This window comes from Amblyomma maculatum, chromosome 10 (genome assembly GCF_055883805.1).
Source record: "Amblyomma maculatum isolate TAMU_Amacu chromosome 10, ASM5588380v1, whole genome shotgun sequence".
In the NCBI taxonomy this organism is placed as follows: domain Eukaryota; kingdom Metazoa; phylum Arthropoda; class Arachnida; order Ixodida; family Ixodidae; genus Amblyomma; species Amblyomma maculatum.
In genome coordinates, this window is record NC_139353.1 from 164,524,564 (window position 1) to 164,668,742 (window position 144,179).

General features: G+C 45.3%; 1 protein-coding gene and 1 pseudogene across 1 annotated transcript; both read right to left on the minus strand.

The window, feature by feature from the left end:
• Positions 1-24,582: 24,582 nt before the first annotated feature.
• On the minus strand, positions 24,583-108,616 carry LOC146177837 (vitamin D 25-hydroxylase-like). Its single transcript, XM_084581693.1, has 5 exons — positions 108,435-108,616; positions 97,113-97,225; positions 90,490-90,748; positions 56,007-56,197; positions 24,583-24,842 (listed from the first exon to the last, which is right to left on the minus strand). Exons 1-5 carry the CDS (start codon positions 108,518-108,520, stop codon positions 24,667-24,669), a joined length of 825 nt encoding a protein of 274 aa, XP_084437819.1. The 5' UTR covers positions 108,521-108,616; the 3' UTR covers positions 24,583-24,666.
• On the minus strand, positions 31,720-33,132 carry LOC146177838 (uncharacterized; annotated as a pseudogene).
• Positions 108,617-144,179: the final 35,563 nt, after the last annotated feature.

Below are 144,179 nucleotides of genomic sequence, written 5' to 3' on the forward strand. Positions count from 1 at the left end.
AATAAATACAAAAGGAGTCCCATAGTGAAATGTACTGTACTGGGACCTCCTCAGCTAATTAAAACGAGTTATGAAAGGGAGCAGTGGCAACAGCAAATGTACAAAGTAAAAATATAGTATGTTATAACAATAATAATTTTTTCTCCCTTGGCTCTATAACAAGTAAATGTTATAGAGGCAAGGAAGAAAAATTCATTCTTAAATTATAGAATACCCCACATAGAAGTAACCGTAGACAGAACGACAAGTAGTATCATATAAAAAAATGAAAGGAAGAACAGTAGCATAGCGTAAAGTAATACAAGAAAATACAAGTATCCATTATTCAAATATTAATACAAACAAGTGAACATGTGCAAAAAAAGTTTTACAAGTAACTTTTTATTAAGTGTGTATGAAGTATTTCATTAGTTGGTGGCACTGAATGATTGAAGAATTGAAGAACAAAATGAGCACCATTAAACAAATGTAGCAAAAGACTTGATTTGATGTCCGGAGGTATGTTATTCCATGCTTTGACTTATGCGAATCCAACTACGGTAATTAGTGCTCACTCTTAGCAGGAGAAAATTACTTCTTGATGAAAATCTAGTGGTATTGGGGTCAGTAAGATCTTGACGATATATAAACTAGAGAAGATTGTTGGCACTAACAAAACAATATGTGAAAGTGCCTAAGCTATACGTGAGTAAGGCAGAGATGGGAAGAATGTTAAGTTGCTGAAAAAGCTTGGGAATATTGGCACGGTATGGGCTGAATGTAAATATACGTAAAGCTTGGTATTGTACGTGTTGTAGTGGTGTGATGTCACGTGTGAAGGATATGTGAAATCCCAAGTCGTAATGCAGTAATTAAGATGACTATGTATGAAAGCGTAGGATTATGTTCATATTCATGGAGAAAGGACCGTGCAGGTTTGAAATCCATTTATCGCTCTGAACGCTGATAGCCTCAGCGCCAGTTGGCTGTCGGCAAGAAACAGGAATTAGTGGCTGAGTTGCTGCTAAAGCAAGGAAATGGCTTGACAAAAGCTGAAAATTAAGAGCACCTGTAGGAGGACAGGGTTTCCAATGTCACCAAGTTGCAGTTTCCAAAATACACAGTGTTATCAAGTGTGTTTACCATGCTTAGGGGACACCCTATCTGAGGTTGGTCATCAATAAATATAAAGTCACTCACTAAAGCCTGTTAATTTGCTTCTGTCAAGCTTTATTGATGACTTTAAGATCATAATTTTAATGCCAATGACACCTATAGTATGGATTTACTGAAAAGTCAGTGGCTCTTCAGATACTTTTTATTTTTTTCTTTCCCACCTTTTAATACCTGACCCATATCACAAAACAGCACTTTAAGCCCTGGTCACATTGTTGCATAAACAAGGATGTGGCTTTGATATGCACCACGCTGAAGGTTTTTTAGTTTTCTTTCAGCTTGAGTGTTACTCGCGCTACCAAGAGTGAGATTCTGTGATCAGTAATGCCTGCGATAATTATGCAAAAAGCAGTTCAGTGACTTAGAGAGGTGTCACTGTGATTTTGGAGGGAAGTGGATAAACAAAAATATGCTTCAAGGTTTAGTCAGGGCTTTGCCACCTTCTATGCATCAAGGTTGGTGGGGCCTGAATTACTCTTTTCTCCTCTAATTTAGCAGCTGCGCAAGGTGGAAGCAAAAAATTGCTAAATATATACTTAAATATTGTTTAGCAGAATCAGATCTATGTACGTATCCAGCTTGACCATTAGGAGGAGCCATGTGTGGCTCTGGAAGAAGCAAAATCATGGTCAGTCAGTGCTACCATGTGCATCTTCATGTTTTTGCTGCAACAAGGGCCCGCCATAATTACCCCCCGCTGCACACAATTACTCGTGTCTGCCATAGGATGCCACAATGTTAAGAGACTCAGGTTATCATAAAAGACATAAAAGATGAGTGCTTGACCAATGACAATGTAGTCGCTTAAGATTTACATTTTTCCAATGTACATTTAGTTATTTAAATGTTTAGTTCTCGAGAATTGCTGATTTTAACTCTAATGCTGCCAAGGCTACTAAAAAAAAGGTGCTCTTCCTGGTTGAATATCGCTCCAGATACTGAAATTACGAATACTTTTTGGCTTGCAGTTGGCAAGCGGCCATATAGCAAACCTGGCCTTCCAGCGTTCACCATGTAGCATTTCTCCTTTTCCTTCCATTGATACCCCTTAACATCCAAAGTGTTTACATATACGGCTTTAGGTGGGCGTTTCAATCAATTTCAGTTATAACAGCTGCTTTTAAAATTATAATTGCCATATGAGCGTTTAAGCCTGTTTTACATGCAAGTGAAAACTCCAGCAATTTCTGCCGGAGTAACTAAAAAACTTATTTTGAGCTGTCACGGCAGCTCGAGCTCTCCAGTTCCAACCTGTTGGAAATTTTTTGCTGTGTCGATGCCGCTCACCACTGAGTTCACTCAATTGCTTGCATGTGAACCAGCCTTTATGTGAAGATTTAAAAAGTGATTGAACAAATTTTAGTTAAATAGGAAACTAGCAGGGATAGCTATTGTCTCTTTAAACGTTTATCGAGCCTCATAAACTGATTATAAAAATGAATTGCATGTAGTGGCCATCCTCTCTTTTTTTAAAGAATTGGATCTGTTGTGTCCACTTTTCTGCTCCCCCTCCTTGGTTTAATGAAACTGCCATGCAATATTGATTAATATGCTACTGTCATTTAATAGTTGTAAGTGGCGTGCAGTGCTGTTCATGAAGCTTACCATGATATAAATATTTTAAGCTTCAATAATTTCAGAAAGGAAAGCTGGGCTAAGTTCTTATTGAGTGAGGCAAGATTTTCTCCTCTGGACTCACATTTTTTTTTATCAAAGCAGGAAGAAGTGCCAGTACCTTATCCTGTGCCAAATGATGCAGACAGCTCAGGTTCTGATGAAGACTGAGGTCTTCAAGTGAGCATGTTTCTTTTTTTCTGAAATGCTGAAGATTTAAATGCCATATAAAACATAAATTAGAAGGATGCAACTTTCAGTATACATTAATTGTAGTTCAAAATTGAGTTTATTATGTGTATATAATTGTAAAGTATAATTCCATATTGACACCAAAAGCTTTGAATGAAGTGCAAATGTTAAGCATTTTGGGCAGATAACCTTTCTCTGGCTTGCATGTTCAGTACATGCTCACTTTTATGCTGACCCTAACAAATGTAAAAAATGGAATTTATCATGCAAGGAACCATATCGCACTGTTTGTCAGTAAAATACACCTGTCATTGTATCAGTTAGACTCTGCTATTTGGCACTTATGTATAAGTGGACTGTAGGAAAATTTGATGTGAACTAACATTTTCCTCCAAATAATATTTGTGGAATATCTCATTTATTTTAAGATGCTGACTGCAGAGCTCAACAAAGTAGTTTGCAAGTTGCTGATGAGAGGACACAAGTTGCAGCCCTTCTCATGTCCTATGTGATGCGCCATAAAGTCAGCGACCAGGGGGATGACAGACCCGCTGGACCTGCTGAATATCACCTAGTACCCAGGAAAAGCTCCAAAAATTGAAATATACTTGCTTTTCAAAGCTTTGGGTGTACACATTCCTGAAGCTGAGAACCACTTCTATTGTCTTGATTGTACCAGGTACTTGGGTAGTACAGCTCAGATTGAGATTCACTGCGAGAACTGTGAATGGGATATTGACATAGCCTTTTGCTCTTCCTTCCTTGTAATTCCTTTGAAAGAGCAGCTTCAACGAATTCTTGGGCAGCAAAACTTGAAGTTGCTTCCGCAAAGAATCAGAGGAAGTGTGATGACGTAGTGGATGGCATAGAACATGCCAGGCATGTCGGCTGATTTTTCAACTCACAATATTTCACTATTGTGGAATACAGATAGAATTAGTGTTTTAAAAATTAACTTTTGACATCTGGCCAGTTCAGTGTGATATTCTTGAGCTGGACCTTGCAGTCTGAAAGCAGAAAATGCTTATGCCTGCTATTTGTTTTGGTTTTTCAAAGTCAAACATGACCGCTCTTTTTACACCCTTTGCAAAGGAGCTACAGAAGCTTTCCGGGTATTTGCAGCTGCGTATTCAGTGGATGCCATTCGTTCAGCAGTCAGAAACTATAAACAATTTAATGATTTTTATGGGTGTGGCTGGTGTTACTATCGCAGGGGCTTTTCATATGAATATTGAGATCCTGACTGCTGTGAAGCATATTGAAGTGGCTAGAAAAGGCACACCTTAAGTGCCTATTTATTAGTAGAGTCAAGGGACCTTGCCTTGCCATGACCTTGTTTTGATGTGGTGGATGGTTTCATCCCTGATTACCAACATTGTGCCTGCTTTGGTGTCATGTGACAGTTACTCAAACTGTGGCTAGAAAGCGAGTATGACTGCCCTTGGTAGAAAAGAAACAAATTGACTCAGCTAAATAGCCTGGTGTTGACCATCTCACCTCCGATAGAGATCACCTGCACCCCAATGAGGTTTGAAGACTGAGCTAGGTAATTGGAAGGTGTCAGACCCCCTGCAGACCCCCTACCATGCTCTGTAGAGAGGAGGGCTCCTGCTTCTTTGTCGAGCAAATAGTTACTTGGGCATACCACTTCTTTCTTTTTATTATTATTTCTTTTATTTTCTATTATTATTATTTTTTTGCTGGAGGTGCTGCGATGTGCAGGTCTGACTTACTCCTTTAGACTGAACCAGCTCTGCTAGATGCTTTAACAATAGTTACACGAGTTGTGTCGATACATTTCATAACTCCTCTGTGGTGCACTGTTATTCACTGAGGCTTTTTTTTTTGAGCTCCAGAAGCCTGCAGTATTGGTGCAATAGGCATTACCTTTAGTAAGTGTCAGTTTCCTCTTTCACTCCTTGTTTCCACTTGTGCAGCTTTATGCATTTTGGAAGTTTTCCAGTCATGGATGCTTACTGAGTTTTTTATTGCCTTTACTTTTACATTTGTCATTTTTGCTAATTCTTTTTCCAATTGTATACATACATATATATATATGTACATTTTACTTCTCCCTGCTAAGTTTTTTGCCATTGTTACAAGTAAGCTTGTTTTTTTTTCCTGTCATGTGGCTTCTATGAGGTATGTATTTATAGTTGTGCTTCATTTACCCTTTCATATATCTTTCCCAATTTTGCCTGCTTGGCGAGTATTTGGGTACAGTTTAAATCTGATGTAGTGAAGGATGTGTTCTCTGTGGATCTTCTTTTTCCCATTATTTTCCCCTTCCCATTCTTTTTCCCACTGAACATAGGGCTCCACTTGGGAAGAAAGAGATAAATGAAATAAAAGTTGTTCCTCCTCCTAAATCTGCTACTAATATATCTTTGTGAGTTAATGAGAGTGGGCACGTTCCAGATATCTTGTCTTTGGTGAAGTGAATTCCTCGCTGCTGGCTTACTCAGGCATATTGACAAGATCTTGCCTTTATAAGAAAAAGTTGCTTGCCAAACTGCACTAGAAGCACTTGCTTCCACTCTGATCAGCTTTTGAAATGGTAATGAAGGCTTGGAGCATCATGTTTTGAAAGGATAATATAAAACGGGAGAGAGGGGGCAAGTGATCTGAAAAGGCAAGCTGTTGGGTATACTTATGATCATATTGACATCTATTCATTAATAGCTTTCTGTTGCCATTGAAAGTCACAATCAAGGAGTCCAGCAAGGTCATATAACATTCACTGCTCTTGTGAATGCTTGAGGCAGCGAGGCCTGCCGATTCTGAAAGACGACAGTTGGAACTTGCATGTTCTGGGCAGGGTCGGTGCCAGAGTTGGCTAGAGCTGTTGTGTCAGTGACAGAGTGGCAGGATCAGTTGGTGGCAATATCAGTAAGAATATTGTAGATGATTTCGTCTTCATAACACAATTGTTCAGCGATTACCAAGCCAGCGGCTTCCGCCCATTTGTTGAGTGTTATGGCAGCAGTAATGGGGCAAAGGGGGCAGGTGGGCATCAGCTTCTTAGGCTTTGACTGTCTAGGCGTTTGGCAAATATGGTCAGCTACGAATGGGCAGGATGCTTTGAAGTTAGTGTCTTTTATTGTGCCTTATGTGAGCATGAATGTATTTAGCACTAATCCAGCGGTTCAGGGCATAGGCAAATTGTCTAATGCTTGTGTGCCTGCTTGTAGTGCTTTCACACTAAAAAGAAACAATGGGGACATAGTGGATTCAAACCCAGGAATTACTCATGGGAAGCAAGTATGAAGTGCTGTAGCTATAACTGCAGTGGATCCCCCCATGTGCAGACTGCAACACACTCTTGCACTGTGCACTTGATGTCCTCATCTCCATCAACTGCCACCTGTGCACAAAAGGTTTTGACGTACTACTCGATTTAACTGTGTTAATTTTTTTTTTTGATGCTCAAACAACTGGGTTACAGGCAACTACACAGAATGGCTAAAACAAAGGCTCATAACGCAAGATGAAGCCGTGGTTGTCTCCGGCTTCGTGAATGGGCTAAGCTTATTGTTTTGACTCCATTGCTCTTCGGGTGTCACTTGCTCATTCTAATGAATGGCTCGTATTCTCACTCATTTCATTTTGTAGAACAGGTGCTGTTATATTTTTATTCTATTATTTTCTTTGTGCAGTCACCATTCTTTGTTGGTTTAAAATGTGTAATAAATTTTTTGAATGTCTTGCAACCTTCGTGATTATTGTCCTACAATAATACATACGTCACTGAGCAGCTCATAAGTTGCAAAGGGACACATGAGTCATGATTTCCGCTTTTTCTGTGCTTCCATATATCCATAAAGTTTCAACACATTGTTTAAATATGATTTCAGCCATGCCTACTTAATGAAGCAGCCAGTCTAGAGCTCGAAACTTCATAGCTTTTTCAGATTCATTAAAACAAAGATGCCAGATAAGAGATTTTCTTATCTTATCTTATCTTTCTTATCTTACAGAAAGGAACAACTATAGATTGCAACAAACATTTGTTTGGAAAGTTAGAGGGCATAAAGAAAAGCTGTTTTCTTTTACCACGATGAAAATAACCACAGTTTGCTCAGCCTGACTGGATTTTGAGCGTTAATTTTCTAATGTATTTTGCAGAGTTAAAAAATAGCCCTGGGCTAAAGCGCTTACATAAACACCCCCCCCCCCTTTTCTTTTGTCCTTACTCACTTTTATCCTACCCCAAGCAACCACCGACGTCCGTTGTACGTCCGAGCTAGAGCCGAACGTCCTTTGCCGAAATTGTACGTCCGTCGGACATACGTACAACCTCCGGTTTCGGACATCCGTATTCGTACGTCCGTCGGAGGTACAGACTACATCCGTTTTTGTATTTCCGCATGAGAGACGAGGTGTATGTCCGATGTACGTACGGACTACGTCCGTTTTTGTATATCCGCATGAGAGACCAGGTGTACGTCCGATGTACGTACGGACGGGTATGTTTCCAGGACATATATTTCCTCGCTGACAAAATTCTCTTTCAACATTCACACTTGTCTTCAATGCTCGAGATGTGTCCTGCCTAGTAAAAAAAAAATGGGGCCAACTGAGACCTGCAAATGGTCACATCTGGACCCAATATTGGACATCACCTCTCCAATTCATTAGTCCAGTTGGATTAACCAAATGGTTCTGCAAATACCAATTGGGCATTCCAAATAGTTTTAATTGCGTGTAAAATTCCATTCGGATTTTCCAAATGGTACTCAAAATTCCAATAGGAAATCCAATTAGGTTTGCAACTTCCATTCGGCTCCTGAGATAGCGAATTGTATTATATACCAAATGATTAGCTGGTTGGCCTAAAAAACTCTGGCACATACACAGTATGGGGCGATTGTCATTAATTTCTCAGCTTTCATGCCGCAATTCGTTGTATCCGTTGGTAGCGACGGTCGTGATCTTCAATTGTTACTCTAGTTGAGCCTGAACGTATGTACTACATGTACCACATGCGCGGCTTCGCCATCCACGATGGTCCACGACTACGTCTTGGCGAACGAAAGCGCCGGATTACCTTGCACTGTGGGTCTTTACAAAAAGTTTTTTTTTTGCTGTTTGAAATCCCCGCCAGTCCCCGCCGGCCGGCGGCCGTGCTGTTTGGTTGAAGGTTGCGTATTCCATCGCAGTGTGTGTGTGTTGGAGGGGAGGAAGGGAGATGGTAGGTTTCGCTTGATTATCCTTACAAGAAAGGGTTCCTATTTAAAGAAATTAACAATATTCAGTAAAATTATAGTGTTAACTTATTAGGGCCAATTCAATTCTGCGCATGAATGTTTCTGACGTAGTTTCGTACCACGTGTTTCTGTGCCGCCATTGCCGGCTGTCGTCCTGCCGCCGCGGCTCGCGGCAGCAGTTTTTTTTTTTCGTTCTGTGCGGGTGCACGCAACTATGCTCGAATGCCTTCACCCATCTTTGTGCGCTGCAAGGACAATGATTGCACAGTTGTGCCAGTTCCTAGTGTGAAAGGATTACCCCCTTGGAGCAACAGTGGCTCACGACGACAACACATCAGGACGGACGACTCCGGCGAAAGCGACCGCGTTTGAAAGTGAGTACTGCGATCCAGCTTCGTGAAAATCTGCGCAGCGAAAATTGTATGAATATGTAACAGCGCAGTGAACCTACTGACACATTTCAACGCGATAGCATTAAGGAGCTAGTTACACCGAAAACCAGGAGTAATCGGCGCGGTGGCGTCAGTGTATGTCGATTGAGTTGGCTCTCCCTCTCCTCTACGCAAACTAGGAAATTGCTGGAGGTCTTGCGAGGCTTATAACCAACCTCCCTGTTTTCGTCTACCAAGGAGCTGGGTAAACAGTCGGTCTTCAAATATTTTTTTTTTAATATGCTTGCCTTCGCAAGTGGCATGTTCTGCATTTTTCAATGCAAGTTGCAGGTTGCGAGGGCGCAGTCTGCGCTGCAGTGCATTACAGTGATAAAATGCATAACTGCTCCTGTACAATGCAATAAGCGATAATCGCCCAAGCTCGCGAGCTTGAAAGTTGTGCACCACTACAAAAAAAATCATTTCAGATAGCGAGTGGCCTTTTCTGTGCTTGAAATTATTGAAGCGCGTTATCAGCTTATTTTAATTTAGGTATGGCCTGTATGATACTGCCTTATGAACTGTTTAGCGTATTTAGCTTTATCCTTGAAGCATTGCAGATGAAACTATGTGATATTCGAAAGAGCGGGTGCGATATAACTGGCGTGAACTAAGGGAAAGGAGGGCAGAACCTCGCTGATATTTGAGACTGCTTGTAACAAGTGCTGTAGGGCAGGTACAATATGAGAAATACTCAATTTTCTTGTTATTATCCTCCAGAAAACCTCGAGTCAAGGATTATGCTGTGCATGAGAGACAGACTGTTTACTAACCTGTCTTTTTTTCTCTTTTTACAGAAAGCTGGTCGCTTCCACTTCATCACGGAAGATGGATGTGCGCTTCAAGTTTTACGTCATATTGAGGAATTAGACACTTTACAATAAAATATGCCTGTTGTACTTTAAGCAGCTTTTCTATTTTATTGCCTCGTGGGAGCGAAAAGAGCATGCATGCAGCATATATGCGAATATGCGAGAAAGATCTGGGAACGGACGTCGGAAATGGACGTCCATTGGCCAGACAAACATGTCCATTTGGACGCCCATCGGACGGCCGACGGACGTCCACTGGCTGTTCGCGGACGTCCATCGGCCATCCGGAACATCCGAAACGGATGGCCATTGGCCGTCCGATGGATGTCGGTGGTTGCTTGACTTCTGCAATATGCCCCATTTTATTCTATCTATATTAAACTTAAGAAGGACAAGATGTGATTATTGCGATTAGTGCGAGAGTGATGCATTAGTTTGGCACCACACAGAACAGAAGCAAAGCCATTAACAGTCAGACATGACTAGTCCGGCACTCACTCTGATACAGCCCATTTTCCTCCCCTAAAGAAGCAGAAAAGAACAGACAGAACTATTTGAGAGATGAAGGGCGATAGTGATAGGCATGAAGGTGGCGGTGTAAAAAAAATTACTTGCATCAGTTCTTTCAATTAAATTTTTTTCATGTAGTCGACTGTCACAGGATGGAATCCTATTATACTTTGTGGCACGGGCAGAGGCTCTTTATTTTTCTTTCCTTTTGCATGCCTCAACATAATATATGTCACAGGATGGAGGGGAAACTATTAAAACTTCTGTGATAATATAAGCAGGTGCCGATCACCTCACATGAAAGGGGCCTCCGAGAATGGTGGGGAATCCCTGGTTTTGCATCTCGACAGGGTCTCCCCTGTTGCTAAACAAATCAGTCGGATTAAGCAGGGACCCCGTCTCATTCTTAGTTTTCCTCTTCATACCTGTTGCTCATGTTACGTTATTTGCTGTCCTATATATGAAGCAGGTTAGAATAAATTGGCCCTCTCATCCTACCTTCGGAGATAAGATCCTGGGCCGCAGCCTCCTTAGCCCACATCTTAATTCAGCGCTGCTTGGCCACCAGCTCATTAATGGCCAGAGATTAAGACCCGCAGTAGCAAGAAATCCCTTTTAAATGAAAACATATTGGGAAAGATGGTCAGTTTGATGAATGTAGCTCAGTTTGACATTATCAATATTTAAAACCATGCAAAAGTTGGAAAAAAGTGTGTTCCAGAATGAGTAAAAAGTGCAAAATAGTTATTTTATGCAAGCCCGACCTGCTCGGTCTCACTTTGTGCAAGAACTTTTTGGCAGTTTCTTGGAACAGGAGCTTGTGGGTAAATGCAACATTGAATGGAAGGAAGGAACAGCTCAAATGGACCGGACGTAGGAAGGCGATACAGGCACATGAGTAGCTCATGTGTCTGTCTCGCCTTCCTACACGTCCCGTCCGTTTGAGTTTTTCCTTCCTTCCATTCAACATGAACCAACCAGCCCGACAAAGCCCTCTTCTTGAAATGCAACATTATGTCTTTTGCTTGTCACCATACAGTGCAATAGCGCCTGTGTGTGTATCAATTTTTCTGCTGGATTAAAATTTCATAAATTGTTGAGCACTCTTTCTGTGAAAGTAGCTTTGTTGCACATGCAAAAAAAATATATTTTTTATTACCTTTGAAAAAATCCACAGAAGGAATTAAGGGATGAGCAATGAATATAGGTTCTGCACACTATTCGAAGCACTGTTTTATGTGTTTAAAAAAGCTCGCGCGGTAATAGGTAGTGTAATGTCTGTGATATTGTTAGTGGCCCCAGGTCCACCAGGAGCCAGAGACAGCTTGAACACACATGGCAATGTAGTGGACCCAAGGACGGCAATGAAAATGACAGGAAAACAATAAAACAAAAAGAGCATCCTACATGAACGGCATTGTTTAATGCCAATGGCTGGCAGCGAGGTGTGGGACAGCATGCGTCGCCTGCATGTGGCTTGGAGCGCTGAGCGCTTGCGTCAGATAACATACGGGCTGGTGGCTGGCAGGGTACCATGATGCGCTGCCAAATGCCAGTCTCACTCGGCCACGTTACCTGACCGTTCCAGCTAACGGCATCACTGTTCATCACTGTTCGGATGCGCGCGTGTGGCCAGTCCGCACGAGCTGTCATCCACATCATTACAATGCATTTTTATTTGCACAAGGTTTAATGATCATTAAATTTAGTCTCCAGTGTCCGTTTATTAAAATTTGCACTTTTGACAAATTAAATACACATTTGCAGAAATACATTTTTAGTTCATTGCCAATATGCTACCCAAAATATGATTTTGAGCACTGATCTTTGAAGGCAGCTTGAAGTGTGCTTCAAATATATTTTCAAGGACTATCCATTTTAATAATTGAAGTATACTTTAGGCACATTGCTTTCACATTTACAAAAGTACATTTTAAATTCATTTTCAAGATGCTGCCCCAAATATGATTTTAAGCATGGTTTTTCTAAGGATGCTTGAAGGGTGCTGCAAATATATCTTCAAGGGCCACCCATTTACTATACCTGAAGTGTACTTCAGACAAATTTATTTCATATTTGCAAAATTACGTATGTAATTTATTTTAAGTATGTAAAAAATGCCTACATATTTTTTCACCTATTTGAACTATACTCGAAATGTACTTTCAGATACGATATTTTTGACACATTTTAAAAATACATTTTGAATATTCAGCAAGGAATTTGATGAACATATTTCAGACATATTTTGAGCACATTCGTGAATACGAATTACATTTAAAATGCGTAAAAAATATGCTACTGTGTATTCCAAACGTACTTCTTTTTGCTAAGGGACCCTATTGCAGGGTGGGAACAGTGGCATTGCACCCTTACACCCCTTGAAAAAAATCAGTGCGGATAACCTGCATATATTGCGTTCCCTAATTAGCAGTTACCTCTGCCACTACACGTTCTTTAATGCTTTTCCTATGTGCACATTTGAAATCAAGCTTAATGGTATACCTGGTAACCCCCTGAAATGCCAAATGAGCATGTAAAGAGATGCTGCATGCCATTATTTTGACATCTCGAATGGCCCATGCCAGTATGATCATTTTTTCAAATTCAAGAGCATGTTACGAAAAAATGTCACAGCTTCAAACACAGAAGGAAACTGGAAGCATTTTATTCGGCATAGAAGGGTCAGGGTTCGGACTAGTGGGTGCTCGGGTGCTAGGGGGGGCAGGGGGTCAGGAAGGGTACTTGTGTTCTGTTCCTTCATTGATTCGCGCTATGGAACCTCATTTATTTACCAATACGGCCGCTCTCAACCGAGAGCCTAGTAGACGGGCAAAAACACATGTTATGTATGTAAATACCTAAAGAATATGAAAGAAGCAAAACAGTTCCAACAAATGCAGACAACAAAGTATACAATTGTTTTGAAAAACATATCCGAATAATGCACACAACAGCATGGTGACATTTCTTAAAAAACGACAACAAAAATTGTAGTCGTATGCAAGAATAATCGGAGTACACAATAATAATCCCACGCTTTGTCAGTGTCAACACGTGCACTTGCATAAAATTCGGCCTTGTGCGATGAAATAAAGCGTCGTGCAGCGCATCTTGACTTCGACACACATACGCCCAAAAAGAGGTGCTCTATAAAGCAGCAAAAATTATCGGACGTCTTGTCATATCACAGATTGAACAGCCAAAATTGACCCATTTTTGGAACAATACCCTACGTAGAGTCAATGACTCGAAGAAGCTTCCGCTGCTCATTGAAGAAGAAATGCTGTTCAGCTTCTTTGATGCTGCTCCCCAGTATATCCGAAGCACGGCGTGGCAGGCTTTTCTTCCTGTTCCTTAATAAAAATGTGAAAGAAGGGCATAAAAGAGCAGCTGTATAAATGTGCATTGCGCCTGAGCAAATTCAACATATTTTCTACTCTATATTTAGAATACACCAATGTCCCTTTAGTGTACAACAGTGTGCTGGAAAAGGGCCCCTTCAGAAACCACTAGTGGTTATCTCACAATTAACAATGCAGAGTATACTGTTATGGTTGATTCAGGAGACACAAAGCTGGCAGTGTTTGATCAAGTCATAAATGGGAGCACGTAAGGTCAACCCCTTTTTATTCATGCAGCATACTGTTGCATGGTATTTACAGATTATGTAAGCTATTTTGTTGAACAAAAATGGCTACACTCACCAAAGCACCTGGGTTAGAGAACTTCCATGCTGCCCCACAAACTTTTCATTTCACATGAACTGGAATGTTTAATATGATAGTTAAAAATGTAAATAACCAATAGCTTGTTAAAGTATGCATGAATTATACCAGCTGGATTTCTATCACTCCTAACAGCATTCGAATGATTTCAACCGCAAAAAATTGTTTCAAAAATGGTAACAAATTGAAAAAAAAATCTGGTAATGCAGGCCAAAAGACAAAAATACTGCCTTGTATTTTACATAATGGTTTAACAGCATTTGTAAATTGAACTGCCCTATTACAGAAACCACCACCTTCCAGTGCGAAACCAATTCCTTTTCACACATTTCTGTTGGGTACGCTGGTGGTCTGCGAGATTCAGCGAAGCTGTGACACGAAGACACTGGTTACACTTGTATGATGGGAGAAAATACTGACATTTACTTTACAATGATGCAGGTGCATTGCTGGTATCCCACAATGCACTGAAACAAGTGCTGAATGGATGCTGGGGCTGCACTGGTCTTAGTATCATTTTCGAAATAGGCAGAGAAATGGGGCAATCGAATAACAGTGCCCCAGTAAGCACAGTTTTCTTGGAACTCAATGTGCACTTGAATATAAAATTAGGGCAGTTTCTTTTTTCTACCTTTAATGGGAGAGCATCTTTCTTAAGCAACCATGATTGGGGCAGTTCTGATCCTCACTTTACCCACTGCTGAATATCTTGCAACTGAAGATAAAATTAGTTATAGGCTACCTTCAAAATTTGTAATGATTTGTTGACAGCACTGGAACACGGTGTTTACTGCTAAAATATTAACAGCTGGCTCAATTGAAGGCTTCACACAAGGCCTACAGCATACCCTACACTGGCGAAGTAGATAGTGCAGAACCAAACAAAAAAAAACGTGGAAAGAGCATACTTAGTGATGGGGCACTACAAAAAAAAAGTGCATGTAATACATAACACATAATGCATTTCGAACTTTTGCACTTCTTGTGCTAAGCATGAACCAGCCAAGCCTTAGGTCATCGCAATGATTCCTGAAGTGTTTACATTTAGGGTTTAGTAACAAGGAAAAAGTGTTGTCGCTGCTCTATGTGGCAGTTCTGAAACTTCATCACACATTATTCATTGAAAGTGTACACTGGAGCTTTGAGTTGAGCGACAATTACATGTGCAACAGCAGAGCATTACCAAACAACCAAACAGCAGAAGCTCTAAAAAATGTCAACACTGAAGCATGGCATGTTAAAACATTTTCCACGCATAGCACATTGTATGCATAGACATCCAGAAGATCAGTGGTGAGCCTCAAGAGGCGGCAGAAAGCTCAAGTTTTCAAGAAGTTGTAATCGTTATAGCGGCAGGCAGTCTGCGCACTTTGAAATACTAAAGGTTCGAATACTAAAAATATGTTGACTAACTTGAAATGCAAAAATAACAATTTGGATTTATTGAGAATGTTTACTATAAATGAGAATGTCTATGACAGTGTCACATGGTTAATGCATGAAATGTTAGCATCTGTAGGTGAAAGCATTATATTTATACAGCATGAACCTTGAAACACAGCAGTATTTTCTCCCAACCAATGTGATAAACCTAATCTCAGAAGAATTAAAATTATTACATCATTTCAAACTTGGCTAGCAAATTACAGCATTTTTTTAAAACCCCTATTAAACTGCATTACCCACCTTCAGAAGCCTGTAGGATAAGACAATGCGGCAAATATTTCTTTTGAAGCAGTCTGATTTATATATTCCAGACATTAAGAACAAGTTAGGTACTAGCATGCATGAGCAGGTTGAGAGACCCCTTGCCAGCAAATGCTAAACCCCACCAAGCTGCCTGCCATCTGATAAAGCACTGCTGGTCCACTGCAGCAGAGTGCTTAGTCAAATGGCACACTGCACCAATCTTGACATTACCAGTGCTTCATCAGGTGACTCTTGTATGCAATACGACGTGGTAAGCATGTGATGGCAGGAGTCTCTTAAAAGTGCTTTTGATTGTACTTACAGTGCAAATAATCCTTTCACAGGAAAGAATTCACAGTTGTGATGAAAACCTGTGTACTATTTCTATTTGAATTATGAATCACTAATACATATTACAAGTTAGACTGTAAGCCCTTTTAGAAAAAAAGAAAATTCGCTAATAATGTCGGTTTCAAGTAGGCTTCCTGAATATTTAAATGACAAAGAGAAAACTTACAAATGATACAAACAACATCCAGAGCTCCCGGCTGGTTCCCAATGTTTGCCAAGAGTTGCAGAATGAATACTGTCTGTACATCTACAATAGAAATAAACAACACAACAATGGTGTACCTCCTCGCAGGTAAAAAGAGACAGCCGAATTTTGAGGCGATAATTTATTGTCTAATTTAGGAAGGCAAATAAACAAAATTGAAAACATGTAGAGGCACGCAAACTGAAAGCCAAACATCTTACAGCAAAAATTAGCAAAGCTTGTGAAGATTTGAATCAGGTATCACCTAATTCTCTGCTACTAGTTGAACAGATTCGAAAAGGCTGCACCATTACAATGAAGAAGAACAATAGGTAATTTAAATTTAGCTAATGCGAAAATTGCTACATATGAAGAAATGCACAGGCTAGTTATAGTTTTATTACTCTTTCTGATGCTTAGCCATGTTTTTAGTATATATATATATATAAGGCAATGCGAAATGGCAAAAATAGGCATTTAGCGAAAAAGTGTCAATTAGATAGCACATGCAGCAAACAGAAGGAAACAGCTTAATACTTACGCTTCTTTCTCCTTTCACGTATTCGCTCAGAACATACTTCGAGCACCCGGGCAATGTCCTTTTTTCTTGCACGAATGGTGTCCTTCAAAACCAAGACAAGTGTCTTGTTAAGGCCAATTTCAACTGCCTCTTTGCCGCTCTTCTTGATCAGCATGTTGAAGTGATGTAAGAACTGCAAGTTTGTGTGAATGGTAGCCATAAAGAATTCATTTTACTCAATGTTTTAAGTAACTGAATATTAAAAATCATTGTACAAAAGCTAAGGCAATTGATGCCTTTGTACATATATGAAAAAAGAAAAAACTAGCAAACAGCAAATACAAATATTTACTAAGGTTACAAAACTCCAAAAGTCATCAGTATTTTGCCGCTCATCACCAAACTGCAAGCAATATTAAGGAAGGTCTAATATAAAAAATAACAAAGCAAAAATTATGATCCTCCTCCTCTCAAGTCGGCACACAGCTGAATGGCAATAAAATATGTAATATATGTCTAAACTAAGGGTCCATGCTCAGCTTTAAAAAGTAGGCTTCAATTCTTAGAGACAATCTACAGACATGCATCGTTAGCATATGAAAGTCAAATTGTTTTCTGGGCCCTTTAAATCAGTAAACTGCTTTCAACACATACATTACAAATTTTTTAATAACAGTAAGTCACAAATTTGCCTGCAATATGCGCACTGTGATGAGCAAAGCAGGTAAACATATGCGACTAAGGCAATGATAACCGCTTCATATGTACATTTAAGCAAAAGACAAAAAAAAGTAAACATCTGATCAGAATCAAACTCTGTAATAGCAATATCCGGTACAATATTTGGCCACAGAATTCAAGCTGTCGACCTCTACTTGAATGCTGAGGCATCAGTATCGAATATCCATTTATTCTAGTCTAAAGACACTACAAAAATCTAGTAATGCGGTCAAATAGTTATGTTGAAATGGGACACAAAAATAATGAAAACTGGATGGTTTGAACCACATCAGCTGACTTAGCACGTGTACAAGTGCCTTAATTGAAGCCTTGCCGAAAATAAAATACGTACCTAAATGATTCTTCGAGAGCGAACGTAAACGCCATAACAAAAGCAGCATAATGAAAATGCAACTTCACACTCCATGCAACCGCAAAATATGGTCCCCGTAAAAATGAAAAATGCTCCCATTGTGATTAAAAAAGGCAAATCCAGACGTGGGGAAGTTAACATAGGCTGATGATAGCGGCATACAGTTTACGCAGTTTGGAATAAACTATTATGCAACCAGGCCGCCGACCAGTGCACTTCGATGCCGACAGCACGAGCGCAGAGGCGTGCCGCGCTGAACGACCGCCGAGAACGAACATAGCCTCCTCGAACAGAAGGGCTGCGGGAGGACGCTCCCCGAGCAGCAGGACGGCGCGCGCCTATGCTCCGTGTAATTAAAAAAAAAGGTGGGGGGGGGGGGGGGTCGCAGCGCTCCGAGTGAGAGAAGATGACGAAGCATAAAGGAGGGTTCAGGAGAGCTAACGCGAAGTGCAAGAAATAAGGGAGGAGGGGGGTGTCGAGAGTGCTAGGAGAATTAAGGTAGTACGCCAATATGACCTTGCCGCACGAACGGAAACGGTAGAACAAAACCTAGTCGTTGCGAACTGAGCACAAGTATCAAACTGTCAAGAAACGAAAATCGTTTCTTGAACCTCCTGCGCGTACAAAATGCAAGGAAACGTAGCAGATACATTATTTCTGTTCAAGAAAGTTGAGACTGATGTTCTTGAGCGAAATCTGTGTAACTCGCCGCGACATCTACCACATGTGCGATGTCATTTTGGCAGCCAGGTGAAAACAAGCGCGTGTCCCACGTTTTCATTTCAGCACATTCTGGAGCGTTCCGGCACAAAAAGACACAGAATGCAGCAATCCGGTAGGACACTGTTCCCACAAAGCGCAATATGCGCGAGAATATGCTTACCTTTACAGACGATTGCGTCAGCCGCGCAGTACGCTGTCCGCCTCCGTATCACCGGCACCGAACCAACCAGTGCGATTTGAGCGCGAGTGCAATGTAGTCGGCGCATATACCTCTTAGTGAAGCAGAAAAAAAAAATCATCCATGCCTTCTTTCGAACATCTCAAACATAAAGCGGTGCAGCAGTCCTTCCGCCTGAGCAAAGCAAAAAGAAGCCCGGACACTTGCCGACACGATAAATGCCCATTTGCGTTAAACACCACATGTAGAAGGCACTTCACAAGCGTACACACTTCTGTAACACATATGCATGGGAAATACAACACATTTCACGAGGGTGAACAATCAAAGAAGCACATTCAGCATTCGCTGAAACGTGGTCGAAACGCACCCCACAATGCTAACGGCCATATTGTGACATTTGAAAAGAGCGTTCGTAGCTATCGGCGGCCTCCTGGCGGTGAAATTTTGTTTCAGTTTCTGTTTCATTTTTAGAAAGCACTCTTGTGTAATTTTAATTTTAGCGTTACTTTTGGTGCTTTATTTAGGTGTTGGGTTATATTAGCAGCGCCGCTTGTGTATAAAAGGCTACGAAGTTACGCAGCCATAAACCCGCAGCATGTTAGGTGATATTGCTTGCCCCTAACACCCTAAGGCATATTCTCCAACCAAAGCACCCCTTTGGCATGCAAGAGGTGATTTCCAATGGCACGAACACCCTAGACTCAGGGTGTAAGGGTGTTTTGAATCAGACAAATGCCCAAAAAGGTGTTTTTGTTTTTACAGTGTATGGCTTCAAGACTGCCAGAACCGAGACCCCCGTAAGCTACAAGCAGCTCAATTAAGGGGAAAATAGGGTGCTCGTTATAATACATGAAGGAAAGAAGCCAACAGTCGGCGAGGCCAAGGAAAGCATTGGGGATGGTACTTTATGTATGTATTTTTTTTAATGTTTACTTGAATAATCACAGAAATTAGTAATGTATTCTGTTTAGGGGAAAGATAATTAAACACAAACACAAGCCTCAATAATTGCAATCTAATAATCAAACCCCAGCTAAGGCCGGCGAGCATAAAAAAGACATGGAGAGGATTGCAAGATGTACACTAATGCGGGTGCTACACGAGGAGCTTGCAGAGAGAGCTATTTTCACTATTTACAAAACAATAGGGTAAACAAATTCACGCCGGTCGCGCAAAAGTTCGCCGGCACTGTCTGCAAAAATAACTGTGCTTGAGCCGCCACAGCGACTATAAAATTATAATAAAATACACTGTATATACAACCTGCGGTCGCGTAGCGTCATATTGCTAATTAAACATGCGCACAGCACATAGCATAAGCGGTGAAGGGGGGGGCGAAAATAACAATACGCACTACTGCGCTTAAGTGGTGTTCGTTCGTGCCTGTGATGTATTTTCGGACCGAGTTGAACTCGGTTAATGATCGGTTCTACAGAGTTTTGTGTGGTTTAGCGCTATATTTTGGATTTACGCGTCGAGACCATTCCAACGATATGACTTGAATTTGTAATTTAAAGATATAATATTCATCACAATTAAATAAATAACGATTATCAACTAAGACCGGCAATCAGGGTAGTAAGCTAAGGATATAAGCTATCTAATGATATGTCGATGTTATAATATAACTTTCATTTTTTTCTTTATCTGATTAACGGTAAACAATTGAAACCTGCATCTAGTACAGTGTGATTATAGTCGACATAAGCTATTTAACAATATCTCAATTCAGTTGTGTAAATTTCAATCCTTTAATCATTTAATAACCAATAAAATGTTGCATAAGTAAGATGTGCAAATTGTACAGTGCAATACTATACGTAAGCTATCCAACAATATATTACTTGCAGAGGTGGTGTAAAGTGCATTTTTAATCACAATTAGCTAATTAACTATAATCAATTAGGACGTACTATTAGTCCAGTGCATTTTGTACTTGGCAGACTGTCCAACAACAGACCACGTGTGGCTGTCCACTGGACGTGAGCTACACCGCCGCTGAAGACAGTGTACGCACATGCCTTACGCACAATCTACACCGCTAGGATAAAATTAAAGAGCACTGCATATTCAGCATTGGAGTAATGCGAAAGCACGGATGCTTCTGTTGGCTGCTTCTGGTTGCTTCTAGTTGCCTAATTCACTTCTTGTTTACCCATTTTAGTCTTTGGTACTTTCAAATTGCACGCCAATCCCTTCCTATGCCCTTTTTCTCTACTTCCGGTTGCGTAACGTCACATTCCTGACGACACATTAATTCATTTCTTGTTTACCCATTTGAGTCTTCGGTGCTTTCAAATTGCGCGCCAATCCCTTCCTATGTCCTTTTGGGCTCTACTTCCGGTTGTATGACGCCACATCCTTGACCTCATCCTAATTGACTGCCCTAATTATTTACTTTAGCGTTCGATACTTTCAAATAGCGCCCCAATCTCTTCCTATGCCCTTTTGTTGGCTCTACTTCAGGTTGCGTGGTGTCACATCCTTGACATCACCTTAATTGACTAATTTAATTAATTATTTTACTAGTTGATGCATTCAAATGTGGCGCCAAGCCAATAACTAATGAGGCCATTTTCGTCTTTAGTTTTACCCTTTGCCTGTAATTAATTACCTAATGAAGTTATTCGCCTAATTATTTTTCAGATGCAACATTACGTCACCCTCTATCGATCGACATCACTCATTAACCTCTACCACTTCTAAATTACTCACAACTACTGCGCATAAGATTTTGCGTGTTTGCCTTCAATTGAATATCTAATTAACTTATTGGCCTAATTAAGTTTGGGGCACAACACTACGTCACCCTCAATCGATTGACACCACTCATTAACCTCTACCACTCCTCAATTACTCACAACTGCTGTGGACAACTTTTACAATTTTTCCGGTGAATAATTACCAAATTACTTTTTTGGCCTAGTTATTTTTCCGCCAACAACATTACATCCCCTCTATCGATTGACACCCCTCATTAACCTCTACCACTTCTCAATTACTCACAACTGCTGCGGAGACGATTTTGCATCTTTTGCCTCCAATTGATTACCTAATCACCTTATAGGCCTAATTATTTTTTCGGACACAACATTTCATCACCCTCTATCGACTGACGCCACTCATTAACGTCTACCCCTTCTCAATTATAACTGTTGCAGTCAACTTTTACATTTTTCCTTTAATTAATTACCTAAATAACTTACTGGCCCGATTATTTTTCTGTCGCAACATTACATCCCCTATCTGGTGACACCACTCATTACCCGCTACTACTTCTCAATTACAACTGCTGCGGACACAATTTTGCTGATGCTGTCTGCAGATAGAAATCTGTGAACATAGCGAAGTAATGCTTTCGCATTAATAAGCCAAGTAATGCTATGCACTAAAGCTAGCCCGCGAATAACTGTCATACCCCTCTCACTGCAAAACAAAGCTCCAAACCCGCGGCACAAAGCCTCCGTCGAGTACCGGCGCCGACGAGGCTGGTAGACACACCAAACTGAAAGAGTGAAGCAAGCGCGACAATCATTCTTCCTCTAAACCACAGCCATCAGCTGTCGAATGCATCCCCCTCCTCTCGCCGCCAGACATCTCGACATCCTCCTCTTTCCCCCCGGTGAAAAAAAAAACAAATCATAGGTGCCGTCTCTTCTAAACACGGTCGCGCGCTCCTCCAGCAGTGAGGTCCGTGACGTCTCCGAGGACGTCATGTCTCCGCCTTCGAGGAGCAACCAATCCCGCGAGGCCCCGGCTGACAGGAATAATTTTTATGATCAAAAAAACAAGAGTAGGAACCTGTCCCCTTCAATCAATTGTAACCAAATTTAAATTGCCTTGAAGGCAGAACACTGCACTACCTGAAAGTGTGGGAAACACTTTATATCTTGCTAATTGGCGTAGTAGTCGATGATTGAATAGCGAGAAGTGGTGTATTTTTGACGAAATTCTCATAGGCCCCATACATTGATTTTTCGATTGCCTAGGAAACCTGCGTGTTCTATCCAGGTAGATAAAAGGATTGCAAGAAGAAACTCCACGAAGCTTATAAGAAGTAACCGGGGGAAACAACTGATAACTGTTATGCGTGACGACCTATCGATTTTTATTTTTTCAGCATCATTCAGTTACGCGGCATAGCGCCGCTGGCTGCCGCAGGATGGCGCGAGCCGTTTTCGGAGGCGCGTGAGCCAGAATCCTGGGGTCGAAAGTGGCCTTTTCGTGCAATATTATCGGAGACAGGGACAGGGCAGAAGCATGTCGCAAAATACTTGCAACAGAAACTTAACGTTCTGTTTATTGGCGACCATTTTAGGGTAAAAAGTTCCGACGACGTAATCGCGTTCCTAAATTGTGGTCATGATTGGGGGCTGGTTGCATTCTCTCTTGGTGTTAAGAATTTGTAATATTCGATTCCCTAAGCAGAAATCTTGCCAGCTGTCAATGACCACATAGAAAAACACGCTTTTGTGTCATTCAAAAACGAGTGCGGAATTGCGGCGGAAGCTTTTTTTGAGCTGCTATCGTTTCATTTTGGCCCAACCTTTGCAGATTGGATTGGCGACGTGTACATTGAAAAAGATGGTGTATTGATTGTATCTTTCCTGCCCCTGTCCTCAGCGACATATTCCGGGCTTTGCGGGATAAAAGACTGCAGGATCGTCTAGAAGAACCTGATCTGTGCCGTATTTTTAGACTTGTGTACGATTATTTTGTATTTTTACATCGTGACAAGTTTGCTTTTGATTAGCAGCTCCTAAATGTTCTTTCATTATTCTCGGAGTGCATTGAGCCGTTAGGTTGAACTCATGAAACCCCAATTATTGGCTCCATTATGTTCTTGCATCTCTCACTGTACTTGACATCATCCCATGTGTGTTGGTCCTACGAACCCAGAGCTCACAAACCCATCCTGCCATATACATCCGCTCATTCCAAACTTTTCAAAAGAGCCATCGTTTATTACGTTTTTAATAACGTCTTAAATAAGGGCTGCGAACATACTATGAAACCAAGCTTTGTAAAACAAGTGTATCTTCCTACGAAAGCGGGTTACTCGTCTCAAGTTCTTACTTCACCGGCTATAAAGCAAAAAAGGCACATAAACTCCCGGAACAGTATTAATTTTGATAGGCAAGTAGAAAAAATGAAGGTTGTTGTCATGCCATATCCTCCATGGGGTGTCGCACAACTAAAAAAAATCGGAAACCGGGCGGGTCTTGACGGTGTTTTATAAAATATAATATAGGGTCTTGACGTTGTTTTTGCAATGAATAAAAACCTGATAGCATGTGCAAGAATGTAATTGAAGAGAAGCGCGAACAGCACAGGTGTTCAACTAGGCCCGGTGTAACACATCACAGCCAGCAACTTTATTTTGGCGCCTTGTGCTGCAGATGCACGTTTGCTCAGCACGAGGCACTCGCGATTGATATAAGACTAAGCCGGGGGGAGGTTTCCAGGGATCAGAGTCTCCTCCGCTTTTGGTCGTTTACCGCCGCTCTATGCGCGGGTGAAGTCTACGCGCTGCCCGACCATGAGCGCCGGGCCCGTGTGCAACGCAGGTACACCACACACAGTCGTTCAGAGGCAAGCAGTGGTGCAAGGATCTGTAATATTGCCTGTGTTAATTCTGCTTCTAATCAAATATACACACTAGATTAACTATAATGCTATCCTTAAGGTTTGTTTATATGCCGGGCGCTCATCGGCTCGTGCTTCTGCGTGGCAGTAGTTCATTTCTTACTGTCTTTGCAGATTTAGACTTCATATCTTAGGAATTCGTGCCTTTCGCTTCAATTGGTTTTATCAAGTGATGCCTTGACAAAAATGAGCATAGCAGTTGCCATGTCAGTAAATTGATTTTTTCTTACGCTCTTTTGGATTGGGTTATCTGGTACTGAAAAAAAATTGAGAGGCAATCGGGCTCCGCCAACCAAAATATTCTAGTTCGAGATTCGTGTCAAGATTTTGGGAGCCTCTCTACCTCCAGGCTTTGAACGTACTATAGCTAGACGATTTTGCTAGGTTCTTACCTGCAAGGCAGTGGAGGGTTTGAGGGGGAGAAGTAAGGGGGAGACGAGAGGAGGAGAAAGATGGACACACGTTCTTGAACACAATATTTTATTCGCTCTTTTACAGCAATAAAATTTTGGACGAAAGTACAGACCAGCGTGTAAACAGCATGAAAATCCATAAGGTCCGTAGGGAAATCGAAGCCCCTTTGACAACGCGTCGTTTTATTTGTTCCCCTCCGATGGCAACGCTTCGCGGTCAGCGGGGCACGAAGCGCAACTTGACTGAGGCCACTTGCCCGGGAGTGACGCTGGGATCGCTGATGTCCAAGCTTCGACCTTCTTCCGGCAAGATGCGGAACCTCTGCAGCAGCGATGACACGTAGAGAAAAACCTCGGCATTGGCCATAGATTCCCCAGGACACATCCGTTTTCCTGGCAGAGACATACAGTAAGTAAATGAAATTTATAGGTGCCGCAGAAATGAAATGAGAAATCCAACAATTGGTACAAGGGTTGGAAGACTGCGTGCAGGGCCAGTTAAGCTTTTATTTTTTATTGCAAATTACAAAAAACAAGGAAATAGTTTGCATGGTTTCTATATGCCTACTCTATGTAGTATAAGAGTTACACACTACAACTACCTCTGAAATACCACCATATATAGATCGGTGGCTTTTATTTTGAACATTGTTAATGTTGACAGTTTTAACTTATTAGTATTGACAAGAAGAAATGGGTTTTTCCAAACTACCTTGGTTTTAAGAAGGCACTTTAAACAGTAAGAAAATGGAGAATACAGAGCCGACTATTACAGGGCCCCTGAAGAAGGGAACTGTGCTGCATTTCTTCTCGGGCCAAGTGCTTCGCGTTGCATAGTGATATTCTTTGGAAACACAATTTTTACAAACGATGCCGCATTGTTTCAGATGCTAGAGCAGCGACACCAACATTCAGTATATAGTACCAGCCTGCCGAATGACTATATGGCGGAAGATTTAGTTGCGTTGCATAAATCTGGCCTTTCTCTGCACAACCACAGTCTCTATGCCGCTTTCTGTACTCCCGGACAACGTTTCCTGGCTATGCAGCTACTGCGCCGTAGCTTCCGTCACAATGTTACAATACCCTGTAGTTCCAGCACATCTGCCCTCAGTTACGGTTTCAGTTTCAGTTGAACCTCTGCTTCAACTTATTTTCGAGCCGCAAACGACGTAGAAATGACTTTCTTTAGAATACTTAAGGCCGAAGTGAACGCAAATTCGCGGCTGATATAAATATCGCGCTGCGTGCGTTGCCAAAACAAAGGCATTGCAAAAGAGTGCACAAAGCCGATGTAGTTTTCGGGAGATTCCCCAGAGATGGCGCGCCACCCTGTTTGCTGATATGACAGTTGACAGCCGTGTGGTGCGGACGCGTGTTCCATTGCTCTTCCGATTGCACGTGGCTACCGGAAATTGATGGACTGGTGACAGCTGGAGCTTCCGAAAATGTCAAATAGATGAGTTCTTTCTTTTATTAACTTCATTTTGTTTTCAATTAGTGAGATTAGATGCAGTCTAAAGAATAGATTTTAGCTCTTTGTCCTAGCGGCCTAATTTACGTGATGGCAGCTGGGTTTTTTTTCGGCGTTCATTCTTTAAATATTTTGTTAGATAATTATTCTTTTTTAAGCTATTGGCATTTGCAGAATTTATTTTAACGCGTGTTTTCTAGTCGTTTTTGTGTCCTTCTTTTGCAGTCTGTATCAACGTTGTCTGTATATTCTGATAATTAATAGTACAAATAGTTCAGTTGATATATGCTTAAGATGTGCAATCAAGAGAAGGTAAAGAGTACTCAGTGTGAGGCGCAGGTTAATCTCAAGGAAACGCATTTCGACTCGATAGAGGAAGCGGAAGGCAGTGACTTTTTGTGCCGGTGTTGCGTGCTAGGTGCGCTCCTATATCTATTTTAACTAGAAAAGAGCGGTTTTGTGTTTATTAAGGGCAGAAAATCAGAAACTGCTGGGACAGCTTCATCAAATGGAAAAAAAAAATGGCCGACATTATCCTTGCAAGAAACGAGGACGGACATTCCAGTGCGGGCCACTTGGCTGGCACCAGCATCGGCATGGAAGGCTTAAGCAAAGTAGGTCAGGCGGATTCGAACCGACCGAGTTATTTAGGAGCAGCTACTAAGAATGAAAATCCCAGAGAGAAGGAGACAGATAACTGAAAGCAGGAGAGGGAGAAAGAAGGCGCAGGTGCTTATCGCCGGAGATTCTAACATGAGCAGGTGCAAGCAAGATATCTTAGAACTTTTAAAGGGTGATAAGCGAGTGTTAGTTGGAACCATTCCCAGGGATGACAATGAGGCAGTGCTGAAAGAGAGTAAATATAGGCTGTTGAAAACTTCCGCAGCGCGCAATATGGTGGTAGTAGCCGCGGGGCTAAATGATGTTCTAAATGGTGAAGCTGCACGAGTGGTGGAAAGTTTAGATAAGGGAGTTCACGATATCAGGAAGATAACACATCAAGCGCGGATAGTTGTATGCACAGTACCGGAGGTGCTAGGATCAAACGGAAAGCTGGAAAAGGAGGTGGTGACAGTTAATCAGGACATACGAAACTTATGCCTGGAGAAGCGTTTCGAACTGGTTGAGGTAAACAGGGAGGTGCATAAAGCAGGTTTTGGTAGGGCTTTTCAGCGAGATGGCATTCATTTTAACAGAAGGGTGGGAGCAGAGATCGGCTGGCGCCTGGCAGGCAGGGCTGTAGCTTTTTTAGGGGGTCCGCGAGGGCGCCTTGCAATGAGGTAGAAGTGAAGCAGAAGAAAGTGTAATAACGGAGGCTGAGCCCTCCCAAAAAGTGAGGAGGAGGTCGAGAAAGAAAAGTACAAAAAATAGATCTAACACTAGGATGAGCTACATAAACGTACAAGGAGGTAGAAAAAGAGCGAAGTGGCTATAGATAGAACAGCAGCTGAAGGATGACAAAATAGGTGTTTACGCTCTATGCGAAGCTCATCTCAGGGATCTAGAACATCCGCCGTTTATAGAAGGCTACGGCCGGGAAGGGTGCAACAGTACGAGAACGAAAAAAAAGGTTGGAGGGGTATGTATTTTGATATACACCAGGGAACAAAATGGAAAAGAATAAAAACATCTTGTAAAGAACATACCTGGGTATCAGCCACAATTGTCTGCATAAGGACGTGTGCAGGAATATTTTTTAGGAACAGGACGCCAATTCAGACAAGAAAACAAGGATCATCTTGAATGTCTCAGTGACAATATAAGCCAGTTTGGAGACGGGGCCGATATTATTCAGCTGGGGGACATCAACGGCCACATCGACGATCTGGATGGATACACGGATTGTAACGGGAAGCTAATGCTAGATTTCTGCGAGCGACACGATCTAGTTATAGTACATAGAGAAACAAAATGCGAAAGACACATCACGTTGGAATTCCGCAAAAGGCAGACGACCATTGACTATTGTCTAATGTCACAGGGAATTTATAGCAAGGTCTCAAAAATGAAAATAGACGAAAAAGGGGATTGTAGTCTGGGAAGTGATCACAAACGTATCAGACTACAGATGGGGCCCTTGATGATAATAGAAATGGAACTTAGACAAACAGTAAACGCAAAATTTAATGACGATCAAACAGCGCAGATAGCAGCAGACATAGAGGAAGCAATAGAGAAAAGCCCCATGGAAGACTGGGATTATGAATAGGTAGAACTACTCGTAAGGAGGAAAATTAAGGAGGTTAAAGTAGCAAACCTGTGGAATGGAAACAGGAAGCCACAGAGCTGGTGGAATAAGGAAATCAGGAAAGCCATTGAACAAAGACTGGCTGCTTCAAGGGAACACCGAGTGGCAAAGAAAGCACAGGTATTTCAGGAGGAAATCGACCAAATATGGGAATCATATTGACAAAAGTAACTTGATGTACTGCAGGCCCTCGTCAAAAGTAAAATAAAGCAGTCCACCGATCGCTGGATGGCTGACATACACGATGCCACTAGAGGCGGACCAAAAAATTTCCGGAACCATATAAGCTGGCTAGGTAAAAATAATAAAAACAAAAACAGTCCCGGAATAAACACAACGAGGGAAATCGTTTAAAGGGAGACAATGCAGTGAACTACGTTACATCAGTTATAGCCGAGTCATTTAAGAGCAACGATAGGGCAATCTCCACAATTCAGGAAGCAACACAAGAGAGCAGAATACAAAGCAGCTAAGAACTGACCAATCTAAACTGGAAAAAGGCAGAAAAAAATATTCCTTAAAACACATCTACAGGAATAGATGGAATTCCGATCAAACTGATTAATAAACTTGGTCAAAGAAGTAAGCAAACGTTGTTAAAAGCTTTGGAAACATTCATAACGAATAAGCGAATTCCGGACAGCTGGCGGCAGAGTAAAATAAATTTGATTATAAAGGAAAAGGAGAAAGGATGCACATAAAATCCTACAGGCCTATTACCATAACATCTGTTATGTACAGGTTGGCCATGCAGGGTGTGAAATTAAAGGTGCAAGCATGGGTAGAAACTAACAAGATACTAGGAGAACTTCGGAACGGCTTTAGTAAGGGTAGGCGCATAGATGATAGCCTGTTGGTGCTTATCCAATGCATCGAAATATCTAGAGTGGAAAATAAACCTTTGTGTTCGGCCTTCCTGGACATAAACGGGGCGTACGACAACGTAAACAGGGAACTTCTGTGGAACATATTAAAAAAAAAGAGTTCCTACAGGAAATATACCGGGATAACAAAGTAGAAATTACATGGGAAGGGATAAGAAGTACGGAAGCTGTCAAGGTATGCAAAGCATTAAGGCAAGGTTGTCCTGTATCACCGCTGCAGTTGATGCTTTATATGATAAACCTGGAACAGAGGATGCTAGAAGGTAACCTAGGTTTTATCCTGTCATATAGATTAGGCGGGAATGAGGTAGAGCAGCGCCTCCGCTTGATGTATGCAAACGATATTGTGCTGCCAGCTGAGAGTCCGGAATATTTTTAAACTCTAGTTAAGGATAGCGGTGACGAAGAGGATGCTCTAGGCTTCAGTTTTAGCGCAGTTAAGTCGGGTCTGATGATTTTCAGTGGCTCAGCTTATCAGGGCCTTAAAACACAAGACCATGAAATACCCAGAGAAGCACAATATAAAAATCTCGGGGTGTGGGTAATTGAAGGATTGACATGCATTGAAAAGCATGAGCAATCAGTTAGGGCAAAAGGGCAAAGTAATGCCGGGATAATGAAGCATAGGGCATTGTAGGGATACAACAGGTATGATGTTTTGAGTATATTTTGGAAAGGAATTAAGGTACGCGGGCTTAAGTTCGCAAATGCGGTTTTGAGCCTAAAATTAGAGGTACATTCGACATTAGAAATAAATCAGAGAGCCGTCGGACGATTAGCACTCGGTGCCCACGGTCAAACCACAGATGAGACGGTACAGGGAGATATGGGCTGGGCATCTTTCTTAGTACGGGAAGCTCAGAGTAAAATATTATATGAGGAATGGCAGAGGAAATTGGACAGTAAGAGACGGGCTGCTAGGAGGAGGAGGAAGATGGGGAGCAAAGGCAGGGAGGTTAACCGGTAAAGGAACTGATTTGCTACCCTGCACTGGGGCAGAGGGGTAGGTGGTTATAAACGTTGTGAGTTAGAGAGGGATGGGTGATGACAGTACAGTCACATCACAGACATGTCACATCACGTCACAGTCATATCATGTAACATAAAAAATCATAGCCTTTCGATCAGTCCTGTGCTTTTCATAAAGCGGAGGAGTGCCTGGGAGGCCTTCACAGCAAAATATCGCCTTGGCCAGGGACCTAGGATCTTAATTGCAGTTAGTGGGCGTCCATCTAGACGCTCCAGCTCACGGCATAGGCACTGTCTTTCCTCGCTGTATATGGGGCACTCACAAAGAATGTGGCCTATATTCTCATCGCACCCGCAGTTTGTGCATGCAGGGCTATTTGCCATACCTATCACAAAAGAATAAGAGTTTGTAAATGCTACACCAACCCACAGGCGGCACCGAAAAGTTTCTTCACATCGGGGTAGGCCAGGTGGAAGCCGGAGCTTCAGGTCAGGGTCCAGGGATTTTAAGCGGCAGCTAAAGTATTTAAATACCTATACCTAAAAAGCGCTGACCCACAATGGAGGAAAAGAACTAGGAAACTAACCTCTAAGTATGCTGGTCACAAGGACGAAGAAATACAGTGCCTTAAACAACAGGTGAAAAACAAAGAATGTAAAAATCGGATAAATTCGATAGAAAAGAAACAGAGTGGGGAACTATATTGAAAGAGGAAAAGGCAGATCAGGAAGGAAGCTTTCTTTGATACCTCAAGAGGCAGTGCCCAACCTTTTGAAGCTAGAGCAGAGTGCCTTAGAACATGTAGCTATAAAAAAAAATTTAACAATGAAGATGACGCATGAGTAATATCGGGTAACTGCACTGAAACAATTGACGATATTATACTCGGATGTAATGGTATCCATCCGGAAGTCGATGCAGGCGCAGTCACTCTTCCTTAAGCTCTGGGGTTTAGAGATACCAGCGATACCAGTGGCCGGGTGAATAAACCTGCGATAGAAGCTAGCAAAAAATGACTGGAAGATTGGTGGCTTAAAAGCAGAAAAGAGAGATAATGTTAGTAATGTAGAAACAAAAATTCAGTAAATAGAATAAAGGTATAGTTAACCAATCTAAAACCATAATTAAGATATAGGGGGAAAATGAGCATGATAACAACTGCTACCACCCCGTTTCATAGGGGACGCTCCTATATTCCATCCATCTATTCACGACAGTTGACAGCCGTGTGGTGCGGATTCGTGTTCCATCTCTCCTCCGATTGCACCTGGCTAGCCTATTGAAAAAACATATATATATATATATAAGGACCTATTCATATCAGGTTATTGGACATGGGAGTTGTGGGAGCGGTAGTAGTAGTAGGAGTCGCAGGTTATGTGCGTTGTAGAATGTGGTCAGCGCCCTCGTTGTGCGGAAAATGCAGATGCAGGCTAAGAAGACGTTCAGGTAAATAAAAAAATGTACGTAAATAAAAAAATTGAAACAAAATGAGTAGTTGTCGCGCCAGGAATCGACCCATGATCTCAGGGACCACACCGCATACCAGCTCAGCACGTTAACCACTACACCACGGCGACTTTTTTTGTTCTGACATGGTGTTTATTATACGTGGTTAGGTACAAAAAGGGTTATGTACACATACTATTTACAATACACTCAGCCATTGGTGAGATGCACAACAGAAAACACAACTAAAAGGCAGGCAAAGATGAGCACCGTGTCACCAGCGGAAACCAATCAGGTTGAAAGACATTTTCATCATAAGTGTCCTTCAGTTGCAGCCTCATTCTGCTAAAATAGAGTCTAGGTAGAACAAGAGGTTCAGCGTTACGATCAAACATGCGTGTCTTCCACAAGCTATGAAGTTCAATAACGAAAAACATGTGATATGGTTCGTAATCCCATTGTGTAACAGCAAGATACCGCACACTGTACGAATTTAGAACAAAGTCTTTCTTTAGACTTCTTTGCAGCACATACCAAAAAGGAATTGCGTCTTTACAATTATTGAAATAGTGCTCAATTGTTTCAGGCACATCACGCTGACAGCAGTTTAAAGAAGATACAAAAATATTTTTTCTATGGAGCCATGTGTTAACAGGTAGAGCTTCGGTGTGTAATTTAAAGAAATATGTTTTCGTGGAAGGAGAAATCTGCATTTTGCGCACCCTCTTTAACACATCATGACCCTTAAGACCAAAGTATAAAGAACGATACTGTGGCGGCGGAAAAAGCACTGCTATCAAATCCTTGTATAGTATATTGCGCGAAACAGAATATAAGTACTCATTCGAGAATCGTACTTTCAAAAACCGCACCGAAGCATAAACATCCTGCATAAATCCTAGTAACTGCGCGCGGTCAGTAAAATCTGCAGAAACCACTGAGTCAGGAAGCAAATTCATGAAATTAACTTGTAGGAATGCTCTAATAATCGGATGTGAACAATCATAAAAAAAGAAAAAACGGGCAACTAACTGCCTTACATACAGATGCACTAAGCCGAGCCTCCCTGCACAAACAGGTCTGAATAGGTTATAACATGGAATCGGTTCAAAATTGGATGACCAAATAAACGTCGCAAATATTCGGTGAAAACGCTGGATGTAATGCCTAGCACAGTGGAGGACCTGAAGTGCATAATAAAGTTTTGTCGCCAAAAACATGTTGCAGGCCTGAGCCCGACCGAATATTGAAAGTCGATAGGGGACAAAAGCATTAGCATAACGCTGGACGACTGGAACGCGCTCTTTCCAGTAATTTGCACTCGGCTTAAATGCATGCAATGGGACGCCCAGATATTTAGAGGGCACATATGACCATTCAACTCCTGCATATAGGGGCGGTTTTGAGCCCCACGAACCAAACCAAAGGCCTGAACTCTTGGAGTGATTCATCTAAGCACCAGAAACAATACCAAATTGTTCTATGCTGGATATAACCTTTTCTATGCTTGGTTTGTCAGTGCAGAAAAACGCAAGATGATCCGCATATGCAAGCACTTTAACCTCATTTCCAAGGAGAGGGAAGCCATGGATACTAATGTTATGTAAAACACTCAGACAAAGTGGCTCCAAGTAAAGAGCAAAAAGCAGCGGAGACATCGGACAGCCTTGCTTTACAGAGTACGGGGCTTGATAGGTGGCAATTTACAATTAGGCGAGTCGAACAATTTCTATAGCAAAGTTGCACTCCCTTCAGTACTACAGAACCAACGTTCGCTCGTTCCAGAAAAGAAAACAGGAAAGAAAGACGAACTCGATCATATGCTTTTGCGAGGTCGACCTGAAGTAAAGCAACCTGATCATGAGAGCAGGAGCACGATTAGAGGATAGTGCGCGCAAAATATACATTACTTTGTATGCCACGGCCCCTCAAGCCGCACGTCTGGTGAGGACCAATGAGAACAGACATTGCGAACTATAGGCGATTTGAAAAAAATTTGGCGAAAATCTTGTAATCCACATTTGCCAGTGTGTTTGGTCTATAGCTTTCCACTTAGCGTAATTTTTCTTCATCATTACTCTTTGGAATTAGGACTGTGTCGCCTTTTGTAAAAGTCTCGGGAAGGGCTTCTAGGTGAAAACTCATCACGAAGACATCTAGCACAATAAGAGCAAGAACAATTTTAAAAGCTTTGTAAAATTCAGAGGAAATGCCATCAGGACCAGTAGTTTTTGAGAGAGGTAATTGATCAATTGTCATTTCTAGCTTTTGCTGCGTGAAAGAGCTACTAATTACAGAAGAATCATCTTCTGATAGAGGGGTCACTAGGGATATGAAACGCTAGGTAATGTCAGAATTTCTTACAGGAGGAGTGGCACTAAACAACATCGAGTAATAATCCACGAATGCGGACGTAACCTCATTCGTACTCGTAACCAATGTGTCATTACGCATTATTCCCGGAATCAGCTTTGCAGTTACATGATGACGTTCAGCAAGCAAAGCTTGCTGCGTCGGCCGTTCGCAGTGCAAAGCACGCTTGACTCGAGATCGAATTAAGGCACCCCTGTATCGTTCCGCATCATGCCTTTGTAACTCACTTTTGACACTAGCAATTTCGTACGTATATGATCCAGGGGATTCACATTCTAGTTCATGCAGGTTACACAAGTTTCTGTTAAGTGCCACCTCCTGATATTTCCTGTAGAAAGATTAATTGAGCCAAGTTCAATTGCTATCGCACATACTTCCTGCTAGTACATTTCCCAAGCGGGGAATGTAGGTTTCTGGAGAAACATGATTGGAGCTGTGAGTGCACACGAATGATAAATTCTTGGTCATTTACCAGCGATGAGTTTAACTTCCAAAGTTTCCACTGCGACCTTAACGTTGAATGGTCATTGCCATCGGGCCGGGCTACTACCATGCAATGATCAGAAAACGAAACCGGTATAGTTTCGCAAACAAGCCAGCGGGAAACTAATGTACACGGTCGTCCACTTCTACCTTGAACACCGCTCTGCGTGGCCAGCGCTGCGCGGAGCGCTGGCCACGCAGAGCGGTGTTCAAGGTAGAAGTGGACGACCGTGTACAAGATGCATAGACCGTGAGAATGCCCCTGAATGTGGGTGAATGATCTAGAAGCATGGCAGGACACCCCTGTATCAACCAGTCCCGCATCTTCTGTAACACGTAACAAAAGTTACCCGCTCTTGTCACTGCGTGCGTCTGGACTAGAACGATCTATGGGGTTGCAAACACCGTTGACGTCGCCCATTAGCACAAGATGTCGGTCACATCAAATAAGCTACACCACGGCGACCGATGGTTAATCTGCTTATAATTGTCCTTTTCTATTGCTACTTTGCTGTTTCGCACTTCGCATCTGTTTCTCAAGTGTGGTCATCCTTCGACGATTGCCAAGCAAACACGCTGAACACTTTTCTTTTTTATCACCACATATAGGCAATATCATCCATCATTCAAACGTATCAGTTTTTTGCACGTACACCTAAAAATATGCGAATATGTTATGTACTGGCTGTTTTTCATCGCCATGTTAGAGCGCGTTTTTCTCTCTACTAGAGATATCTTGTACGGAGCCGCTTCTCATATATCACCTTTTTACTTCACCTGCTGCCAGCGGAGCAGCGGCGGCAGTATTTCACTTCCCATCAGGCCTTTTGAATATGCAAACCCATAAATAAACATCGCTGTTGATATGCAACTATCAATGAATAGTTCGGAGGGGGCGACGTGAGTTTTGAGTTATGCTCGAGCATATACCTATGTTCATGTGGAAAAGCGAATTTATTCCCTTGCACTTCCGCATTGCAGACTCGTTATCAGTTACAGATATGAACGTGCACCATAAGGTCGGAAAACGTGCAGCGATTGTTGATTGTAATTACCTCATTAACACTTCTTTTTGGGCAAGTTCTTTCATTTTTGGAAAACTTTGAAAGAGCGCAAACACACACGACCACTAAGGACAAGAGACGAGACACAAGACGAGACACATTGTAATTACCGCATGCGCTCACAGGAGCGCATTAAGAGATCTAAATGCAAAATAAGCTTTCATGTTCATTTCGTTAAAAATTGAAAAAGACTTTCTTGTTTTTAATTCTTGATTCAATTTAGATGGCACACCGCATGCGTATATAAAACTTTGCCTTTTCAACCTTGCATTAACGAATTAACGAAACGGAGCATATCCAACGCCTGTATCATAGTACAGAGGACCTATTCACAACTCCGAAAATTCATAATATATATCCCACATGTGATATACAGGAGTTAAAGGAGTCTGCTGCAAAGAAGAAACAGGACCTATATGCATATCCTGAGCGTCCTTCTACTAGTCCTGCATGCTTCTTCATGGGCCCTTATGTCCCTTTCCGGCTCCTGCATACTCCCATATTATTTCATACAGGGCCTATTAAAACCGCAAATATGTTGTTTCAATAGGGTACCGGAAACGGACGGACCGGCGACAGCGGGAGCTTCCGAAAGCGTTAAATAGATGAGTTCTTTCTTTTATTAACTTTATTTCGTTTTAAGCTAGTTAGATTAGGTACATTCTAAAGAACAGATTTTAGATTTTTGTACTAGCGGCCTAGTTTTCGTGATGGCAGCTAGGCTTTTTTTCGGCGTTCAATCTTTAAATATTTTGTTATATAATTATTCTTTTTTTAGGCTATTGGCATTTGCAGAATTTATTTTAACGCGTGTTTGCTAGCCGTCTTTGTGTCCTTCTTTTGCAGTCTGTATATTCTCAGAATTCCTTGTAGAAATAGTTCAGTTGATATATGCTTAAGATGTGCAATCAAAAGAAGGTAAAGAGTACTCAGTGTGAGGCGCAGGTTAATCTAAAGGAAACGGGTTTCGACACGATAGAGGAAGCGGAAGGCAGTGACTTTTTGTGCCGGTGTTGCGTGCTAAGTGCGCTCCTATATCTATTTGAACTAGAAAATAGCGGTTTTGTGTCTCGTGCGAAAGCTTTAGAAAATTAAATATGTTTATTAAGGGCAGAAAATCAGAAATTGCTGGGACAGCTTCCTCAAATGGAAAACAAATGGGCCACATTATTCTTAGAAGAAACGAGAAACGAGGACGGACATTCCAGTGCGGGCCTAGTGGCTGGCACCAGCATTGGCAGGGAAGGCACAAGCAAAGTAGGTCAGGCGGATCCGAACCAACAGAGTTATTTAAAAGCAGCTACTCAGAAGTCCGAAAAAAAAAGAAGTAAGGAAGAATGACAATCCCAGAGAGAAGCAACAGTTGGGAGGGAGAGAGAGAATGCCCAGGAGCTTATCGCCGGGGATTCCAACATGAGCAGGTGCAGGCGAGATATCATGGACCGTGTAAATTAAGGGTAATAAGGGAGTATTAGTTGGAACCTTCTCAAGGATGACAATGAACGCAGTGCCGAAAGAGCGTAAAAAAGCCTGTTGAAAAAATCCGCAGAGCGTAATATGGTGATAGTAGTCGCGGGACTGAACGATGTCCTAAATGGTGACCCTGCAGGAGTGGTGGAAAGTTTAGCTAAGTGAGTTGACAATAGCAGGGCGATAACACAGCAAGCGCAGATAGTTGTATGCACAGTACCGGAGGTGCTAGGAACAAACGAAAATTTTGTAAAGGACGTGGTGACAGTTAATGAGGACATAAGAAACTTATGCCTGGAGAAGCGTTTCGAACTGGTTGAGGTAAACAGGGAGGTCCATAAAGCAGGTTTTGGCAGGGCTTTTCAGGGACATGGCATTTATTTTAACAGAAGGGTGGGAGCAGAGATCGGGTGGCGCCTGGCAGGCAGGGCTGTAGCTATTTTAGGGGGTCCGCGAGGGCTCCGTGCACAGGGGTAGTTGGAAGTGAAGCAGAAGAAAGCGTAACAACGGAGGTTGAGCCCCAAAAAATTTTAAGGAGAAGGTCGGGGAAGAAAACCACGAAAATGAGATTTAACACTACGATCAGCTACATAAACATACAAGGAGGTGGAAAAAAAAAACGAAATCGCTAGAGATAGCACAGCAGTTGAAGGATGAAAAAGTATGCGTGTATACGCTCTTTGCGAGACTCACCTCATTGATCTAGATGATCCGCCGTTTTTAGAAGGCTACGTCTGGCAAGGTTGCAAAAAATGACAACGGAAAAAATGGGGGGAGGAATAGATATGTTGATACATCATGGAACAAATTGGCAATAAATAAAATCATCTTGTTAATAACACATCTGTGTATCAGGAACAATTGATGGCATAAGGACATGGCAATGAGTAGGACATGACAATGGGGCTGAAACGTGGATGCTAACCAAGAGAGTTCTACTTAAGTTGAGGACAACCCAGAGGGCTATGGAACGAAAAATGGTAGGGATAACATTAAGAGATAGAAAGCATGCAGAGTGGGTCAGAGAAATAACTCAAGTTACCGACATTCTAGTATAAATTAAGAAGAAGAAATGGACATGGGCAGGACATGTAATGCGAAGAGAGGATAACCGATGGTCGCTGAGGGTAACAAACTGGATTCCAAGGGAAGGAAAGCGTAGCAGGGGGCGGCAGAAAGTTAGTTGGTCGGATGAGATTAAGAAGTTCGCAGGGGTCAAGTGGATGCAGCTAGCACAGAACCGGGTTAAGTGGAGAAATATGAGATAGGCCTTCGCCCTGCAGTGGGTATAATCAGGCTGATGATGATGCTGATGCTTCTGCTGCTGATGTTGATAAATGGGTAGTTTATTTAGGAATAGGACACCAATGCAGGCAAGACAACAAGGATCTCGTTGACTTTCTCAGTGACGATAGAAGCCTGTTTGGAGGGGGGGGGGGGGGCTGATATTATTCTGCTGGGGGAAATGATGGGCCACATCAACGATCTGGATGGATACACGGATTGTACCGGGAAGCTAATGGTAGATTTCTGTGAGTGACACAACCTAGTCATTGTATACAGAGAAACAAAATGCGAGGGACAAATCACATGGGAATTCCGCAAGAGGCAGACGACCATTGTCTAATGCCGCAGGCAATTTATAGCAAGGTGACAAGAATGCAAATAGACGAAAAGGCGAGTGTAGTCTTGGAAGGGATCGTAAACATATTAGTCTGCAGATGGGGCACTTCATGAAAAGAGAAATGGAGCTTAGACAAAAAGTAAGCGCAAATGTAAACGACGGTCAAAAAGCGCAGATAGCAGCAGACATAGAGGAAGCAATAGAGAGAAGCCCCGTGGAAGACTGGGATTATGAAGAGGTAGAACTACTCAAAACGAGAAAAAATTAAGGAGGGTAAAGTAGCAAGTCGCTGGAATGGAAAGATGAAGCCATGGAGCTGGTGGAATAAGGAAATCAGGGAAGCCATTGAAAAACGACGGGACGCTTCAAGGGAACACCGAGAGGCAAAGAAAGCACAGGTATCTCAGGAGGAAATGGACTAAAAATGGGAATCATATCGACAAAAGAGAATTGATGTACAGGCCCTCGTCGAAAGTAAAATGAAGCAGTCCACCGGTCGCTGGATGGCTGACATACACGATGCCACTAGAGGCGCACCAAGAAAATGCTGGAACCGTATAAGCTGGCTAGGTAAAAACAAACAAAGAAAGCAGGACCGAGTTCAAGATAACAAGGGACATTGTTTAAAGGTAGACAACGCAGTGAACTACATTATATCAGTTATAGCCGAGTCATTTAAGAGCGACGGTAGGGTAAGCTCCGCAGGTCAAGAAGCCACACAAGATGGCAGAATACAAAGCAGCTTGGAACTGACGAATATAAACTGGAAAAAGGCAGAAAAAAAACAATATTCCTAAATACACATCTACAGGAATAGATGAAATTTCGATCAAGCTGATTAATGAACTTGATCCAACAAGTCAGAAAACGTTGTTAAATCCTTTGGAAACAGTCATAACGAATAAGCGAATTCTGGACAGCTGGCGGCCGAGTAAAATGAATTTGATTTATAAAGGGAAAGGAGAAAGAATGCACATAACATCCTACAGGCCGATTACCATAGCATCTGTTATATACAGGTTGGCCATGCAGGCCGTGAAATTAAAGATGCAAGCATCGGTAGAAAGTAACAAGATACTGGGAGAACTTAAGAATGGCTTTAGATATGGTAGGCGCTTTATGATAGCCTGTGCGTGCTTACTCAATGCATCAAAATATCTAGAGCGGAAAATAGACCTTTGTATTTGGCCTTCCTCGGTGTAAATGGGGCGTACGACAAGGTAAACAAGGAACACATGTGGAACATATTAAAAGAAGAATGTATCGGTTATGAAATGACACAGTTTCTACGGAACATTTACCGGCATAACAAAGTAGAAATTACATGGAAAGGGGTAAGAAGTACGGAATCTGTCAAGGTATGCAAAGGATTAAGACACGGTTGTCCAGTATCCCCGCTGCTATTCATGCTTTACATGACAAGTCTTGAACGGAGGATACAAGAAAGTAACCTAGCTTGTAACCTGTCATATGTGATTAGGAGGAAAGGCGGTAGAACAACGCCTCCCCGCTTTAATGTTTGCAGACGATATTGTGCTGCTAGCAGAGTCGAGAAGAATTGCAAACTCAGTACTGCTGAGACGACGGGGACGGTCTAGGCTTCAGGTTTTGTGCAGGTAAGTCGGGTGTGATGATTTTCAATAGCTCAATTGATCAAATTCGTAAAATACAAGGGAATAGAATATCCAGAGTAGCAGGTCATAAATATCTCGGCGTATGAAGAAACAAAGGATTGCATACATTGGAAAGCATGAGCAATCACTTAAGGCAAAAGGGCGAAGAAATGCCGAGATAATGAAGCATAGGGAATTGTGGGGATACAACAGGTATGAGGTTTTGAGGGGTATTTGGAAAGGAAATATGGTGACCGGGCTTACTTTCGAAAATGCAGTTTTGAGTCTAAAATCAGAGGTACAGTCGACATATTAGAAATAAATCAGAGAGCCGTCGGACGATTATCACTGGGTGCCCACAGCAAAACAACAAATGAGGCGGTACAGAGAGTAATGGGCTCTGCATCTTTCGAAGCACGGGAAGTTCAAAGTAAAATATAATATGAGGAACGGCTGAGATAATTGGAAAGTAACAGATGGGCAGCTAAATTATTTAAATACCTATACATAAAAAGCGTTGACTCAAAATGGCGAAAAAGAACAAGGAAACAAACGAGTAAGTATGCTGGTCGCAAGGACGAAGAAATAAAGAGCATTAAGCAACAGGTGAAGGTAAAAATTGAATAAATTATTTGGAAAACAAACAGAGTGTGGAACTATACCGAAAGTGAAAGAGGCAGAGCAGGAAGGAAGCTTTCTTTGATCACTCAAGAGGCAGTGCCGTACTTTTTGAAGCTAGATCAGGGTGCCTTAAAACACGCAGCTACAAAAAGAAATTTAACATTGGAGATGACGCATGTGCAGTATGTGGTAACTCCAGTGAAACAATTGACCATATTATACTCGAATGTAATGATATCCCTCCGGAAGTCGATTCAGGCGCAGTCACTCTTCTGAAGCTCGGGAGTTTAGAGATACCAGCGGCTGGGTGGATGAACCTGCGGTGAAAGCTAGCAAAACATGATTGGAAGATTGTTGGCTTAAAAGCAGAAAAGTTACATAATGTTAGTAATGAAGAAACAAAAAGTTATTAAATAGAATGATGGTATAGTTAACCAATCTAAAACAATAATCATGATATAGGGGGGGGGGGGAAATGGGCACGATAGCAACTGCTACCACCCCGTTTCAAAGGGGACGCTCCTATATTCTATCCATTCGTCCATATTTTGTAGTGATTTGAAAATCCCCTACACCACCATTTTAATCGCTTGTGGTGCAGAACAGTCATTATGTAATAATAACGTGAATATTTCCGCAGTGGTATAATATTCAAGAGTACGACACGCGAAGTTTATGAAGGGACTATATTCTGCTGCACAGTGAGCTGATGCGTTTCGGCTCTGTAGCTTTGGCATTATAGCGGCGTAAAGTTGTCCGGGAGTATAGGAGCTTCCGATCCGGTTATGTATCCCTTGATAGTGACGTGATGCACTGCAATCTGTCAGCATGTTTCAACAAGGCTTCGACGTCATTCGGTCTTATTGACTTCGGAGTGACGTTAAAGCTGCCCTCCATTTACCTCGTCATACCAGAACGACTCGGCTTCTTCAATTAGGCATACATAACAATGCTGAGGAGATCATAGAGGCGCACTTCTCCAGCCAACAACGTCGCTCTCTGCACAACACCTACATGCACTCATCTCCTGCGCTCAATGAGCAACAATATCCTGATCCCTCACCTCACGCTCATACTGCCATCCCCCCGCATCTGCGGAGCCTCCGAGATCAAACCCTCCCTCGAAATATGGATCCCGAACACCACAAAGGCTGTTGCGCCGCCCGTGCCTCATATTTTTCCAAGCTGTACTCTGTACGCCAAGACATCATCTACACGGATGCGTCACGTAATCCGGACAATCCTCACATCTGCACTGCCGTGTTCACGGACATTGGTCGCTGAACATTCAATGCCGCCTCCATCCAATGCGCTAGCATCAGTCAGTTGCAGACTCCGCACACTACGATATGCACAGACTCCCCACATCCTACAGATATCTCCGCGAGGAACGCTCCCGCACTCGTCCGCTAGATTATTATCTAATCTACCTATCCCTCTCGATCCCATCACGATCACATGGGTACCTGGGCACGTGGACATCCTCGGAAATGAGCGCTTTCATGCGCTTGCCCGAGAACTGAGCTGCCAGGCGCCGGTGGCTGACCTCTCCAAACCTTCATTATACACCCCCATCGAACCTCTTGACTACACTACAATTGTGCACCACTATCGTCGTTGCCGTTTCACGTACCCGCCACCACATCACTCGCTCTCTCACATCGAGAGCACGTACTGGCGACGACTCCAGACACATTCGTTGTCATCTCAATTTTTTCCACATCTTTCACCCCACGGACTTCCCACCACGCTGCACTGCATGCAACGCGACCCCACCCACCCTCTGCCATTAATTATGGGAATGCCCACATCCCATCCGCGTTCCTCCCGTCAACCCCCTCCCCCCCCCCCCCCCCCCCCCTCCTTTTGGCAGGCTGCCCTTCTAGCCACGCAACCCGCAGATCAGTTACAGCTGGTCGAGCGGGCTAAGCTAGAAGGAACAGCCAGAGGTCTCCTGGACTAAGGGGTCCTCCTGGGAGTGTTTACATTACTTTAATTAAAGTTTTTCCTCATCCTCCTTCTCCACTTCAATGACGTCATTTCATCTATCAACCCAATACAAATCGATGTAACAACGCTTGCGGCGTTTCCTCCAAACATGTGCTAAAAAGCTGCCACGTTAAAGGCCTATGCTAGCTAAAGGTAAACACTTGAGAAGCCATGGATCAAATTTCACAAGAGGTTATAGGGCTTCATACTCTGTTATCGGACAATACACAATCTTTGCTGACTCTCTGTTGCTGTCGGCTGGTGGCTCTCGAGTATTGTTTGGTTTCAGTTCAGTTCAATCGTGTCCGACTCTTCGTGACCTTGAAATCACCATATCTTCCGAAACCCAAGAGTTAGTTGCTTCCCTTGTCGCACACTCTCTTATCTGGATAATAGGGGACGGAGCGAACATGATCAACACCGTTTACACCTACCTCTAACGTCGAAGAAGGTGGCGACGGCAATTAATTGCATGTAAAAGTAACAAATTTGTCGAAACATCTCGCAACGTACCTGCACCATACAAAACTATAATTTCTTGTATTCGTGCCCCCTATTGACACTGTGAAAGGCGTAGCGTTGTCCCCATCTCTAATCGTTTTCCTCTGAGTCACGCGTATGCCAGATTAATGGTCCAAACCTGCCATTATTTTAGTAGCGTTTTCTCATTCGACGATTTCTTAACGCCAAGTGTATTTATATCTAGATTATGACCCAGGTTGGGAAGGTAAGTGGGTGGGTGGACGAACGGACGGACGGACGGGCGAGCGGGCGGACGGATGGATGGATGGATGGATGGATGGATGGATGGATGGATGGATGGATGGATGGATGGATGGATGGATGGATGGATGGATGGATGGATAGTACAGTACAGTATAGTATAGTATAGTATAGTATAGTATAGTATAGTATAGTATAGTATAGTATAGTATAGTATAGTATAGTATAGTATAGTATAGTATAGTATAGTATAGTATAGTATAGTATAGTATAGTATAGCATAGTATAGTATAGTGATATAGGGACCAAATACACAGATAGTCAAAACGACTCTTGAGAACACCGCGACGCCCTTTAAAAAACAGTAAACGTGCGAAAAGTGAGGACTGAACACGTCAACGCAACTAACAAAACTATCAGCACCCCACTTGACAAGCTGTGAAAGTGGTTCGCTATGTCGATGACGTTTTGGTGTTTTTGAACCTAGGATCCCCACAGGAGTGTCACTGGTGTAATTATGATTTTCAAAGAGAGGGGCCAGGGTCTAAGTTTCATTTTTGAGCTACTGGACTCTGGTTCTATACGGTTTCTTGGTTTGAAAGTCATATAATATGAGACAGGGGTGTGTTGAGAGTATAACCTAAGAACAGCTTAGCCGCTCCTAAGCTACAGTTCAGGACATTCGAAGTTGGTAAAGGCAGGCATAGCGACTTCCTGTCTCTAGGCTTCATTGGTGAAGTCGTGCTCCCATAGTGTTGAGGCCAGCTTCCAGGGGCAAGTTAAAAGGCTTAGAGACGCTGGGTTTCCAGATGTTGCGTTGGCACTAGTATCGGAGATGATAATGACTAGGGGTTTAAATCTTGGAGTCTGATAAAGTTAGAGAGCAGACAAGATTGTGGGGATTCCGCACTTGCACGGAATTTCACACCGTTTAAAAAAGGTTGGAGCAAGATACGGTGTAAAAGTACTTTTCACAGCTAAAAATAAGCTGGGAGACATCTGCAGCGCAGTGCGGAGGAAGCTGCATTCCCGAGGTGCCCAGGCGAAGATGAAGTGCACGGTATCGCACAGAAAACCGCTCATCGACTGCGGCACCGCTGTGGTATATTCCATCCCGCTTTCGTGCGGGTAAATCGTGCATTGGCCAGACAGGCCGATGTATTAATGAGCGCTTGTTTGAACACCGCAGATTTCTAAAGGACCTGTGTCATCCAACCTTGCCGATCACTGCCGGAGGTGTAAAAGTTGTTTTCCCAATTTGGACAAGACCAATATCTTTTTCAGTAACTATGATCGGATATGCAGAGATCTGGTTGAGGCATTTCTGATAAATAAAGAGTTAGACGCGTGCGTAGCTACACCTTCCGTTAATCTCGTCGAAAAAAAAATTCACGCTCTCGGTGAATATTTGGCGACGAGGTGTTAGCGGGTGCTTGTCACGTGGGAGGTTGATAGTTTTGCTAGTTGTGTTGACGTATTCAATCCTCACTTTGCGCACACGTAGTGTTTTTAAAAGAGCTTCGCGGTGTTTTCACGAGTTTTGATTCTATTTGTGTGTCTGTTTCCTATATAGCTATACCTTTCTAGGAGTAAGAATTCAGTTGTTAGAAAACGCTTTTGTCGTCTCCTGTTTCCTTTTAGTCTTGTGTTTCGCACTGCTTTAAGATCAATCTTCGAATTGCTTTTTTCTAACTTCTACCGCGTATTTGTTCCCCCGACCACTAGTGTCTCTGAACCCTAAGACCTCAGGCTAATTGACTGAGCCCGCATCTACGTTTGGATGACTGCCATCATATCCGAGTGTAAGATGTTCCCTTTTCTACGGATTATTCACATCGAACCTGCGTCATCTTTTTGGTTAAATTTCTTTTGTAGTTGCGTGTTCTATTGCGGCCAGATGTAGCTGCAAAATGTAGGCACTGCCCATTGAATTATAAAGAAAGATTCATTTCTGATCTGCCATTTCTAGTTTTGATACATTTATGCAGTCTACTTCTTTTACACAATGCTTATTCAATCTTTACCTTCAGTGTCGATTACCTGCTGCAGTTTCCTGCCCGCGCTTATTCCCACCGAAAGCCCGCTATCGATGGCTTCATGATTTGAAATTTCTCTCTTTCGAAGCGCTTCTTGATAAGTGGAGTCATCCACTGTGCAATAAGAGAACTCTTCTTTCAGTTTTGCTTTTGGCTTTATTTTTTGCGCTGCGCCGCACTCGTCTTCGAAGTAAAGTGATCGGCGCTCCTTGTTTACATCAAGGCGCCAATTTCGCGCGCTGCTGCTGCTCGAAAACGGCGCTTTTCCGTGGTACTTGGCGCATCGGAGAGAGGTCGTCTTTGGTTGCGAACAGCAGCAGTGATGACTCGCAAGACGAATTCCGCTCTGCAGACTTTAGCACCGACAGCGAAACTACGTCGAACCAACTCGGAACATCGACATCCATGCCCCGATAAGTTTCGCTTTCGCCCCCGAAACATTCCGCCTTTGCAACGCGCTGATCGGAAGAGATCACTCTTCTGAAGGTCACAACTATTATCAGCAAGATGACAATTGCCACCGGCAGCGCAGGGAGTCGATGTTTTCCGCTAGAGGACAGCCAGGGGTCAACCTTGGCATAGTCGACTTCGATTAGTGTTTTTTTTCCTAACTCAGCGTATAATGTACACGGAAAGCTAGAATTTGATGCAATGTTGCATTGGTCCATGTTGTAAAAAACTTATATCTTGAAGCCTTTCTATTTTTTGTTTGTGTCAAGGAACTTCGACGCTTTTCTGTGTTTGCTTTTTTAACAGCAATAATTTGCTGGGAGTTTTTTTTTCATCACTTACTGAATAAATATCTTTATTGTCACTAACACCACTGTGGAGAGGCTTTCTTCCTCCACAATTTGATTGTAGACATTCCTGCACCGGGCAAGCTGTGTTGAAGAAAAAATAATAATGACACCACCCAAAGACGACCCCTTCTCCCGCGGACAGGAAAGTGTTAACGCTCTGTATTGTTCTGCCCTTGTGCACTGCATACTTACAAGATTGTTTCCCAGTTATTTTTCTCCATTTTGAGAAAACGCTTTTAGGTATAGGTATTTTAAAATTCTAGCAGCCCACTTGTTACTGTCCATTTTCCGTAGGCGTTCGTCCTGTAATATTTTAAGATGCCAATCCCATATCGCCCTGTACCGCCTGGTTTGTGAGTTTGTCGTGGGCACCTAGTGCTAATTGTCCAACAGCCCTGTGAGTTATTTTTCATTTCGGCTGCCCTCAGGCCCCAAAACCGCATACCCTGAAGTAGCCCTGGCATCATAAATCATTTCCATGTCCCTAAGCACCACATACCTGGTACACCCGCCAGCTGCCCTATGTTACGTTATTCTCACATTGTAGAACGAGAGAAAGAAGAGGGCTGCATATTATGAAACAGCATAAGAAAAGGGTTCAAGGGGAGTCTCTGTTCGCAAGCATAGCCAAAAGTTCCGACAAGTCGACTTGCATCTTTTCTTACTTTTCTGCTAGCATACCGTTCGTTGGTCTCTATGTATATGTGTGCTCATTTTATCCATACCCCGAGATATTTATATTCTACCACTCTGGGAGATTGGTGGCCTTTCATCTTTAGCAACTTATCGGCTGATCCATCAGTGCCGCCTTCATTGCGCCACATCTGATCCGTAGAGTCACCAATTCACATCCCGAAGAATTAGAGTTTAAACGTATTCCTGGCAATTAGCTAAAAGTACATTATAGTCTATACATTAAACCATGAAGACTCGCTATATGACTTTTGCACCTAATGTATATGACACATTCATCCTAGGTTTCTCGCTTGTAGCGTTCGTTCCATATATTTACTATAAAAACATGTACAGCAGTGGTCATACAGGACCGCCTTGTCTTATCATTTGCATACCTCGGCAGTTTCCGTAATGCTTATCGCTTCCTACGCAATTTCTACTTTATTAGCCTTGTGTGTTTCCTGTAGGAAATTAGTTATCTCAGCTTTTATCTTTTGGTATGTTCCATAGGAGTTCTCTCTTTACGTCGTCACACACATTGTTTACGTCCATAAAGGCAAAATAATAAGGTCTGTTTTCTGCCCTAGCTATTATGCATTGTGTAAGCACAAAAAGCGTATTATCTAATCCCCTGCAATTCGTACACCTGTTCTGAAGTTTTCCGTGTACGAATCTTTTCTACCGATTAGCGCATTTTTAATTTCGCCGCTTCCATTTCCAGCCTCTGATAACAGATGTTAACGTCATCGGATTGTGGGAGTTTGTGTACCCTATTTATTTTACCTCCATAAATCAAATTTATATTATTCTACCGCAATCTGTCCATGATGTGGGTATTCAATATGATGGTTTCCAAAGCTTTTAAGAACGTTTCTTGTGCTTTGGACCTTACCATTACTGAGCTTAATTGAAACTTCGTCTGTGCTTGAGAACGTGCACTAGGAAATATTTGGTTTCGCCTTTTCTTCAGTTCTGATTTGAAAATTCCAAGGCGATTTCTATATCGTTGTCCTTTGTTGCTTCTTCATGTGGGGAGATTACCATATCGTCGATCCTAACTCACCCTGTTTTCATTGATGTAATGCAGTTCTAAGAGGCGTCTCCCTCTAAGCATTTTCGCGCGGCATCTTGAAGCCGTTCCTGATTTCTGCGTTTATTTTTACTTAGCCGGCTTATATGGTCCCACCATTCTCTTGCTCCACCTTTGGTTGCATCGCCGGATAACAGCCATCCAGTGATCGATGGACTGAGAGAGAGTGTAAAGTCGAGCAAGTTGGATCATGTTTGAATGTAACGAAGAAAGCAGCGCTAACAGACGGCACAGCAGAGAAGGACCGAACACATGCGCTGACCAGTAATCAATTTGTTTATTGCGAATACAGTGGAGCAATACACAAAGGCAGGCGAGTTAAAATACGTAAACAAGCACAGAAAAAGAAAGATTTGGCGGCGTAGTCATGATTGCGAATGTACTTTGGGCTATCACAAGCACTCATCGGCTAAGAAATTCCAGCTCTTGTAGAATTGAAGTCATTGACCTTTCGCTGACACACGTGTCAAATTTTAGAATGTGAAATATTTGTAGTATCAGGCATGAGGTCTGATCTCTATACTTGGCAATGGTCACTCAGCGTCTGGTCTGTCGGATCTAAAACCGGCGGCATGGCAGTGGAGTATTTAATATAATATGTTCTCTTTTTTCTTTCCAAACGTGGGAAGATGTGACGGAGCGCAATTTCATACTTGTGATAACAACTCTGCATACTTTTGAGCAGATCGCCTATCGTAGGCGTCCTTAATACCGCTGCATTGCTGAATAAATCCGTTGGTGCTCCTTGCTGCTCGTATCGTTTACATAAACAACATGGCAACAGTTCACAAATTGCTTTCGATATTTCTTCTGGCAGGCTTTTCTAGTTTCTTGTTGATTATCTTGGACAGCCCTCCCAACTTATTTCTGGCGACAAAAAACAAGCTTCACAATGACTTTGCTCACAATCTTCTGTAATCTTGTACAAGACTTTGATATATTAATATTGCCACGGAGTGAAGTCTAGTCAGAAGTGGCCGCGGGACACAGAAGTCCAGAGCGGCAGAAAACTGGCACGGCCGGCCTCAACGGGAGAACTTCGGTTTCTTCGGATCGAGGAGACACAAGCTCGCGGACAGCGCAGAGTGAAGACAAAGAATGCACCGTGTCATTGCCTTTTTTTTTTCTTTTTTGCCGACTTTGATATTTGAAAGTGAAATCAGAAGTACAGGGGCGATGCTTCTTGTATCCCGGGGGGGGGGGGGGGGGCAATGACACGGTTTTATGCACAATGTTATTGCCCCCCCCCCCCCCGGGATACAAGAAGCATCGCCCTGATGCTGGAAATGAGAAAAGAAACAAAAGACGATGCACGGAGGGCAGTTGATCGGTGCGCAGAAAGAGTCAACACTATTGGTCGTAATACGGTTTCACGCGGACCTCGTGGACCACCTCAGGTAGCGCGGAGCGTCAACACGTTTTAAATCCATCATGAGCGGCTCGTAGGTTAGGTCTCCAACTGGTCTTACCACTTTGTACGGGCCAAAGTAACGACAGAGGATTTTCTCGCTGAGGCCTCGTCGACGTACAGGAAACCAGACCTAGACACCGTCTCCAGCTGTGCACCGTGCATCAAGGTGTTGGAAGCTGTATCATTGGGCATCGTGGCGTTGCCGGTTCTAAATTCGAAGCCTAGCCAGCTGACGGGCCTCTTCGGCGGGGTGCACAAAGGTGTAAACATGAGCTTGCTGGTTGTCGTCATCTAGATGAGGTAACATGGCATCAAGCATCGTGGTCACCTCACGGCCATGGATTAGATGGAAAGGTTTTTCTTCGTGAGAACACCATCGCGCACATATAACGATGACAGAACACGCTCGAAAGCTCTTGGAGCAGTTATACATGCGCCGTTTAAATAATCCATCTTGTGACGAAGTTCGGAATCTGCAGATTGTCTTTCAGCGAGGCACTCTGCGTTGATGCATTTAACAGTGTGACGTCATCAGGAATTTTATCTGTGGGGGAATCTACAAGGGCACGCGAGAGGTAGTTGGCGTCCGCCAGCATGCGGCCAGATTTCTACGTGGCAGTTATGTCGATTTCTTGTAATCGGAGACTGCATCTTACCAGATGGGCTGACGGGTCCATTACGTTCGCGAGCCAACATAGGTTATGGTGGTCAGTAACTACTTTGAACGGTTTTCCATAAAGATATAGCCGGAATTTCGACGCCACCCACACAATGGCTAGGCATTTTTTCTCTTTTGCAGAGTGGTTCGATTCTGCTTTAGATAGACAGCGACTGGCGTAAGCGATCACACGTTCTTGGCCGCCCTGGCTTTGAACTACAACGGCGCCCAGGCCTATGTTGCCTGCATCGGTGTAAGTGCTGTGATGGCGTTTTCATCGATGTGAGCCAATATGGGAGGTGCTTGTAGGCGGCGCTGAAGCTCTTGGAATGCTTGTACCTGTGGTGTGTCCAAAGTGAAAGGCCTGTCTGTCTTCGTCATACGTGTTAGGGGCTCGGCCAGTTGAAGAAAATATTTAGTTGAGCGCCGGTGGTAAGCACATAAGCAAATAAATCGTCGAACAGCTTTCTGGCCTTGGGCGGAGGGAAGTTGGCAATAGCTGTCGTTTACTTTAAATCCGGCTGGACACCAGCGTGGCTTACGACGTGCCCCAAGAACGTTTATGTATTAAGAAATTAGCGCTAATATTTGGACGGGGACAAAAGGAAAGAAAACAGACACGAGGACTGACAAGCGCTGTCGTTTGAATTTGAACTTCAAAGAACTTGAGCTCTGTGTCAGCAAAACGACATTTAAAGTAAGGCCAGAAGATGTTATGGCTTGCAAATCAGTTTTAAGGCGCCGACGGTGAACCTCGAACATTGGAGCGAAGACCAGAACATCGTCAAGGTAAATGAGACATGTCTTCTACTTGAGATCTGCAAGTATGGTGTCCATAAGCCGTTGGAAAGTAGCTGGCGCAGAGCAGAGATCAAAGTGCATAGCCTTAAACTCGTAAAGCCTATCCGGAGTAATAAACGCCGTTTTCTCTCGGCCCTCTCATCTACCTCTATTTGCCAGTATCCGGATTTCAGGTCCATTGAAGAGAAATATTTCGCGGAGCAGAGACGATCCAGAGCATCGTCAATGCGTGGCAGAGGATATACGTATTTCTTCGTAACTTTCTTTAGCTGGCGGTAATCCACACAAAAGGGCAGCGTACCATCCGTTTTCTTCACAAGAACGACAGGTGCCGCCCACGGACTCCGCGAGGGCTGGATGACATCGCGAAGCACCGCTTTAACTTGGCGGATGATAGCGTCGAGTTAAGTCGGATACACTCGGTAAGGCGACTGTCTGATAGGTGGCACGGTATCATCCTTAATAATGCGATGCTTGACGAGATCGGTCCTGCCATCACATGAAGAATTGGAGATGGTGTCCTGATATCGCTGGAGGAGCTCGTTCACTTGGCGATGTCTCAGTTGAGAAAGTGCAGGGTTAACATCGAAGTGTAAATCGATGGTAGGCCTCTCCACCTCGGTTAATGACAGCGTCGCCAGTCCACCGCGTTTCGAACGTGCGTGATACCGCAAATGTGAGCCACTATGGTCCCAATGCTTACATACTAGTGCTCAGCGCCAAAATGCGCGAGTATACTTCTTCAAGGTGAACGACTTCTCTGGCTACAGCAAGGCTACGCTCGAAAAGCAAGATTTGTTTGTTCTTCACGACACCTTCAAAGTTTCGCAGTATCTTCGCAGCCACAGACATCATTACACTGGAATGGGGCGGAATACTGACGTGATTATCAAGAATATACAGTGCTGTCTGTCACTCTGAAGCATTGTGCATTGCGTTCTCAGTCGATAAGGTCACTGACTTAGTGTGCAGGTCGATAACGGCTCCATTTTCTGCTAAGAAATCTATGCCAAGGATGACATCGCGGAAACACTGGGCAAGTACGACGAAGGTTGCTAACACGTTTCTTCTTGCATTGCTACCCTAGAAGTGCAGGTACCTGTCGGCGTGATCAAGTGACCTCCGGCAGTACAAATTTGTGAGCCTGTCCAGGGTGTAGTCACCTTTTTCAGAGTGGCGGCGAAAGACAGAATGATCGGCACCAGTATCCACGAGCGCTGTCACGTTGGTTCCGTCCACTAAAATGTTCAGGTCGGCGGTTCAAGCTGTGGTGTCCTCGGAACGTCGAGGGGTCCAGTCAAGGCTGCGGTATTGCACTAGCTGATTTCCTGTCGTCGGCGAACGGGAGCGCCGAGGAAGCGGAGCAATATGAGGCGCGTCGCGTTGCCGTGAAACGGTGTGACCATACGGCTGCAGCGGTGGAGGAGCTTGAGAATTTTGTCAATGAACAACCTTCCCTCAAAGTATTGCAGCTTCTAATTTTCCCGATGCGGGCTGGGGGAGCGGACTCGCGTCAGGCCGGCATTTAGACGTGTCTGCGAGGCGTAGTGGCACGGGGAAGGCGACCGGGAGTAGCCATAGTACGTGTCAATGGCAGGGGGCCGTTCATTACGCTACGGCTCTCGCGTGTCGGCGCTAAACCCCGGCAGACCCATTCGTCGGCAATAGCGATTGCGGAACAGGTGACCAGCCACGCCACAGTTGAAGCAGATCGCGAGTGCGCCAGATGTCGCTTTTGCGTGGACGCACCTGAGGAGGTCGAGCGGGGAGGTGCTGGATGAATGTATGCAGGGGCTTCTTGGTGCTGACCGGGAGGTAGGCAGTACGACGAGCGATGGCGCCGTAGGTCATGGCCTGTGGTGGTAATGTCGGTATTGGCTCTCGAGAGCAGTGCCTGGTTCACCTCTTCGCGAACCATCTTCAAAAGGCAGGAGACTTAGAGGGGGGGGGGGGGGTGCTGCTGTCGAAAATAGTTTTTGCAGCTCCCCGCGTACGACGGCCAGTATGGTCTGGCGGAGTACGTCAGTGGTACAAGTGTCGGCGATGGCAGCAGCAATAGGATGGATGGCCACTTGTAGAGCTTAGAACGCATCTCTACCGCCTTTTCAATGATGGTGGACTCTACACAAATTATCCGATCGTCTTGGGGGGACATCGCACTGATCCAACGAAGATCGGTTGGTTTATTCTAATGTAGGGCATGCAGCTGGGCTAGTTGGTGGTGGTTGTCGAGCATTATGGTGTCGCAGCGCTGGCAGACAAGGACAAAATAACGGGTTTGTGTGTGTCCCTCGTCTTTTTGTCCTTGTCTGCCACGCTGCGACATCATACTTCTTTAATTTCGCTTATGAGGTAGCGACGTTTTTCCTCTTCGGACATGTTTAGATGAGCGCGACGAAATAGCCTTGCCATGTCCTCAAAGTAAGCGAGAACTTCTCGTTAGGGAGCTGAGCTCTCGTGTGTAGGAGCAGCTTGGCGCGTCCTTTGCGAAGAACGGTGGTGAAAGCTCGCAGGTGGTGGTCCTTGAAGGAACTCCACGTTGTGATAGTAGTCTCATGATGTTCGAACCATGTGCGAGCTGCACCGTCTTACGAACAAAATACATGCTGCTGTTTCTGGTCGTAGCTCCAGCGATTGTACTGGGCTATCCGCTCAAATTTATCTAGCCAGTCTTCCGGGTCGTCGCCTGGAAAGGCTTGGAAGGAGGGTATCTTCTGCGGCTGCTGCAAAAGGAAGGAGAGCGCAATGGTATCTACCTGCATCATTATGGGCGGTTTTGTTGCCGCAGATGGTGGCAATCTCGCAGTGCGAGAAAATTGCAGAGGTGCGAATGTGGGCTCAAGGCCTCGAAGCAAGTCAGCTACACTGATGGGTAGGTGCAATCTCGATGGTAGGAGATCCCTGAGGACTGGAATCGGCTGGTTGGAGGTGTTCGGAGCATGGGTTGCGTTATCCAGCACCTGCCACCAGATGTCAAGGAGTGAAGTCTAGTCAGAAGTCAACGCGGGACACAAGCGTCACAGTGCACTGAGCGGCAGAAAACAGGCAGGCCCGCCTCAACGGGAGAACTTCGGTTTCTTCGCCTCGAGGAGGCACAAGCTCGCGATCGGCGCTGAGTGAAAACAAAGATTGCACCGAGTCAATATTGCTACGTGGCGGCAAGCGATGACAACAGGACAAGAGAGGACCGAGAGAAGATGCTCGATGGTCGTGAGATGACGTTTAATGAATCTGTGTGCGGGCCTAGCGCGCGCGCACCTGCTTGCGCCACTGCCCTCTTCTTCCTCCTTCGTCCGTAACATGACCAGGGACCACCGAATGATCGTCCCGATCGTAGACGAGGAAGTTTACCGATGATGATTCTATGGCATGATGATGGGCGTGTCTGGATGCTTGAAGAAGAAGAAGTAAGAATAGAGCGGCTTGCCGGCACGATGTCTGATGCGTGGGTGATCCGCCTCCCCTGGAGCTGTCATCCATCCGTCACCAGAGCCCATGGGACCGATGGCTCGAGGTCACGTCGGGCGGCTTGGGCGGGGGTCGTGTGTTTGTGTCCATTGGTTCCTTCGGGTCATTTGGGTCTTTCGGGTTCTTCGTCTCGGTTCTTGCTGGTGTGTCTGTTCTCCTTGTCTTCAGATCCGGGCTGGGGTGTGGGCGGTGGTAGTTGGTCAGGTCTGGGCTTGAAGGGCTGGGGCGAAATGCTCGTCGATGTCCCTGGGCCCTCGGTCGATGGTCCCGGCTTACAGATGGCGTCGATGCTCCAAAGCGAGGATGGGATGACGTACTCCGCACCTCCAACCAAATGTTACGTGGCGGCAAGCGATGACAACAGGAGAACAGAGGACAGAGAGAATCTGTGTGCAGACTTAGCGCACGCGCTCCAGCCCGCGCCACTTCCCTCTTCTTCCTCCTTCGTCCGTAACAATATATCAATAGCGTTAAGAATATTCTAATTATAAGCAACCTTCTAAATTCTGTAATGGCCTTGTATTGATTCTGCTACGCTGGACTGAATCTTCATCGCTTGGCCTGCAGTGGAAGGCCTAGTGATCTGGGCGTCAAAGCTGCACAGAATGGTTTTCATACAAGTTTTTTCTATATCCTGTTTCACTTATTTTGAGCGAGCCAACTGGAAAGACTGAAAGCTCTTCTTGGAACGCGTGGCGTACTTCCAACACAGAAAATTGTTCTAGAGCGGCAATTCGAAATCTAAAAACCTTAGCTCGTTGTTAGTAGAAAATTTTCTGCCGTCTCATAAGGAACAAAATTGGCTGCTCTGCTGTCTATAAGCACTGTTTTTGCCTTTCCCTTCCATTGATGGACTTTTATTTTTTGCTTAAAACAAAAATGTGTGCAACCAGTTTCTTTTGTCGATGCGATTTCCACTTTCGGTCTATTTCCTGCTAAGATAAGTGCGTATTTGTCTGCCGCTGGTCTTTTGAGGCTACCCGTGTGTTTTCGATGACTTCATTAATTTTATTATTCCACCAGCTTCACTGCCAGATCTTGCCTTTCGAGTGGCTTTCAACTTTTCCTTTTTTATTCCTGGTATTTATGAGTAGTTCTAGCGTATATATTCCCACTGTGCCATTGGGATTTTCTGTACTGCTTCATCTATATGTTATGCTATTACCGTCATTTCTTACTTGCTAAACTGTGCGTTTCCATTTTGTCTTTCCTGCACTTCTCTCTTAAGCAGAGCCGCCAACTGCGGCTAATACGATTATGATCACTTACTATGATGTACTCTCCCTCTTTGTGAATCTCCATGTTTTTGAGCTTGCTATAAATTCACTGCCACATTGTACAGTAGCCAATGGTACAGTAGTCAGTTTACAATAACTAGGTTGTGTCTCACACACGTGTAGAATTTTTTTATTACGTTCCATACGTCTGTATATATATATATATATATATATATATATATATATATATATATATATATATGGAACTTTATGTAGGTGTGATTGTAGATTTCAAATTGTGGTACTGATAATTAGTTCTCTACTTCGTTGTTAGCGCTCTGAAGGTTCTCTCGGGGACTTTCCTCGAATGCTTCACCTTCTGCTAGGTTCTTAATTCTGCACTGCGAGGCACTCACCGACGGAGAAAATATGTACGCTGCTTGGACGCGTCATTGGCGTGGATCCGTCAGGCTTCAAGAACCTGGAGGGGTCGAACTTCTCCGGTTGTTGCCAGCGCTCCTGGTTCATGTTGGCTGCCCAAAAGTTTGCCAGAACCACGCTGCCCTTAGGAACGAAGTGGTTGCCAAGGTAGGTATCCTCAGAAGTGCTGCATGGAGAAGGTGTGCGAGATCTGATAAATCCTGAAGTTTGCGTCCACTATAATGGTTGCCTGATGGCTAAAGTAGGACTGCTGCTACGAGGGTTCTCTACCTCTTACAAGCTACCAAAAATATGTCATGGACAAGATCAAGACAAGGAGCTGTAGATTAGTTGGTATCTCAGTGCTGACAAACATCACAAAAATCCGGCGGCAAAAAGATAAGCAGTTGTTAAACGCGGTTAACACAAGTTCGACAAGTGATACCTCTGTCTTGCCTGTTGCTCACAGCAATGTTCAGCCGACATCATGGCGCACCTATCATGTTATCTGTGGCGTTAGTGAGAGCTAATACGTTTTAAGGTTAAAGCTCCTTAGTCATTGCGTTCGAAACCATATGCGTTCCATAACCATGAGGAAAATGTGAATGTTAAAGTACGCAGCCCAGGAGTTTTCCTTATGGCATATCGTGAGACAAGTCAGCAACCCTGCAACCTCTAGACCAAGAATTATTTAGGACAAGCGTTTCTATTGCCTTATAGAGATTTGAAACGCTAAAGTTGAAGGCGCATCTATGGGATGGTTAGAAAAAAGTTCGATGGAATGTCGATTATAGAGATTTGAAACGCTAAAGTTGAAGGCGCATCTATGGGATGGTTAGAAAAAAGTTCGATGGAATGTCGATTCTTGTTCAAGGCTATTCCTCCACTTCTCATTTTTTTCCCTAAAACAGCCTTCAACCGGCTCGAACGATGGTGTTCACACGCCTGCGTATAATCACACAACTTTCCTCTGCGTTTTTTTGAATAAAAACGCAGTTGAACAGACAACGACACACAGACATAAGGCACCCATAAACACATGTAGACAAGAACGATGCTGGGCTAACAACTAATTAGTCACACACGCGAACTGTCTTCTTTCTTCCCTTCATCTGATTGCAGCTAACTTCTTCACTCAATCTTCTCAACGTTCCACTGAACTTATGGCCTGTAAACATATGTGCTAATACTTCATTCTTACGGGGCAGGTGCGATGCGAATAGCAGCAATATGGACATTGCGCTGTATTTATCGTTCATCATGGTGGAAAGAAAACAGACAAGCTCAACGCTCCCCTCCCCTGATTATCGCGTGTCATTTTGAGCTTTGAGCGCCTAATTGTACGCGCTTTTTTCTTTTTCAGAGTTAATCGATCGCCATTGACATATTATTCTTTAATAGCGATGACGGCCCAAAGAAAAAATGGTGATCAGAAGTTCCAAGTCAGTCTTTCTCGCTTTGGCTTTCCCATTTTCATATGCACGTTGTTTAGAGAAAGCCGGTTTTGAATTTTAAAATGATTTAGTTTTAAGGTAAACAGAAGTTTATAGGAAGAAACAGGTTTATTAGTTTAACACGTTGTATGTGTCTGTCTTTCTTGTTCTTGACCGTGTTCCTATTGCGCTGTAGCCCTCCGTAGGGTTACTAGTAGTCCAGTTTTCGAGAACAGGTTAATAAAGAGGCGGGAAGGGTTGACGGAACGAAGAAACAGAGCTAACAGATAGGACGAGTGGGAAGGTGAAGCAAACAAATGCGCCTTCCCACTCGTTCCGTCTGTTAGCGCTGTTTCTTGGTTCCTTTTAGCATGAACCAATCAGCCTGACAAAGCCCGGCCTCTTCCGGGAATGGTTGCTCTATAACGGGCCTAGGGCTCACAGTAGCAAAAGCGATACGTTTGGAAGCCTATAGTTTATCCGGTGCCAAGCTCGCGAATACAGCCAAGACAATTAAGCCATTCGTTGTTTATATACATTTGCCCTGGTCCTGTATACAGGCTATGTCGAAGGTGAGGGGCTACAGATTTACTTAGCATGGCAGATGCGACACCACACCTCGATATAAAAGTGTGAACAACAGCAGCTGCAACAAATAACTTCCAGAAAGAACGTAGCTATCGTGAGCAAGGTAGAAGACATGATGAATGCTGGAACATGGCCACGGTCAACAAAATCGAGGTTAGTGAATATAAGTGAAGCCAATATCTGTTACGAAAAGACTAGCTTCCTTAGACAGCCTTGCGCAGTGAGCATTGGGAAAGTATAAAACAAGGTAATAATCACATAATGCGCGGGACGAGAAAAGAAGAAACGTCCTGTTTCGCACAATTTTTTTGGAAGTCCTAGTCGAAAAGTATTATCACCGTCGTTAGTATCTGTTCGCACGTGCAGCTTCAGCAAGAATTACAAAAAAGTAATAATATGTCAAGTGGCGCCATCTGTAGCATCAGTAGCGAGCATTCTGAAATGACGACAAAAAGCTAGCACTACGAAATTAGGATACTATCAGCTGTTGCTGCAAAAAAAAAAAAACAATACGTACCAAAGATGTGTCACATCAATTACGCCTTCTCATGTCTAGCAAAAAGACTTAGAGTACAAGACAATTGGCTAGGTATCACCGCCATTTCAACTATCAAACAAATTAGGTTAAGACCGAAAGAGCGCAATTACTTTAGACGAACCGATTATGCCGCAAATATCAGTGGTCTTTGTTGTCTAGCAGATATCGTAAAGATCGAAGTGCGTGACTCAGGACTCATTATTAAATTCTGTTTTCGTTTTGTTTTCTCGCTTTCATATTTTTCTTCCTTAAAATATAGCCGTTGGATTTAGCACCTCTCAATATTTTCCCAGCCTTCCTCTCCTATGCACCCAATCACGGTTGCCGAGAAACGAAGACTGACCTTGTGTGAGGGCTCTTTCCGGTTTATTGGACTCCCACCCTGTACAATAAACCCCTAATACCCAAATTTGTGCTCATTTCAAGCCGGAATTTTCATTGGCTCTTTTGTGGCGCTATAATAAAAGCATTTTTGGAAATTACAACTTTGGCGAAGAATGTTAGCCGGTGAAATGATTCACTAATTCCTAATGCCTACATTTTAAAAAGTTGAAATTGGGGCGTTGTCTTTCTGATAGATTTTTAGACGATCATTTGTAATGGAAAATGCAGCTCTTAGAATAACGAGTTCCATCAGCGCGGTGGTTGAACAAAACTCGCCTATCTCACGTCGCATGTGGTTTGCTCCGAGCATCGAGCAAGTCATGTCAAGCTAGCTATCAGGATGTAATTTAGTCTCGCATGTCACTTCACGCGCTCCCGCGTACTCGATCTGGCTGTTGAAACTTGCGTTTTTCTCTCCTTTTTTTGCTCCCTTTGTGTAAAGTGTTCGCCTGACACTAAACAGGCACCTACAGCAATTTATGGCCGGCGACAGCTCCTCCCCGGGCCACCCTCTGCGGGATGCCATGGGAGAGGGGCCAACGCCGGGACAATCGGACCGCGGACCCCTCCGACCGGAGGGAGAAAAGAATGCGGGCAGACAGAACGAACGGGGAGCCCCATCGATAAGCATGTGTATTTCCGAGCTCTTGCTCCCCTCTTAAAGATGTTGTATTTGATTCTCAATTGTTGTTGTAAATAAACGAAGTTATCTTAAAACTACAACAGCCGTAACGATTTGAATCAGTTACAACAGTAAAAACAAAACTTTTGGTGCCGAAACCCGGGAACGGAAATCAGGACTATCGACCGGACCCAGCGACTAAACGACCAACGACAGCAGCGACATGGATGTTCTGAGGAAAAAGAGAAAGACCATCAGAAGCCAAGCGACGCGGCTGACCAAAGAAACGGACGACATCTTGGGCGCTGAACCACTACCCACCATCGAAAAGGTGAGCGTTCTCATCGAACGTTTACAATTGGTGAAGCAACAGCTTAACGATGTGGATGCGGCAATAGAACCTACCGTTAAAGAAGATGAAGCAGAAGCTGAATTTGAACAAGTCATCGAATATAGCGACAGAGTGACCACCTGCATCTGCCGTCTAAAACTGAGAAAAAATGAAGCTGAACACGCAATCAGGACTCCAGATATCCGGAATCAAGCTTCAATTGGTACCAGTCCCGCGGCTCAGAAAATTAAACTTCCGAAGCTGGAACTGGCAAAATTCGACGGCAAGCGAAAAAACTGGCAGTCATTCTGGGAACAGTTCGAGGTGGCAGTTCACAAGAACACAGATCTTTCTAACATAGATCGCTTAAATTACCTAAAGACGCTGCTGACAGGGGAGGCCAAGACAGCTATCGCCGGACTGCAAGCATCAGGTGATTGCTACAACGACGCGGTCGACATTTTGCAGCAGCGCTTTGGGAATCGGGAAGCGTTGATTCAAGATCACATGCAAGGCCTGATTGATGTGAAACCTGTGGTATCTGCGAAGAACGTGGCGGCCTTGCGGCGGCTATATGATGATGTACAAGTTCACATGCGGGGACTCAAGGCGCTGGGCATCGACGAAGGTGGTTACCAGGCGATGCTGTATCCCGTCCTTCTCCGTGCTATGCCGAAGGAGTTGATCCTGGACTTTCATCGCACATATGCTGAGGCCCACAAGGCAACAGCGTCAACGATGAGCGATGATTCTGGGTCAACGAGCTCGCCATCAGACCCCGCACAGGTGACGCCTCTGCAATCTCTGCTGAGGTTCTTCCGCTTCGAGCTGCAGAGTCGCGAGAGGACGATGGAGGACAGGCCCGACGACACGCATGGTAAGCCTACTTCTCATTTTGATGGGCAGAAGACACAAAATCAACGAGGGAACTTTCACCCTTCTTCCGCCTCAACCCTGCATGGCGCAGCATCCTGCATGGAATGCGTATTCTGCAAATCGAAAGGTCATGACAGCCAAGAGTGCCAATCGAAGATGACAGTCAAAGAAAGAAGAACGATATTAACAGCGAAAGGCGGATGCTTTCGGTGCACGAAGCATGGACATCGTTCAAGGCAATGCAGAGTCAATATCAGCTGCAAAAAGTGCAAGCGCAGACATGCGACAGCGTTATGCGACCCTGCAATCAACGAAGCCGAGAACGCACGGTCGGCCAACGAAGGGGTGCAACCAGTAAACCTGCATGCTTCAGGATCAGAAGACCCCAGTCACCGCACCGTCCTAATGCCAACTGTGACAGCCTTGAACAAGGGAAGTAAATCAAGAAAGGTTTCCCGAGTCCTCTTTGACAGCGGCAGTCAGAGAACATTCATTACAGAAGACTGCTCTAAAAAACTTGGTTGCAAATTGCTCGGAACAGAGATACTGTCGATTGGAATTTTCGGAGGACAGCAAAAGCAGCGCACATTCCGGCGCGTTGAGGTGTGTCTATTGGCAAAGGACGATCCGAAAACTCAATTCAAATTTGAAGCCTTAGAAACGCCTACAATATGCGAACAGGCCATTCCTTGTCCAGATAAGCGAATTATAGAGACTCTCCACGAGCTTTCTTTGCCACCGGGTGACGAATGCTGTTATCCCAATACAGCAGGGATCGACATTCTGGTGGGCTCAGATCACTTTTGGGAGTTTCTAACTGGCAAGGTGACGAAACTGGGCGACAGGCTAACAGCACTCGAAACAGTGTTTGGCTGGGCAGTGCAGGGGCAAACGTCATTCCCCTGCAAAGATATCACTTGCGCCCATGCAGTCGTGCTAACTACGGTTGCAGACCAAATAGTTGAGCCTGTTTTGAGGCGTTTCTGGGAGTTGGAAAGCATTGGAGTCTCCGACACACAGGAAGATACCTCCGACAAGTATCTCTGGGAAGGCTTTACCAAGACCGTAAAGGTTGTTGATCAGCGGTATGAGGTGAAGCTTCCTTGGAAGGAGCAAGTCAATCTTCAAGATAAACGAGCAGTAGCAGAAAAACGATTCCGCCAGTTGAGGAAAAGACTGAACAGGACGCCTGCTCTAATGAGTGAGTACGATGTCGAAGTGCGACGCTTGGTGACCGAAGGCATAGCGGAGATCGTGCCCGATGAGGCTTGTAACGACGGTCAACATATTTACTATATGCCCCACCAGCCTGTACTTCATGAGAGCAGCAGCACGACAAAGTTGAGAATTGTCTTCGACGCATCGGCTCATGGATTGGGAGCAAAATCTCTTAATGAGAATATAGAATGCGGACCAAATTTAAATCCAGAACTTCTTCGGCTGCTGCTGAATTTCCGACGCCATCGAATCGCGCTGGTGGCCGATGTGGAGAAGGCATTTCTACAAGTTAGGATGGCTCCTGAAGACAGGGATTCATTGAGGTTTTTCTGGTATGAAAGCAGCCCCAAGACGGACAAACCGCTCCCCAAAACCGCAGTGTTAAGAATGGCACGTGTGCCATTTGGAGTTACGTCCAGTCCCTTCCTGCTGGCGGCGACGCTGCGACACCACTTTGACAGTGTCAAAGACCAATACACCGATACTGCTGAGCTTCTCAAGGGAAGCATTTACGTCGACGACTTGCTGTGTGGCGCTGCCAACGATGAAGAAGCCGCAGAAATTTACGAACAGGCGAACGGCATTTTTGAAGCAGCCTCAATGCGTTTGCATAAATGGGGATCGAACAGCGAGAGGATGAAGTCAATTTTCCAGGAAAGTTGCCCGAACGAAAGGCCGCTAGGTCAGCCAGCGGACTTGTTAAAGGTGCTTGGTCTCACCTGGCAGGCAAACGAAGACATTCTCACCTTTTCCCTGGACCCGATCATTGAATTCTCCAAGGAAAGGATAAACACCAAGCGCTTTGTACTGCAAACAACGGCACGATTGCACGACCCTCTTGGATTTTTATCCCCATACACGATGAGGGCAAAAGGCGCTATTTCAAGTGATTTGGAAAGGGACCCTTTCGTGGGACCAACTGCGCCAGGGACACACTCGTGCAGCTTCGAGAGAAGTACTGGATTGTGCGCGGCCTTCAGCTGGTGAAAAGTGTGGTGAGGTCGTGTGTGGTGTGTAGACGGTATAGTGCTTCTCATTTCGATGCACCGACTGGGCTCCTTCCACCTGATCGAACGTCCCAAGCAGACCCATTCCAGGTCGTGGGCCTGGATTTCGCCGGACCCCTCATGGTGAGGGAGAACAGTCGGACGCTGAATTCATATATTGTGCTATTTACATGTGCTATGACGCGAGCCGTGCATCTTGAACTTGTTGTGGACATGAGTACTGAGCGTCTAATCCAGGCGTTCCGACGATTTGTGTCGCGAAGGGGCTTGTGCCGAATCATTTACTCAGACAATGCTCTTTCGTTTAAACGAGCCTCGAAAGATATGGGCATTTTGTGGAAGCTCCTGCGACACCCTGACACACAGGACCATTTCGCCAATTCAAGCATAGAATGGAAATTTATCGCTGAATTGGCGAAATGGTCCTGTGTGTCAGGGTGTCGCAGGAGCTTCCACAAAATGCCCATATCTTTCGAGGCTCGTTTAAACGAAAGAGCATTGTCTGAGTAAATGATTCGGCACAAGCCCCTTCGCGACACAAATCGTCGGAACGCCTGGATTAGACGCTCAGTACTCATGTCCACAACAAGTTCAAGATGCACGGCTCGCGTCATAGCACATGTAAATAGCACAATATATGAATTCAGCGTCCGACTGTTCTCCCTCACCATGAGGGGTCCGGCGAAATCCAGGCCCACGACCTGGAATGGGTCTGCTTGGGACGTTCGATCAGGTGGAAGGAGCCCAGTCGGTGCATCGAAATGAGAAGCACTATACCGTCTACACACCACACACGACCTCACCACACTTTTCACCAGCTGAAGGCCGCGCACAATCCAGTACTTCTCTCGAAGCTGCACGAGTGTGTCCCTGGCGCAGTTGGTCCCACGAAAGGGTCCCTTTCCAAATCACTTGAAATAGCGCCTTTTGCCCTCATCGTGTATGGGGATAAAAATCCAAGAGGGTCGTACAATCGTGCCGTTGTTTGCAGTACAAAGCGCTTGGTGTTTATCCTTTCCTTGGAGAATTGCGACAGCTCCTCCCCGGGCCACCCTCTGCGGGATGCCATGGGAGAGGGGCCAACGCCGGGACAATCGGACCGCGGACCCCTCCGACCGGAGGGAGAAAAGAATGCGGGCAGACAGAACGAACGGGGAGCCCCATCGATAAGCATGTGTATTTCCGAGCTCTTGCTCCCCTCTTAAAGATGTTGTATTTGATTCTCAATTGTTGTTGTAAATAAACGAAGTTATCTTAAAACTACAACAGCCGTAACGATTTGAATCAGTTACAACACTGGCCACGGTCTTTTCTGGAGCAGCGAAAAGCGGCCAGCATCGCAGCGCAGCCGGCTCACAGATGGTGGCGGGGCCTTTGTGGCACGCAGCGACCTGTGTCGAGGGCGTTACAATAGCAGTACTCCTGAGTTACGTCAGTGACCCCCTGCCAAACGTCTGCTTCATTTAATTCTAAAAAAAACAACAAAGCATTATGTTTTTTGTTCCGTGTGTTTATTACCTGGGTTCAACTATTGATTTCCCGCGTTTTTTTGCTTGTATTCCTTTATTAATTTGATGCATTAAGCTGGTTGTCTATATTTGATGTCTGCACTGTTTCAATTTCACACTTCGGCGCTGACAAGTGTTCCTTTCTCTTGCCTCGATCGCCTCCCCAACTGTAATGCCCACTAGGGCGATGTGTAGGTACCTTATAAAATAAATAAATAAATCTATCTATCTAAGCGTGCCCGGATCGTAAGATCCAAACTAATCGTTTTGCCATCTTGTTTCACCTATCGACTGGAGTGAATGTAGCCCGAGAAAGTAGCTAATATTTTATACGACACATTTTTGTGCTCAAACTAATATAATTATATGAAAGTGCTTTGCCAGTTATAGCAATGGCAAAATGCAGCAAAGGAAGCTAGCCTTGCATTACATGAGGTGTGCCTAGACGAATCAAGGTACGAAATAGACTTTTCTGCCATTAGTAAAATAGAAAGATTTCGCAGTCTTCAAAACGTTTAAACAAAATTGGAAATATATTAGCCACCTATATAATAAAAAGTCTACAATTATCTGTCTTCAAATTTTTTTTTTCCTTTGTGCTACTGTACTTTTCTTGTTCGGGACAGCGTATAGTTTTTTTTCTCCTTTGAGAGAGTGCGGTGACTTTCGCCAACTGGCAGGCACAGCCCTTCAAGCCATTTTTCACTTTGGCAGGCCTGAATATGCATCTTGTTTTGTGTAAAGAAAATGAAGATTATTATTATTATTATGCTAAAAATTCAGCAATGTCTCTTTTCGCTACAAGTACTTGGCATACAGTGATAGATGTACAGAAACCGGAAAAATCCAATCTCTAATTACAAATGGGCTAACTGTTCCCAGTGATAGACCTTTTACCAAATACTTCAACGCACCTCTTAATACCTGGAGGTTTTCGTGCAACAACTTCCAATAATGTTGTACACTATGAAAATCCAATTTGCAGCATACGTTTTTCCGATATCCCGCCACTTCTGCAGAGGTTATTGATATTCTCAAAAATAACTCTACCTCTCATTTCGATGGCATTACGGTCGCTCTGTCAATTGCTAACATAACCCTCAACCTAATTTGTCATCTGAAAAATCTAACCTTGAAAACAGCTGTTCTCTACATCTCAATGATGAAACCAAGAGTTGCTATTTTATTTACGAGCGCTGCTGCAAATATCATGAGTAATTTTGGTCTTGCGTCAAGTCCACCATAAGTTTTCAAAAATAGCAAAGGAAGACATTAGTACTAGAATTATCAACTATTTTAATAAAGATATTATATTATCTAGCAGGTACGAATGTGAAAAAATAAATTGACTGAAACTACTTGGCTGAGTACTATAGCCAACCTTATCAAAATCACAGACGATGCACAATGGGTGTTTTCTCAGATTTTAGTAAGCATCTGATCAAATTCACCATACCTTATTGCTTACAAACTATCCTATTTAGGAAAACCAGAGACTCCCCATAATTTATACTAGGTAGCACATGCGACTGGCCGGATATTGAAAATTGATTGCCGACGTCTGGTACGCCAGTGGGCCGGCGTTGCCAATGCGCTACCTATAATGGTTCCGCCATGCGATAACGTTGACCACTCTTTGACCAGTAATATACATGTTCCCCTATGATTGGCATTCATGGGCTATCAACGGGCAATAATGACTTTGCATATAGAATTACTTGCCAGCATTGTAAACACACTGATATATGATTGCCAACATTACCTAGCCTTCGGCAATGTCTTGCCTATTACTTGCAAATCACGGCTTACATTGGTAAATATCTTCCTGCCAGTGTATATGGCTTGTCGACATTGAATTCAGCTTGACATTCATTGGTCAATATCATCCAGCCAGTCTTAGTGGCTTGCCAACATTGTATGCATCTTCAGTTCCAGCGACCGATACTGCCCTACGAGTGGTGGCCACTGGCCTACATTGGATATATCATGGCATGCAGTGGTAGATATGGTCCAGCCAGTATTGAAGGCTTGTTAACATCAAATATATTTGGGCATACATTGGTCAATATCCCCTACCAAATGTGAGGACTTCCCAAAATTGTGTATATCTGCAGATAAATTGGTCCATGATGCCATACAATGGTAAATATTGTCCTGCCAGTATAGCTGGCTTGTCGACATTCAATATATCCTGGCATATATATGGGTTAATGTTATCCGACCTGTATTAGTAGGTTCGCAACAATGTATACTTGTTGGTTCCAGTGGGCTATATTGCCCAATGAGCTGTGGTGACTGGCTAGCATTTCGCCTATTATAGCATACATGGGGGAATATTGCAATGCCAATATTGATTGCTTGTCAGCATCGAATGTATCTTGGCATACATTGGTCAATATCCTCCCGCCAGTCGTCATTGCTTCTCAACATTGTATATCTGCAATTACAGTGGCCGATGTTGCCTGACCAAGTTTAATGGTAATACCATACATCTTTATATAGGTTAATTAATATTCTCTTGCCATCATTGATGGCCTGTCAAGATGAAATATTTACTGCCACACGATGGTCAATATTTTATAACTACTTGAGATGGTTTCCATATATTGTATTCATCATGGGTTGTAGTGGGTAATATTTTATGGGCAGCTGCGATGGCTTGCCAACATTACACGCATCATTGTAGGCATTGATTGATATGATCCTCTTAGTAAAGCTGGCTTACCTACATTGAATACATTTGGCATACAGTGGTCGATGTGGCCCCGCCAGATTTGGGGACTTTACAAGAATGATTATGACTGGGTTATAATAGTCGATATTGTCCACTGAGGTTTGACGGCTGGAAACATATCGCGCATAACATAAATTGTTTTGGCAGGAATTGGTTCCAGATATTAACAATCAATTCTCGACCTGTATATCCTCATATATTTTTAACGTTCCTAACAATACTGTCATGTCCTTCGCAATGACTTTCAAGTACGTTTTATACATCGTCCACGATATGGTAACAGCAGTAGAGAACATTTATTTAAAAATGGCTTAGGCGGTAAGGGCACGGTTGGTAACGAGTCCCCCCATTGCACCGGTGGCTGAACCCCTGTCGGCGTAAGGCTTCATTTTCTTGACAAACCCATGCCATGAGATAAAGGCAGAGAATATTAATCTAAAACATTTAGAAAGCACCGAAATGAATAATTGGGTGGCACTAGGCCTGCAAGCAGGGCATGCTTCGTGCAATGTTGCCATCGAGTCGGACGCGTGGCTTATGCCATCTACGAAGCGCTTAGAAATGCCGACTGTTGCCCTGTTCTCAACTGTGAAGACGTTTAGTACAGAGGTGGAACGCGCAGCAGTCACAGGCCCTACCATTCCTTCTATACGTATTCAGCATGATGCGTGAGGTCACTCATACATCAAAATATCAAGAATGCTCCGTCGCCCTCCTCGATAAAATCGCAACAAAACACACGCATAATTTTTTAAGCTGTCAACGGCAGCTGTCTACGTATAGAAACACAATACGACACAGTATACAAGCATATACACTTCTGCAATCTGCAGTAGGCCAGTAGAACGTAGCACCTTCAAAACAATATCTACTATATGCTGTCAGAACGGCTTAATTCGTAGCGATAAGGTTTTACATCTCCATCCTGAAAACTTTTGTCCATGACTGGAAATAGACACATAAATGCTTTATTTATGCACTATTCCATTTGCGTGGTGAAAGAAAAGATCAAATGCTGGAAAACAGAGGTTGAAGACATTGCGCTAGTGAAGGCAAATGCTGCAGCTTTTCGTCACGTACGCTTGCTGACCTCTCAACGAGGAGCCAACACCGACTGTATAGCGCCGTAGATGGTCTTGTAAGCACAGAAGACGGGCTAGCTGCAGCACATTTTGTAATTTATTTTATATCAGCCATAAACTTGCACTTGATTCCTATATGCCGGCGTACTCTGCTTTGAGTGTTTCAGCAAGGGACGAATGATGAATAAACCTTTTAGGCTGTTGATGCACCATAGCTCAGTCAAAAGGTAAATTGGACCACATAAAAAATAAAAGCACAATACGCTAACTTCACCTGACAGAGAAAAAAATCTAGCTTTCTCAGATAGTCTGGAAGGAAGTGTATTTAAATTAAATAGCATTGCACGGTGCCAAACATTTTACTACAAGTTGTGTACTTGTTGTGGCAGCTGTTTAACTAGTTCGGACCTAAAATTTGCTCGTAAAGACTTAAAAGAGAAAATATTGAAGAAATTTGAGGCATAGCAACTCCACAATTGGGGACTGGAAATAAGTGTCAATGAACGTTTTTCTTTTACAGAAGCAAAGGACATGAATGAGTGCTCACCCAGTCGGAAAAAACTACAGAAAATTTTCTGATGTTACGACAGAGTTTCTGTGCGGTTTTTGACGGGAAACCTGTTTTGACAACAGAACATTCTGTCGTAACATCAGAAATTTCTGTAGTTACATAAGAAAGGTGCTACAGAACTACAGACACCAGAAATGTACTCTTGAAAAACTTCACAACTACAGAAAAATCTGATAGTTACGACAGAACTACAGGATATTTTGTCCTATTTTTGACACAGTTCTGTAGTTTTTTTTCGACTGGGCACCGCCGAAATATTTGTCATAAAATTATGGTTGCCTGGTCATGCTGCTATTCAAGGAAAATATTTTTGTCCGAAAGCTGTATAAGCGCGTGTTTAACTCTCATGACATGCCTTCGAATATTTTTGCAAAGTCGGCTTAACATCACTTGCTTAAATGGTTGTTCCTATGCAGTAATCTTGGTAGATTCTCCATGCTTTTTATGAATGCTATCAAAACCTATTTCGACCAGACCGAGGGAATGTATCTAGAAATTACGTTCGTTCTCTCTAAGAGTTTAAAAAAAACTTACGTTCTTTCGAGTTATGAGTATTATAAAAACATATTTCGACCAGACCGAGGGAATTTGTCTAGAAATTACGTTCCTTCTCTCTAACAGTTCAGAACAACTTGCGTTCTTTCGAGCAGTGTTAGACCGGCGGCTATTTGCGACGCAGCGGCGCTAGCCTTCGCCGTGGTAGTGTACGTATTCTTCGTTCCCAAACCTGAGCAACGTCTGGTGAACCCCGATGGAATTCGAACTTGCGGTCTCATATGAAACCATGCGGACAGCGCTGCCGCGCTCGCACGACTGGCGCCGGCGCGCTCTCTCTCTCTTCGCTCTTCCCTCTTCTCTCTAGCAGTGCAGGTGCGCGCCTCGCGTTCCGCGGGTTGACTGCTGCAGCTGCACTCGCACTCGGAGAATAAACAGTAGAATCACTACATGCCTCGTCCTGTCTCGCGGAACAGTCTGCAGCTCAGTGCGAGTACCACCCTTTAATTTAAGCAATTTGTTCGTAACGAAGTAGGATTTTGGAAGCATTTGTTGCTTTAGTTGCCGCCCATGTTGATACACTTCCCTGCTGGAGGAAGACTCGGGATCACTAGGACAGACCTTTGCGTGCCAATTTCCCCTTGGGCTGCTTCGGTTGACGCTGCAAGCAAGGCTGTGTTTCACGACCGGTATGATATTCATTTTTATGCAGTGCGGCGTATGAGTCAGCCATTGGCACCTGATAATTAAGATTACCAGAATGTACTTAACTGCTGTTTATGCACGCCGAGTCAGAAAACGTTTTTCTTCAACTCTATTGCACCAAACAGAAAATATGCCTTCTTCATGTACTCCAATTTCAGCACACTGACTGATACAAACTAATTTTGTAGCAGTGGCAAATTTTACTGCTCATGAAAAGTTTACCCACCGCTGTACAAAAAAAAACAATTCTGCATAATATAATTGTCTCTTATTTTTCTTTTCGCTTGCAGATGTTCGAACGAAAGTGAAATGGTGACATGCAAGCTGCTCGAGCATACATCGGAAAAGCTGCTGAAAGCTGCTGTCCATATAACCGAGAGCAAAAGGCGCATGCTAGGGACTGTGACTTGGCAGACACCTGAAGCTGCCTTTAATGCGGCGTCTTTCTACAACCTGGGATCTGCCGACACCTTGTCAAATGACCTAACCAGAGATGAAGTCCGGAAGTCTATAGATATTTTTTCGCTATGTACCACATGCGCACGTAATAATTATCCATGCAACGAACGACTCTGGCTTTTTTGTGTGAATGCATGCATACTTTCAGGATGCTATATATATATATTAGCTGCATGTAAAATACCTGCACAAAAACAAACTCAACCTTGTGTTTGGCGCATGATGACCTTAGCTGCCTCTGCGCCGTAACACCCATCAAATAAAAAATAGCCACAAAAAAACAGCATTAGACAATAATGGGATTGCCTGGATGCCAGTGATGCAATGCCAGTGGAGAAGCTTGCGTGGGCGATGCTGGGCAGCCGATGAGCCTAGCTGGATAGCAGTTCCTAAAAGCCAGTGAGTAAGATTGGGTTTCAGTATGGGATAGCCAGTGAGAGTGCCTGAATGTACGTTGTATAGGAGCCAGTGGGTATGCTTCGGTGGAAGATATTGGGTAGCAGTTGAGTGAGGCTGCATGTCAATAAATAACCTAGTTTCATTAGTGACTATTTTAGGAAAGCTAGTCTAGAAGATTGGAATAAATCTTGGCGCGGGTAGCGCCCTAATGAAGCGTCATTGTTGACTCCAATAATGCGGTCGGGTTCCCCGAGTATTGGGCTGTAGGCTGTCCATTGACGGCGTGCTACTTGGGATTGCAGAATTACTTTTCATTTCGCACTCTGTAATTAGACCATAAGCTTGACATCCACTCAAGAGCAGTCATATGGTTGCTAAGGAAAGCTATACAGATTTCTCAGAAAATTCGCAGTTAAAGAAAAATTCCTCCTGGTCAAGGGGAGTCTGGACCACGTTTGTTCCAAAGCAACCGCCCTACCAACTGAGTAACTTGGACTGTCAGCACAAGAGATGGTAGGGTGAGAGAAAATTTATCAGTAACTTGAAGTGGGGATTGTGTAGACAGAATATTATAGGGGAATCCCCAAAGGTGGAGTCTATTTTTAGTAATTAGTGTGTAAGTGCTCACTTACATCCACCCAAGCGCAACCGTGCGGCTACAATAGAAAGCTATACTGCTTTCTTAGAAACATCATAGTCAAAGGAAAATTTCACCTGGTCCGAGGACTGTACCTGAGACCACCGCCTTTCAGGGGTAGTCGCTTTCGCAACTGAAGTAACCAGAATGGTCGGCAAATCAGCCGGCGGTCCAACTTGGGGGATTCCCCTAAAACATTCAATCGCTCTTAGTATGTCGATAATTACACATTCGATTCTCAGCTCGTTCAATTCGGCATTAATGACGGGTTAGTTCTGGGGTCCAGTTTATACATTAACGACATTGTATCTGCCCGACAAGTTCTTGCTTTATAGCTTGCGCTGACGATTCAAGTGTATATATTTGTGGACAAAATTTCGTCCTCAGAAACAAATGTTATTCTTAAAATGTTGAAAAAACGAAGTAAATTTTATTTGCTTCCGTAAACAGGCCTGTTCATACTCTGACCCCAAGTAGCACGCCATCGATGGACCGCCATCAGCCCAATATTGGGGGAAACCAGCCCCAATATTGGTGTTTTATTGGGGCGTTACCCGTGCCAAGATTTATTCCAATCTACTAGACTGGCTTTCCTGCAATGGTCCCCGATGGCAGACTATAGGTTATTTATTGGCATGCAGCCTCACTCAATGGCTATCCAATATCTTCCAACGAAGCATATCTACTGGCTCCTATATAACGTACATCCAGCCACTCTCATTGGCTATCCAATACTTATAACCAAGCTTATTCCCTGGCTTTTAATAACTGCTATCCAGCTGGGCTCATCGTCTGCCCAACATTGCCCACCCAAGCTTGTCCACTGGCTTTGCATAATTGGCATCCATGAAATCCCATTATTGTTGATTGCTGTTTTTTGTGACTATTTTTTGATTTGAAGGGTGTTATGGCGCAGAGGCAGCTAAGGTCATCATGCGCCAAACACGGGATTGAGTGTGTTTTTGTGCAGGTATTTTACATGCAGCTAATAATATTGTTACGAAGCGGCAAGCCGATGAAGACAGGAGACAGAACATGACCGATGACAATGGTAATTCTTTCAAAAACCTACTCCGTTACGAACATATGTTTAAAAAAGTGTCAGTGGTACTCACACTGAGCTGCAGACTGTTCCGCGAGACAGGACGAGGCATGTCGTGGTTCTACTGTTCATTCTCCTTGTCCGAACGAAGCTGCAGCACACAACCCGCGAGGCGCGCACCTGCGGTGCTAGAGAGCCGAGGGAAGATCGAAACGAGAGAGGCTGAGAGCGCGCCGGCGGCAGTCGTGCGAACGCGGCAGCGCTGTCCGCATGGTTTCATATAACACCACAAGTTGGAATTCCGCCGGGGGTGACTGAGGGTGCTCGGGGGTTCAGGCGTGGGAACGAAGGATGCGTCTGCTGCCACGGCGAAGACTGGCGGCGCTGCGTCGCAAATAGCCGCCTGTCCAACACTGCTAGGAAGAACGTACCGTCTTTGCCTAAAGTAACCAGGCTGCCCAATTTGCTCCTTCGCCCAGTAGTTAAGCGTTTTACAGCCCATGTCCAATTATTATTCTCCTGTGCGAAAAAAAAAACCATCACTCTTATCTGTGAAGACCATTTTTAGCCTTCTGAATAGATCATGGGCTCCAAACACTGTTGAAAAGGAAACCCAGCAGCCATGTTACTTTTGGAAGAGGGCTCGTTTTTTCTAAACTGTTAGAGTGAACGAATGCAATTTCTAGATGGAAATACCCTCGGTCTGGTTGCTATGTGTATTGATAATATTCCTGAAAAGTATGGAGAATCTTCCCAGAATACTGCGTAGGAACAAGTATCTAAATGAGTGATGTTAGGCCGACTTTGCAAAAATATTCGAAGGCAGGTCATGAGAGTTATACACGCGCTTATACAGCTTTCGGACAAAAATAATTTCCTTGAAGAGCAGCATGACCATGCAACAATATTTTTATAACAAATATTTCGATAATGAGCACGCATTAATGTTTTTTGGTTTTGTAAAACAAAAACGTTCGTTGACACTAATTTCCAGTCTCCGATTGTGGTGTTTCTATGCTTCAAGCTTCTTCAATATTTTCTCCTTGATCTCTTTACCAGGGAATGTAAAGTCCGAACTAGTTACCAGCTGCCACAGCAAGCACACAACTTGTAAAAAGTTGACAGCGTGCAATGCTATTGAATTTAAATACCCTTCATTCCAGATCATCTGAGAAAGCTAGATATTTTTCTCTGTCAGGCGAAGGTAGAGAACGTAAGAAAATAATGCTTTTATTTTTTATGTTTGGGATCTACCTTTTGACTATGAGTTGTGCTGCATCAAAAGCCTAAAGGGCTGGTTCATCATTAGTCTCTTGCTGAAGCACTCAGAGTAGAGCACGCCGGCATATAGGAATCAAGTGCAAGTTTATGGCTGATGTAAATTACAACACAAAATATGCTGCAGCTAGCCCGTCTTCTGTGCTTACAAGACCACCTACGGCGGAATACAGTCGATGCTGGCGCCTTGTTGAGGAGTCAGCCAGCATACATGACGAAACGGTGCAGCATTTGCCTTCACTAGCACAATCTCTTCGACCTCTGGTTTCCAGACCTTGATCTCTTCTTTCACCAAGCAAATGAAATAATGCATAAATAAAGCATTTGTACTTCTATTTACAGTTATGGGCAAACGTTTTCAGGATGCGGTTGTAAAACCTCATCGCAACAAATTAAGCCGGGCTGACATTACATAGGATTAGAAGGAGCTATGTCTTACTGGCCTACTGCAGATTGCAAAAGTGTATATGCTTGTATACTGCACCATATTGCGATTCTATACAAAAGTAGCGACCGTTGTCAGCTTAAAAAAAATATGCGTCTGTTTTGTTGCGATTTTATCGAGGAGGGCGACGAAGTAGTCTTAAAATTTTGACGTTTGAGTGGCCTCACGCATCACGCTGAAGACGCATAAAAGAATGGTAGGGCCTGTAACTGCTGAGCGTTCCACCTCTGTACTAAACTTCTTCACAGTTGAGAACAGCGCAGCAGTCGGGAAATTCTAAGCGCGTCTGGAGACGGCATAAGCCACACGTCCGACTCGATGGCAACATTGCATGAAGCATGCCCTGCTTGCATGCGTAGTGCCACCCAATCATTCATTTCGGGCTTTCTAAATGTTTTGGCTAAAGAATCTCTGCCTTTATCTCATGGCATGGGTTTGTCAAGGAAATGAAGCCTTACGTAGGCAGGGTTTAAGCCACCGGAGCAATGGGGGAGGACCCTATACCAACCGTGCCCTTACCGCCTAAGCCATTTTTCTTGAATAAATGTTCTCTATTACTGTCACTATCACTATATCGTTGAAGATGTATAAAACATACTTGAAAGCCATTGCGAAGGACACGACAGCATTTCGGACAAAAAATATATCAGGATATACAGGTTGAGAATTTATCGTTAATATCTGCAAGCCAATTCCGGCCAACACGTCATGTTATGTGCAATGTTTTTCCAGCCGTCAAACCTCATTGGGCAATATCGACCACTATAACCCAGTCATACTCATTGTTGTAAAGTCCCCAGAACTGGCGGAGCGACATCGACCACTGTATGCCAAAATGTATTCAATGTAGATAAGCCAGCTATACTAACAGGATCATGTCAATCAATGCATACAATTATGCGTTGCAATGTTGGCGAGCCATCGAAGCTGCCCATAAAATATTAACCACTATAACCCATGATGGATACAATATTGGGAAACCATCTCAACTAGTAGTGAAATATTGACGATCGTATGGTAGTAAATATTTAGAGTTAACCAGCCATCAATGATAGCAAGAGAATATTGATTAACCTTTGTAAATATGTATTGTATTTTGGCAAGCCATTACACTTCGTCAGGCAACATCGACCACTGTAATTGCAGATATGCAATGCTTGGAATCCAAGACGACTGGCGGGAAGATATTGACCAATGTATGCCAACATACATTCGATGCTGACAAGCAATCAATAATGGCATTGCAATATTCACCAATGTATGCCATGATAGGTACAATGCTGGCCAGTCGCCACAGCCCATTGGGCAAATTGACCACTAGAACCAACAAGTATACATTGTTCAGGAGGCACTAAGACTGGGGGGATAACATTAACCAATATATGCCAAGATATATTAAATGTCGACAAGCCAGCTATGCTGGCAGGAGGATATTTACCATTATGCCATCATGCACCATTTTATCTGCAGATATACACAACGTTTTGGGAAGCCGTCACAATTGGCAGGGGGATATTGACCAATGTATGCCAAGATATATTCGATGTTACAAGCCGCCAATACTGCCTGGACAATATTTACTAATGCACGCCATGATATGATCAAAGTAGGCTAGTGGCCACCACTCGTTGGGCAATATTGACCACTGGAACTGAAGATGCGTACGATGTTGGCAAGCCACTGACACTGGCGGTATGGTATTGACCAATGAATGCCAAGCTATATTCAATGTCGACAAGCCGTATATACTGGCAGGCAAATATTTAGCAATGCATGCCATGACTCGAGAAATATGGGCAAGACATTGCCGATAGCTGGGTAATATTAAGCATCATATATCATTTTGTATGCAATATTGGCATGCAATTCTATACGCAAGCTCATTATTGCCTGTTGATAGCCCATGAATGCCAATCATGGGGGAACATGTTAATCACTGGTATAAGAGTGGGCAATGTTATCGCATGGCTGTACCATTATTGGTAGCGCATTGGCAACGCCGGGCCACTGGTTGATCAGACGTCGCCAATCAATTTCCAATATCGGGCCCGTCGCATGTGCTACCTGGGCGTAGCTGTGACAATGCCATTGGTGACAAATGAGGAAGCTTGAAGTTCAGGAAATAAATTCATTATTGGGCTAGATTGCACCCACTAAAGAAGTAAGTGACTCGGCGGCGGCGATAACAGGCAACGTGCTCGCTGGTCTTCGAACAAATACCCGCGAACCCAGTCAACGCCCAATCTAATGTCGGAGCCAAAACATCTAGATAAAGCAACAAACCATGACTAGCGCAACCTAGAACATTGCAAAAGCACAGGGAAGTTATCGGAATTTTGTTACGCTCCTCGGCGTGCCTTTCGTGACAAAGAAACTGATAAAGCTGCGTCGTGACAACGAGCATGAACAAATAAAGAATAAAAAATTAAACTGTGGGCTAGAATCACACTGAGCAGGCCGCATGCCAGCGACTGTAACAAATACACCTTTGATTGGTATGCGGCATTACTTCCCCCTTAAAACACATCGCCACGATCTTAAAAAAAAAACAGAGAAGGGCAAACGTACACATTAAAAAGTTTAAATATCATGAATTCTGTTGCGCTTATCAACGCGACCCACCACACCACGTCTTCTCGACTGGCGCCTGCTCGTCGAGAGCGCAGCTGCGGTGTTGGGTGCACTTGACAGCCGACGCGCGGTGAGTGCCTTTCGTTCGTTTCCCATGGCCCCGGAGCGCGGAATACCTGGCTGGCGCGGATTTCAAGTCGTCGACGCAACGCCGCCCGTAAGAGACTCCGGATGTTCCCGCGTCGACAAGGCGAGCAGCAATATTCCCTACCGCAGGTGCAGACATCATCTGCAGTGTGTGGATGTGTTTGTGTGTGTGCTAGGCTTTTGTGTAAAGGAGCAGCGGATGCCGCGAAGCTCATTCCCACGGGACTTGGACTGTCTGACACAGGCGCACGTGACGGCGACCGCGCATTCGAACACTATGGAATGTGCACACGTGAATTTGTGCGTACAGCACTACAGGTGTGAGGAGGAACTAGGCTGGAGCCTATTGGCCCCACCCAGAGAGTTTCTTCATCCTTATTGGCTTATCATTGTGGCCTTTGTTTAGCGAGCCTATTAAACGAGGTGTCAGGGGTCACCTTTGAGGGATGATTTTCAGGAGAAGAGATGAGTTACAATAAACACGCTGTAACTTCGTTCGACTCGGAGTAGTTCTCTAAGGTGCCCAGCAGGCACACCCACCAGACCAGGGGTGGTTCTCTCAGGCTCCATTTTGGCGGCGGGGTGATGGAGGCGCCGGCAGAAAATGTGTTGATCCTTGTACCACAGAGCTCGAATACTGTGCTAGATCTCGCGAGGGTAAATCGAGAAACTATAACAACAGAGAAAGCGGCGACCGACACTCAACGAGTGGCGCGCCAAGAGAGAGGAGAGCGCATCGCGGAGTATGTCGAGGAAGGCCAAAGAGCGGGAGAGGCAGACTGCAGACTGGAAAGCTCGAGTGTCGGCAGCGAGGCGGTGGTTGAAACAGAGGAGGTAGTGGTCAAGGGGTTAACGGACCACACTGCCGACCCGAATGAAAGTGTTTACCCTGCGATAACCTGTGATGCGATGGACAGAGTAGCGACAGGTGAAGAGGCACTCGTAGCTCAAGATGAACGTGCTGAGCTGCTGACGGAAACTACCGCTAACCTTCAAGTTGGGCCACGCTGAGTGGACGGCTTTTGCGACAAAGAATGTGTAGGTGCAGTCACGGGCGGTCACCATAACGGCTCAGGCAGGTGGCGTGCGCGCAGAAGGAATTAGCTGCTCACATGATGAAAGTGCGGCGTAATGCGAAGAGGCCCAGAATGAGCCATCTGTCAGTGCTCAATTAGGGAACACTAAGGTACAGGACAGCGAAGGTGCGCATTGAGTAAACAGCGAATGCGCACCACTGTGTCAGTATGATGAGCTAGCGGGCGGAACGCGTGTGCAGCTCGCGCTAGTAGAGGAGCGTCGCGCAGAGATGATCGGGCTTGAGAATGGCATCGTGCGCGCGAATCGCCTTTATGGAGAGCATTTCCGAAAGCGTAAGTGTTCGCAGTATTCTTCCGAAGCACCAACGGAGAGAGAACGCTATCGGCGAAAACGAAAGGACCGGCAGGTAGACAACAGCGCGAGAACGAAGGGTGGAGCGCAAGTCGGGCTGATCAGTAGGCCGAACCAATGTGTTGATGCAATCGGCACGGATTGCGTCGAACCGACTGACAGCCCTCCATCAATAGGTGTCATAGGCACCCAGCGCCTAAGCTGTCGCACTGCCGGAGGTATGAGCGGCAATGGGCTCAGCTGGGGAAGTTAAAAAGTGAACGGTTTTCTGCAAAGGGTGTTTAGTTGTTTTCATTTGTGCATAGATTAGGCTGCATTTTTTTTTCTCTTGTGTAAACTGTGAGCGGTTTTCTCTCGGGGGATAAAAGCCAAAGAGCTTCAAAACAAAGAAAGAAAGAAAGAAAAAAAAACAAGAGCGCAATGGGAAATTTCAAATTCAGCGTACAAACCAGGTTCGTCGTGCCACTTTCCGCCCATGTGGTTTCGTAGTAACGGCTAAGTAGCCGTTTTCAATTCTTTTTACTTATTTTTTTGTTTTGTAATTGTGTGTGCAGTAATTCTGCTAAGACAGCGCCTGGCATATCGCAGAGGCTGGCTGTGTGCTGCCTAGCTGAGGTGGGGGCTCGGTGCAGATTTTACCACTAACGCTCCTATTCGAGGGCCATGACAAGCTACGCAGAGTACCCGGGCTGACGACTTTGCCCCTTGGACTCGGAGAGCGACGCACATTCGTGGTCAACCCATCGGCTGCAACCACTACGTAGCGTCTCCCCGGCGGTGGGCGAGCTGTTACGCCCGAGCAATCGGCCATACATTGTCCCGGACAGTCCGCGCATTCGGTGAACGCCGCTGGAGAGGCGATGCGATTTTTTGAGAAGTCGGCAGCGGACCGAAGCGTGTTGACCGGGGGCATCAGGACAAAGGAGCACGGATAGTTATCTTCCCGACATGGAGAGGCGCGTCTTGTACAAGCTCATTGAAGTCAAGCGCTTTTGTCGGCAACCGAAACGGGCGTCCTTTGATCTCTGGCACCCCTCACCAGGAGCCAGGAGCCGCGGCACGCCGTCGTGTTGTGACCCAGCAGGGGGGTGGGGGATGGCTTCCTTAGCCGTTCTTAAGGAAGCGACTGTTGACTCAAAGATGCTGCTTGTGTCAACACCTGATCATTAAGACATACTGGCTTAGGCCAGGGCGTAGTTCTCTCAGGCTCCAGTTTGGCGGCGGGGAGATGGGTGCCCTATCGCCTGGCTGGCGTCGTTGCAACAAGACTACGTATTCTGACTCCACTGCAGAAGATGGCTTCCTAATTGGTCTTAGGGAGGCGGCGGGGAATTCAAAAGAGCTGCTGCGCGTGCTGCTCGATGGCCATTAAGACTACTGCTGAGGAGGAGTGCACCATCGCCTGACCGGCGCCATTGAAGATGGCTGAAACCAGATGGGACATCGCCGCTTCACAGAGAACAACGAGGACGGCCTGGCTGTTGTGCAGTGGTATTCGGTATTCCCTGCACAAATGCGAGTAAATGTGTATATGTGTGCGCGTTTGATGTGAGGTGCTGGTGGAACACTTGGGCGGAGCCAAAGAAGCAATGGGCGGAGCTAAAAGAAGCGGCTGAGTGCCCATTGTACGTTTGGAAAGCTGCGGGTTCCACAATTGGACTGAAAAGTGATTTAAGCAGCATCCGAAGGCTGCTTCAGGATGAATAGCCTGTGCTCTCAGTTCTTTAAGAGCTGCCTCGCTCCCTTTCACCTGCTCGCACATTTGCATTGTAAATATGTAAAATAAATCTTCAGTTTGCTCTTCTCCTAACAACTCCTGCTGTCTTCTGCCTTCCTCAACGCTTTGCGGTGAAGTCCTGTAGGCCCCGGTCCTCCGATCATATCAGCGACTTTGAAACATAACTGATTCTTTAACGCTCGTAATACGGCTTCAGGCGTACTTCATGTACGACTTCTTCGCGCGCGGTCGCCGTTAGGTGGCTGTCGTGCCATCCGGAATGACTTCATAGTCCATATTTCTGACGTGGCGAAGGATTTTCGATGGCCCGAAGTGTCGACGTAACAACCTTTCTCTTTGTCCGCGACGGCAAATCGCCGTCCATTCCCATGCCTGGTCTCCCGGATTGTAATTTGCGTTGCATCGGTGCGTTGTTGGTCTTTAAGGAGTAGCCGGGCCAGTCTTCGGACTTCCTCTGCATGCTGCTGTAGTCGGCGACTTCGAGGTTGTCTTCTTCTGTCACGTACAGCAGCGTCGCATCGTGCGTTGTCGTCGGCTCCCAGCCATATCTACAAGCTTGAATGGGGTTACATTGATTGTCTCCTGGACGGCACGTACGGCAGGATGGCATCCCTTGCTTTGTGTTCAGCCTCGGCGTATACGGTGAACATGTCCGGGATAGTTTTATTCAGATGCTCTGTAAGTCCGTTTGTCGGCCGTTGGTAGGCTGTCGTTCTCCGGTGGCTTGTCTGGCTATACTCTAAAATGACTTGAGTAAGCCTCAACGTAAATTGTGTTCAACTGTTCGTGATGAGAATGTGCTCGACGAAAAACGTGCCGTCTTCTGCCGCGGTACCATCTGGCAGTGCGTTTGCTTCGGCGTAGCGGGTGAGGAAGTGTGTGGCCACGACGATACATTTGTTACCCCAAGATAAAGTCGGAAAGGGGCCGAGCAGATCCATAATAATTTGATGAACGGTTTGGTTGGGCATTGTATGGGGTTCAGTTGCCCAGCTGGTTTGATCGGGGGCGTCTTGCATCACTGGCACTCATGGCACGTTTGCGCATAATCGGTAGTGTCGGCAGGTAAACGCGCCAACCTCTTTTGGATCTGATGCAACGTTCACGCCATACCTAGATTCCTTGCTGTCGGCTAATCATGCAAAGCCTGCAACATGTAATTTCTGAGTTCTATAGGCACGACAGTAAGGTTCTTTACAAGATGTAGTTCTGCAAGGCGAAGGACGACAGCTCAAAATTATAACATTCCTTTTTCAGGGAGGATTTTTATAGTGCTATGTTGTTGGTATTTTGTGACCAATTTTAACATTGCGTGTCCTTCTTCTAGGTTCCACTTGCAGAACATTCCATGTCAATGACTCAAAGGTAAAGGCCAGCAACGATGATGACAAACGGGAAATAATCTGTCTTTTATTTCAATATTGCAGAATAATGTTGTTCTTTTATAGCATTTCATGGCTATCATATCGGTATATAAAAGCTCCGCATATAATAAAAAGTAAATCCTATTTTGTGTGTAGATCTATATATATTGCATGATTCCACAAAACCACATATCTGAGTTATTTATTTATGGTTCCCTCAGGGTAAGAACATTAGAGGGGAGTGGGTGGAGTACAAGAATACAAAAAATGCACAGGTGCATGCATAGGTGCCCAGGTGCATTTATACAATCATTGAGCAACAGCTAATTCGTTGATGGGTTTCTTTCTTACTAATCTGTTGCGTTCTTTATTCAGATTTAGGCTAATTCGGGACCTCACCATCCTGTGGTCACTGCATCGCACTTTCCCGATTACCTCTACATCCTGCACAATGGCGGGGGTTGAACACATTATGAAGTCGATTTCATTTTTAGTCTCTCCGTTAGGACTTTTCCATGTCCATTTCCGGTTCTTCCGTTTGCTGAAGAAGGTATTCATGATTCGTAAGTTATTGCGCTCTGCAAACTCAACTAGTAACTCCCCCCTGCTATTCCTAGAACCAATGCCATAGTCACCTACTGCCTTGTCTCCTGCCTGTTTTTTCCCTACCTTGGCATTGAAGTCACCCATTAGTACAGTATACTGCGTCTTTACTTTTCGGATTGCCGATTCTACATCTTCATAGAAGCTTTCAACTGCCTGGTCATCATAACTACATGTAGGTGCATAGGCCTGTACAACCTTCAGTTTATACCGCTTATTAAGCCTAATTACGATGCCTGCAACCCTCTCTATAATACTATAGAATTCATCGATATTACCCGCTATATACATATTGGCAAGGAAACCTACTCCTAGTTGTCGCCTCTCTTGTAACCCATCAACGAATTAGCAGTGAGGGGGAGGGCAGAAGAGTTCAGGATTTCGCTACAGAATAGGTATTCAGCTCTAACTGAGGATGGCGACATTACCCTAGAGGCAAGGAACAATAATTTCAGAGATATCATTACTAAGTGCGCGGTAGAAGTAGGCGGTAGGATAGTTAGAGAGGATACCGGTAAGCTGTCTAAGGAGACGAAAGAATTTATTAAGAATCGCCAGAGTATGAAAGCTTCCAATCCAACAGACCAGATCGAATTGGCCGAGATATCAAAGCTAATCAATAAGCGCAAGGTGGCCGATATAAGGAAATATAACATGGAGAAAATTGAGCATGCTGTAAAGAACGGGGGAAGCCTTAAAGCGGTAAAGAAGAAATTGGGCATAAGGAATAAGGCGGGCAACGTCATCACTAATATGGACAAGTTAGTCAAAGCAGCCGAGGAGTTCTATGCAGATCTCTACAGTAGCCAAAGTAGTCAGGACCGTAATGAGATTGGAGGTAGGAAAAACAGTCAGACGTTCCACCAGTGACGAAGGACGAGGTCAAGAAAGGACTAGAAACGATGAAAAGGGGGAAATCAGCTGGAGAGGATCAGATAACTACAGATTTGCTGAAGGACGGGGGGGATATCGTGCTAGAAAAACTGGCCACCCTGTATACGCAGTGCCTGGTGTCATCGACGGTACCGGAACCATGGAAGAATGCAAACATTATCCTCATTCACAAGAAAGGGGACTCTACGGACATTAAAAATTACAGACCAATCAGCTTACTGTCTGTTACGTATAAGGTATTTACTAAGGTAATCGCTAATAGAATCAGGACAACCTTAGACTGCAATCAAGCAAAGGATCAAGCAGGGTTTCGGAAACGGTACTCTACTATCGATCATATCTATTCCATCAATCAGGTGATAGAAAAATGCTCGGAATATAACCAGCCCTTATACATAGCATTCATTGATTACGAAAAAGCATTTGACTCAGTTGAAACCTCGGTGGTGATGCAGGCATTGCGAAATCAGGGGGTAGACGAGCCGTACATGAAAGTGCTGGAAGATATATATAGTGGCTGCACAGCAACCATAGTTCTGCATAAGGAAAGTAACAAAATTCCCATAAAGAAAGGTGTTAGGCAAGGAGACACAATCTCCCCAGTACTATTCACAGCTTGCTTAGAGGAGGTATTCAGAAACTTGGAATGGGAGCAGTTAGGTATAAGGGTAGATGGAGAATACCTCAGTAATCTGCGATTTGCTGATGACATTGCCTTGCTAAGCAACTCGGGGGATGAACTGCAAATAATGATTGAATACCTAGACAGAAAAAGTAGAAAGGTAGGCTTGAAAATCAATATGCAGAAGACTAATGTAATGTTCAACAGCCTCGGGAAGGAACAGCAGTTTGCATTAGGTAGCGAAATACTGGAAGTAGAAGGCGAATATGTCTACTTAGGACAGGTAGTAACCGCAGATCCGGACCATGAAAAGGAAGTAACAAGAAGAATAAGATTGGGATGGAGCGCATTTGGCAAGCACTCGCAGATTATGACTAGCAGCTTACCGGTATCGCTCAATAGGAAAGTATACAACAGTTGCATCTTGCCTGTACTCACTTATGGGGCTGAAACGTGGAGGCTAACCAAGAGAGTTCTACTTAAGTTGAGGACAACCCAGAGGGCTATGGAACGAAAAATGGTAGGGGTAACATTAAGAGATAGAAAGCGTGCAGAGTGGGTCAGTGAAATAACTCAAGTTACCGACATTCTAGTGGAAATTAAGAAGAAGAAATGGACATCGGCAGGACATGTAGTGCGAAGAGAGGATAACCGATGGTCACTGAGAGTAACAAATTGGATTCCAAGGGAAGGAAAGCGTAGCAGGGGGCGGCACAAAGTTAGGTGGGCGGATGAGATTAAGAAGTTCGCAGGGGTCAAGTGGATGCAGCTAGCACTTAACCGGGTTAACTGGAGAAATATGGGAAAGGCCTTCGCCCTGCAGTGGGTATAATCAGGCTGATGATGATGATGATGATGATGATGAGCAACAGCTGCCTTCTAAGGTTATCAGGAAAATACAAGGTATTGTGGATGTGGTATACCTTGCCAGAAAATAATGCCAGTATGTCTCTAGACAAATTTCAGATGCATAGACTGTCTATACTCATTTTATAGGCAAATTTCTACTGCTTTCATAGCCATATGGCCATAGACATTCTTTAGACATGAGTCTACTAAAAGTAAAAGGCCATAAATTTATATATCGCGTGTCCATATTCTATTGGTGCAATAAAAATTACTATAATGACCGTCTATCAACAATCTAAGATAGAGTTTATTCTATAGATAATTTATAGACAAATGTATACTTGTAGTCTAAGAAAGCATATCTGTAAACTATGTATACACAGTCTAACAGCATGGTCTACAGACCTTCTATAGACCAATATCTAAGAAAAGTGTAAGGCCATATATTTATAAATTGTCTACAGACCTTAATGCCAAAATGCTATAGAGTCTCTATGAACTGCCCAAGCAATTTTTGTAAGGGGCAGGTGGTCTAAATTTCGGAAGTCCTTCAGTACAGTGTCTCTCAAAGCTTGAATTGTTTTGTAGAAATTAAGAAGAAGAAATGGACATGGGCAGGACATGTAGTGCGAAGAGAGGCTAACCGATGGTCGCTGAGGGTAACAAACTGGATTCCAAGGGAAGGAAAGCGTAGCAGGGGTGGCAGAAAGTTAGGTGGGCGGATGAGATTAAGAAGTTCGCAGGGGTCAAGTGGATGCAGCTAGCACAGAACTGGGTTAAGTGGAGAAATGTGGGAGAGGCCTTCGCCCTGAAGTGGGTATAATCAGGCTGATGATGATGATGATGATGATGATGCACGAGGCCAAGGAAAGAAGGAAGCATTTGAGAAAGGTGCTTCAAGGGAGGTCTCACAGGGGCTTTTAGTAAAGCATAAAATTTGATCGAAGGAAAGCTACAATTAAGGTATCTCAATGAGACAAGGAGTGTTATGAACAGTGGTGGTTAATTATGCTTTGCGGTATTCCTGCGCAGAAAAAAAATTATAACATTCCTTTTCCAGGGAGGGTTTTTATACTGCTATGTTTCTGGTATATTGTGACCAATTTTAACATTGCGTGTTCTTCTTCTAGGTTCCACTTGCAGAACATTCCATGTCAATGCCTCAAAGGTAAAGGCCAGCCACGATGGTGACAAACGGGAAATAATCTGTCTTTTATTTCAATATTGCAAAATAATGTTGTTCTTTTATAGCATTTCATGGCTATCATTTCGGTATATAAAAGCTCCGCATAGAATAAAAAGTAAATCCTATTTTGTGTGTAGATCTATATATACTGCATGATTGCACAAAACCACATATCTGACTTATTTATTTATGGTTCCCTCAGGGTAAGAACATTAGAGGGGAGTGGGTGGAGTACAAGAATACAAAAAATGCACAGGTGCATGCATAGATGCCGAGGTGCATTTATACCATCATTGAGCAACAGCTGCCTTCTAAAGTTGTCAGGAAAATACAAGGTATTGTGGATGTGGTATACCTTGCCAGAAAAAATGCCAATATGTCTCTAGACAAATTTCAGTTGCATAGACTGTCTATACTCATTTTATAGGCAAATTTCTACTGCTTTCATAGCCGTATGGCCATAGACAATGTTTAGACATGAGTCTACTAAAAGTAAAAGGCCATAATTTTATATATCGCGTGTACATAGTCTATTGGTGTAATAAAAATTACTATAATGACCGTCTATCAACAATCTATAGATAGAGTTTAATCTATAGATAATTTATAGACAAATGTCTGCTTGTAGTCCAGGAAAGCATATCTGTAAACTATGTATACACAGTCTAACAACATTGTCTACAGACCATCTATAGACTAACATCTAAGAAAAGTGTAAGGCCATATATTTATAAATTGTCTACAGACCTTAATGCCAAAATGATATAAACTCTCTATGGACTGCACAAGCAATTTTTGTAAGGCCCAGGTGGTCCAAATTTCGGAAGTCCTTCAATACAGTGTCTCTCAAAGCTTGAATTGTTTTGTAACGTTAAACCCCACAAAACAAACCGTAATGGGCCCTTATTCTAGATGAGTGAAACCACTACTTGCTAGTGGCCACTGACCATTTCTTTAAATGGGTAGCGTTACAGCCGCTGTGTAAACTGGACTCTAAGGTATTCTGGGACAAGCTCTTTGACGCATTCACCCAGTTTGACTTCCCGGCGCACCTGATCGCTAATAATGCGACGTATTTCGCGGGTAGGATATTTTCAGACACTTGCAAATCTATTGGAGTGCAGCCCAAAAAGACAACGCTCTACCACACTCAGGCCAACATTCTACAGTAGGTCAGAAACCTGAAAAATATGCGCGTGGCTTTCACGGAGCCTCACAAAGACATTGTCCTTTGTGCAGCAGATGGCCTTCGCCACAAGGACTATCGTAAACTCGTCAACGGGCTTTACACTAGGGGCTGTTCTCCTTGGTCGTGAGCTCCGGTATCCTATTGAGCATGGGTTTGCAGATGCCCCCGAATTACAGACTCCTAGTTATTCCAGGTTCACCCAGGATCTCTCCAGGCACCTCGCAGGGATTCTAAAGGAAGCCAGGAGGAATTTGGATCTAGCCCGCCTGGAGCACTGTTACCAGTACAACAAAGGCAGGTGTCTTTTGCAGTTCGAGGTCGGAGATGAAGTACTGCGCCGCTCGTACCCACCAAATGATGCAGCAAAGGTATATGTAGCCTCTTTCGCTTATTTATGGACAGGCCCCTACTAGGCAATAAAGAGTGCGTCACCGCTCCCTTACATGCTTCGTTATGTTTAGGGTGTTCGAGAGTGCGGACTAGTCTACGTCGCCGACCTCAAAAGTACTACGGGCGGGCAGAAAGTACGTAGAGGCACGCGGTCTAAAAGATGTTTGCTGCATGGGCCATCTTCTGACTAGAATTTCCCCAATTCGGCAAATGCCTTCGGGGGGGGGGGGGGGGGGGGGGTACCTTGTCAGCAGTAGCACCAGTTCTGTACTCCTACCCATCATCTTTCTCTCGTTGTTATAAATCTCGGGAGGCGTCCAGTCTTTAAAGGGGGAGTGTGGGGTAACAGAGCGCCTTTCAGTGTTTCAAACCACGCGCACTTTTTCCTGTTTATATTGGTGTTTACCCAGACGGCGCGAGTACGCATGAGCAAGCTGCCATTGAATGGGGCGGTATGTTATCGGTGCGGTGACTAATGTAGATAAGCGCGTCGGAAGGCCATTGAGGAGCGGCCAGCGAGCGTCAGGGGCAAGCGGGTTGTGCACGGGCGACGGAACGAAGACCTGCCATACGAAGAGAGAGTCAGTGCTGCAGGCTTAGTTTCTTGATTTACTGCCGCGTTTTGGCCCTGTCGCTCGCCCTAATCGCTCCGCAGTGTGATTTGTCTTGCCGCGGTAAAGCCCAGACCCTCGTTTTGTTTTCTTCTTGGTGGTCCGCTGTCGCGCGCCTCGACGGCATGTTTCCAGCGCAGTGGACCCAATTTTGTTCCTTTTTATTGAATGTTTTCAGTTTATCGAGAATAAACCGCTGTTTTTAAGAGACTGGATTTGTCATTCGTCGGGCAAGACCACGGCTAACGCACCTGTTTTCCAGAAGGCAAGGCTTTCGCAAAAGATCACGATGCTAATTTAACATCCACTATTTTCCTCCAGAATCGTGTAATGTAATTTAGTCTGTTGGTTTATATATCAAGGAAACCAGCCGAATTGTGTTTGTTACAAAAACGATTTTTAAAAATTCCTTAGTATGTGCCAGCTTCCTTTCACAACCTGTCACTGCTCAGTAAATATGAAGTAACACCATTTGCAATACTATACAACTATCGGATTTCTAGGGCACTTAAGCAAGACTTAAATATATTGTGAGTTTGCAACACTGAACACAGCTAAATCTGCAATTGACTGACCTTATCCAAGCAACTCCATATCGCGAATAAGGGTGAGTAATAAATTAGGTTCGGTTTAGAACTGGCTAAGCCTGGTGGAGTTGTTAAAGCAACAGCTGCATGGCTACGCTTGTGGTTAGCTTGTGGACTGTTCGTGTTTCATAGTGGCACCTAATGCTATATCAAGAAGGCGAAGCATGGTCAGCATGTCTAGGATCTTCGACGTCTCCAGACTCAACAATTAACCCGGAAGCGGCCAAAGAGCACCTCCTTCTTTTCTCTAGACGTGCAGCCCGCTCTTCACCTGTTTCTTCGGCATGCTGTCTCCTGAGGTTTTCGTTGCGCCTAGGTCTGGTTTATTCTGTCGTACCATCGGCACGTTTAGCTGCAGCGTCGAGCCGCCGTTCTCAGGGACTTCTCTTGTACATTCTTCCTCTCTTTCTTCGCCACGTTGTTTTCGCTTCGTTTCATTCCGACGCTCTTGGGAACTCGACCCGGAATCTTCCGTAGTCATCGTAGAGTCAATCTGGGAAGTAGAACGACTTCTAGCTGCAGCTTCGTTGCGACGCTACTCGAGTCGCTCTGCCTCATGAGTAGTCTCTTTCTACTTCATTTGGTCGTTGTTGCTCTCTGTAGTGCTCTCCAGAACAACTAGATTGCACCAAAGGCTAAGCGCGCTTATATCCGCAAAGCGTCAACCTTTCTCCTTGCCTGGCAGCACATACCTGGCGGGAGCGAGCGGTAGTGGCGCTGTGCTGACTGCGGCGCTATCTGGCGGAGCTCGGCTGAGCGGTGGCTAGGCGCGGCAATTCAAGGTCATTCATGACCGCAGCCATGTCATACGCGACGAGCTGAAACCTGGCGTACTGTTGCTGTGGCAGTAAAACACATGGAACTACATATCGACAACACATGATAGAAACAAAACTGCCAAGTCTACTTACGCGCAATTGACTCTATAGTACATGCATCTTAATGCAGTGAGATTCAAATCAATATGTGCTATTGTGGACAACTCTTGAAAGAATGGGATTTCAAGTGAGTATGCTTCTTTTCCATTTTATAGCGAAAGCAATACTACTTTCAATTTTCAGCACTTTGCGTAGCGAGGCGGTAGCTACCATTGACCTTTAGCGTGACCCTTGGTGTGCCGCAAAGCACAGCTGCGCACAAAACAGAGGCCCCAACTCGCGCCGCCAACTCGCGAGGCGGTAGCCACCAAACGCGGCCTAACTCCCGCTCCCTACGTGAGGAAGCACTAAAGCCGGAGTGACGTCATCACATCTGCCGCAAAAACAGGGCCCCCAAGTCGTGCCGTCAACTCGCGAGGCGGTAGCTACCAACCGCGGCGTAACTCCCGCTCCTACCGCAGCAACCTCCGAGGGTGCAACGTTGGATACTATAGTAGGTGGCCTAGCAGCAGGTGGAACCAACGCAGTCTCCAGGGATGCTTTCATTTCTGCAGGCGTAAAAAATTCCGTTGCAGCCGGTGCCGGAGCGGCAGTTGTACATTCTGCACAGTTGTACACCCACAACCAAGTATATCATTGCAGCCATGACACTCATTGCCTCGCTACTAGTTATGCATAGAATAACCAGGTAGCACCGCGCAATAAACAATAGTTGAACCATATGCCGTGGCCAGAGTGAATCACTGCATAACCATGAGCAGTACCACAAGCACCACAACCAGCTACGCCACCAGCTGAACCTAGGCGTAGCCATAGCTATTGCTTTCGCAATAACCAGGCTTAACCAAGCTAAGCCAGTGCCAATTTTTTCATCTCTGCCTTCACTGTATATTGCTTATTTCTTCAGTAATATGATCAGTTTTACAAGCTATTTGACTAAGGATACCTCGTGGACATCAAGGCAGAATTTTAATCTTCTTTCTCATCGTCAGTAAGTCCACTTGTTTACTTTCATTTAGAGAAGATGAAGCACTAATAGATTCTCCTCCGAAAGCTCTATGCTGCATGAGCTCTTCAATCACAGTAGACCGTACGACGAGCATACGCACTGCCTGGGAAGCCCAAGGGGAGCTGGCAACTTGTAGCGGTACATCTCCCACATGGTGGCCATGGTGAGAGGCATCCTGGTGCGGTCCTCCCAGTTAGGCGGACGATCTCGACCCACGGCTGCGTCGATCTCGCTCTGGAGCTGCGCCTGCAGGCCATCCGGATCTGAGGCCAGCTGGAGGAGGTACCAGTGCAGTATAACCACAGTTGTCACCGTCCCCCCCACTAGAATTTCGCCGACGTTTCCCACCAGGTGGCCCACTGCGATAAAAGTTCACATGGACATCGTCAAAGGAAAGGAAAATGGAGCGGCTTAAATCAAACGAACATTTTGTAGTGAAAATCCAGTTATATAGAAATAGCGCCATTGTGTAGTGAAGTAAATGTATATAACACGATCATACCTGAAGTAGAATGATAGGCAGTGCCAGGTTAAAAACAGCAACGGAAGAAAGCTTACCAATATTATCATCGTATCGAGCCATTCGAAAATGCTTGCGAACGCAATACTTGTATTGCGGGAAATGTTCATGGGATAACTGGGCAGGTATCTCTATGACTGGCTCCGAGAAAATAAGAGCGATTAAAGGTTGGGTAAAAGAAACATCAGTAAAACAAATGTTGGTATGCGCTTAACAAGATGCGAAGAATGCAGGCAATGTTACCAAGCAGAAAATGACGTTCGCATGACTTCGCATAAAAATGACGTTCGCATGAAGATGACGTTGGCAGGATCCCAAGAAGAACTTGGGGTCTTGCAGGCAGAATAGGGTTAAGGAGAACACTTAGTCTTCTCTTGTGTGCTGTTTACAGATTATTTTTCGTGCCGTTTTAAGGTGCAATGGCCGATGTCTTCATGTCTTTAATGATTCACATCCTGATAAAGGAAGCCCTTATGCATGGCAATCCAGCTTTATCATTTGTCCTTTTCTTAGATTGTCTAACTGCGAGGCAGGTGTTTGCTTGTGGCATGTACTTCACTGAAATTTTCTTTTTTAGTGATTGGGTCATGATTTTTTACTAATGTTTTGTTTGTTATAAACATTGCCAATGCCATACGACGTTTTGAACCAGGCTCTGTTTTATAATACAAATGATTTTACAAATGCTTTATCTCCGATAAATATCTTGAAAATCAGCGCTGTGTTCGTCTCCTACGCTATATCCACATCTGGGCTACTAGTACCTGTGTAAATGAATTACCAACTGGCCCCTGCAAAACAATAATACGTTTAGACTATTTCCGGTAGTTTAACGCGTGCTTTCGTCGCATTTACACATCGGCAGGTTCTTATCTCACTTTCCTCCGCTAGAACGAAAGGAAGAAGATGGTTTGCATGGTATAAAAAAGAGCTGAGGCGTACCCTTTTACCCTTGTTCAGTTCCTCCGCTAAGGCCTTCATAAAAGGCTTGTGGGCATTCTACGAGGCTGCGGCTCTGCTCTTAGAGCCAAACGCCTCGCCGCTAGCTCGGGCCACTTTGTAGCAGGAAGAGCGACACACTGATGAACAGCCAGCGGGCCAAGCTATTTATTGTTGCAACCCAACATTGTTCCCCTGTCTCCTGGCAGGATCCGCACCTTCCGGCGTCGTCTTCCCCAGTATGCAGATGCTGTCCGCCCAGATAAGAGAGGAGGGGGCCAGGAGGGGAAAGATGAGAGCGCCCCGTGCAAGAGAGAGAGAGAGGGTGTTAGCCGTGTCGTGCGGGCGAGAGCAAGGTTCAATCTCTACAACCTCTTTCCCTTAATCGTGACCACCTGGACGCCTTGTTTCCCTTTGAAGCCGGGCGCCTGCTCTTTCAGCAGGCCTATGCCGCAGGAGAGCAATCGGGACTCGGATGTGTAGGCTCTGCCTCTGGCGCCGTGGCGAAATCGCTGATGGCCCCCCCTCATCGGGCTGGCTCCGCGTACAGGTGCACACCGGACTCGTACTGCTGAAATCCCCGCTGCTGTCTTCACGTGAATTATTACGGAGCTAAGTCCGCTTGCCCTGCATCCAGTCACGTGCCGCCGGTACGCCCGCTATGCGCTGCTCGATGACGCCCCGTAGGTAGTAAATCAGGGCAACAGGCTTCGTCCCTCCATCCACCAGACGTCTTGCCGAGCTCCGTGTACAGGAATCACGCCGGCCGGCGTATCTGCACTGGCTGGGGTTTTTGACACTACACATCTCGCACCATATAGTTTGGCGGTCGGCAGTGTTGCCATTCGGCCATAATCTAGCGGCGCAACTGCTTTATCTAGTCGTCGACATCTGCCGGGACCTTCCGTTTATGCGCCGAGATAAGGAAATGGCGTACCAGTCCGTATTCCATTAACGATGGCAGTAAGACGTGCTCAGATTTATGTTTTGGGCAAGAACGCACAAGCCTGACTGACTGTTGCGGGTCATTGTTTCCGAGAACTGGACATGGCAGGCACCTTGTGATGTTTCTGCAGACTGCTCACCATTGACAATCCTCCCCAGATGAACCGCTCCGTGCAGACAATTGAGTATCTAAACGGCAGGTGCAGCGACGGTTTCTTGGCCTTTTCTGTGGACGTTAAAGACCTATGCTACTCAATTGCGCATGATGACCGGTTGAACAATGTCAGATATTGTATAGGCACATGGTGCGATTTGCTTTCAGAATGCGTATGGTATGGTACCCAGCATCTTCTTACAGTTATTTTCAACGAACCTGAACTCCACATTTGCGCAGTTCAATGGTTATATTGGGTCGCATTGAAACAGGGTTTGTATGGATTCTTGTTTCACGCCAACCTTGAGCAATATATATTATGCTATCCGAACCAGTTAGGTACAGAATCGAAGCGCCAAGCTTGATGTAGCCACGATTTTAGGTTTGTGTACTATTTTCTATGAAAAATGAATTATGGTGAATGGCGCGTTCACACGCGATTGTTCCAAGTTCTTACCATGTTCGCAGACTGCCTTCAACCATTAACGGTAACTCAGCAATGCCCACTCAATGTCCACATTAGATTTCTGGACTTATGCCTGCATTTCGGCTCTCAACATGTGCGCTGAGCATGTAAGCCAAGGGGGAACAAGCCAGTTCTTTTGTTTGCCTCAGCACACTCAAACCTAATAAAGAGAGCCATTTCAAAGTGTTGCTTCATGAACATCTTTGAGAAATCGTGTGCACATCGAACAGAGGATACTTTTCAAAGGAATGTGCATCCTGTTCAGGAAGCCGGGTACCCCGCGCATCTGCTAGTTGCTGTAGCGGAAAGCATCCTCAGAGAATCGAAGAACCAACCTAGTGGCAATGACTGTCCAAGTAAGGTATCTGTCATACCTTACCTGCACAGTTTATTGCTTAATCCGAAAAAAATTGGGAGCCGAGCGGGGACTGAAGTGGTCTTTTCGGCGTCCAGGTAATTGTTGCAGTTATGCAATAAGCTTATTTCAGAAAACCAACAGGGAGTCCGACTGCGTGATGAAACATGCCCGAGATTTCTAAGCCGCGAGAAAAAGGTTCGTACTACATTCTCCTATCATGTGGTAATATTTACGTAGGCCAGGCAAGCAGGTGTCTGAACACGTGGCTGCAGGAAAAAGAACTCGAAATATGTAAACTCGGGTGACGAAAGCAAGCACTGCAGCCGGTGTAAGGACTGTATGACTGAATTTGAAAGAACTGCTGCTCTGCTGAAATTCTGGGGCACCACCAAAAAGGTCCAGAGCAGAGGTCGAGGCCATATCAAGTTTCTCGGATAAATGTGTAAGCATGCTGTTTCTACACCTAAGCATAAAAAACTGCTGTTTTTGAGCACATAGGAACACGATAATGATAGGAGACACTAAGTAGGAGAGACGAGATAATAATGCTATGATTTAATCAGCTCGTTTTCTTTGCCTTTTCATTTCGTCTTTTTGACCTTTGTGTTTTCATACAATTGCTTCATTTATAAGCCGGTTGACGACAATAACGGATGTTGTAGTCAGCGGCCGTTTTTGCGTTCGCCTTCTTGCCCGTGTTGCTACTGCGCTGTAGTCCAAAGTCCGACGTATAGCTCATAAAATTTGCTCCTAATTTGTATTTCGTGATTGCAATTGTGATTTAGTTATGCAATTGCACAAGAGCAGGCGCAAGTTGCTTTTGCTCTCTGTCTGCAGACCGCTGAAAAGCGTTTGGATAAAGTACTTTGAACTAGCAAGCAGGCTACGTAACAACCACGACGTGTTACGCCATAGTACAACCGCTCCTTGTCGCAGAAAAGCAAGCATTGGCGTCGTGAGTGCAACAAGAAAACATGTACGAAGCAAGTAAAAAAAAACTTGCAGACCCATGTAATGCAACTCGGTTACACGCACCTGATTTCGTGTTAAAATTGGGATGAAATCGTTCTTTGCGTAACGTTCAGAGTGGTTTACGCCTTAAACCATTTCGTTACGAATTTAGCATTAATTTCCCCTAGTCAAGTTGGAGGCTATCTTTACTATAGCCATTCTGACCGACGATATATGCGCCTTCAAGTGTATAACATCAAAAGTAATGCTTGGGCTAGTTGGTATGCCATACTGAAGAAGAGCAGCGCAACGTAGAGGACGACAGAAGGAAGACACACGCAGAGAAGCTCCTGTCTAGGTGCGACTTCCTTACGTCTTCGGCCCCGTTAAATCACCTTGCTCTTCTTGAAATGGTATTCCGTCAATTGTTAGTGTAGGTGCGTACTGAGACAGATATGCCTCACTTTCCCAGAAAATGAAGCTAAGCAAAAAATATATTTGAACTCGGGACTAAAACGGCGGTGTTAAAAGTGCTATCGCTTCTACTCTTAAGGAGAAATTTGAACGTCCACCTAATTTCCTTCCTATTATACAACAGTTGGCCCACGGTTGTTGTGTTGGAGGAAGTGAAAGGCAAAATACGCATGGCTATTTGCAGGGAAAAAGATTGCCCGTGCTGCTTTCTGCAGTTGTGCTGTTCAAGTCCGGTTCACGAAAATGCAGGCCGGCCTTGTGAGCTATGTTCTCCAGGCAAATTTTGGTGCGCACCGCTTCTCGGCATGCTGGCGTGCATGCAATCCGACCTCAGTGAACGATGCCCGGCTCTTACAAACCTGCAGGTCCTTATACGAAAATGATTGCGATAAGACAGCGCTTTTGACTGCAGATTTGCCTCGTTTTCCTAAAAACCTCGCCGATTAGGCGACATCGCGGATATTTTATGCTTCCCGCTTCCCGAGCGCCTTACGGCGTATCGCCATGGAACACGCGATTTCCTTCGCAATCACGCCAGCATCGCTAGCACTTTCAATGTAGTCCTCAGATAGATTATACATGACTTTTGCCAAGGCTATGAAATGGTGTTTAAAATTATTTGTCAGGAATATTTTTCTTTTTCTGCCGGAAAAGAAGCCTGCCTAGCGAATTATTTTTTTTTGTATTACCAAGTAATAAATTCAGGTATTTAGAGCCCAGGACGCACTTTTGCTTTTCACAGAGAACCTATGACGCTAACTCGGATGGTATAATCCGAAAATTAGTAGCATATTCTGGGTTGCCGATGACGATTACTTTCCTTTGTGAAGCTGAGGGAAAATAGGATAACTTATATTTATTCCCCCCAAAGCCTGTAATACGCGGTGAAACTTCTGCACTTGTTGGAAAGAGCGCGTAATACCAATAACCATGACGGGTATACTAGAGACGCGATTTCAGCTATAAGCCTTCAACTACAGGACGATGGGAAGGTATGTGTCCTGCTGAGCTTCAACTACATGCGCCATCACTGTCGGTCACTGCTTAAAAAACATTTTTTAAGCTCCAGGATGGAACTAGAGAAAGAACATGGCTAAACAGTAAAAACGGGTTGAAATGGGATCCTCTGTTTGTAAGCCCAGCCAACGTTTTGACAAGGGAACTTGCCTTCGTCAGCCCACACTGTGACAAGTCCCTTTGTCTAAACGTTCGCTTGGCTTGAGAATCCATACTCCCCCTAAACCCTTTTCAGTTCGCTTACAAACATTCCTTAGACATTCCACACGATAGTAATCAACACAGTTGACACCAAAAAAAAACGTACAGTTTTTGTGTTGTTTAATGTGAAGTAATAATGTAATCAGGAAGATAATTGCTTAGTATATGGAAAAAGTAAACAAGCCTCCGGCGCATTCCGCAGCCATATCATGAGAAAATCGCGCTAGGTGCTGTAACAAGTGAGGCACGGATGCGGATGCTTAATATGTTTCTTACATATTTATGTTCCTTCTGTTCTTATGCGGCTCTGCTGCTTCCATTTTATCCGATAACACACATCTTGGTCTTGAAACCCTTTCAGCTTTTTATTTACAAGCTCGTAACCACCAATTCTAAGAAAAATAATTTTAGTGCATATTGTGGAAGGAATTTGTAATTGAAGTACACATCACTTCATCCATGTATTTCCTGCTGATATCCTGAAACCAACATGACAATATTTCGGGGAGAATTACGCCAATAAGTAGGGCTGAGGTACTGTAGCTCATGTGAAGCTAACTTGGCAGAACTTTAAAAATGCTGCGTTTTGTAGCAATATTAAGGACTTGAAGTAAATGAAGTAACGCTAGTAAGAAATATGGATAGCCTCGCATACCAAAACAAAACAACACACGTGGCGATATAATGTGCAGACCTACTTGTGATGCACTCGTCGTCCCTCCTCCGCTGCTGTATCTCTTTCATGAACGAGTCCACTAAGCTTCTCGGCCGTTGGCTTTCTGGGGTCTTCAGATAGCTATCCACCTGCGTACTACGAGACGCGCATCAACACACGAAATGAGTTTGCCACACAGACACTCACACAGACACACACACACATACTCATATATATATGTATAACACAGAAATTTAGAGCAGAAGGGTTCCAACAGTGCAGCTTAATGAAATGTCAAAAAGGGCGTTTTCCAACTCTCATAATACACGATTTGTTTGGAGAAAACTGCAGCGCAATTTCCGAAACTGTGACCCATTATTCCGTGTAGCGACATTGCCATGTGTGTATGTATTGGGACTTGGGCGACCAAATTTTAATGACGTAGCCAACAATGGCCTCGATGAACGAACACCCAGCAGGTTGGTGACGATGCTTCAGAAATGAGGATGAAGTTACATAAAGCTAAGGGTAACAACGAGTACTCACAGATTAGGATGAAGTTCACGATAAGTCCTCACACTTTTCTCCCCGACGAAAGCGGCCATCCTGGTTGCAGGAACTAAAGGGAAGGACGGCGGGCGAACGGCTTACGTAGGAACACGTGCACACTCTCAGTACCACGACAGCTACGGTCGTTGACAGCAGACGCAGGGGCTACGTGATAGTTCACGGGGAAAGTTTTTTCGAGCATTGTGTATGGGTCAATGAAGCGGCTTATAAATTGGCAGACAAACCTGGTGTGCATGTAGGCGTCCAGAGCAAGACTTCGTCACCGGGATTGAATGACACCTCACGGTGAGAGTTGTAGCTGCTTTTCAGCAAAGCCTGAGTGGCTTCAGTGTTGACTCTGCAAGTTCATGACAGTGGCCAATACGCGAAGGGAACTGTTCATAGGAGGGTGTGTCAGTGAGAACAGGTGCAGAGAAGAAGGATGCTCCCGGGCAGAACTGTACGAGACCGGCCAGAGACCAGGAAAAACGGAAAGTATATCGGTCGTGCATTGAACGGCAGTGTTTGTATGCGAATGTGACAAAAGGAAGAAATGAATCTAAGTTAACTGTGATGAGGGTTGATGTATGTAGACAGCATATAGGACAGAGTGAGATGAAAGCGCTCTGTGAGACCATTCGTTTTTGGGTTGTAGGAGGATGTTGTTTTGTGAAAAATGTTAGTGATATGAAGAACTTCAGCCATGATTGCACTTGTCGCGGTCAATCAGGAGCGCACGAAGGGATTCATGTTGCAGAAAAATATCTCGCAGAAAAAAAAGCTTGCTATCTCCGCAGCAGAACCAGATGCTATAGCTGTGGTCTCGGCATACCGGGGGAGGTGATCCACAGCTGTTACGATCGAACGACTTCGCGCCGTAGTTAACGGTAGAGGACCTGATAAGTGAATGCCGACAACTTCTAAATGTGTGAAAGTTCAGGGAAGGGATTGAAGCAGGCCCACCGGGGATGACGTCAATCGTTTACGGCATTGACATGGCACACAAGAAGCAACGTACTTGGCAACACATGTTGAGAGACCGGGCCAGAAAATACGGCTCTGGATTTTGTCCTGGGTCTTATAGTAGCCAAGGTGACCAGCGGTGGGATCATTGTGGAAGGCGCGCAATATCTGACGGCGAAGAAACCTGGGAACAACGGGCACCCACGGTTTGCCGAAAGGGTTATGATTATGACAGTACAGCAGTTAACCCTGCATTTTAAAGTAGGCAAGTTGACGGCGCAGTCGAGAACTAGGAGATAGTTAAGTAACGCTGAGTCGATATTAGCGTGTGGTAGTACGAGTCCACTTGCTAAGCGGAAGCCAAATCATGCTGGATGTTCGACAACGCGGCGATCGACGCGGTATGCACATCTTGGTCGGACAAATAATTTTCACGTGCGGGGAAGGAATTGCTATGAGAAGTACCATATAATTGGGAGACAAGAGGGAAATGAGAGAGGGCATCTAAGTGCTTCTTGCCAGATTTGTAAGATATTGTGAACTGAAATTCTTGAAGTCGGAGAATCCAGCGCCCGAGACGTCCTGTTAAGTTATTCAGGGATGAGAGCGAGCACGAAGCGTGGTGGTCAGTCACTATCATGAAATGCCGACCTTAAAGGTAAGGGCGAAATTTTTAAACAGCCAATACAACAGCAAGATGCTCTTGTTCGTTCATAGGGCAGTTATGCTCAGTCAGAGTTAGGGAGCGGCCGGCGTAAGCTACAACAATTTCATTGGATGGATCTTGTTGTTGTAGAAACACGGAGCCAATGCTGCAGCCAATAGTTGGAAAAGACTCATCAAAATGGCAAAAAATTGAATCTGATGTCAGTAGTTGCTTCAGCTTCTCAAAGGCAGTCTCGAAGTTGAGAGTCCAGTCGAAAAGTACGCCGGTTTGAAGTGGCCAATGTAAAGGGATGCAATTTAAGCAAAATTACGGATAGTGTGACAACGTCTGCGACTGTGCGGATATCTCGAACTGTCAGCATCTGGAAGGGCGTCGTCATCGATGCCTTGCAGAATGTGCTTTATCTGGCCGGCCTCTGACATCTGTGCGTTCATGCACTTGCACAAGTCGACGACATCCTCAATACAACTAATAAAATTCTCGCCAACCTGCTGAGACCGCGCACGCCAGCGCTGTTCAGCACAGAGTTTCCTCACAGCTGAAAGACCGAAACTGGCTTAAACAGAGACCATGATGGAATGTCCGCTTCATGGTTCCGAAAGCATAGATTTGCTACGCCGGTGAGGTAGAATATAGCGTGGCTGAGCTTAGTTTCCGCGTCCCAGTTATTGTGAGCGCTTTGGAGGGAGGGAAATTTGGTTCCAACGTGTTCTTTTCCACCCAATGTAAACTGTCCCGTTTATGCCAATTAACGAGCAATAATAATCCACAAAAGAAAGTAGGGTCCGCAGTCAACCACAGACCTAAGTTTGTAACCTGTAAAATGGGAGTTATCTACGAGATCCTCTTTAGCTGTGGTTCCGTATGTGTAGGGCAGACGGGGCGCTGCATTAATAACTATTTGAGCCCGCACGCTCGGTAGCATTTAGCAAGGCACTGCCAGTCTTGTAAGATCAATGACAAGAAGCAAACGGTATTTTGGACGCCGCTTTTCAAGCAAACGAAGATTATAGGTTGCGCGAAGGACAGGAAGACATGCGAGATTATTGAATCCTGGCAAATTGCTAGGTATACGGTGCGGAACAATGTGTTAGCCAGGCATTAATTCACCTGTATCAGAAAGAAGTTGACGTTTTGGGTTGATACGATAGGGTACTTATGTTTTTGGCGTTAAGTTTCGTTGCGCATGCGTGATGCTTTTGAAAGCTCGTCCTGTCTGCATCTTTTGTTTCCTGTCTCCTACGTAGATTTATGTCTTCAGGAAAACCGAAGAAAGGCGCTGTGTTCGTCATTTATATGTTTTTTACTCTGTCCGTGTGGTTAAGCGCCGTCAATAATGTGTCAACACAAATTAGCTCGATAGCTTATTCTATTCTGATCCGATGGGCCCCGCACCAAGAATGGCTGCAAGTTCGTGCATGAGCTGCCATTTTCAACTTTTCCCACGGCAGCCAACATCGTTATCAAATGAGGATCATCATCATCATCATCTTCAGCCTGACTATGCCGACTGCAGGGCGAAGGCCTCTCCCATATTCATCCAATTAACCCGGTCCTGTGCGAGCTATATCCACTTGACCCCTGCGAACTTCTTATTCTCATTCGCCCACCTGATTTTCTGCCGCCCCCTGCTACGCTTTTCTTCCCTTGGAATTCACTTTGCTGCCCTAAGCGACCATCGGTTATTCTTTCTTCGCGGTAAGAGTCCTGCCCATGCGCATTTCTTCTTGATTTCCATTAGAATACCAGTAACTTGAGTTATTTTTCTGACCCACTCTGCACGTTTCCTATCTCCTAACGTTATCCCTATCATTTTATTTCCATAGCCCTCTGCGTTGTCCTCAACCTAAGCAGAACCCTCTTTGTTAGTTTCTACGTTTCAGCACCATAGATAAGTGCACGTAAGATTCAACTGTTGTATATATAATTTCTTCTTCAGCGATACCGGTAAGCTGCTAGTCCTAATCTGGGAGTGCTTGCCAAATGCGCTTCATTACAGTCTTATTCTCGTTGTCATTTCCCGTTCAGGTCCGAATTTGCGGTTACTACCTGTCCTAAGTAGACATATTCGCCTACTACTTCCCGAGGCTATTTCAGATTACCTTAGTCTTCTGCATATTGATTTTTAAGCGTACCTTTCTACTCTTCCTGTCTGGGCCATCAATCATTATTTGCAATTCATCCCCCGAGTTACTTAGCAAGGCAATGTCATTATTAAATCGCAGATTACTGAGGTATTCTTTATTTACACTGATCCCTAACTGCTCCTATTCCAATTTCTGAATAGTTCTAAGAAAGCTGTGAATAGTAATGGGGAGATCGTGTCTCCTTGTTAACACCTTTCGTTATAGGAATTTTGATACTTTATTTATGCAGAACTATGGTTGCTGTGCACCCTCTATATATATCCTCCAGCTCTTACCTGTACGGCTCGTGTACACACTGATTTCGCAATGCCTGTATGACTGCCAAGGTTTCTACTGAGTCAAATGCCGACCATGAATTTTTTGTGTCCTTTATTCCGCTCAATAAAAGTGATGCGCGAGACAAAACAGGTTTTTGACCTCATCTTTTTAAACGGAACTATATTGCGTCATGGCGCTCTTTGGCCACATCTGCCGTTCCGTTATAAAAATCTATCATGGTGATATTGTTTTTTTTACACTTTTTACTTTTGGCTTATGTTTTTTTTTTAACCTCCATTGCACTCTGTGCATATAAAACAAATATTCTTTTCATAATAAAGCCTGAAATTTCCGCCAACAATGAAGTCAGACTTGAAAATGGAATGCTCCAAGCAGGTTCATTCTGGAATGGCGATCACAATTTCGCAAAACCTACTGCAGAATAGGGCACGGTGGTGACGAGGCGGCTGTCTTTGTATCATCAAGCGGAAAGAAATAAGGGCTCTCAACTATCTGATCGTCTTTTTTAATTCGGCTCTGCGCTGCGCTAGTGATCTGAAATGTTGTTCGCTTAGTGTCAGAATCTACAATGACGCCAGCGGAGTCTCACACGTTCCTATAGGGAAGCATGTGGCACAAAACGGTAAGTTTTGGTAGGTCCCAGAGCGGCCAGTGTATGCCATGGCTTGTAGTGCTGGCGGCAAATTGCTGATCGGAAAACCATTAACAGCACGACTTTCCTTAAAATAAAGTTTAGCCGGAGGGCTGCACGCTGTTACGAAGCAGTTTCGCAAGACTGCCCGCTCGGTGGCTCACTGGTAGGGAGATTGACTGCATGGTGACACCTAGGATGCGGGACAATCCCAGCCGCAGCGGCTCCTTTTATTGGAGGCGAAAAGCACGGCGCCCTTAGCTGTGACATGTCAGTGCATGTTAAAGATTCCGAGGTGGTCGAAATTACCGCAGCCCTCCCGTACGGCGTCTCCATTGCCTGTGTCGCTTTGGGATGTTAAACCCCATAAACCAAAGCAAACAAGAGTGCGGCATGAAGCATAGCTTCGTTCAATCTCGTTTGGAGTGCACACCATGGCAGCTGACGTTCCTCTCGGCGGGATCCTACTGGCAAGCGGACGGCCCAACCTAGGCCTCCCTATTAAATATCGCCAGGCACGTCAACCGCTCTGTGAGGTCCAACCATATTTGTCCACTGTAATTGACAGGTATGATCCAAGTGCTCCCCGAAGACATCATAATGCTAGCTAGCTTGTTATTGATTTTGTGACGTAGCATTAACGTTTTCCGAAGCTCTCTCATAGAGAACCATACTTACGTAAAGAGCGGACACTCGAGCCTTTTCGCGGCCTAGCAAGTAAGGGTTTGACCACCCGCGAGGCGGCGTAGCTATGTTCGCTTCAACTCCACCTCAAAGGTAGATAGCTTATCATACGCACACCGGCTTGCATCAAAGTGTATGCTTTCCTTGCTCTTTCCATATAAACGTTGATGCTGCGTCGGTCATGTGCTGCCGGGTACGCCCACCTCGCCGTGCTTTTCAATGCGTCACGCACATTTCACCGGTAAATTGTTTTCTTTTGTCTGCAGAACTAATTTTGTTGTTTTTTGAGCTAATAACGCTTTTAGCAAGTCGTTTGTTGCGCAACGTGAACGTATTTTGCACGTGTAACATAGAATAGGAGCAGTGACGCACTTTTAGTGCGCAGTTACGGTATGTTTTTGGGGCATGTTTTTCTAAAGAACATGTGCAGTCTTTCGATCGTGTAATTATCTAAGACAGCGTTAAGACAGATAATTTTTCGATGGCTCAGATTACCTTAACACAAACTTTTATTCGGCAGTGCAGGAACTGTGTGTTGCGCATTTGGGATCGGTTTGTGAATGGTGTTTACTTCGCTGTATTTGTACAATGCATGGGCTTTTGCCACTTCGTAAGCACCATTTTCACATACCGAATTCCTTGTCACGGCTAAAGCATTCCCGTTGGTGTCTAAAAAGCGCTGCTGCCTGTTCGTGGCTTGCATTTTGGAGACATATACTGCTATTAGTCGCTAACACTGGACTCCCTGTAATACCTTTGCCATACGGGCAGAGGGCAATTTTGTCGGCGATCATAACTGTATGCATAGCATTGGTTTACTATTATGTATTTATTGGGATGTGTTTCAATTTGTGAACAGGCTACTGATCAAGGCTAATTTATAGAAATTCCGCGCGGTTTGCGCCCTGTGCCTGCATTTTTTTTTCTCCTTACATGTGTCTACCAGCTCACAACTCCTTTTCTGTTGTTCTCAGGTGTGATGTTTTAGAGTAAAAACACACAGCCGGTATGCGAAGTATTTTCATCGTGACACTGTTCTGTGTATTTCACCATACCATCAGTCTTGTTGCTCTCTGTAATAGGATGTATTTTATAAAGTGTGTGATCCCGTATTTTTTCGGTGCCATTCAATATGTAAACAAGAAAACAAACATTTTTGTTTGAAACCATTGCCTCCTTGTGGGCCACTGAGAAAAGCGGCTCAATAACGGCAAAATATTACAATAAGAACCGATCTAATCGCATTATTCTAACCTGCATGAACTAAGTCAGCCACGCTTATGTTCTTGAGATCCGCGGCAGAGATTGAGATCCGCGACTTTAATACGTCCGTATACATGGCACCGTTAAAGCACTTGCACGCAACTCTAGACGATGTAGTTGAATATTTTAACAGCTGAAGGTAAGTCAGAATTGAAAGCATTTGCGAAACCGAAACAGAGCAAATCACGTGCCGAAAATCTCGGAGGACGAAATTAGTGGCCTGACCAGCCGCTTGGGCGCTGGCGCTGCTCGGCGGGCCCTATGAAAATGTCCGCTCTTTAAGTAAGTATCTTTCTCTATGGCTCTCTTCCAAACGGGCAGCAAACTCTCTTCCGATCTTCGTCGTCTCAAATGGGGTACGTCAAGGATCGGTGTTAGTACCAATTTTCCTTGCTTTGTATTAAAAGATGTTCCGATGTGCATACAAGACGTCGATACCGTTATGCATCCTCGTAACGAATAAGTACTCACCTTCGGTAAAGGTATTATTGACAGTATATAACAAAGTGCTAATAAAGAACTAAGTAATATTATAGCTAACTGGTTACGTGCCAACAAATGGTCGTTGAATTACAGGAAAACAAATTATGTAATATTTGAATGTTCAAGCAGCCACAGTAATTGTTCTAGGATCTACCGATAACAACAAAATAGCTAAAGTACAAATAATGCCGATACCTTGATATCGTGAACGCCACAATCGATTTCAAGGAGCACATCCGTAAACTTTTCAAGAAACTAAGTAAGGCATGTTTTTATGTTATCAATCACATCAGTTCTTTCCTCTAAAGAGATTAAAGAAGTCCCAATTTTTCACTGCGACCATTCATATTTCATCGAGTCATGTGGCAAAATTTACACTTCTTATCTCATACCACTTATCATTTTGCAGGAGGTGTGTTTAGGCATGTTAGCATTTTCAATCTGCACAGAACACAATGCACACATTTTTTCCAAACTTTAGATTATGGCCCCGCCGGGGTGGCGCAGCGGTTACGGCGCTCGACTACTGTTCCGAAGGACGCGGGATCGAATCCCGACCTCGGCGACCGCTTTTCGATGGAGGCGAAAAGCACGGCGCCCGTGTGCTGTACGATGCCAGTGCACGGTAAAAAACTCCAGGTGGTCGATACCTTCGGAGCCCTCTACTACGGCGTCTCTCATAGCCTGAGTCGCTTTGGGACTTTAAACCCTACAAACCAAACCAAATATTTAGATTATGCTTAAGTAGCACAAGATCACAAAAAGTCATGTGCTGAGTATAAACGTTTTTGTCATAAAAACCATCTTCCTCCTCCATATTTACACCCCCAAAAGACACACACCAAACAAAGGCAAAAAAATGACAGTTTTATGCTATATATCTTTACGCGCGTCCAAAAAGTTCTTACTGATGCCCATATGCGCTATATCGTTAATTTATTGCAAGGGCCCAAACATTCAGCTTTCTAAGGGCTCATATGCTTTTGTAAAATAATTTAAAAGTAAATCAATTAGAATTGCTTTGCTCCTCAGGCCTCTCGGACAGTGTGCCCGCATGCTCCAGACAAGCTGCCAGGAGTGTTGGTGCGTAATTGTGCTGGTTCATCACAGTGACGATGTTTAGCTCCGGGGGGGTACTAAGGGGTCTACATGATGTGGGCAGCAGTTTGTGCAGACGACTGTACCAGCGCTGACCCATACTTCAGTGCTACCTCTACAACCTCTCGTCACCGCGTCATCCCGGCCGGACATACGATGCCGTCGAACTGTACGGACGGACCTAATCGGGGTTCATCCTCATCTAGAAGCGCCGCATGGCCAAGCATTGCGCGGGAGACACATTTGCTCGTCTCTGTGCGCGACTTTCGTTCCGGCTTTGACTTGCCACCTCTCTGCTGTCACATAAACGGGAGCGTTGCAGTGACTTGTATAGAGAGGGTTAAAGAGGTATGCAACATCTGGGCCGGCTTGCACGATAAAGTCCGAGCTAAGTCCAGACCTAAATGGTGTCTTTAGAAAGACCAAACTTATATAAGACGGCTCGTGTTCCGAACGTCGAACGCTTTGGGTTCATGTTCACCAGAGTGGCTTCCCAGAACGGCCTCAGCAACCACTTGGGGCATTTTTCCTCGTAACACAATCTTAAGCCGCAAAAAGCAATGGCACGGATTTTACACAACGCAAAATTGACGGAATGTGTACATCTTACAGCAAATACAGTTCCAGCGCATCCCTGTATTTCCCTAATTTCTCTACTTAGACACCTGGCGTCCTTGTGTCTTAACCAAGACAGCACTAGAGTCATAATCATATAAGCGACTTATTCAAGTCAGGACTGAAGCCCAGTCTTGACTCCAGTCTTAAGCGGTCATGCTAGTGGCCTATTCTTTAGACTCCAGTTAAGTCTGGACTTAGCTAAGACAGTCTTAAGATTGTTTTGTGCAAGCGGGCCCTGGTTCTTGCTTCATTTCCATCGACCTCCCTAAGCGCCAAACCCCTGCTACTGGGCTGCTCACCTAAAACCTGCACTGTATTAGCGTAAGATGCTCTGAAACTCTAAACTGCGTCATGAGCAGTGATGAAATATTTTCCTACAATCATTTCGGTTGCTGGTACACGGCGCTGAAATAAACAATGAAACACAAGCTCAAGGGAGCGCCGCAATTGAGTTCTCCTGTAATTTTGACCATCTGAAGTTGTGTAACAGCCAGTGACATAGCACAGCACACGTCCGTCAGATACCCGTGTACTGATCGCTGTCGCTGTGTATTAAGAACCCGAGATTACCGCAACAAAGTGGATGACTGCACTGATACTAAATTGCTCGTCGATTACAGTTATATACATGGCTGTTACCTGTGTTCTTGTTCGATTTGCCAGTGCGTGTTCAATAAAACCCTTTGTAAAGTCGGAACATCAGCTAAGCGTAGAGGAGTAGAAATTATATTTTGCTATATCTTTTATATAGGATCATACCGGTCAACATTCTAAGAACAATTACGATATGACATGACGAGAAATTTGAGCGCAGATACATAAGCGTTTTTGCTATATATTGAGGCAAAGAATTCGAGAGATGATTGTATATGTGTACGTGCAGTTACAAGAAATTATTTGGTTTTCTCATTAGCCAAAGATAATTTCTCAGAAGACGCGAAAGATCAACCACGAGAGAGCGGCGCAGAGCTTGTGGTGCTTACTTTCTATTCTGCTGACAAATTCTCGTTTGCTCGTGACCCTCCTTCGCACGGTTACACCGGCAACAGCACCAACGGCACCGAAAGGGCCTCAAGCGCCGAAAGGGTGCATAAAAGCAGCAGTCTAAACATCTTCATAAATTTTAATATTTCACAAGTGCTTGAGTCGTACCTAATACCGTCTCAATGAGGCATTTTGCCTGAGCGTCATTTGTAGATTTAATTACGGATGACGCATTCACAGAGCCTGCACATGAAGGAATACATCAAATAAGTTTTCTACACTGTGAACTGGAAGTTAATTCCTCGATTTCATAATTTTGTTTGATCAACCATCGACTGCGCCGAGTTGTGTGAACCCTGCTATAAAAAGCCATTATTCGACTGTAGTGGATCCACCGGCATTGCGGTTTGCTGCAAGGCATCTGCAATTAATTTCTAACATGCAGAAAAAGGTTAGACTTAAACCGCTCCGAGCTCCACAGGTATTACAAAAGTGACATTCATATTATATTATTCCATAGTCCGAAACGAGATGTTTACAAACAGCTAAATGTTTCTTTTCCCGCAGAAAAAATTGCCTTACCTAGAACATACAGAAAGAGTTTATTCTGCATCTTGGAGAGAGCATGCTCATTAAGAAATGCTTCTTTTCAAACTCCATCGACAAATGAAATTTTCTGGTTTCATCTGTGGTTCAATGCGCAAATACCGCGATGTCTAAGCTCTTCTTAAAGATTCTTCTCAAGTGAAGCCTTCTGCAGGGAAAGTGGCGCTCGCTTCAATGTAGTTGAAGGGTAAAGGTTTATAAATATTAAAGAATCAGAAATTCCCGTGAAGCCGTGGAGCCTGACTTCAGACTGCTCTTTCTACGTCTCGCGAAGCACACGTTCGCAGTTCAGCACTTTCGCCTACGCCATTATAGACTATTAGTTTCTTTTGCAATCAAGGTGCACCAAGCGAATTTCAGCCAAGGATTTCGGATCAGCTTTCTCTGCCCTACCTGATGTACGTGGTCAGTCCATCAATGCGCCGTGAAAGTGCGCTGCATCGCGGCGTTGAGAAGAGACGTTGCGAGAGACTCCTCATCCAGGCGGGCAAGTATTCGATCGTGAAATCCACGCTTGCGTTGAAAAAACCGGCGACGATTCTATCCAGCTCCTGTCGTTTCGGATCGTCCAAGTCATAGCGATTCCCAATGGTGTAGAAGAGCAGGTTGTTCAGCACGCTGGCTATGAGGTAGTCGCGAGATGCCACTGGCCTCCCGCCATGCTGGGCTATCTTGGATACAAGGTGCTGCGCTTCTTCCTGCATAGTTATTGATCACATGAAAACAAACAAAGCTCGGAGGCAGCAGTTGTAGCGAAGTTTCTGTAAAAGCCCAACTTCGTACAAGTGCACTGAACAGCGTGCAAGCAGCGAACTGACTCTCCTTTGTAAACGTTTGTTTAGAAAGCGTTTCGCAAACTTGCCCCCCCCCCCCCCCCCCTGTGTGGCCGCAGCCCAATTAATAATACCCACTGTTGAGCTAGTTTGTTTGCCATATTTCAAGAAAAAGCTATACACAAGAGCAACAGCAGACAACACAATATGCACAGACAAGAAGACAACATTTGACAGTATCTTCGATGCTTTTCACTGTGCTTTCAGCGTACTTATTCTTGAGATTTTACACTCAGTGCGCTTATATTATTTTGATGTGTTTAAGGCTAATATTTACTAGCCCATTAGGCAAAATTGTGTCGGCGACCGTTGGCGTTGTTGTTGTCGAGGTGGCCCGAGAAAGATGTGCACGCGTGGCGCTGAAAGATGGCCATGCGTATAGACTAAGCGTGGGGAGAGCCGACTTGAGAACCTCATCAGATGATGAGGAAAAGTGGCGCATGGACAGACGTGATCTGACGGGCTCTCTCAGACTGGGAAGAGCCCGGGCAGCGCCATTTTAAGGCCAAGCCGCCAAGCACGCTGCTTAGAGAAGGGCTGCGGCATAAGGGTATCTTCTGAGAAAAACTATTGCCACAATCTAAATCTTACTGCTGTGCCGCTCGAAATTGCGAACCTATGGCTGCCTTCTTGCACAAAAGCCACGAGCGATGCACTGCTGCATTCCCGGCCCTGGTAGTGGTTTCCGCTGGCGGCCTGCTTGGCCTGCTAGCGGTTCTTGAGCCGCTTTTTGCGGCGCCGGGACTTTGACAGAGGCGGGCCTTGGCGGCGGTCGCGCCTTTTTGCTTGACGGGGGCCCTCCATCTCGCCTGCGCTAGCGGTCCTCGCCGGCGGCCCTAGCGGTTCGCAGGCGATTTTTTGGTCGCTTTTTCTGTTTTCGGGACTTCGCCACACCGGGTCTCGGTAAGCCTACCGAGGCTGGCACGGCTTGGCCCTGTCCCGTTGGTGGCAGGGCAGGCCGTCCCCACCGGCCGCACCCATGCTTCCGAAGAGGCCGCCTACGTCCGGCTCAACTTCGCATTCGAGCTCGGACTTGGCGGCAGCTCGTCCGGTGACACCGACGACCTCAACTTCGTCGGCGACCTCAACTTCGTTCCAAACCGCACCCCCAGGCGACTAATGAGTCCCCGTTCTCGGACGCGGGGGACGGTGTCGTCGCGGAGGTTCACGAACAACCCGCTATTCCTGCTAGGTTTCCGTGGGCCGACACCGACACCGTCGACCCGCAGCTTGGTGAGCGACCTGATCTCGCGCTTTCCCCGGTCCCCGGATGGGGCGCGCTTAGGATCCGAGTCAGCCGGCGCTCCATGCGTTCGACCAACGCCCCACCGACGGGGCGCCCTTAATGGAGCAGCGCCTCTACATGGAATTTCCCGCAATGCCGCAATTCGCAGAGGTTACGAGGGTACAGGATGACCTCGTTAGACTCATCAACGCTGTTGACACGAGTAGAGCGACCTGCTCTCGATGCGCGGGAGCTCGGACAGTGGCCGACTGCGCCGTCGCAGATGGCGACGCTTCCGTTTCGTGTGCAGTCAGTCGCCGCGCCGGATGGACAGGTACACCACAACTGAGTGCGCAGCGCAACGGAGTGCGCGCGACAGCTGGTGTATTTTTCCAACCATCTTCTTTTGAACACCGCATGCGCAAGAGCGAGTTTTATTTTTATTTCGTTTCTTCCTCTTCAATCTTTACCGCTTGCGCCGCAAGAAGTCGTGCTACGCCAATTATTTCTCTTCTTCTATGGAGAATAATTTTGCAATTTTTATCGCGATCTAAAATCAGGCTTTTTCGGGTGTTCTCCGGCGCATTGATAATGAGCGTGAGGTCTTCCTGGATTTTCGCGGCCTCGTCAAACGGTGGCATCACCGTGAAGCCAAGGTGTAGGCGCTCCGGCATCGGCGTCTCGTCAGAAGGTTGGTCATCGGGACCAGCGACCGCGGACGGCGGCGCCCCCCGAGGCGAAGGAGCGCCAGCGGAAGGCGCGCCATCGGTCCGCTTACCTGGGCCCGATGCTTCTGTGTCGTCGTCGCCTCGCGGCGGCGGCCCGGTTGTTGGGGTACGCTCGCTATTAGAGCGTCGCCGCCGACCGAGAAGGGCGAGTCCGAAGCTCGCTAGGGCGCCACCCGAATTGATGAAGTAGCTGAACCCGAACTGGCCGGCGAAATTGCGTGAACCGCCGCGACGTTCTCTTATGATGTTGAAGGTGACGCGGGCGTCGGTGGTTTTTTCGCTGGCATGTTGGCGGAGGGAGGGTACCGCGCAACCGGTTGGCCAAATTAGGACAAGTCCGGGTAGGGCCAACCCTAAGTAGGTTTTCCCGAGGCCAACGTAGCACAACATCTGACCGTGCAAAAAGTGGCCCGAAAACCACATGCGGAACATCCGAAAACCTCAGGCCACTGGCGAGGACCGCTGCTGCAACCTGGAACACAGCGTCCAGTCGTGCTAAACGCGCAACTAACAATGGGACGACATTGAATGTCTCTGGTCCGTCAGTACGTGCCAGCCCAGCCCGCCGCAGTCAAAGTCGCGCCACCGGGAAAAGCGGCTCAAAACCGCCAGGCGACCGCACAGGGCGCCGGCGGGAACCCCGTCCGGGACCGCAACAGCAGCAGGAACTGGTTGGAAAGCCCCTGCTGTCATAAATCAGGCCGATATAGGCAGCGCCCGGCTAGGCAAGAACGCGAGCACTGGGAACTCGAAAAAACGCGTCCATTCGCTTCGAGCTGCTCGAATCGTAAAACCGAAGCGGCAGAAAATTAGGTAAGCCAATGAGGTTAAAAAGTTCGCAGGGGCAAGTGGATGCAGCTTGCACAGGACCGGGCTTTCGCCCTGCAGTGGCTTGGGATGATGATGATCTTAGATCTACCTACATGTGTTTATTCTTTGGCTGGGCTCCAACTACAGCTGACAGAACCAACGATTTCTACTGCGGGATGTGACTGGCACCAACCTCTCGCCCCTATGAATTGGTAGAGATGACTCTTTGGCACCCGAGGTAGCGCACCTGCCAAAGTGGCTTACGCTGCCCAACGCCTTGTAAACGTTGCTGTTTTGTTCATCTCCTGTTGTTACTGTACCGCTCCTGCCATTGGAAGTCAAATTCATTAATAATTTTCTTTGCTTTTGTGTCTTGCTAAGATGTGAAATCTAGACATCTCTTAATAATGCAACAAAGATGTTAATTCAGATGCAGCCCCCTTTTATGTGGCTACCCAAGCAGCACACATTACATGGCCCACCGGGGGCCCGTATGGGCAAGTTGGGCTTGGGCAACCACAATAACACCCACGAGGGCCCGCTTTAGGGATCAAGCGGGCAAGTCCAAATTGGGCTTGCCCCTGCTTTTTCCATTTGGGCATTATATAGGCGTGGAAAGGGCTAACTGAGTACATATTCCCACATCTGGCCCTCAAGGATCCCACTTGGGAAATTTAAGGGCCGATGCAAATGAAATTTGGGCTTTGTGTAGGAAACGCATGGGCTGATCTAATTGAGGCTGCCCACTCAAAAGCCGAATAGGTCCCGCATGGTTTGCGGCCGGGCTGAAAAGCGACCACACCGCCACGCTGCCCACACGGGTATTTCTTGGGCTACTTGCGGGAAAATGCAACGTATATTCGTAGTCCATGCGGTAAAATCAAGATCAGCCTAATTGGGGCGGCCCATGAAATGCCGCAGTGGGCCCCAAATTGGCCGTAGGCGGGCTTACCGCTCTGAAACGTCTCCACCCTATCTTTAAGGCACCATTTTATTTATGTAAATCATGTCATACCGGCTACTAATTGCCTCTTCTGGAGGTTTCACATAACTGCCCTAAGCATATCTCTGCTATGAATACAGACTATTTATTTTTACTCTAACAACTACGTTAATTATGCAGTGTCGACAGAAAATATGCAACAGTAACTGTTCCGCTTTACGAGTATGCACTGAACGACCTCCAAATGTTTCCTGCGGCATTACTATTCTACACACACCACCGAAATAAATATTCAGACCAACATTTGGGGGTGATGTGGGCCAGCCCACATTATTGTAGTGTTGGGAATAAATTTCTCTTATGTTACTGAGTGTCGCATACAAGCAAAAAAATAGCGCTTAATGTTTCGCAATTGATGATTATTGGAATTTGGGCAGCTCCGAAAATGCCAAATTCAACCCATCAGGGCAGCACGTGGGTCTTCGCGAAACGGACTGGCTTTCGCAAATCCCGCGCCTGTATAATTCAGGTGTTGGGGGGATTAATCGACTTAAAAATTAAAACCTTGATCAATGGGATGGCATTGCCTGCACAAATGTGGGGCCCATTAATTATTCTGGTGTGCTGCCCACATTCGTCTATCTGGGCTGAATGCGGGCAGCCCTATTTGGGCTGCCCACACGGATACAGATTGGGACCGATAGCGGCAGAATTGGGCAGCCCACGCGGGGCTCCTCTGGGTACGTGTTGCAAATCCCGCATGGGGCCCGTATGGGCTGCCCTCACGGGCCCAACGCGGGCCCCCACATCATAGCCCACTTTGTGCTACTTGGGTAACGCTGCGAATTTTTTTCACGGTACAACATGAACTGGCGCATCCGAGAAGCAGCGATAGAAAAATTCCCAATCAACCAAAGATAACTGCAAGTCCTCATTATGAAAAGGTGTAGTAAAAGATCCCCGCAAATCAAATCGAAAGTTAAATAAAACTTGAAATTTCTCCAACCAACACTTTTATTTTATAAAACCCGACGTTTCGGAGCCGGCTCGGCTCCTTCTTCAGGGGTGCATGACGCGGGGCTGCGTGCAGCTATAAGTAAAGGAATGGTCGGGGGGAGAAGAAGGTGGGGGGGGGGAGAATGGGGAAGGGTGAGATGTGTGTGAAAGAAATGAGAAGGAAGGAGGGGGGTTTAGACGAGTGAGGGTGCCGCAGGTGCAGGTGTGCTCGCTGGCGACTTTTTTCTTTTCTTCTGTGAAGTGGCCAGGAGGGAGCCAAGACCTTGCAAGTATACAGCAGGGAGGTTGCCTATTGTCCGGTTGATGTTATTCGCGGTAGACTGTATGTGCCATGACTCGAGGAGGCGTCTTTTGCGGTAATTGGTCTCGGTATCCAGGATGAATGTTTCTTCGAAATTTATTTTGTGGTCGGAATCTTCTGAATGTTCGGCTACGGGGTTGCGTTCTCTTGAAAAATTTCGTACATCGTTCTTGTGTTGCCGAATTCTTTCTTTTAGGTTTTTTGTTTCGCCAATGTAGCTAGCATCACAGTCGGCGCAGGGAATTTTGTAGACAATGCCTTGGGCTCTTTCTCTTGGTGGTCGATCTTTAGGGAAGGGTAGCAGGCTCCCCAAAGTGTTTGAAGGCTTGTGCGCCACTCGAATTCCCTCTTTTCTTAGAATACGGGCGAAGGTTTCGCTGGCGCCTCGGACATAGGGGACAGTGACGTACTTTTGAGATGTAGTTGTTTGCTGCTGGTTATTTTCTTCCCGGGGCCTGTCTGCGTTTTTGCGGCGAATGATATTCCGGATAAATTTTTTGGGGTAGCCGTTCATGGATAGTTCCTTGAATATTAAGCGTTTTTCGTTTGCTTTGTCGGGCTCTGTGGTGCAATGTGTTTCCACTCTTTGTAATAAGGTCTTCACAACTGACGCTTTATGGCTTGTCGGGTGGTTCGAAGTGAAATGCAGATATCGCCCTGTGTGGGTGGGTTTTCGGTATACGGAGAATCGCAGACGGTTGTTTTTTCGGGTCACCAGAACGTCCAAAAACGGCAGGGCGCCTCGCTTCTCCATTTCTAGGGTGAACTGAATCCCCGGTTGTATGGAATTTAGATGAGAGAGGAAATTTTGGACTTCAGATTTCTTAATAATTGCCAAAAATTTTTCTGAGATATGTTGATGACTGTTTCTCAATTATTAAGAAATCTGAAGTCCAAAATTTCCTCTCTCATCTAAATTCCATACAACCGGGGATTCAGTTCACCCTAGAAATGGAGAAGCGAGGCGCCCTGCCGTTTTTGGACGTTCTGGTGACCCGAAAAAACAACCGTCTGCGATTCTCCGTATACCGAAAAGCCACCCACACAGGGCGATATCTGCATTTCACTTCGAACCACCCGACAAGCCATAAAGCGTCAGTTGTGAAGACCTTATTACAAAGAGTGGAAACACATTGCACCACAGAGCCCGTCAAAGCAAACGAAAAACGCTTAATATTCAAGGAACTATCCATGAACGGCTACCCCAAAAAATTTATCCGGAATATCATTCGCCGCCAAAAACGCAAAGACAGGCCCCGGGAAGAAAATAACCAGCAGCAAACAACTACATCTCAAAAGTACGTCACTGTCCCCTATGTCCGAGGCGCCAGCGAAACCTTCGCCCGTATTCTAAGAAAAGAGGGAATTCGAGTGGCGCACAAGCTTTCAAACACTTTGGGGAGCCTGCTACCCTTCCCTAAAGATCGACCACCAAGAGAAAGAGCCCAAGGCATTGTCTACAAAATTCCCTGCGCCGACTGTGATGCTAGCTACATTGGCGAAACAAAAAACCTAAAAGAAAGAATTCGGCAACACAAGAACGATGTACGAAATTTTTCAAGAGAACGCAACCCCGTAGCCGAACATTCAGAAGATTCCGACCACAGAATAAATTTCGAAGAAACATTCATCCTGGATACCGAGACCAATTACCGCAAAAGACGCCTCCTCGAGTCATGGCACATACAGTCTACCGCGAATAACATCAACCGGACAATAGGCAACCTCCCTGCTGTATACTTGCAAGGTCTTCGCTCCCTCCTGGCCACTTCACAGAAGAAAAGAAAAAAGTCGCCAGCGAGCACACCTGCACCTGCGGCACCCTCACTCGTCTAAACCCCCCTCCTTCCTTCTCATTTCTTTCACACACATCTCACCCTTCCCCATTCTCCCCCCCCCCCCCCACCTTCTTCTCCCCCCGACCATTCCTTTACTTATAGCTGCACGCAGCCCCGCGTCATGCACCCCTGAAGAAGGAGCCGAGCCGGCTCCGAAACGTCGGGTTTTATAAAATAAAAGTGTTGGTTGGAGAAATTTCAAGTTTTATTTAGTTATCAACCCAACCAGACAGGCAAATCTGTCGAAATGTTTAGCTTTCAAATCGAAAGTTGCATGCTGATGACCTAATTGATATAAAGTCGACCATAGAGGACGTATTCAAAAAACAACCAATTAATCAGCGGTCTTTAAAACAAATAATGTCTTATAAGCGTAATCGGGTCTTGACACAATTCACTGCGCGAGAAAAGGACACGGAAGAAATCCAGTAAAAGCATAAACGTATTCAACATAACTCTCCAAAGCCAGTAATAGAGAGATTTCTTGTAGTGGACTATACGCGACTGCGTGCTTAGGGAAACAACGTGTCTAAATTGCGCATGCGCAGAGCGCTAACATATGATTATCATTAGCGTCATCGCGCATATTTCAGAATTTAGCTTTGCGATTTTCTTTCATTTAGAGTGATACTTTGGCAGCGCACTTCCAGGCCAGCGCCGCTCACTTCACTTGAATACGTCGTGACTGACCTTGCTTCGGTGAATCATTTGAGGCCATAACTGAGCGCAGTTTTGAAGATACACTCTTGATTGTAGCCCTACAATGCCTAATAGTGCCGCCATCTCTTATATTGCCACCTGCAAGTGCTGAGAGCTTCGCACAATCGGAAGGAAGTAACAAAAACGAGTTCAGGGCTCAGTGAAGATGGTTTATGTGTAAAAACAATAAATAAGTACATAAATGTTAGCTTTACAAAATATATCCGGCAATGCATGTCCTCGAAAGGTAAATATAGAACAAAACCTTGTTTGTAAAAAAAGGGCGCGCGCGACACCGCAGCAGATCATGTAGGGAAAATGGGCTTACAGCTCATCCAAGAAAATGTTTCCAAATCGGTTTGCTGATTTCAGATTATGCTTACGATTTTGCATTTGGTGACGCGCAACCAGGAATATCCTGGAATATATTACAGAAGTATGAGAGGTTATTTCAAAGGAAGAAAAGAGTTTTAAAATACCTCGAAACGCAGGGATTGATTCTTGAGCATAGGTCGCAAAAACGCATGTAAGCAGAATTTAGCGAAATATATTTTTCATTTCATAATGCCCCGGTGAAGGCGGTCCGTGGGTATTGTTGTCAAGCGGTTTGTAGAAGACAGGGATCTATGTCGTGAAGCCAGACAAACGCCTGTGAAGCTGACGATTTGCTGAGCTTTTCTCTGAACTGCACAAGCTTCTCAGGTCGTCTGACATGCTGTTGCAGACGTTTGTTTGCTTACTAACAGTGCTACTCAAACAATACAGCCTACATTTCTCTAACACATTAGAAAAGAACGAAAGAGCATGGCGCACTGTGGCAGACGGTGGCGTAGACGACATGCTCGATCGAGTGCTTATGGCTGCCGGGTGCACGACCACGACTTCCATGTAAACAATCTTCGTCTTCTAGCGAACGCGGCTGTTTACCTTGTGCGATTCCCGTCTACAGTCTGAACATTTTTATCGTTTCATTGCTAGTATTTGCGTCCCGCATGGCAGCAAGCTGGATTCAAGGGACGGCTAGATGGTTCATTTTTGGGAGAAGAAATTATAGGGCCCTACGCAAGCATACACGGAAATAATCGACGCAGGACAGGCGCTATCTTCATCTAGCTTAATTTGCTGAGCAGCCAGGAAATATATAGCTAGCAAGGCATGCGCGTACAGATGGTACAAAAATTAGCCAACTAAAACGTTCTATATAAGACACCGCAGTCTTCCAAAAAGTCACCGAGGAATTACTAACGCAATCGTTTCTTCTTTTTTATTAAAAAAAGCTTCCAAATTCTCCTGCACCTTAGTAGTTCTGCTCTTTCCCAAACTACTTATCTCTCGAAGTCGCGGTTTACATTTCTTAAAACTGCTGACAACTTTTTTTGTTTATCTGTAGAATGTTCCGCCGCTTTTTCACACACAAAGCATTCCGCAAACCACTACATGCACTCCTCCTGCTTCTTTAAGCGACCACGCGTGCACGACTGCGCTGTCATTCGCACATTTCCCTGTTTGGTCGACCTACCTCTTTCCTCAGATCAATAGTAATTCATGCACCACACCGGTAAAGCACTTTACAAACTGCTTACCACGCTTCATTTTGCAGCAGCTTCTATCTTCTTCAATAGCAGTACGCGAGCAGAGTGGGAAACGTTTCTATGGAGCCGAGAACACGAAGCGTACGTGGTGCTTATTCATCATCTTTTTCATATTGTAGGCTAGCCTGTGGGCACACGGAATGACGGGTGCAAGCTCACAGGACTTATGAAACATCATGCGATGGGTGTTTTAGGCGAGCTACCACAACCGCTGTTATGACAAAGTTAGAGAGCCCGGAAGATACCAAATGTTTCAATTGCTTATCAAAACTAGTCTTCATGACTTCGGGGAGAAATGACTAGAGGCAGATACTAGCAATGGCATGTTTAACTGTCTTTGAAAAAGCAGACGTTTAAGGTAGCTGATTCTCTTGTGCGCGCGCTGCATACAGCCAACACACCTAGTCATCACCTAGGGTAAATTCAGAATCTAAGAATTCAAAGCACCCCCACAATGGGAGTTCATGCGTGAAAATCAGACGCTGCCCATGCACATTAAAAGTGCCTAAACCGTACTTACAGTATGTTTGAAGGTCACGTCATTCTGTTTTCTAAAAAGAATAAAAAAATCGCCCACACACTTGAACTCTTTCCCTACTTCCTCCCAGAGTAGACTTGGTTTTAGGTCTCGGTCAATGAGGGCTGAAATATTGTCAGTGGTGGTAACAGTGCCGTAGGCCACAAAAGAACGGACAGGTAGGTAGGTGTATCACTAGAATGAACTCTTTGATGGGCTGACGTGCGCCCGCAAAATAACTAAGCAACTCGGCGGCGGCGATATCAACAAACTTGTTTGGTGGTCGTCGGACAAGGAATGCCCTTCGCATCCCTCAACGCTAAATTTGAAGGCGATGAAGAAACATCTAGATACAGCTGCAAATGGGTACGATCACAACCAGGAACATTGCGGAAATACACCTGAGTGGTTAGAATCTTCACGACACATGTCGGCGCATCTTGCACGACAAAGAAACTGATAAAGCTACCCATCTCGCGACAACGAGCATGAAGAGACAAAGAATACAGAATTGATCCGGATGCCAGAATCAGAATTATAAGCCTGCGCGCCGGCGGCTGTCCATAAAGGAAAAATAAATATTTTAGTTGTTTGCGGCATTACAACCCTATAAAATGGCATGCATCGACTCGATGCTTAACCCATAGCTAAACAAAATACCAGATATTAAAATAACTGGCGCGCGTAATAAGGTATGAGGCGCACAACATGACGCCATTGGAATGTGGTCGTGCCGTCAGGGAAGACCTCGTAGTCAAGGTGTCCGATGCGTTGAAGGACCTTGTATGGGCCGAAGTACCGCCGCCAATATCTTTTCACTCAGTCCGCGATGGCGTATAGGCGTCCAAACACACATTGTCTCCTGGCTTGTACTCTGCGTCGCGCCGTAGCAAATTTATCGTCGGCCTCGGTGCGTTGCTGGTCTTTAATGCAGAGCCGGGAGAGTCGTCGGGTCTTCCTCTGCATGCTGCAGATATGAGGCGACGTCAAGGTTGTATTTGACTGTAAGGTGCGGCGCTTTGCGTCCATAGTTGTCGTGGGCTCCCTGCCGTACACAAGCTTGAACAGGGTCGCTCTGATTGTCTCCTGGATGGCCATGTTATATGCGAAAATCACCTGCGGCAAGTTGGCGTCCCAAGTCATTTGTTTGGCGCAGATGTACATGGCGATCATGTCTGCGATCGTTTCGTTAAGCCGTTTGTAACTCCGTTCGTCTGCGGATGGTAGGCAGTTGTCCTTCTGTGCCTCGTTCGACTGCACACCTGCTTGAGTACTACCGCAAATGCAGCTCCTCTCATTTTGATGGGCACTTCGGGAGTGCTCTGTCGCAGGAGAATTTGTTTGACGAAAAACTTAGCACCTTCTGCTGCGGTACCATAAGGCAGGGCTTTCGCTTCGGCTTAGCAAATCCTGTAATAGGTTGCTACAATTATTCAATTATTCCCCGCTGATGAAGTTGTGAAGGGGCCGATGAGATCCATTCCAATTTGTTGAAAGGGCTTAATGGGGGTCGTATTCGGTTCAGTAGAACAGTTGGTCTGATTAGGGCGTCTTTTACAGCTGACACTCACGGCACGTTTCACACAATGAGCAACGTCTACAGCTAACCGTTGCTAGTAGCATTTCTCTTGTGTCCGGTGCAACGTGCGCGCAAACCCGAGATCTCCTGCTGTCAGCTCATCGTGCAATGCCTGCAGAATATCCTGTTTTAAGTTTTTGGGCATAAGAAGAAGCTGCTCGGTTCTGTTGAAAGCGAAGTTCTTGACGACAAAATCATTATTTAAAGTGAATGATCATAAATGACATCTAAACGCAGCAGAAGGAGAAACGATCTTTTCTGTGAAGTGGTCAACCAGGTCATTCAACCAAGGGACCGAGCGCTGCTGCTGTGCAAACTTCTGGCGCTTAGCGATCTAAGGAAGGCGTCTTCGTCATCTTCTTTCGGCGGCGCAGTCCGCATCGCAATGCTTTCTGCCAGACTACATAATCGAAGACTCGGATGTCGAATTCTTGAGGATGCAGGCACCATCGCGCAAGGCGGCCAGAGGGATCGTTTAAGATTTTGAGACAGCACAGAACATCGCGAACAACCCTAAATTGTCGTCTGCACAAATAGGGGCGAAATTTTGATATGGCCTAAATGGTGGCATGACATTCTTTTTCCGTCTTCAAATAGTTGTTTTCAGCTTTCGACCGGGGACGGATAGCGTACGCGATAACGTTTTCATGTCCACCAATTTTCTGAACGAGAGTGGCACCAAGGAAACGCTGCATGCGTCGGTATGTATTTCTGCCTGGGTATTTTGTCCCCATGCATGCCGTGGACAGTAGGGGACTGTGCGCGGCGCTGAAGTTCCTTGACGTTTTAACTTGCGACGCTTCCCAGTTAAAAGTCTCATTAGCCTTCACAATTAATGCAAGCGTTTAGGTGACGCGCGAAAATGTCCTGACAAATCTGTGGTAGAAAGCGCACAGCTATATTGCCGGTAGGCGAACCAACCTACTATCGCAGCTATTTTTCCGGGTCTGGGCAGATACCATCCTTGCTACCAATGTGACCTAGGAACCGCAGTTCCTCGTAGCTGAAGTGGCCTTTCTTTAATTTCAACGTTCGCCCTTATGACATGATTTCTTTTAGTACTGTCCGCGTCCTTTTCAAGCGGTCTTCAAAGTTTGAGGAGAAGACAACGACATTAGTAAAGTATACCAGACAAAGCTGGCACCTCAAGCCCGCCAGCAGAGTGTCCATTAGTAGTTGAAACGTCACTGGTGTGGAGCAGAGGCCAAATGTCCTCACCTTGAACGTGAATAGCACATCCGATGTAATAACTGCCATCTTCTCGTGATCTCTCTCGCTGACCTCAATTGCCAATAGCCGTTCTTCAGGTCTATCGATAAGAAGTACCTTACATTACAGAGTCGGTCCAGTGTGTCGTCAATTCGAGAAAGAGAGTACACAAGCTTCTTTTTTATGCTGTTTAAGCGGCGTTAGTCGCCGCAGAAACAAGGTGTTTTGTCTTCTTCACCAAAGCGACAGATGTCACCCAGAAGCTCTTTGGTGACTGGATTACGTCATCATAAAGAATTTCTTGAATTGTCTAGCTGGTGGCTTGGCTTTCTCACGACGATACATGGTAGAGGGCTTTGGCGCAGATCTCGGGCGTGTTTGTGGGTTATAATCCGGTTCTTACGTAGCGGTCTTTACATCAACTTCGATCCTGACGAGAAGCATTCGTAGTAGCTGCAAGATGACTGCAAATCTTGTATTTTCTACTGTGGGTAATGCCGGGTTGATGTCAAACATACGCTGACGAACTTGATCAGGTACATCATCCAGGGGTTGTTCAGGGTTGGTCGGGGAGGGCGAATACATCTCGTATGCCCACTAATTTGTCCAGAAATGCAGCTGTCGTGTCTTTGTTGAGTTGCCGGTATTGAAGTTTGTAACCAGCAAAATAGCTTGTGCCCTCCGGAAGCTGGCGACCGCGACCTTGTTCCAAGAGCAACTGGGTGTTTCCTTCGATGACGCCTTCGACAGTTGAGATGTCTGCGCTACCCAAGCAGACTACGACAATTGATCGGGGCGGCATGGTCAATCCTCCATCGCGGACGGTTAGACCGATATCCTGCTTCGAAGTCGTCATGGCAGGTATGGCTCCTTCTGTCGAGAGCTTGATGAGGTTGGATCTGAAGTCGATGATGACACTATATTCATTTCGAACGTCTATGCCCAAAATTCCGTCGCGCTAACACTGCTGTAGAATCACGAAGCTTGTTAAGACGCCCATTTGAGTACTCTTGTTGTATATTGCCCCACGGAGTAATAAAGTTACCACCTGCGCTGAGAATCAGCGGGTATTGCAAGCTGTCGTTACTTTCCTGAGCTGGAAGGCAAACGATCCACTGATGACTGAATAAATGGCTCCGGTGCCTACTAAAGCGGTAAGCGTGCGACTGTCGACAGCAGCCTTGATGCCACTAGTGCGCGTCCTCGTATTTTGTGTTTACTTCGGTGATCAATTGAGGCTTCGTCATCAGCCGGAGTCGTGGCTAGGGAAAGCCGTTTTGATGTCGCTGGGTGGCAATGTCACTTTGAAGTCCACACGCATGATTGCTGTAGACATTTCATAAGGAGCATCGGCGTAAAAGCAACGTCTTCGTCCCTCGCCGTCGTTGGCGGAGGATCTTCGTCTTTTCGCCGTGAAGCAACCTCACCTCCAAGGTTTGCTACCTTTAGTTTCCCCTGCGGGGGCTAGGAGACCTTCCTCGCAGACTGTAATCATAGTTGGGACCTGGCGACGCAAAGCGGGACCTAAAAGGCGATGGTGAGCGTGACTTACGATTTGACGATGCATGTTTTTCCCTCCCAATGATATCGTCGATTTCTTGTGATCGCTCGCAGTTTGGGGTCGTGGGGCGTTTATGGTGAAACCACGCAGGCCGATACGCCTGTACGAACAGTCATGCAGAATGTGTCAGCCTCTCCAGAATTGAGGCAGAGCGGCGGTTGTTAGAAATCCTCCAGGCATCGCATTTACTTTGGCTTGTGGGTCGTTCTTGGGCTTGGCGGGTGGGGTCTAAGGGGCGGCTTTTTGGAACAGCACGGTAGCGGCAAGGACATGGAAAGTCATGGCGGGGTCTAGGCCAACGTACCACAGCAGCATAGTTCTATCGTTGTTGCTTCCTGTGCTGGAGCGGTCGGAGCCGTGAGAAACACTCAGTGCCTTCTGCAGTTCTTCAGGGACGATGTCTGCGAGCATGGTCGCCTGGGGCTGTTATAAAGATGGCAGGAGCCGGCGAAGCTTTTCCCGAAAGATCTCGCGGGTAAGGTCTCCAGACTATCTCCGCTTGCAGGTGATCTGTTGTAGAGGCTTGCGTACATCACTTCAAATGGTCGGCTGCATTGGCATATGCGAGCCTCTTTTGTCCTCTCGATGGAAAAAGCTTCTTTCTCGAATAGATCCGCTGGTATTGCCAGATTTCTGGCAAGGCCTGCAAGAGCAATTCTTTCACACCGCGCTTGAGCAAGTTCACTTTAGTCTCCTCGATTATCCTAGGCTCGGCGGCGGACTAGACGCTTCATCTCCTCGACGTAAGCTAGGACGAACTCAATAGGCAGTTGAATCCTTGTTTGGAAGAGAGACTGGGGTCTTTCTGTTCTCATTGTACTTATAAAAGCCTTCAAAATTTCCGCCCTGAATATGTCTCAATGCTTCAAATAAACATAAATAAATAAATCATCAAACCATATTCAGACAGACTCCTGAAGTGCAAAGTATACTTGCCTTAGCTTGGCTTTGTTGTGCCAAGCATTAAAAGTTACCATGCGTTCGGACAGGTCGAGGCAGTTCTCCGCATTTTCTTGTGGTTGTCCTTAGAGGCAGCGGGACTCACGGAGTTACACGAGAACTAGAGGCTAGGTCTATTTGGCTGGCTTCACCTTGAGGAGCTTGGGCACGTTAATTGGGTGCAGCACCTCCACCAGATGTCACGTGGTGGTGACAATACCGTAGGTTGCAAATGAAGACAGGTAGGTGTAGCACTGGAATCAGCTCTTCATTTGGCTGAATGTCGCCCGCAAAATAACTGATCAATGCGGTGGTGGCGATATCATCAAACGTGCTCGCTGCTCGTCGAACAGAGAGTGCCCATCACATCCTTCAACGCTCTTAATTTAAAGATGGCAAACAAGTATCTAGATAAAGCCGCAAATGTTGGCTAGCACAACCTGGAACATTGCAGAAATGCACGCGAGTGGTCGGAATCTTCGAGGCACTTTTCAGAGCAACTTCCACGACAAAGGAAATGAGAAAGCTACATCTCGCGACAACGAGCAAGAAATAAGAATACAGAATCGATTTGCGTGCCCGAATCAGATTTATAAGCCTGCATGCCGGTGGCTGTCGAAAAAGGAATAAATAAAGATTTCAATTCTTAGCTGCAATATACTAGGATATGGTGCCACGCAGGATCCAGTATAGATGCCTTGTCTTTGGAGGAAAAATTGTTGTTAAAAAGACGAGCATCACGCTCAAGTAGATTTCAAGCAGTTTTATGAAATTTTCTATTGAGGCTCAATAGGAAGAGAATTGATGTGTCTCCACAGGTTGTGTCTCCAATCAGCTGTATTGTAGATACCTTTCTCGTTGAAAAGCTTTCTAAACGGCAAAGATGGTGTGTGCGTATTGGTGGTAAAATGCCTTGCGGCATTGCATTTGTTGTTAAAATATCATTAGTTGGTTCAGTTCTACGTCACTGCATGTCTTGGCCGCGTTGTCTTCCCCTCTTGTCTCACTGTCTTTCAATGGCATAAAGTTGTTATCTATTGCTTCATTTTCAGTTTTCAATACTCTTCTTCCGGGGGAAGCACGAAGCCGCGATCCTTGTCAGCTCGGAGAAGGTGCAGTTTGTTAATTCTTAATATACGACATTAAATTTTGATGCAATCATTGCCAGGTCTGGTGGCAGCGATACTTGTAGTCGTGACGACAGCCCCCCGCCTTCCAGGAAGCACCTATCCTTGTCCCCCTAATTCTTCCCTGCGATGCGCTTGTTCAGCGCCAGGAATTTGTGCGCCTCAACACGAGGCTCAAGGGTGAACCTCGCACCTTTTATTAACACATCCCTTCAATCACTGCAAAAGTAAACTTCTTCAACGACCGACATCGTCAGTTCCAGGAACTTCTGCTTCTTCCTCAGAACGGTTGACTGCAATCCGTTGTTCAGTGTGTGTGCGCTAACCGAAATTTCCTGAATATTGCTGTAAGTTGGCGAATCGCTCGAGCTTTATCGGTGCCAGCCATCGCGGATGTCATTGTTACAAAGAGTGCGCACATGGTCTTCATATCTTCAAATTTGGCGGCAAGGCTCCGCTTTCAAAGATGCGAAATAAGTGTCGGAAGGGCAATCGGTGGTCGCAGGTAGCCAATCTATTTACGCCCTTACACAAATTCTAACATGCCTCTTTTGCTATATGTTTGCTTACTGCTCAGTAAATAAAGTTACCTAGATGGAGTTAGAGCCTATCCTACGTCAATTAACTCCCGCGTATGTGCGTGTAAGCGCTCTATAATTTCTGTTCCCAAACAGCGAGCTAGACCACACGAGAATCTTGCCCGAGTCCGAGATGCACCCTGTAGATAGGGAGTACCTTTGCGGTGTGACCGGACATATAACGTAACATTTCCCAAACAGATAGCATAGATATTACCAATTAACATTCTTTTCCACACTCTTGTTCAAATCATTCGGCAACGTTTACCGACAGACCGTACCTGCTTGGGTCTGATATGAAACTAATATTTCGATAAATTTTGCTTACACGTGTTTTAGCGGGCCGATTTGTACTTGTGTTTCGTAGCCCTTAAATATATTTTTCCTTCAATATGAACGTTCATAATGCCATGGACCTGGCTCAAGCTACCCGATCACTAAGCCGTGACGAGGACGAATTGGTCGCACTCGCATGAGATGTGCTCAAGCTAGCTCTACCCAATTCTTGGCCGATCCCCCTCTGTGGGTATGTGCCATAACTTATTTGGACAACAAGAACAGCTCTGGTCTGGGCGAATAAACCTCGGCCGTTGTACGGTGCCCCTATAAGTCTACGACTGCGTTTCGTCTGCACTGTGACATCTGGTGGAGGACGCTTGGGTATTCTCAGCTGATGCTCGAGCCTTCTTTGGAGGGCTGAAGCACAAGTCCGGTGCCTCTTGTCAGAACCCTCGTTCATCGTGTCAGCGCAGGCTCCGCGACTTGTTTCCGGAAATGGGACTCTTACCTCAAAATAGCGAACCCACGGTTTTACCCACTGCAGCAAGGTGAGAAAGCTCCCCGAGGATTTCTGTTTCTTTTGTGAGGCTGCGAAGTCCCCGGATACCGATAACCTTTAACGCCGGGTAATCGGAGGATGCCTAAGACTTGATCAGTTCAGCCACGTCGCGCGTTTCAACGGCTAGGACGACAGTGTTAAGACCCGGAACGTTTGCTTTAGTTTAGAACATGCCGCACAGATCTGGTACGAAAACCGCGAGTCGAGTCTTCCCACGTGACAGTACTTTCGTCGCAAGCTGTTGGAGACTTACGCCAGCAGCGACCGCCGGGAACGCGCCGAGCATAAATTGACCACTTGAATTCAGCGCCTAAATGAGAACGTAGCGATGTTCGTGCAAGGACGTACGTCTGAAACCAAGTGGACCCGATCATGACTGACTAAAACAAAAGCTGAGACACCTGATGAGAGGCGTGAAAGAGCAGTTCTGCAGTCTTGTGCGAAGCCCGCCCAGAACAGTCGCTCCAGCAGTGCTACAATTCCTACAACCAGCAGCTAAACCTTATCTCAGCTCTGCACCCTCTGGAATCTGTTTCGGGGGCCAATAGTGTAGTCTGAGCGACCATACACAGAATAGTGGAGAGTGGGGCTTGTTGGTTTATGATCATGGTAGAAACAGCAATAACACAAAACGGAGCAAGAACACAACACAGGCGCTATCAAGCTGGGGTTTGTTCTAGCAATATATATATATATATATACCGCAACCCCATAATGGAGAAGAATAGAATGCGCACATGCTCAGGTAATCTGAAGATGAACCGGCAAAAAAGTCAACGGTAGTAACAACAATGGTAACCGGGTTGAAGCACACAAGACAAAACTATAACAAGGGTAAATTATATTTAACTTGCTGCAGGCGCGCGTCGAGGATGTAATGAAAGGGGCGAGGTGAAGAGCAAGTGCTCATTTCAGAAGTAATCGAAAAGAAGGGAAAATAAACGACAACAAAAAAGGGGTGAAAACAAACAGGAACGAAAACAAGGGTACATCAGAGAGGCTTCAGGCGAGCATCATGATTGATACCAAAAAAGGCAATTTCTTTCTTGGGCAGCTCGCTAGACGCCTCTCCGATGTACTCTGCCCTAGTTTTTGTTATTTATTTTCACCAGATCACCCCTTTTTGTTGGCCCCGACGGGGTGGCGCAGTTGTTACGGCGCTCTAGGTTAGCGCGCTAGTGGATACGGGCGCGGACTACTCGATAATAGAGGCAGGATGGTTAAAGTGGTGAACAAAGTTATGATGCCCTGGGCAAGGCAAGGCATGCACGGCTGGTGACCACGTTGTTACGCCGCTCGGTATATGTGCGGCCAGAGTTACAGTGCGCGGATGCGCTTTCTCATTCTGCCTGAATGCTCACGAAACGTCATTCTCGGTCTTGACTTCGAGAAAATGGTGCGACTACAGACTTCCGAAATTGGTTCATTTACATTTTCAACTAAGCTCGTCTCCACCAAACCCGTCCTCGAGAATTGCAGATGCGCACTGCGTATCTGCGACGGTACTGTAACGGTGCCTCCACAGGCGAGTAATCCGATTAGTGTCAGTTGCAACGCGCCACATTGCGGAAAATGTATTGTTGAGCCAAACGTTTCTCTTTTGCTTACCGTGGGGGTTTCCGTAGCAAGAGGGCTCCCCTTTCTTTGAGATTGTCGCACTGAAGTACTTGTGACCAATTTTAGTACTGTACATCGCCATTTATTTCGTGGCACAGCCATAGCCCATGTCGACCCTGTCCAAGATGTGGCTGAGTGTTTCGCATGTCTAGAAACACGCCTGATGGAGTCGACGAAGAGGAAGTGCGCACATTCCGCATAAACGAGGATCTCCCACCCGCCGAAAGGCAGCAATTGCAAGAATGGTTGCCGTAGTTCAGCGATTGCTTTGCCTGGTCATCTAAGGTACGTGAGACGCCGATGACTAAGCACGGGATAATCGCGCACGATGGGGCATGCCCAAAACACCAGCAGCCTTATCGCATATATCCCAGAGAGCGCGAGGCCATTCAAACAAAATTGAAGGAGATGCTCAGTGACGGCATAATTTAGCCGTCGAATAGTCCCTGGTCGTACCCTGTGCTTCTTATAAAAGAAAGAAGGATGGCACGTTGCGCTTGTGTGGATTACAGGACACGTAACAGCATGACAGAAAAGATGTTTATCCCCTAGCAAGTATAGGTGACTCCCTCGAAAAACGCGCCAAGCACTTTCCTTCGGTGAATCTCCGCAGTGGTTATTGGCAAATAGAAGTTGACGAGAAAGAACGAGAGAAAACCGCCTTGGTCACTCCGGGCGGCGTCTATGGATTTCGTGTGCTGCCATTCGAACTCTGCTATGCTCGGCAACGCTTTGGAGAATGATCAATACCGTGATCACTGGTCTTAACAAACATGTCTAGTATAAACAAAGCAGCAGTGGGGGCTAGTTGGTTTATCATTTCAAGAATTTTCGCGCTACGCAATACACAGACACACAAGAAAGCAGGAACCAAGTACACAGGACAAGCGCGAAAATTCTTGAAAGGTCTAGTATACCTGGACAGTGTACTAATTTTTTCAGCCACCTTTTCTGAACATCTACAGAGGCTCAGTGTAGTGTTATGGCGAATTCCAATCGCAGAACTGGAGCAGCGCGCACGCTCCATCACAGAACGCCTCAATCCAGCGGAGAGCACGCTCCCAGACTCTGCGTTTCGAATACTCTTGCTCTGGCCGGAGCAATTAGGTGGCGCTCGCGAGCAAACGGAGACGGAGAAAGTACCCATCCTTCCTTGCACTTGCCCGCGCTTTTCGTGCGCTCGCGTCGTCTGCTTTGCAAGCCTGCAGCCATTCTTCCCTTTGATATGAAGGTTACACCAGCCGTTTACGCAATTATATCCTCCTTGCTCGAAGAGCCGAGCGCGGACACACACGGTAAGACTCCTTCAGCACTTTCTTTAATATTGAAGAAAACTTCGGTTCACGTACCGAATGTTTGCAGTCTTCCAGAGCCGAGCTGTAACGTGCGCGGCTTTGAGTTTACACGGACGATGGACATATAAATAGTTGATTCTTGATTCTTCGACAGAGGAGTCGGAACTGCTGCTCTCCGACTCGCTGTCCTCAAGCAAAGCGAGCGCAAGAGCGCGACGCAAATCACCATCCATGGCGGCGGCAAATACTGATCGTCTGCTATGGAGCGGCGCGTTGCAGAGACCAGAAGCCAACGCGGCGAGCCACCGGAAATGGGTGCGCTAGCTAGTGCATGCGCAAGCGTCGCTCGGAAAGTCACGTCACGCAAACTTCCGGTCGGTTCTCCCGATTCCGGCGGAGCAGTTTTGACTGCTCCGCGGAGCGACCCTTGCTCGGCAATTGCTCCCGTTCTGCGTTTGGAAGACGCGATCCGTGTTCCGGATCTGCGTTTGGAAGACAATTGCTCCGAAAGGAGCAGAAAACGTTGCTCTGGAAGTATTCCTGCTCTGTGATTGGAATTCACCATTAGAAACCTTCCGGTCACCTCATCTCTTTTTATGGCAAAAATGTAATTTTGAGTTTACTGAATTGAATTTCTTGGGAAAGTAGTCAGCGCTGGTCGCATATCCAGCCAGACCAGGAGAAAATTTTTGCCGTGGCGGACTTTCCGCTTCCCACTGATAAAAAAGCCGTCACATGATTTCTAGACCTTTGTTCGTACTGCAAGGGTTTCATCAAAAACTTTGCTGAGTTAGTCAGTCATCTGACGAGCTGACGCGAAATGAGGAGTCATTTCTTTGGTACAGCGAGCAGCAAACTGTTTTGACGATGAACGACGTCGGCTACAGTCGCCGCCAGCCATAGCACATTTCGATTCTGAGGCCACCACCGAACTTCACACGGACGACAACAATGTCGGTCTTGGAGCCGTACTCATTCAGCGTCCGAAAGATATCGAAAAAGTGGTCGCTTATGCAAGTCATGCACTTTCAAGCGCAGAGTGTAACTATTCTACAACTGAGAACGACTATTTGGGCGCAGTATGGGCAATCACAAAATTCCGCTCCTCTTTGTGCAGCAAGTTGTTCCAGGTTATTATACTGACCACCACCAATTCTGCTGGTTGATGAATTGAAGGACCCATGTAGCCGGCCAGCGCCTTTGGCCTTACGTTCACAGGAATTCGACTTCACCATCGTTTTACGTCTGTTCGCACGCACACGTTGTTGACAGCATGTCGCGCGCACCCGTCCAACCTTGCCAAGACAACGCAAAAGACGATGCATTTCTTGGTGCTCTCATGTCGTCCAATAACATCGCCGGACAACGTGCGGACGAAGATTTGAAGATGCTCACAGATCATTTAGAAGTTCACCATCCATCTCTATCGTCCCACCTGGCTCACTGGCTGCCATCCCGCTGTCTTCAAGGCGGAGTTTTGTATTAGAAAACCTCCTCCTCCCGTTCTTTGTAAGAGTTACCTCCTGGTAATAACAGCTGCTGTCCGCAACGAGCCGACCTCCAGGCATCTTGGATTCCCGAGAGCACTTGCCGGTGTGGGGCAGAATTACTAACAAAATACATAATACCCAGAAATGTGGCGCAACAAACACGAACACATGCGCGTGTGTTGAGTCTCTTCGCATGTGTTTGTGTTTGTTGCGCCACATTTCTGGGTATTAGGCAGAATTACTATTCGCCCAAGCTTGCCTCATCTGTGAAGCAATGCGTTCGGACCTGCTGTGAGGGCCAGCGTAGGAAGACGCCGCCTCTGAAACCTCCTGGCATGTTGCAGTCTATCATGCCTCCTAAAACACCCATTGAACAAGCCGGCATGGACCTTTTGGGGCCATTTCCTATGTATAGGTATTGCGAGATTATCTGACGCGTTACACAGAAATGCAGGCTTTCCCTCAACGCACAGCGTTTGAACTTGAGAACTTTTTATGTGGGCCATTGTGCTCCGACACGGCACTCCATCCGTCGCCATTTCATATACAGGCAAGGCACTCACAGCTCAGCTTGTCGATGATATCATCGAGCGGAGTCACACCAGCCAAAGAACTACCACAGCATACCATCCGCAAACAAATGGACTCAGAGAATGCCTGAATAAAGCACTAGCAATTATGATTTCGATGTACTTGGAGGTGGAACAGAATACGCGGGACCACTGTCTTACGTTACATTCGCGTAAAACACTGCGACTGAAGAAACAACCCGGTTTGCACCATTCCGTCTAGTCTACGAAAGAGAAGTGTGGATGATGCAGGATGCCATGCTGGCATGCGCGGATGATGAATTAATACCAGACTCGGGTTCCATCGTCGAACTAGTCGAGCAAGCTCTCCAGCTTGATTGCTTACATATCAGAGCTTACCAAGGCACGGATATCAGACAATACATCCTGCTCCACAGGAAGTTACTTACAATACAGGTGACCGTGCGTAGGTGTGGACCCCCACCTGCCAAAAAAAGGATTGTCCAACAAATTTGCTACGCCAGTATTTATGACCTTAGAGGTGCTCCGCCGTTTTAGCAAACTGGATTATGAAGTTGTTTGAAGCGCTTCTGTCACTCTTGGTCGTCGGCAACCACCGAGTGACATTAATAGCACAGATTGTTGGGCGAGTTGGTACATTACAGACACGTTCTAGCGCATATAAATAAGGACGAGAGAGATGTAGACAACACGAGCGCTAACTTTCAATTGACACTTTATTGCCACAATTGCACATTAAACACAAGCTGCATCATGATATCACCCGACATAAACGCCGACATCACGTGGCCCCGCACAAAAAATTTAAATCTTTGGCTGTCAAAGAAACAGATGGTATGCTGACACAGGACGGCCCCGCTTTTTTAATCAGATCAGCCTCGATTACTTCCCTCACATCTTTACAAACATGCTTAACTAATATCTTGCACCCGTTAAAAAACGGTTTGCACTCTTTTTTTATTCTTTTCAGCCCAATCATGACGCTGCACAGAGAGATTACCATCCCTGTAGTTGCCTACATTCCTCCTGGGTTCTAATAATCTCTCACTGACACATCGGCCAGTTTGGCCGATGTACCTCGAGCCACATGACAGGGGATCTCATACACCACCCCAGACGAACAAGCTACAAAGGGGTCTCGATGTTTAGTACTGCACTGCTGTTTTGGCCTTGAAAAAGGGTTGGTCATTTTCACAAGTTTTCCTAGCTTCTTGGGAGCCTTATAGCAGCACTCTGACGTTACTGCGTTTCGCTATCTTTTCAAGGCGATGCGAGGTGTTACACAAATAGAGAATTACCACTGTTTTTTATTCATTTCCTTCGCTCGGTCTTTGTTTTTTCTTTGCTTTTTCTAATATTCCTTCAGAAACAGATACAATTAGGCTGATAGGATATCCCGCTGACACAAGACGCGCTACTTGCCTTTGATAGCCATTGGTCATTGAATGGCAACAGGATTTTTTCAGGAAAATATTTAAGCACCGCTTAGCTATAGCTCTCTTAACAAGTTTAGAATGTGACGAGTGAGACGGTAGTAGGGGTTTGTTGGCCCTTGGATGATACTCTTAACAAACGCGTTTCTCATTGAGGATTAGCTTCAGATCTAAAAACTGTAGCACACCATCCTTTGGAATTTCATGCGTCCGTTCCAAAGGATTAAAACACTCGCCAAAAAGGGCTAAAAACTGGCTTACAGTAGTCGAAAAATCCTCCCATCCTTGTAAAACAATTAAAAAATCATCAACATATCTAAAACAGACACATTTTCAAAAACACTGAGACGGTCAGACACGATTCTGTTGCAATGGGCTAAAACTACATCGCTAAGTACATCGCCAGCAGCGCTAAGTACAGCTGAGAAATTAACTAAAATTAACTGATTATTTGGGCTGACTTGCGCCCGCAAAATGACTGAGCAATCGGCGGCGGCAATAGCAACAAGCCTGCTCGGCGGTCGTCGATCTACGAAATGCCGGTTTCACTCGTCAGCGCTCGATTTTAAGGCTGCAAAGAAAGATAAAAAAGAAATCGCAAATGGTTACTAGCACAACCTAGAACATTGAAAAAATATACGCGAGTGGCTGGAATATTCGAGAAACACCTCGGAGCATGTTGAACGAGAAAGATCCTGATTAGCATGCGTTTCGCGGCAACGAGCATGGTCAAACAAAGAACACAGAATTGATATGCGTGCCAGAATAAGAGTGTGCCGCATGTCAGCGGCTGTCCAATAAGCACAAATACAGATTTGAATATATTGCGGCATTACTCCCACCTAAAAAAAGGCATCATGGATCACTGCCTTGTCGTGGCGGAGGGGCTTGCGAAACTCGATGAAGTCGTGAGCTCTGCTGTGTAGGGCTACCCAAGATAAACAGGTCACGACAGAGAGTTCTGACAAAATTTGATTAGCTGGAGAAGGTAATTGCAACCCACTCCAGTATTTCCTGCCAAGAAAACCCTATGACATGGCGCCGGATATGAGCCCTCCAGGTTGCAAGGCGTCCCACATGTTACTGGAGATGAACAAAGGGCGATTTCTAGTAGCTCCAGGATGAATGAAGCTTGTGGGCTAAAGTCAAATGACGCTCAGTTGTGGATGTGTCGGGAAGCGACCAGAAAGTCTCATGTTGCAAGGAGATATATAACATAGCAACATGGAATGTAAGATCTATGACGCAAGGTAAACTGGATGTCGTCAAGCGAGAAATGGACAAATTGAACATTGATATCTTGATTATCAGCGAGCTCAAGTGGACCGGAATGGGAAAATTTACTTATGGCGACCATTATGTCTTTTATTGTAGGCATGATTCCAGGAGAAGGAATGGGGTCGCTCTCACAGTAAATAGAAGAATGGGGAACGCAGTGCTATGGTACAACCCCAAAAGCGACCGAATGAATTCACTTCGAATCCAAGGCCACCCTTTCATCATAACATTCATCCAAGTCTATGCACTAACCCCTACTGCTGAAGAAGCTGACATTGAGAGATTTTATGCTTACCTGCAATTCCTTTTAGACCGCACTCCATCATCAGACATCCTTTTCTCATAGGAGACTGGAATGCTAAGGTGGGGAGTGAATAAATATCCGGAATTACAGGCAAGTTCGGCCTTGGTCAGCCAAATGAAGCTGGGCAGAGGCTGCATGAGTTTTGTCAAGAAATCAACGGGACCATAGCGAATATGCATTTTCAACAGCATAAGAGGCGCCTGTACACATGAACTTCAGCGGACGGTTTGTGCAGGAATCAGATTGATTATATTCTTTGCCGGCAGAGATGGAGAAGCGCTATACAAGCAGTAAAAACAAGGCCTGGGGCCAATTGTGGCACCGATCCTCAGCTTCTTGTTGCCAAATTTAAGCTTCGATTGAGGAAAACGCAGAAAACTGGAAGGCCTTTCAGGTATGATCTGGATCAAATTTCATCAGAATATGCTGTGGAAGTGAGGAATTGATTTCAAGAATTAGATCCAGAAGACAGAGAGCCTAAAGTGATGTGGACTGACGTTCGTGATAAAATACAAGAAGTGGCTACTAAAGTAGTTCCAAAGTGAAAGAAAAGCAAGAAAGGAAATTGTTATCTGAAGAGGGTTTGCAAATTGCTGAGGAAAGGAGGATGGCAAACGTTATGGGGGAAAGAGAAAGAGCCAAAGTTCTCAATGCGTATTTTCAGAAAAAGCAAGGAGAGATAAGAGCAAGGAGAGATAAGAATGCCTTCCTGAACATACAGTGCCAAGCAGTTGAGGGCAACAGCCAATTGAGGAACACAAGAGCTCTGTATAAGACAATCAAAGATATCAAAGGAAGCTTCTGTGCTAAGCTGGGAGTGATAAAGGACAAACGAGGCAGGGACCTCACTGAAGCCTCACAGATAAAGAAGAGGTGGCAGGAATACACAGAACTGAACAAGAAGGACCCAGATGTGCAAACCGAACATAAGACGGTGGTGATTACTGGTCTCGAGCCGGGCATCCTGAAGAGTGAAGTTGAATAGGCTTTATCCAACCTTGCTAAGAACGAAGCTAGCGGAATTGATGGCATTCCAGCTGAGTTGCTTCAAACCCTCAGCCATGACGCTGTTAACATTCTGCATACATTATATCAGAAGATTTGGACAACCCTGTAGTGGCCACACGATTGGAGGAGCTCAGTTTACATCCCCATCCCAAAGAAAGGCAGTACTAAAGATTGTTCCAACTACCGCACGATGGCGCTTATTTCGCATCCTGAAGCTGGATGGATGCACGAATTGTAACGGGAAGCTAATGTTAGATTTCTGTGAGCGACACGATCAGTAGTAAATAGAGAAACAAATGTGAAGGCCAAATTACGTGGGAATTCCGCAACAGGCAGACGACCATTGATATTGTCTAATGTCGCAGGAAATTTATAGCAAGGTCACAAAAATGGAAACAGAAGAAGAAGGGGAGTGTAGTCTGGGAAGTGATCATAAACGTATTAGTCTGCAGATGGGGCCCTTGATGAAAACAGAAATGGAACTTAGACAAAACGTAAACGCAAAATTAAACGACGATCAAATAGCGCAGATAGCAGCAGACGTAGAAAAAGCAATAGAGAAAAGCCCCATGGAAGACTGGGATTATGAACAGGTAGAACTACTCATAAGGAGGAAAATTCAGGAGGTTCAAGTAGCAAACCGCTGGAATGGAAGGAGGAAGCCACGGAGCTGGTGGAATAAGGAAATCAGGGAAGCTATTGAAAAACGACGGGCTGCTTCAAGGGAACACCGAGTGGCAAAGAAAGCACAGGTATCGCAGGAGGAAATCGACCGAAAATGGGAATCATATCGACAAAAGAAACTTGAGGTACAGGCTCTCGCCCAAAGTAAAATAAAGCAGTCCACCGATCGCTGGATGACTGATATACACGCTGCCTCTAGAGGCGGAGCAAGAAAATTCTGGAACCAAGTAAGCTGGCTAGGGAAGAAGAATCAAATAAAGCAGGATCGGATTCAAGATAACGAGGGAAATTGTTTAAAGGGAGACAGCGCAGTGAACTACATTACATCAGTTATAGCCGAGTCATTTAAGAGCGACGATAGGGCAATCTCCGCAAATCAGGAAGCAACACAAGGTAGCAGAATACAAAGCAGCTTAGAACTGACCAATCTAAACTGGAAAAAGGCAGAAAAAAATATTCCTAAAAACACATCTACAGGAATAGATGGAATTCCGATCAAGCTGATTAATGAACTCGGTCCAAAAAGTAAGGAAACGTTGTTAAAAGCTCTGGAAACAGTCATAACGAATAAGCAAATTCCGGACAGCTGGCGGCAGAGTAAAATGAATTTGATTTATAAAGGGAAAGGAGATAGGATGCACATAAAATCCTACAGGCCGATTACCATAACATCTGTTATGTACAGGTTAGCCATGCAGGCGGTGAAATTAAAGGTGCAAGCATGGGTAGAAAGAAACAAGATACTCGGAGAACTTCAGAACGGCTTTAGAAATGGTAAGCGCTTAGATGATAGCCAGTTCGTGCTTACCCAATACATCGAAATATCTAGAGTGGAAAATAGACCTTTGTATCTGGCCTTCCTGGAAATAAACGGGGCGTACGACAACGTAAGCAGGGACCTCCTGTGGAACATAATAAAAGAAGAAGGTATCGGTTATAAGATAATAGAGTTCCTACAGGAAATATACCGGGATAACAAAGTAGAAATTACGTGGCCATTCGAAGGGATAAGAAGTACGGAGGATGTCAAAGTATGCAAAGGATTAAGACAAGGCTATCCTCTGTCACCGGTGCTGTTCATGCTTTATATGATAAACCTAGAACGGAGGATACAAGACAGTAACTTAGGTTTTAACCTGTCATATAGATTAGGTGGAAAGGCGGTAGAGCAGCGCCTCCCCGGTTTGATGTATGCAGACGATATTGTGCTGCTAGCTCAGAGTCTGAAAGAATTGCAAACTCTAGTTAAAGGGGGCATGAAACGGCTATAAAGGTCACTGACAAACGTTTTCAATGCGCAGAACAAATGCTTCCGAGCATTCGTTCAAAGTAAAACTCATCGAAAAAAATCCAGCGATTTGTTATTAATTTTTAAAAATAGCGTTTTTTGAAATTCGCGGGCTGCGCCATTTCCGCGTGGCGGCGAAATTTGGGACTATTCTGCCGTGATTTCCTACGTCACCAGTCCCAGAGTGACAGGCCATGACAGGCTGCCATTGGCTGCAGCCGCGACGCCCACTACGTCACTGACACACTTCCGGTAGCTGCGAAAGTCGTCTGCTCGAGTGCTGCAATGCATGCGTGAACCCGAGCTTGGCGCTTCGGTTCGCGATGTTAACCGAAAAGGTGGTGGCATCCGACTGAAAGTGCGCGTCGGTGCAGGAGTGCGAAAAGAGCACTAGCTGGTCCGATTTAACTCCGTACCGATCAAATAGGCAGCATCAACCTTTATGTACCGACCGACGGCGCAGCAACGTACTGTAGTCCCTCCCGTCTCGTCTTTGCCGCATCGACCATTTGTGCGGCATGTTAATAATTAAATGGAACGTGCGTCAAAAAAAGGTGTACTCTCAGCTTCATCGTGAAAGTACATAAATTCGCACCGCTTAAGTGCAGCACCCGATGCCGCCAGGCGCGGGCGCTGCGGCCGACGGCACTCCGGTCGTGCGCTGCTCCCTGCTCGTCGCTAGGCCTTGTTTCTTTTGCATCGCAGCCACGGCGGACGACGTTTTAGAATCGTCCGCTTCGCTGCGTCTCTAGTGTAGTCGCTCGCGTGCTCCTGTGCACGATTCTTCCGTGTAGCTTCGGAAAACAGTGACAACCTGCGCTGCCGAACTGCATGTGGCGAGCTGCTTTGCTCATATTTTGCGCCGTTGTTTCTGGATCGGCCGATGCGTACACATGAGATAAAACACGCGTGCACGTTACGCACTGGCACTTCCTAAACTATGTGCGTCCGACTGAATGTGCGCGTCGGTGCAGCAGTGCGAAAAGAGCACGCAGGTCCGATTCAACACCGTACCGATTAAAAAGGCAGCATCAAGTTTCGTGTAAATGAAACGTGCGTCAAAAAAGGTCTGTCCTCAGCTTCATCGCGAAAGTACACAAATTCGCACCGCTTATGTGCAGCACCGGATGTCGCCAGGTTACCGCAGAGATGCCGTCCGCAGGCGCTGCGACCGACGGCACTCCGATCGTGCGCTGCTCCATGGTCGTCGCTAGGCCTTATTTGCGTCGAAGCCACGGCGGACGGCATTTTGGAATCCTCCGCTTCGCTGCGTCTCTAGCGTAGCCGCTCGCATGCTCATGTGCGCGATTCTTGCGTGTCGCTGCGAAAATCAGTGACAACCTGCGCTGCCGAACTCAATGTGCCGAGCTGCTTTGCTGATGTTTTGCGCCGTCGATTCTGGCTCGGACGATGCGTACACATGAGATAAACACGCGTGCACGCTGCGCATTGGCACTTCTTAAACGATGTGCGAAAGGACGTCAAAAAAAAACACTACACTATCCTTTTTGTTAACCTCAATTTTAAGATTCGCGGACGAATAATTCGTGCTCACCTGTCATCCGATATCAACTCTGTAGCGATCATCAGTCCGTGCTCTCGTCGGTGATACGTACGCGTATACATTCGATTCGATGTGCACAAGAGATGCCTCTCGCCGACCATAATGAAAGCAGGTCCGGACTAAAAGTGACGACGACATATGTTTGCACGCGGGCAACTCGCACGCTCGATCGTCTGCCAGCATCCATGCAGAGTTGATGCTATCGCGTCAACTCCGCCAGGGGTCACCGGCCGCCGTTGGTCAAACCGCAGAAGACGGTACCAAAGAGACTGACCCAGGCAGCGCGAGAGAAGAAAGCGGTCTTGTAGAAAGCCGTGCTCGGCAGGAGTGCACGCTAATTTGCGCTGAATGGGACAGGGATATGAAGGAAAGTGCTCCCTCCGCGGCGGCCGCCGGTATGTGTGGACTCCCACCTGCAGGTATGCGCTCGCGAATGACCCGAGTCGTTCGGGCTGCTGTCGCACACAATTCCGAGAGGTCAAGAAATTGAAGACACCGGCGGCCGAGGAAGACAGCAGACAAGGTTGAACGCTATGCAAACGCAGACGGGACGGGAAAGGCAGAGACCGTGAATGCATGGGCGACGCTCTTGGGAAAACAGGCCCGACGACCGGAAGTCTGAGAACCGAGCGTCACCCGATGAAGCTTCGTGAGCGGGGCTAGCGGGGCGGAGTTCCCGAGCTGTTTTCTTCGTTTTTTTTTCTGGTGTCTCGGAGTGTTGAGTTGAGGGGAGCGAGGAGGAGCGCCATTTTTAATCGCCGATATCTCTGGTGTTAATGAAGCTAGCTAAAAAATTCTTGCGGTGAATTGACCTGTGAGGGAGTACCAATCTCTCAACCGATTTGCTTTACCCCGTTTTAGGCATTGCATGACCCCTTTAAGTATTGCGGAGATGAAGGGGACGCTCTAGGCTTCAGTTTCAGCGCAGTTAGGTTTGGTCTGATGATTTTCAACGGCTCAACTGATCAGGGTCTTAAAATACAAGGCCATGAAATACCTAGAGTAGCTGAATATAAATATCTGGGGGTATGGGTAAACGAAGGATTGGCATACATTGGAAAGCGTGAGCAATCACTTAAGGCCAAAGGGCGAAGGAATGCCGGGATAATGAAGCATAAGGCATTGTGGGGATACAATAGGTATGAGGTTTTGAGGGGTATTTGGAAAGGAATCTTGGTGCCCGGACCTACTTTCGGAAATGCGGTTTTGTGCCTAAAATCAGAGGTACAGTCGACATTAGAAACAGATCAGAGATCCGTTGGACGATTAGCACTAGGTGCCCACGGCAAAACTACAAATGAGGCGGTACAGGGACATATGGGCTGGGCATCTTTCGAAGTACGGGAAGCTCAGAGTAAATATTATATGAGGAACGCCTGAGGAAATTGGACAGTAGCAGATGGGCAGCTAAAGTATTTAAATACCTGTGCTTAAAAAGCGTTGACTCAAAATGGAGAAAAAAAACTAGGAAACTAACTAGTAAGTATGCTAGTCACAAGGACGGAGAAATAAAGAGCATTAAGCAACAGGTCAAAAACACAGACGGTGAAAATTGGATAAATTCGATGGAAAAGAAACAGAGTGTGGAATTATACTGCAAGTGGAAAATGCAGATCAGGAAGGAAGATTTTTTTGATAACTCAAGAGGCAGTGCCCTACTTTTTGAAGCTAGATCAGGGTGCCTTAGAACGCGCAGCTACAAAAAGAAATTTAACAATGGAGATGACGTGAAGCAATTGACCATATTATACTCGAATGTAAAGGTATCCATCCGGAAGTTGATGCAGGCGCAATCACTGTTCTTGAAGCTCGGAGGTTTAGAGATACCAGTGGCCGGGTGAATATACCGGTGGTGGAAACTAGCAAAAAACGACTGGAAGATTGGTGGCTTAAAAGCAGAGAAGTGATATAGTGTTAGTAATGTAGGAACAAAAATTTAATAAATAGAATGATGGTTTAGTTAACCATTCTAAATCAATAATTAAGATATATGGAGAAAAATGATCATGATAGCTACTGCTACCACCCCGTTTCAAAGAGGACGCTGCTATATTCCATCCATCCATCCATCCATCCATCCATCCATCCATCCATCCATCATTCGTGGCTCTGTTATTCCACTATTATTTGCTTTTTGTACGCTTTGTAGTTGATAATTGTTACCGGCTGAATAAAGGAACGAAAGCCCGAACCTTTATGTTATATTCTCCAGAAACAAACAAGCCATGGAGCATTTCAATCATGCTTAAAATATTTCCTGAAGAGCTCGCGCGCTTCAAGTGAACCACGAAAAAATTATCTGAAATCAACCTGACCGTGCACACTCCTCGAGAGTCGTAGAACAAAACCGATGCCTATCCTCTGACAGCGAGGTGTAAAGCTTTCCACGCGAAATTTCAGCACAGATAAAAGCTTATTACTTGAACAGTTTAGCATTTACTTTTAACCATTTTACAAAAAACGCTAAGTTTGATCACAAATAACTTTTACACTAAATGAAGCAGACAGATGATATTTTCAGGAAAAGCGAACTATGTACGACCTCCAACTGCGCAAAAAATCTCCGCAGCAGAATGCATATCTTGAAAGTTATTGTATGTGTAATAACCTGTTTTATACACTTTTCACAGGCACGTGGCTAATAAACTATGCGATACACAGTAATAAAAATGCTTAACTTTGTTCATTAGCATCTAATGTCAAAGCATGTCGAACGGTTTTTTTCTAGGTGCAAAAGAGTTTGCACAATTTTGCTTTTCCCGAGACAAGTAGAGCTGAAAAGCCTTTTCTTACCTTTGTGTTTTCCTTTACAGCTTAAACATCGTTGCAGAGGAAATAAACTTTACAAATATATTAAAATCATATTTATAAACTAAACGAATGAGGCGCAGTAGGCGTATGAATATCACCAAAAATGTCATCTCTTCACCGCGGGAGTGGGACCTCCACTTTAAGCCCTCTCCCCAACCCCTGCATGGAAGACTCGGAGGCTGCCCTGCAGGACCCCTGCCCGGAGCGCCAGCAATGACTGGCTCGCCGCGCTGTTACTGCAGCCATGGCCAACGGGACCCTGGACTGAGGGTACCCCTTTTCGCTGGCTAAGTAAATAATGTTTTATCGTCCTCCCACGGGAACGCTCTGTGCGTGTAGATGGTGAAGGGTGGCTGACACTGGCCCTAATGGGGCTGGGACAGGTAGGTCAATGCCGCGGCGGGGGCTAGCCGGCCACCGAATGTTTATCTGTTGTAGGCCGTCATTGCACCCGCCGCCGCTTCGATGGGGGACGACGGCTGTTGCGATGCGCGTCCTTCTCTCCCTTTTCATTTTCCTTCATCTCTATTTTCTTCTCTTCGAACGATTAGTACGTAGATTTGAAGGGAGAGCTGAGCGATCCCCTGACGTGGCTGGAACAGGTTAGTTACCGCCGCTTGTGGCGGGTTGGTTGGTTGTACAACTTTTAATTCCATCGGAAATGGGCGTCCTCTTCCTCGCCCCCAGCACGCGTGCCGGGGAAGACGGGGAGTCGTGCGCCCGCGGATGAGAGGTTGGCTGGCAGCCCTGGCTTGTTGCGGCCTCTTCCGCCGGATGGACGGTGCGGTGCTTGATCGCAGAGTCCGCGCTTCGCAGCAGGGTATCCCAGGCTAATCTACTTGTAATATTTTGTCCTATCCCTGAAGATAGTGGGCGCTCCCAAATTATGTGGTCGAGGGCCCCTCTAGCCCCACAGTGTGCGCACAGATCATTGTCCCTAAGGTCTGGTAGCTTGTGAAACGCCCTACCGGGTTCATGAACGTATTAGTTTGTAGCCGCCTCCACGCGACAGCGTCTCTATTATTTAGTCTAACATCTGGCGGGGGTACCAGTCTACGTCCCAATTTATAATGATCGATGATTTCCTCGTAATTTTGGAGACGCCGAGCCCCCCAGTGTTCGGGGGGCTCGGCGGCCACCCGGAAGTAGAGAGCTCGGGCTAGCTCGTGAGTCGCCTCATTATCAGGGATGGCAGCGTGCGCGGCTGTTCACAATAACTGAATTCTCCTTTTCAGCGTTCTTTGGGTGGAGATTTTGGCTGCCTCTGGCGATATCCTCCCCTTTCCAAAATTTTGAATGGCAGTTTTGCTGTCGCTAATTATGAACTTGGCTTCCGTTCCTACGCAAGCTAGCGATATCACAACCTCCTCCGACGTCTCTATGTTGCGGCCTCTGATGGCTGCCGCAGATACCGGCGCCCCTCGGCCATCGACTACCGAAGCTACCGCCGCACCTGTTCTGCCACTTGCCGCCTCAACATAGACTACTTCCTTCGCTCCCATGTTCTTGAACCGTCGCTCTAGAGCTTCGGCTCGTTTGGCCCTTCTTTCGTCAATAAATTCTGGATGCATATTTTTATGGAAGGGGGAGACTACTAAGGCATTCATGAGTTCACTATTAATTCTGACTTTTTTTTTCAGCTCCTATGTCTGGGTTGAGGCCTACTTTTGCAAGGATTACCCTGCCCGTCTCGGTCGGGCTTAGTCTCTCTAACTGGGAGACTCGCACTGCCTCCGCCAATTCTGCTCACGCACCCCGAGTTCCAGCAGTCGTTCGCTCGAGGTACCCATGGGCAGTCCTAGCGCCTTCGTAACGCATTTTAAATCAGGCAGTCGAGCTTCTCTTTTTCGCCGGCCTTGATGTCCAGGTAGGGTGTGGCATAACTGATTCTGCTTATTACGTACGCCTGGATTAGTTTCAGTAAATTTCTCTCCTTGAGGCCTTTTCCTTTATTGGCGACACTCCTCAAGAGCCCGAGGGTTTGCATCGCGTAACTTTCGAATTTTTTCTGAACCTCTCTGTTATGGCCGTGGGATTGGATGGCCATCCCTAAAATCCTGACCTGATCTACTTTTGGCACCGGTTTGCCTTCCACCTGAATATGAAACTCCCCGCTATTCTTGCAGCGGAGGTACTCTGTGTTATATAAACGAACAACTCAGATTTATGCGGGGAACACGAAAGCGCCCTTTTAGCCGCGTAATCTACAATGATGCCGGTCGCTGCCTACAGGCGTTCCTGCGTACTCGCATCTCTCCCATGGTTAATCCAGAGGTTGATATCATCCGCATACATGCTAAAATTTAGCCCCTTGATTTGGTTAAGTTTACCCGGGAGGCCTCTCATCGCCATGCTGAATAGGAAAGGCAATAGCATCGAGCCCTGCGGCGTGCCTTTGCTTCCTAACTCTATTGTAGGAGATTATAAATTTTGAAATATCATGCAGGCTTTTCTGCCCGATAAGAAGTCTTTTATATAGTT

Bases quoted from the DNA above. Each gene is read 5' to 3' on its own strand.
- LOC146177837 (XM_084581693.1), bottom strand. From the start codon at position 108,520: ATGAGGAGTCTCTCGCAACGTCTCTTCTCAACGCCGCGATGCAGCGCA. The intron at 97,226-108,434 runs GTAGGGCAGAGA...CGCGTCTCGTAG, and splicing joins GGACTGACCACGTACATCAG to TACGCAGGTGGATAGCTATC. The intron at 56,198-90,489 runs GTGCGTATGCTC...TTCTCCATGCAG, and splicing joins CCCCTTGGGCTTCCCAGGCA to CACTTCTGAGGATACCTACC.